The 144,179-nt window shown below is 42.1% G+C and overlaps 1 protein-coding gene and 1 long non-coding RNA gene across 2 annotated transcripts; one reads left to right on the forward strand and one right to left on the reverse strand.

Moving 5' to 3' along the window:
• Window positions 1–57,791: 57,791 nt before the first annotated feature.
• Window positions 57,792–103,747, forward strand: LOC132378673 (uncharacterized). The gene is made up of 3 exons (XR_009507153.1): window positions 57,792–58,489; window positions 99,343–99,512; window positions 103,108–103,747. It is a non-coding gene; the product is annotated as an uncharacterized LOC132378673 (long non-coding RNA).
• A 2,209-nt stretch (window positions 103,748–105,956) lies between these two features.
• Window positions 105,957–110,558, reverse strand: ptmaa (prothymosin alpha a). The gene is made up of 5 exons (XM_059945770.1): window positions 110,337–110,558; window positions 107,753–107,821; window positions 107,562–107,670; window positions 106,882–106,946; window positions 105,957–106,521 (listed from the first exon to the last, which is right to left on the reverse strand). The coding sequence occupies exons 1-5, from the start codon at window positions 110,379–110,381 to the stop codon at window positions 106,480–106,482; spliced, it is 330 nt and encodes a 109-aa protein (XP_059801753.1). The 5' UTR covers window positions 110,382–110,558; the 3' UTR covers window positions 105,957–106,479.
• Between the last annotated feature and the right edge of the window lie 33,621 nt (window positions 110,559–144,179).

A 144,179-nucleotide genomic window follows, 5' to 3' on the forward strand; every position in this document is an offset into this window, starting at 1 on the left:
TGTTCAGGATTGCATTTATTTATGTTTTATTCCTCCATTATGTGAGGAATGTTTCTTCTGGTACGTATACAGGCCGCAGCCAACCAAAGGCACTTTTATTTTTGTTAAGTGTGTTTTTACACATAATAGGACTACTCTTGACTCCAATAACTACGTGTACAGCAGGTCTACCACATGCGAGCTTTCACTGTTCAGAGTAGTAAGCCGGTGTGTCACAAGACCCGGCCGTCAGTTCAAAGAAGGTGAGTTGGGCTGACGGGGCAAGGGATTTGAGACCATAGTTGGGCCACAGGGGGTGCCAGATTGGGTTCAGAAGAGCTGACCTGGGTGCAGACTAGGCTGCTGCCTGCTACTTGGAGTCATCGGAGTTGGTGCCTTCGAATTGGCACGATGGCAGCATGTAATGTAACTATGAGACACTCTCTTGGATGTTTCTTTTGCGATCACGAGACCCTGTTAGACATTGAGTGCCACAAGTCTGCTTTCCTTGTTTGTTGGTAGGGCATGCTGTCAGGCAGCAGTGTTGCCTCGGTTGTAGCAAGGTCTAGGCTTCAAGCCGTCGGCTGGCACCCGGGCTCGGTTAGGGGTGGTCTCTCCCATTTGGTGCTGCCCTCCAGTGTTGGATCAGTGGAATTAGCTGGACTGCCAGGAATTAAACTTGATTTGATTTGATTTGTTAAGTATTGAAATTGCTTAATCAATAAAGGCAATAGCAATCTTAAATTGGAATGATTTATGACCAAGTCTATGTCTATATGGATAACTTTTTCAGAACCTGCATAGGGTTTTGATATTTTACCTAAGTGCCATGGATGCTAATGGCAGCAATGACTTCATGGAAGTTGCAAATGATAACGACTCAGGTTCAAAGTGGATATGCAGAAACATTCATCCAAAAGTGCCAACGTTCCCTCTTTTCTATTTTACAACTGCAAGGACCAACCATTGCTGCAGGCAGGAAATTTTTACACAGCCAAAACCTGCACAGCATGTTAAATTTACTTTTTGTAATATGCATACTATGAATGTTTAGAATGAAAATTGAAAAATCGTGTAATTTTGATTTTATTTGTTCATTGAAAGCTATAATGAAATACAATGCAACAAAGAAATCTTTCACACTTCATAAACTTTTAAGCTCAGGCGGCATTGGCTTCAGCATTCCACAGGCCAGCAGTTTATTGACAATGAGCTACCAATTTCCATTCTGTGTTTATTTTTACAATTTGTAAAAGTGTAGTAAGTTCAGACACTGACGATGTACTGTAAATATGCTGAAGCTTTAAAATCTTTTGAAGTAAAGGTTGTGGTACATTTTATTATCTGGAAAATTTATGGATTATATCCATTAACACACATTTAATTGCAGGATATTGCATAATTATATTAACATAGATATCAAAATTATGTTAACATTTTGTAGAAAAATTCCAGCAGCACAGCAACAAAGGTTATGTGCGTGGGAGCATTTCTGTTACAGCATGACCGTGCACCCATGAGCATAGTGGGAACAATCCATAGTGCTATTCAAATCACATCCTATATTTCAAGGCAAACATCTGCCACATTGTTTTTTTTTTAATTTGTTTTATATTGAATTTTTAAATAGGTTACAGAAAGAAAAATGATTGTGAACCCTTCCCCCCACATTGTTATGTTTAATGTGAAATGGGGCTGAGGAAACCCTTCTGAGAGATTTTTCAGTTTTGATTCCCAGTATTACGTTGATGTCATCTTCTACCTGTTGCAGAATAAAGCCAAGCAAAGTGAATCTTCCTTTTAGATAACTTTGGAATGGTATCGATGTCTCTACTAGTGTGCCTCATTTTCCTACTATTTTAGCTACTTTTATTTAGATTTTCAGAAAATTGTTAGATCATTTGGGCTTGAGATCTAAGCAATTATAACATCTCAAAGACTGGGTGATAACTGACAAGGAACATTTCCTAATGGTATCAATATATTTGTAATTCCACCCTGTCCTTCGATGCTGCCAGGTGCCTGCATTCCTTGAATTTAGCCACTTGATCACTTCCAAGCTTTGTTCTTTCAGTACTGCATTGAACCTTTAGCCTGCAAAGTATTCTCTGGAATTGATTTCTTAAAGGTCTTGTGCTCTCTATCCTCTTTAAAGTGTTCTTTTAAACCTTTTACTCACCAAATTTTGATCACTTTCCCTAACATCCCCCTGTGTGGCTAGGCACTGACTGATAACTACATTCTTTGAAGAGAAGCTTATTGTTAGTCTGCTGTGCAGCTCAGGCAAAGATGGACAACACGTGAACAACAAAAACCATACTGACAAACAAAATATGATCGAGTGCGAAACAATGTCTGCTGCCTGTATCTCATGAGGAATCCTACAGCATTTGACAAAGATGCTGCAAGATTAATGGTGGAGCAAAATATGTTCAACTATCCTGGCATCATGAAAGCCCAATCCTTTTCAGCAACCAGCTGCAGAACAGGAGGAAGAGCAGGAGAAGGAACAGAGAAATGAAAGGAGGCAATTATCCATTATACATTTTTTCTCAATTTTCAACATTTAAATGTCTAATCAATGGTCAAAATTAACTTCATATGATGTTTCTTTCATCAAGTTTGGCAAGACCCAAAAAATTGTTTTTATATTCATTTTCAGGATCTGGTTATCACTGGCTAGGCCAGCAATAATGGCCCTTCCCTAATTGCCCTTAAGAAGCTGGCAGTGAGCTGCCTCCTTAAACCACTGCTTTGTTTAATGTTAAGGTGCCCCATAGTGGAGTTCCAGCATTTAGAATTGGCAATGATAAAGAACCAGTAATAAACAGTATTTCCACAATGCACCATGTGGAAGGATCCCACTGCCCTTGTCCTACTTGGTGGAATAAGTTTGAAGGTTTGGGAGATTCTGTTGTAATAGCCTAGGCAAGTCAATTAATGTTTAGGATGATTGATAGGCTACTTAGGTGTTGATAGTTTTGTGCTTCCTGTGAGTTGGTGCTGCACTCAACCAGGAAAATATTAATTAGAAGCGAAAGAGTACAGATGCTGGAAATGTGAAGTGCATTATAAGAGTACTTTCAGCACAATAGCATAAAAATTAGACAGAGTCATAAACCAAACAAATAGAATTCTGAAGAAATTGCTTTAAAGTGTAGTCAATGAAAGCAGACTTTAATGATATAAATCTACAATACTGTAAATAAGTGAAACTTCTGACTTCATTAAAATCATAGCTAATATGAAGACCAGAGGTTAATATTAAATGGGGAGGTGCATCATGTGATATTAGCAGAATTAATTGCAGGTTATGTTCATTTAAAAACCTACTTTGCATAACAATTAGGCACCCAAACTGGTGAGAAGTTGAAATGGGTTGCGAAGTAGAGTGTGGATTACTGGATGACTGGAGCTATTAATACTTCTCCTGACCTCAAAAGCTATGTCTATCGCTTCAATGGTTCAACAACTATAAACATTACAAATATTTCTCATCACTCGGTAATCCAATGACTAACACAGGATGCTGTCTAAGGCCTCTTACACCTGACCACCCATTGCTTTGATTCTGTACAATATGAATAGAAACGAACTCTGCAAAACATCACCATATTTCCCACCATGGCACACCAACTGCGACCAAACACTAACTATATAGACTAAACAGATCTTAATCCTCTTGCACAAATAGAAAACCCTACAGAAAGTACAGGACGTGCAACTGTGGACAAGGCTGCCTCAGTTAGTCTAACAGTACATAACATTCTAATTAATTAGACATTTATAAAATGTTATGTCTTAACCATAAAGCACCTATAACACGATTCAGTCTGCATTTATAACACATTGAGCAGTGCAGAGATGCTGCTATTATTGCTGCTTCACACATCCATCGACGTCGATTAATTCCTTACTCCAGGGATGACCAGATCAGGTTTTCTCCTAAATCCCAATGGGAGGTTAGTTGGCCACTTTAAGTTATAGGTGGGCAGCAAGAGAATGGAGTGTGGCTTGTGGAAGGGAGTTGATGGCTTTGTGAAAGAAATTAGGGAAGTATGTAGGAATAATGGAATGGTTTTAAAGCTAGCATTAACTCAATGGGCCAAATGGCCTCCATCAAAAAAATAATGAAAATATACCAAAAATACCAGCGCAAAGGGGAGCATGCCTTATGAGAATAGGTTGAGTGAACTTGGTCTTTTCTCCTTGGAGCAATGGAGGATGAGAGGTGACCTGATAGAGTTGTATAAAACGATGAGGGGCATTGATCATGTCGATAGCCAGAGGCTCTTCTCCAAGACTGATGCGGCTAACATGACGGGGCATAACTTTAAGATGCTTGGAAGTGGGTACAAGAAGGGTGTCAGAGGTAAGTGTTTCACACAGAGAGTGGTGGGGGCGTGGAATGCACTGCCGGTGACAGTGGTGGAAGTGGATACAATAGGGTCTTTTAAGAGACTCAGGCATGTGGAGCTCAGTAAAATAGAGGGATATGTGGTAGGGAAATTCTAGGCAATTTCTAGAGCAGGTCATTTGGTCCGCACAACTTTGTGGGATGAAGGGCCCTGCAGATTTCTATGTTTTTATGTAAACACCAAAATGCCTAACACAAAGAGGTTAAGAAATGGATGGGAGGCAGAGAAGGGCCAAACACCCTTGTCCACATCATTGACATCAGTGGATGCAATAATAACGTTGACAGAAAATCATTTCTTGCACAAGGATTATCTGAATACTGGATTAATATGAAAGCTGACAGAATTAATATTACTGTAGCCTTAGTGGCATCTGGTAGTGATTCACACTCAAGTAACACAAATTTTTTTTCAAGAATAGCTATCTAGGCAGTGAATACAACTCGAGAGTAAAGGCAGAGACCACTCATCTCTTTTGTTGCTGAAAGAAATGTACATATACTCCTATTTCTCCACCTTCCACAATCATAATTATTGCATTGTTATAAAATCTTTGACAAATATTTATTGGTTTCTATTTTAAAACAATAGTATACCACACTTCTTCCCTCACCACCATCCCAGGCCCCAGACAGTCCTTTCAGGTGAGGCATCACTTCACCTGTGAGTCAGCTGGGGTGACATACTGTATCCGGTGCTCCCGATGTGGCCATTTATACATTGGGGAGACCCGCCGCAGACTGGGAGACCGTTTTGCCGAACACCGGCACTCAGTCCTCCAGCAGTGGCGGGATCTGCCTGTGGCCACACACTTCAATTCCACAGACCACTCCCACTCCAACATGTCTGTCCATGGTCTCCTCTACTGTCAAGATGAGGCCACACACAGGTCAATGGAGCAATACCTTATCTCCAGCCTAGGTAGCCTCCTTCCTGCCGGCATGAACATCCAACTCACTGACCTCCATTGATACCCCTGCCCCCCCCACCCTTACCACCATCCCTATCTATTATTTTAGTCTGGTTCTCTTTCTCTCTCTTTTTCCCCCCTCACTATAATCTCTCCCCCCAGCCCTACCTTTCTTTCTCTTTTATTTCCCATAATTCTCCACCTTTCCCCTAGCCCATTTCCCTCCAGCCTATCACTTCCCAGCTCTCTACTTTATCTCTCACCCCACTTCTTATCCCCCCCCCCCTCAAACATCCCATGTTACTTCACTCCTGATGAAGGGATTTGGCCCGAAACGTCGTCACTACCTCCTCCCATAGATGCTGTCTGGCCTGCTGAGTTCTGCCAGCATTTTGTGTTTTTTATTTTTTTTGTACATTTTATTTATCTCACTTTCTCTTAAATAATTGAATATTGTCATAATCCTTTGCATAAAAATATTTTTAAGCAGTTCTTTCTTTTGAGCTTACCATTAAATAATGCCTTTTCTAATGAGCAGGGGAAATAGCTTTATTTCTTCATCACTGAATGTGCAAACAACTTGACCAAACTAATCATCAAGCTTTGTGAGCAGTGACTGTGAATCTTTGCAAACAAATATGGCAAAGCAGCCAAGACAAATTTACTATTCATTTCCTAACTACTTAAATTTTCAAAGTCTAAGATAACAAAACGGTGAAAACCACGATCTGTTCTGGATCGTATTTGCTAATCGGGCAATTCTTTAGAATAACTGCTGCTGTAAGGAAAACATAAATATGGAAGTGTGAATAAAGCCTGTGTTGTATAGCATTGACTGGTCTGAGGACAGCTAAGGGAAAAGAAACCTTACTCATGTTCCCAGTAACTTTACATTAATGCTGCAAATTTTACTTGGCCAAAAGCCAGTTCTTGGACCATAAGAGACAGGAGCAGAATTAGGCCATTTGGCACATCAAATCTGACAGACTATTATCCATGGATGTCTCTCATTGTATCTCACCCAGCAGGAATCAGAAGCCAAGCAGTTTGGGCACCCATGTAGAGGGTTATGGCCTACAATTCATGATTAACCACCCTAATGCCTACCATTTGTGGACAGATCCTCCCTGATTTATTTAGATTATTTGGATAAGGATTATTTGTTCTAATTCTTAAGAAAGCTTTGTAGCCAGAACTGTTCAGAGATTGGAAATGAACAAAGGCAGTGCATGGGAGAAGACCACAGCTGTGACAGTAGAATAGGCAGCCATGAAAAAGGCAGCCACCAGCCAGCCTCACTGACTCAGTGAGTGAGCAAGTGAGCCCATTTTGTGCTTCCAGCTCTGTTCTAACTGGGGGGAGAGAGAGAAGGCAAACACAAGAAGATCTGCAGATGTTGGAAATCCAAAGTAACACATACAAAATGCTGGAGGAACTCAGCTGGGCAGGCATGGAAAAGAGTGAGAGAGAAGGCATGAAAAAATGCCTCATTCCCACTTGGCAGAAGATGCCTGAAGCCCCACAGCAGCTGGAAAACCATTTCTATCCACCCCTCCAGTCTCCCAAATGGTGTCTGTAAGTCAGATGTTGCTGACATGGAGAGGACCCGTATATAACATAATGCTCGTATACCATGAATTGCAATTGGGAATTATAGCAGAAATGTGTCAAAGCTTTCGATGACAATCATAATAAAACCCTGCTAAAGTTCACAGCCTGATTTATTCCTTCCACCCACGGGGTAATTTCACTGTCAGACACTCTTAAATGTTTAACTGCCCACCTCAGCAGCACTCCAGCACACAATCATTGTATCAGTCCTGAGTGATATCACTTCCACCCCATCTGGCCTGAAACATAATAGCCTCAATGAAAGGGCAACATACACATGACACGCAATACTGCAAGGTCAACAGCTGATGTGGATGCTACTATGCAGACAAATTGATCATGGATTCCAGTAACAATATAATATTGATATTCTCATTCTGATGTGAGCCTAAAGTGACTTTCTCAAATGATTTGTACGCTCCACCACGCCTACGTAATGTCTCTCCAGCATCTGTCATGTGGAGGTAAAAAGCTGTTATTGAAACTTAAATTGCTGGAACACTCGTGGCGGATGACTTTTCAATGAAGGTTTTATGTGGATGAGATGCAGAAACGTCGTTGTACAATTGAAGCTGCTTTCTCTGTCCAACATAATTCAGTGCATAAAAGGGAGAAGGAACGTGTAGTTTATACTGTAGTTTATGCTTTCAGGCTCTCAGTTATCTTGACGACCTTTTAGAGAGACAGAATGTTAAGAAATACAGCAAAAAATGCATGAGAAATTGGATAGCTGATAAAATAATGCATCGTGAAAGGCTAAATGTTGATCTGGACAACTGGAAAATTTCCCAGCATGTTCAAGCTTATTGTCAATCAGTTATATACATGTATACCACCAAACAAAACTACACTCCTCCGGACAAAGGTGCACAACACAGTACATATACAGTAACTCACACACAACAAATAATGTAATTTTTCTACAAATAAAATAGCAAATAATAAAATACCCCCCAGCAGATTGACATTTTTTATAATTTTTCCAGGTACTGTGTGAAATCTTTCATATCTCTCAGAGACGCCAGGGCCATTGCACAGAACGCAGTTTGCAGCGGCCTCTCCGGAGTTGATATCCGTTATTTGTCAAGTGGGGTGCCGTGCACAATCCTAATCTGATGAAAAATGGACGTGGGAGCACAGAGGAACATCTGGAAGTCTCCAGGAAGGCCTTCTTCATTGCTGCTGCTGTTGCGGGTTCCGGGTCTCTGCTGGGAAGAACAGGCCCCCAGTCCTCATGGCCACGTTGCTGGTGGCTGGTGGCGGGGACATCATAGTGCGCTCGGCAGAGGGTGGTGCTCAGAAAGGCTGTGCTGGAGGGGATGGTCGGAGGCTCGGAGGTTCAGCAGACTCGGAGTCTGCTGCGGTCGGGGTGCTTTCATTGTGTGCTGTGTCTGCAAGGCTGGGTCCAACGCGCTGTGGAAGTCCATAGCGGGGGTATTCCCTTCCGCTGCCTGCGTGGGATGATGAGTCTATCAGGACCCTGAGAACTTGTGGAAACTGTGTGGTGGTTTCTTTTGAACTTATAGTCTTTTAACATCTTTGGACTATTTTTACTGTGCCCATGGTCTGTTTTTTTTATCAATTATGCTATTGTTTGCACTATTGTAACTATATGTTGCAACTATATGGTTTTGTGCAGGTCTTGTAGCTTTAGTTTTTAGTTTGTTGGGTGGTAGAGTTGGTCTCCTGACTTGGTGTGTCTGGGTAGTCTTGTTTTGGCATGTGGATTTGGAGCTCCTTTCCAGGGAACGTGCTAAGATAGTAGCGTGATATTAATACGGATTCTGGATTTGGGGATTTGTAGATTTTCTGGTGTCGTCTGTTTTGTCATGTGCTTTTGTGATATCATTCTGGAGGAATGTTGTTTCATTTTTGAACTGCATTGCATTTGTAGTTTCTAAATGATAATAAACTGAAATTCAATTCAATTCAATTCATTGGCTGTTTAATAAATCTGGAAAACAGCAACTCCAGAAGTATCAACCTGAATTATACACTTAGCTTTCAGAAATAGGACTAAAATTATGATCTTCAGGTTTTAAGTAATGGAGGGCAACACTACTATTATGTTCACAGGAAATTTTGCAGATGCTGGAAATCCAAAGCAAAACACACAAGATGCTGGAGGAACTCAGCACATCAGGCAGCGTCCACAGAAATGAATAAACAGTCAGGCAGAGACCCTTCTTCAGAAGTGGAAAGGAATGTGGAAGATGCCAGAATAAAAAGTTGGGAGGAATGCAAGAAGGATAGCTAGAAGCCAGGGTGTTGGGAAAGGTAAAGGGCTAGAGAGGAAGGAATCTGAGAGGAGAGGAAAATGGACTATAGAAGAAAGAGGAGTAGGGGCACAAGGGGGAGGTGATGGGCAGGAGAGAGGAGGTAGGAGGACAGAGTGGGGAATAGAATAAGTGGGGAAGGGGAGGGAAAGCAATTTTCTACCGGAAGGAGAAATCGATATTCATGCCATCAGGTTAGAGGCTACCCTGAGAGAATATAAGGTGTTGCTCCTTATCCTGGCACAAGAGGAGCCCATGGGCTGACATGCTGGAACGAGAATAGGAACCAGAAGGAGCTCCGCTTTTGACAAATGGGGAAGACATGCTCAGTGAAGCTGTCTCCCAGTTTATGATGGTTCTCATCAATGTAGCGGGAGCATCAGATACAATAGATGACTCCAGCAGATTCACAGGTGAGGTGCTGCCTCACCTGAAGGGACTGTTTGGGGCCCTGAATGGAGGTGAAGGAGGAGGTGACTGGACAGGTGTAGCACTTTGGCCACTTCTAGGGATAACTGCTGTGAGGGATATTAGTGGGTAGGAATGAATGGACAGGGGAGAAATCCCTGGGGAAAGTGGAGAGTGGAGGGGGGCGTGAAGTAAAGATGTCTTCAGTGGTAGGATCCCTTTGGAGATGGAGGAAGTTGCAGAGAATGATACATTGGATGCAGAGGCTCATGGAGTTGTAGGTAAGGACAAGAGGAACTCTACTGCACTGAAGGTGGCGGGAAGATAGAGTGAGCACAGATATCCAGGAAATGGAGGAGATGTGGGTGAGGGCAGCACCAATGGTGGTAAAAAAAAATCTAATATTATGTCCTTCACAGTTCCTGTACATTTGATTCTATAAAGGTCACAGTAGTTTATCTTTCTTCATGTGACATTAGTTTTTGGTTCTGGATCACCCACAAATGACATCTTAGTAAACCATCTAACAACAATGGCCCCACTGGAGAACATTCCAGCACCCTGGTGGTATGCATTTGCTACAGAGCCACCCAAACAACATCAAATGTTGACAGTGACATAAGATGCTTGTACCTACAGCAAAAAAAAACTGCTAGAGGAACTCAATGGGTTCAACGGAGTGTGGGAGGGAGTTGTAGTTAATGCTTTGGAGTCAAAACCCTTCATCAGGACTGAGAATGTAAAAAGGAGCCAGTCAATGAAGCAAGGTGGAGGGGTGGTGTGAGGCAAGTTGTGGATCTGGGTGAGGTGTGGTTAACCGATGGGGAGGTCTGGTGAACTACGTGTGCCTGTGTGGACACGCCCCCTGCTGACTGCTCCTGTGGCTCCTCCCACAGACCCCTGTATAAAGGCGATCGAGGCCTGGGGCCGGCCTCTCAATCTCCAGGATGTAGTATGATGGTCACTCACTGCTGGTTCCTTCTTCCAGTCAATAAAAGCCGATACCTCGCCTTTACGTCTCAGAGTGAGTTATTGATGGTGCATCAGGAGGTAGAGCCAAGTGGGCAAAAAAAGAGTGGAGACAACAAAAGGGATGCAGAATATGGAATCTGATAAGAAACAGGTGATGAGAGGAATCAGATAAAGTAAGGAATCTGGGCAGATGGGAATGGAATGGGTGAACCCATGTGTTGCATGTGTGGTTGATCGGCAGATTGAATTGTGGAAAGAGGAGGCTTGGTTTGTGGAAGGGGGTAGGGACTCTGGTGGAGTTGAAAAGAAAGGGTTGTATGAGAGACCCTGAATGAATCTGAAGGAAACAGAAGGAGACAGAGGAGATGCAGGTGACCTGATATTTGTCAATTCAATATTCATGTCATTAGACCTTACCGATGATGGAAATCCTTGATTTCCTTATTTGCAGACCGTTGTCCGTTTGGATTGACAACAACATCTGCACAGTTGTATGCTTAGCCCTCTGCTCTACTTGTCTCACATTTATAATGACTGTGTGGCTAAGCACAGCTCCAATGCCATATTCAAGCTGCTGACGTCATGACTGGTGTGGGCTGATTCAAACATAGTGATGAATCAACATATAGAAGGGAGATTGAAAATCTGGCTGAGTGGTGCCACAACAACAAACTCTTATTCCATGTCAGCAAGACCAAGGAGCTGATTATTGACTTCAGAAGGAGGAAACCAAAAGTCCATAAGCCAGTCCTCATCGGAAGATCAGAGGTGGAGAGGGTAAGTAAATTTAAATTCCTCAGTGTTATTATTTTGGAGGACCTTCCCTGGGCCCAGCGCGCAAGTGCAATTGTGAAGAAAGCACAGCAGCACATCAACTTCCTTAGAAGTTTGCAAAGATTCTGCAAGACATCTACAACTTTGACTAACTTCTATAGATGTGTGGAGGATAGTATGTTGACTGGCTGCATCACAGCCTGCTATGAAAACACGAATGACGTTGAATGAAAATCCTGCAATAAGTAATGGATAGGGCCCTGTCCATCACACATTAAGCCCTCCCCACCATTGAGCACATCTACATGGAGCATTGTCACAGCACTCCCACAACCCAGGTCATGCACCCTTCTCACTGCTGCCATCAGGAAGAAGATACAGGACCTTAGAACTCAGATCACTAGGATCAGGAATAGTAATTACCCCTCAACCATTAGGCCCTTGAAACAAAGGGAATAACTTCACTCAAATTCACTTGCCCCATCATTGAACTACAACCTATGGACTTTCTTTCAAAGTCTCTTCATCTCATGTTCTCAATATTTATTGCTTTTTATTTATTTATTATCATCTTTTATTATTATTATCATTATTTCTTTTTGTACTTGCTAAGTTTGTTGTTTGTCCTGTTGATGAGATCTTTCATTAATTCTATTATGGTTATTTGATATATTGAGTATGCCTTGCAAGAAAATGATCTCAGGGTTGTACATGGTGACATATATGTACTTTGCTGATAAATTTACTTTGAATTTTGAACTTTACACTTCTCTTCCCATTTTGGGTGTCACAGTTAGTGTTTTTGATTCTTCAGTAATCCCCAAAATGAAATACTTCTTTTGTACTTTTTATTATATTAATGTGCATTCATGGAGAATAAAATAAAACACTGTAACTCACAAGTTCTGTTCAGATTAAATTTTACAAATATAACTATTGACTATATGCACCAAAACACAATTATGCATTCTGATTTGCTTCATGCTTGAAAAGCTAGATAAACAAACAAATGCTAGAACTACTCAAGTTCCAGCAACTTTATGTGTTAATAACTCACTACAAGCTTGTAAGACAAATCAACCATTCAGTAAAATACCTAAAGTCAATTATTATGCATATTTCTTTCCTCCCATTAATTAAGATTGTTGTTACTACGATCTGTTTTGCTTTACAGATAATCCAGAAAGCTACAATTTATACTGTAAAAAAAAGATAAAACTGCAGCTAGATTAATGGTACCTCGGAGAACATTTTGATTATTTGTCTGAAGGCAATGAGCACCATGAATTACCATGTTAAATCCCAGGTAATTTAGGCACCCTGTGTAAATGAGGTTTCTAGTAGCACAAGAGAAAAGAGTAAATGGGAGAAAGGATTACCATTTTATGGGACACTGGCATCAGTACTGGGGAAAAGCTTGAAAGTATTAATTATGACTTCATAAGAAATGGGAAATTGACAAAACATTGAATTAAATATCTGTATTATGCTTATAATCTTCCGTTGGGATTGGTTTCACTTGAGTCTAGCTTGACTAAGGGATTATGGGTAGATTTTTGAACTGGAGGAAACAGTTACAGTAAATATAGTAATTCAAAGAAAGTGAAATGTTGGCTCTGGTGATGAAGAAACAAGAGTATAGTGCTTTAGTATACACCATTGGTAAACATATACAAGGAAAGATAATTGTCTTGGAGGTAGTGCAGTAAAAGTTCTCTCGAGTAATTGTTGCAATAAATATGCTATCTTAGGAGGAAAGATTGAGATGACTGGCATAGCCTCTATAAAGCTTAGAAGAATAAGTAGTGACTTCTTTGAGGCATATAAATTTTTTAAGACAAGGTAGATGCCACAAGGGTATTTCCATTAATGAGGGAAACAAGACGTACAGTCCTTAGTGTCCAGGTAGTAGTTAGTCATCTGATAAATGGAGAGTTGTGAGTATTTAGAATTCTCTAACCCAGAAATGTTAATCATTAAATGTACTTAAGACTGACATGGATAGATTTTGTAATTTGTGTAAAGGAACCTACACAGGCACAGACTATTTTAGATTTGGCCATGTGTCATGGGGAAGGATTATTACAAGAGTTTGTGGTTAAAGATACCCTGGGAGGTAGTGACCACAAATTAATAGAACTCCAGTGTTTGTTTAAAGGTGAACAAAACAGGACCAAGACCACTATCGTCAACTTAAATAAGGATAACAATCATGATGTGAAGGTGAAGTTGGAACATAGAATAGAAAACAGTACAACATAGTAAAGGCCCTTTGGCTTACAATGTTGTACTGACTTTTTAACCTACAGTAAGATCAATCTAACACGTCTCTCTCACATAGCTCTCCATATTTTTTCATCCATGTGCCTACCTTAAAGCCTCTTAAATGTTCCTAATGTATCTGCCTCTATTATGCCCCCCACTCACCAGCAAGGTCTAACATGTACACACAACTCTGTTTAAAAAGACTGCTTCTGACATCCCCACTGTACTTTCCTCTGATCACATATTATAACCACTTATATTAGTCATTTCTGCCTTGCGAAAAAGTCTCTGGCTGTCCACTCTATCTATGCTTATCTATCATCTTGTATACCCACAATCAAGAAATCTCTCATCCTTCTTCAATCCAAAGAGAAAAGCCCTATTTCTCTCAACCTATCCTGTTAAGGCATGCTCTGACATCCAGGTAGCATCCTGGTAGAACTCCTCTGCACCCTCTCTAAAGCTCTCTAAACCTCAATTGAACTGACTTTGACCTATTTTATCATGTGCCTTCAAATACCCCAAAATCTCATCCTTAATAATAGTCTCTAACACCTCACCAACCACTGAAGTCTAGGCTAAATGGCCTATAATTTCCTGTCTTTTGCCTTGTTTCCTTCCTAAAGCGTGGAGTGACATTTGCAATTTTCCCATCCTCTGGAGCCATTCCAGAATCTAGTTATTCTTGATATATCACTAGTAATGCTTCCAGAATCACTTTAGTTACCTCCTTCAGAAACCTGAGGTGTAAGCAATCTCGTCAAAGTGGCTTAACTTCAGACCTTTCAGTTTCCCAAGCGCCTTCTCCTTAATAACAGCAACTACACTCACTTCTGCCCCTGACACTCTCAAACTTCTGACATCCTGCTGATAACTTCCACCGTGAAGACTGACACAAAATATCTATTTAGTTAGTCTGCCATTTCTTTGCTCCCCATTACTACCTCTCTGGTGTCATTTTCCAGTGGCCTGATGTTTCACTTTTACTCTTTATATATCTGAGAAAACTTTTGATATCCTCTTTTATATTATTGGCTAGCTTACCTTCATATTTCATCTTTTCCCCACTTCTGATTTTATTGTTTACTGCTGATTTTCAAAAGCTTCCCAATCCTCTAGCTTCCCACTAAATTTTACAATACTGTGTGCCCTCTCTTTTTTAAATTCTTCTTTGGGATGAATCAATCCTGCATCTTCCAAATCGGTCTACCATCATCCCCTTTGGTGTTCCCTGCCAATCAACTTAGACCAAGTCCCTTCTCACTCCTCTGTAGTTACTTGACTACACTGTGATACAGATCCAATTTTAGCTTCTCCTTCTCAAACTGTAGGGTGAATTACATCATATCATGATCACTGTCACCTAAGGGTAAATTTGGTTTAAGCTCCCTACTCAGATTGGGTGATTACATCACACCCATTCAAGGGATGCCTTTTCCCTTGTGGACTTGGCCACAAGCTGTTCCAAAGACCCATCTTGCAAGTATTCTAGAAATTCCTTATCTTGGGCTCCTGCACCAACCTGATTTTCCCAACCTACCTGTATATTGAAATCCCCAATGACTATTGACACATTGCCCTTTTTAACATGCCTTTTCTATCTCCCATTTTAATTTGTACTCCACATCCTGGCTACCATTCGGAGGCCTGTATATAATGTACATCAGGATCTTCTTACCCTTACAGTTTCTGAACGCTACCCACAAGGATTCTTAGATCTTCTGATCCTATGTCTCTTCTTTCTAACGATTTGATTCATATTTTACCAACGGAGTTATCCCAACCCTCTGCCCACCTGCATGTACAGATTTTTTCCCTCTCAGAGGATAGTGAATCTCTGGAATTCTTTGCCCCAGAAGATGGTGGAGGCCAGATTATTAGATATATTTAAAAATTTGAAAAATCAAGGAATTGAGGGAAATGGGGTATTGGCATAGGAGATGAGTTGAGGGCAACATAGATCAGTCATGATCATGTGGAATAACAGGGCAGGCTTCAGGGGCCTGATGTGTTACTCCTGTTCCTATTTTCTTGTGTGCTCATCCTCAGGGAGCGGAGATATGGAATTCAAGCAACAAGATGGAGTTGAGGCCATAGCTCAACAGCCGTGATTTTGTTGGATAACAGCAGAAGCTCCAGAGGATGTACGAACATTTCCTGTTCCTATTTCTTACATCCCTATGTTTTTTTGTTCTAAAATTATCCAGCCATCATTTAACTGCAAGAGAAAATCTGCAGATGCTGGAAATCCAAGCAAAGCACACAAAATGCTGGGGGGAGCTCAGTAGGCCAGGCAAAATCTTTGGAAAAAAGCACAGTTGACATTTTGGGCCAAGACCCTTCGGTCCTGTCAAAGGGTCTTGGCCCAAAACATCAATTTAACTGCAAGTATGACTTAGGTTTGTGAAAGAAAATAAGAACACAATAAATTTCATAAATTAAAATCTATCTAATAGAGCAATCATTTTGGTCCTCCTTGAAAAGCTCTCGAAAGGATGTTTATTTTGATACTGATCATATTGCTTAATCCTGTTAAATGCATCATTTTTAATCATACAATGAAGTATGTGGAATTTTTGAAATCAATTCATACAGTTTTCTTAAGAAAAGGTATTTGTATTTATAAAATACTGGTGAAGTCCTTACACTAATTATTAAGTTTGAGGAAAATTTTATGAACAGTAACATCCAAGAATCTAATCAATTTCAAAGAAAATGTCACAAATTGATATCCATATGCTCCAGCTCCCTTATCCCTCTCACCAATACTCCCAATATACTTACCAGTTGAAAATAAACTCAGTTTTATATCTTGCCCAATAGCTATCTATTAACCTAAATTAATAAAATGGATTACATGGTCTTTAACATTTTGCTTTTTATAAGTTTCTTGTGTGCAGCACCTTTCTGGCAACATTTTATTAGCAGTAAGTCATTTGTCGGTGTTTTAAAGCTGTCAAAAATGTTATGTCATGCTAGCTTCTTTTTTTTCTGTATCCAATTAATGAGGAGCATCTACATCAAAGAATGAACATTACAGTTTCCTTTGCTGCTGAGCACTTTTGTCTCCATCTACTGGCTTAACGGACACTTACAGACAACGAGCAGAGAAAACAACACAAGGAAACAGTTCTCAGAGTTTTCCCAGATTGTGGATCAATTCACACCTAGTACCAGAAGGGTTTAGCTCTAAAAGTAAGCAATGCTTAATTCTCAACAACTATGATGAGTGATGAAGTAATGACTCTCTTGTAAAGATATTTTATGTCCAGTCTTGGTACAGGGCACTAGAGTTTACTTATGAATTGGCTCATTACAATTATGGCCGGTGTACCTTTACAATGAACATTAATCGCATCTCCATTCCCACATTTCCTTTCCAGCTGTTAAATATTTAGACCCTTTTAAACATCATTACCATCTTTAGGTCGAGGTAATAAAAAATACCAGACAGCAGTGTTAAATACCCAGACAAAATATAGGATTTTGCTCCACTAACCTGAGGGTGATCTCATTGCAGCTGGAGGAGGCCATGGGAATGAGAAGTAGAATTAAAATGGTGGCCTCTGGGAGATCTCTCTTCTTCTGGCAGACAGAGCATAAGTGCTCATTGAAGTGGTCTCTCAATCTACAACGGATCTCACCAATATACAGGAGGCCACACTGGGAGTACCAGACACAGTAGATGGCCCCAACAGACTCACAGGTGAAGTGTCGCCTCACCTGGAAGGACTGTTTGGGGCCCTGAATGGTAGTGAGGAAGGAGGTGTAGGGGCAGGTGTAGCACTTGTTCCACTTACAAGGGTAAGTGCCAAGAGGGAGATCAGTGGGGAGGGATGAATGGACAAGGGGGTCACGTAAAGAGCGATCCCTGCAGAAAGCAGAAAGTGGGGGGGGAAGGAAAGATGTGCTTGGTGGTGAGATCCCATTGCAGATGGTTATGGAGAATTGTGTGCTGGATGCAAACGCTGGTTGGGTGGTAGGTGAGAACAAGAGGAACCTTATCCCTGGTGAGATGGCGGGAGGATAGGGTGAGGGCAGGGATGCACGAAATGGAGGAGATGCAGCTGAGGGCAGCGTCGATGGTGGAGGCAGCGAAACCCCTTTCTTTGAAGAAGGAGGCCAGCTGCTTAATCTGTTGGAAGTTATCCACTGTATCTGGTGCTGCAAATGAGACCCGACGTAGATTGGGAAACCTCTTCGCCGAGCACCTACACTCCATCTCCCAGAAAAAGCAGGATCTCCCAATGGCCACCCAGCTTAATTCTGCTTCCTATTCCCATTCCAACATGTCAGTCCATGGCCTGCCCTACTTCCTTGATGAGGCCACACTCAGGTTGAAGGCTTATATTTCATCTGAGATATCCAATGTGATGGCATGAACATCAATTTCTCAAACTTCTGGTAACTGCCCTCCCCCTCCTTCACCATTCCCGGTTCCCATTTCCCTCTCTCACCTCATCTCCTTACCTGCTCATCACCTCCCTCTGGTGCTCCTCTCCCTTGCCTTTCTTCCATAGCCTTCTGTCCCCTCCTATCAGATTGCCCCTTCTCCAGACCTTTGTCTCTTTCATCAATGTCCCTGCTCATTACTTCTCCCCTCTTCATCTCCCAGTTTCACCTATCGCCTACTACCTTCCATTTCTTCCTCCCCTCCCCACCTTCTTACACTAACTGCTCATTTTTTTTCCTTCAGGCCTGATGGAGAGTCCAGGCCTGAAGCGTTGACCATTTACTCTTTTCCATCAATGTTGCCTGGCCTGCTGAGTTCCTTCAGCATTTGTGTGTGTTGCTTGGTCTTGTGCAGATTTTGTCTTGCTTCTACTTAGTGATATAATTGCATCAGGAGATCATAAAAATTATCTAACTAACTGACCACACCAAGGAATTATTATATAAAACAAAATGTCAAATTTTCTTTTTATCATTAATGTCAGTGGGTCAAACAAATGAATACTATGATGTACAATGGAAACAGACAGTAAATATTTTAAAGCTGTGGCTGCTCGTCATCACATGACAGAGTGATTGAAAGGAACACTGCTGATAACTCGTAATTTAACACCATTAATTCATGATTCTGCATGTAAAAGCAGCATCCACACATAATCTTATGCTTGATCTGGTATTTAGTAGCAAGCATGTACTGGGCTTTCACATAGTGCAATATCTACATGATACTGGACACAACATATGGGTTTGACTACTGCCAGAAGCAAATTCACAAACTACTTAATGTTCATATCAGATTTCAGCAGTTAAAATGCTCTGACTTGGAATAGATCCGTTGATCATTGCGACCAGATGGTAATCATGTTGATGCAAAATACAAATGGATTTTTTAAAAATTTAAAGCAAGCAGTGGTATGAAAATCCAGAGGTTATGTACTAGAATGGATCAAAATTCTCTCTCAAATTAAGTGCATGAGTAGACTGAAAAGATGTGCTAAATAAAAGGAACAATTAATAGAATCATAGAAAAGAAAACTGGATAAAGGCAGATAATTTTCCAAGACCTGACCAAGTGCCTCTCAGGACAATGTGATAAGGTAGCAATGAACTTGCTCCAGCGCTGGCAGGGTTGCTTGTACCATTCTGGTCTTGGATGAGGTATTAGAAGACTAGAGAGTGGCTAGTGCTGTGCCTTTATTTAAGCAAGGTTGCAAGGACAAGTCCAAATCAGAGTAAGAATCAGGTTTATTCTCACTGATATATGTTGTAAAATTCATTGGTTTGCACCAACACTACATACAAATAATACATAATACATACAAATAATACTAATACATACAAAAATTACTATAAGTTACAAGAAGAAATGTAAAAAATAGCTGAAATTAAAGTCAGAAAAATAGTGAGATAGTGTTCATGCACTGTTAAAAATTTTTATTAGAGGCAAGGAAACTGTTCCTGAGGCATAGAAACATAGAAAACCCACCGCACAATACAGGCCCTTAGGCCTACAATGTTGTGCAAACATGTACTTAATTTAGAAATTACCTAGGGTTACCCATTGCCTCTGTTTTTCTAACTTCCATATATCTATCCAAGAGTCTCTTAAAAGACCCTATCATATCTGCCTCCACCATTGCTGCCAGCAGCCCATTCCACGCACTCACCACTCTCTGCGTAAAAATCTTAACAATAACATCTCCTCTGTACCATCTTCCAAGCACCTTAAAACTGTGCCTTGTCATGTTAGCCATTTCAGCCCTGGGAAAAAGCCTCTGACTATCCACATGATCAATGCCTTTCATCATCTTATACACTTCTATCAGGTCACTTCTCATCCTCCGTCGCTCCAAGGAGAAAAGGCTGAGTTCACTCAACCTATTCTTATAAGGTATGCTCCCCAATCCAGGCAACATCCTTGTAAATCTCCTCTGCACCCTTTCTATAGCTTCCACATCCTTCCTGTAGTGAGGTGACCAGAACTGAGCACAGTACTCCAAGTGGGGTCTGACCAGGGTCCTATATAGCTGCAACATTACCTCTCAACTCCTAAACTCAATCCTACACTTGATGAAGAACAATGTACCATCTGCCTTCTTAACCACAGAGTCAACCTGTGCAGCAGCTTTGAGTGTCCTATGGACTCGGACCACAAGATCCCTCCGATCCTCCATACTGCCGAGAGTCTTACCACTAATACCATATTCTGCCATCATATTTCACCTACCAAAATGAACCACCTCACACTTATCTGGGTTAAACTTCATCTTGTCACTTCTCAGCCCAGTTTTGCATCCTATCGACATCCTGCTGTAATCTCTGACAACCCTCCACACTATCCACAACACCCCCAAGCTTTGTGTCATCAGCATATTTACTAACCCATCCCTCCACTTCCTTTATAAAAATCACAAAGAGTAGGGATCCCAGAACAGATCGCTGAGGCACACCACTGGTCACTGACCTCCATGCAGAACATGATCCATTTACAACCACTCTGCCTTCCATGGGCAAGCCAATTCTGGATCCAAAAGGCAATGTCCCCTTGGATCCCATGCCTCCTTACTTTCTCAATAAGCCTTGCATGGGGTACCTTATCAAATGCTTTGCTGAAATCCATATATTCTACATCTACTGCTCTACCTTCATCAATGTGTTTAGTCACATCCTCAAAAAATTCAATCGGGCCCGTAAAGCATGACCTGCCTTTGACAAAGCCATGCTGACTATTCCTAATCATATTATGCCCCTCCAAATGCACATAAATCCTGTCTGTCAGGATCTTCTCCATCAACTTACCAACCACTGAAGTAAGGCTCATTGATCTATAATTTCCTGGGTTATCTCTACTCCTTTTGTTGATTAAGGGAACAACATCCACAATCCTCCAATCCTCTGGAACCTCTCCCATCCTCACTGATGATGAAAAGATCATTGCCAGAGGCTCCTCAATCTCCTCCCTTGCTTCCCACAGTAGCCTGGGGTACATCTCGTCTGGTCCTGGTGACATATCCAACTTGATTGATGCTTTCCAAAAGCTCCAGCACATCCTCTTTCTTAATATCTACATGCTCAAGTTTTTCAGTCCACTGTAAGTCATCCCTACAATCGCCAAGATTCTTTTCTGTAAAGAATACTGAAGCAAAGTATTCATTAAGTACCTAGAACATAGAACATAGAAAACATACAGCACAATAAAGGCCCCTTGGTCCACAAGGCTGTGCCAAACAGGTCCCTATCTTTGAACTACCTAGACTTTACCCATAGCCCTCTATTTTCCTAAGTGCCATGTAGCCATCCAGGAGTCTTTTAAAAGATCCTATCACTTCTGCCTCCACCGCCACTGGCAGCCCATTCCATGCACTCACCACTCTCTGCATAAAAAACTTACCCCTGACAACTCCTCTGTACCTACTTCCAAACACCTATAAACTATTCCCTCTCATGTTAGCCATTTCAGCCCTGGGGAAAAGCCTCTGACTATCCACATGATCATTACCTCTCATTATCTTGTACATCTCTATCAAGTCACCTCTTAATCTCTGTTGATCCAAGGAGAAAAGGCCGAGTTCACTTAACCTATTCTCATAAGGCATGCTCCCCAATCCAGGCAATGTCCTTGTAAATCTCCTCTGCACCCTTTCTATGGTTTCCATGTCCTTCCTATAGTGAGGTGACCAGAACTGAGCACAGTACTCCAAGTGGGTCTGACCAGGGTCCTATATACAGTAGCTGCAACATTACCTCTCGGCTCTTAAACTCAATCCCACGATTGATGAAGGCATTGTCAAAGCTTAGCACATTCTCTTCCTTAATATCTACATGCCCAAGCTTTTCAGTCCACTGTAAATCATCCCGACAATCGCCAAGATCCCTTTCCATAGTGAATACTGAAGCAAAGTATTCACTAAGTATCTCCGTTATTTCCTCCAGTTCCATACACACTTTTCCACTGTTACACTTGATTGGTCCTATTTTCTCACGTCTTATCCTCTTGCTCTTCACATACTTGTAGAATGCCTTGGGGTTTTCCTTAATCCTGCCCGCCAAAACCTTCTCATGGCCCCTTCTGGCTCTCCTAATTTCCTACTTAAGCTCCTTCCTGTTAGCCTTATAATCTTCTAGATTCATATCACTACCTACTTTTTTGAAGCTTTTATAAGCTCTTCTTTTCTTCTTCACTAGATTTACAACAGCCTTTGTGCACCATGGTTCCTGTACCCTACCATCCTTTCCCTGCCTCATTGGAACGTACCTACTCAGAACCCTACACAAATATCCCCCGAACATTTGCCACATTTCTGTACGTATCTGTTTCTAATTTATGCTTCCACGTTCCTGCCAATAGCCTCATAGTTCCCCATACTCCAATTAAACATTTGCCTAACTTGTCTGTTCCAATCCCTCTACAGTGCTATGGTAAAGGAGATAGAAATGTAATCACAATCTCCAAAATGCTCTCCCACTGAGAGATCTGACACCTGACAAGGTTTGTTTTCCAATACCAGATCAAGAAACCTTCCTGAACACACCTAACAAACTCTACCCCATCTAAACCCCTCACTCTAGAGAGTTGCCAATCAATATCTGGGAAATTAAAATCTCCCATCATGAGAACTCTGTTATTATTACACCTTTCCAGAGTCTGTCTCCCTATCTACTCCTCGATGTCCCTGTTACTATTGGGTGGTCTATAAAAAACACCCAGTAGAGTTATTAACCCCTTCCTATTCCTAATTTCCACCCACAGAGACTCCGTAGACAACCCCTCCATGACTTCCTCCTTTTCTGCAGCAGTGACACTATCTCTGATCAACAGTGCCACACCCCCACCTCTTATGCCTCCCTCCCTGTCCTTTCTGAAACATCTAAAGCCTGGCACTTGAAGTAGCCATTCCTGCCCCTGAGCCATCCAAGTCTCTGTAATGGCCACGACATCGTTGCTCCAAGTGCTGATCCACGCTCTAAGCTCATCCACTTTATTCATGATACTCATCGCATTAAAATAGACACAGCTCAACCCATCGGACTGAGCGCATTCCTTCTCTATCACCTGCCTATCCTCCCTTTCGTACTGTCTCCAAACTTTTTCTATTATGAGCCAATCTCCCTTTCCTCTGTCACTTCAGTTCGGTTCCCACCCCCCCCCCCAACAATTCCAGTTTAAACTCTCCCCAATAGCCTTAGCAAACCTCCCCGCCAGGGTATTGGTCCCCCTCGGATTCAGGTGCAACTAATCCTTTATGTACAGGTCACACCCACCCCAGAAGAGGTCCCAGTGATCGAGAAATCTAAATCCCTGTCTCCTGCTCCAATCCCTCAGCCACGCATTTATCCTCCACTTCACTCTATTCCTATACTCACTGTAGCGTGGCACAGGCAGTAGTCCCAAGATTACTACCTTTGAGGTCTGGCTTCTCAACTTCCTTCCTAACTCCCTGTAGCCTTTTTTCAGGACCTCCTCCCTTTTCCTACCAATGTCATTGGTACCAATATGTACTACGACCTCTGACTGTTCTCCTTCCCATTTCAGGGTACGTGGATGCAATCAGAAACATCCCAGACCCTGGCACCTGAGAGGCAAACTACCATCTGTGTTTCTTTCCTGCATCCACAGAATCGCCGATATGACTCCCTAACTATAGAGTCCCCCATCACTGCTGCCATCCTCTTCCTTTCCCTACTCTTCTGAGCCACAGGGCCAGACTCTGTGCCAGAGGTGCAGCCACTGTTGCTTCCCCCAACAGTACTTAAACAGGAGCACTTATTGTTAATGGGGACAGCCACAGGGGTACTCTCTAGTATCTGACTCTTGTCCTTCCCTCTCCTGACTGTTACCTGCTTACCTGTCTCCCAAGGCCCTGGTGTGATTACTTGCCTATAGCTCCTATTTATCACCTACTCACTCTCCCTGACCAGACGAACATCATTGTGCTGCATCCCCAGTTCCCTAACGCAGTCCCTAAGGAGCTGCAGCTCAACACACCTAGTGCAGATGAGGCCTTCTGGGAGGCTGGGAGTCTTCCGGACTTCCCTCATCGGACACCCAGTACAGAACACTGGCCTCACAGACATGCTTGCTGGTTCTATTCTTCACAAGTAACTGACCTCACATCGACCCATTATTGCCAAAGCCCCATTAAGCCAAAGCTCTCCTGCTCTGTCTCCCTCTACTCTGATGCCTGCTCTATAAAGCTGTCTTCTCTTTAAACTCTTCTCGCTGTTCTAACTCGCTGACATCCATGCACTTGAGCAGTCGTGAGTCGATCAAACCGCTGAGAAAAGAATCATCTGCTTTTAAACTCTTCTCACTGTTCTAACTCGCTGACATCCATGCACTTGAGCAGTCGTGAGTCGATCAAACCGCTGAGAAAAGAATCATCTGCTTTTAAACTCTTCTCACTGTTCTAACTCGCTGACGTCCAAGCGACTGTACAGCCGTGCCTCGATCAAACCGCTGAAGAAAAAACTGTCTCCTTTTAAACTCTTCTCACTGTTCTAACTTGCTGATGTCCAAGCAACTGTGCAGTCGTGCCTTGATCAAAAACATTAAGTAGGTTTCCTCAGGTTCCTGTATCCCCTCCCTAGTAGTAGTAACAAGAAGAAGGCATGTCCCAGATGGTGAAAGTCTTTAATGATAGATGCCACTTTCTTGATGCATCACCATTTGAAGATGTCCTAGAGCCCATAATAGAACTGGTTGAGTTTACAACCCTCTGGAACTTGTTCCAATATGTGCTTTGGTGCCAACATACCAGATGGTGATGCAACCACTTAGACTGCTCTTTGCCCTGTATGTGTAGATTGTTGCAATGTCATGTGTAGACTTTGGTGACATAGCTAATCTTGAACTCCAAGCAGGAAACTACAGGTCAGTGATTCTAACATCAGCGGCAGGAAACGTACTGGAGGGGATTCTGAGAGGCAGCATCTACCAGCATGTGGAGCAGCAAGGACTAATTAAGGATAATCAACAACCCTTGGGAATTTGTGCTTCACAAATTTAACTGAGTTTTTTGAAGTGGTGACTAAGAGAACTGATGAGGTCCGAGCGGTAGCTATTGTCTACTTAAACTGTAGCCTTTGTCAGGGTCCCACATGGTCGGCTGGTCCAGAAGGTTCGATATTTGGGTGATTTTGCCATTTGGATGCAATGTTTGCCTGACGGGAAGCCTACAGAGTACCCAGGACATCTTCATGGAGCAGTGTCTCAGAAAGGCAGCGTCCATTATTAAGGACCTCCAGCACCCAGGACATGCCCTTTTCTCACTGTTACCATCAGGTAGGAGGTACAGAAGCCTGAAGGCACACACTCATCAATTCAGGAACAGCTTCTTCCCCTCTGCCATCCAATTCCTGAATGGACTTTGAAGCTTTGGACACTACCTCACTTTTTTTAAATACACAGTATTTCTGTTTCTGCACACTTTTTTATAATCTATTCAACATACATGATTGATTTACATGTTTATTTATTATTATGTTTTATTTTATTCATTATTTTTTCTCTCTCACTCTCTGCTAGATTATGTTTTGCATTGAACTGCTGCTGCTTAGTTAACAAATTTCACATCACGTGCCGGTGATAATAAACCCGATTTTGATTCTGAGACTGGAAGTCTGCTTTTCAGCCTGAGGCTTGTGAACAGTTCTGTGCGGCAGGAACCGGTAGCAGGTCCAGTGCTGTTCTTGTTCAACACCATATTAACAATTTAGTATGGTTAATTAGTTTATGGATGACACCAACATTGGTAATGTAGTAGGCAATGAGGAAAGTTATCTAAGGTAAGAATAGGATCTAAGTCAACTGGGAACGAGGCCAAGGAATGACTGATGAAATGCAGCATAGACAATTGTGAAGTGATACATTTTGGTATGTCACAACAGGGCAGAACTTACTCAGCAATAATCACAGCCCATGAGAGTGCTGAGGAACAGAGGGACCTAGGGGTGCAAGGACATTATTCCAAGTGCAGTGACATGATTAGACAAGAGACACAAGAAAGGCCGCAGATGCTGGAATGAGGAACACATACAAAATGTTGGAAGAACTCAGCAGGTCAGGCAAAATCTATGGGAAATTAACAGCCCCTCTAAAAGGATAACATCAAGGAATTTGAAAATTACTGATGTTTTTGGGCTGAAATTTTTCATCAGGACTAGGAAGAAAAAGGGAAGAGGCTAGAAGGAGCACAAGCTGGTGGGTGAGAGGAGGACCCAGGTGAGGGGGGAAGATAGTAGGTTGGGGGAATGATGTGAGAAGTTGGGAGGTGATAGGAGGTGGAAGAGGTAAAATGCTGAAAAAAAGATGGAATTTGATGGAAGAGGACAATGGACTATGGAATTATGGAAAATTTTTGGTAAACCAAAGGGAGAAAGGTGTAGCCACCACAGGTAGACAGGGAGGAGAAGTCAGGGCACTGAGTTGGGAAGTCATGTTACAGCTGCACAAGATGTTGGTAAAACCACACGGTGTGTATGTGTGCATACAATAGGAACCATGTCATTAAGCCAGAAAGGATACAAACACAGTTTCAAAGGATATTACTACGACTTGGTTTTGGTTAAAAGGAGAAAATGGTTAGGCTGGAATGAGGGGGGCAGAGGGGTGTCATTACATAAACTCATGACGATCATAGGTAAGGTACATGGTAGGTAAGAGTTAGAGGAATATGGGGTCAATGCTAGAAGATGGGACTGTCTCAGGTATGCAGCTTGGTTAACACAAATGGCCTGTTTCCATGCTGTATAACAATATGAGTATAAATCATAGATAATTCTGGATGTAATAGAAAAGATTTCCTTTTCCATTCTGCTCACACTCTGTTAATGGAATGTATTTACTTATAACAAGGAGGCTGCCATGATGGAAGATTCCCCCAAAGGTTACCACTCAGTAGGCAAGGTTGTATTTTCTTAACTGCTAGCATGCCACTATTCCCAAAATCCAGTCAAACGTTGCAATATATTACAATATAGACTGTGTTCACAAATTGCAATTTTATGATAATCAGATGCAAAATATAATTTTAAAACTTCTGATCGACATGAAGTATTGCACTGTCATTATGCAAAGCAGTGAGACACCAACGATAATGATGTACCTACACATTAGTTTGAGGTTTCCTGGCAATTACAGTACATTCTCAACGAAGCCAGCTCCAAACATTTTGGAAGGTCTTTGTGTCACACAGGACCTTCTACTTAAACATCCTACAGCGATGGTTCTACAGCCTGCTAAGCTACCGGTCAGAGCTGAACTATCTCTCAAAGCTGTCAAACCCTTGAATGTTTGGGAAAGTCCCTAATATTCTCAGATGCTCATTAACAATTAAACAATTACCATTAAAACTCAAATAGTATTATCAAGACAGTTAAAGCAAACAAACAATTTAATAATTATGGAAAGATAGAAACAATTAAACTCTTAATAAAATCATAAAATGTAAATGACCAAAAGGTGACCTCTCCCTTTTCCAGCTGTTCCTCTCCTTTGAAATTAATGGAGTTACGGACATTCCCAGATCTAATCTTACACAGATTAACCAGACAACATGCATATTTCCTGCCAGAATTGCTTTGGAACCTGAAGGAGGTTTACAATCCATTGCTGGACTCTATGAGGATTCCAAAGTCAGAATGCAATCAGAGTAACCTTGTCAAACTGTAGAAAAATGTACAGGAGTTTGAGATTCGAAGTTCAAAATTTAAAGTAAATTTATTATCAAAGTACATATATATCACTAAATACTACCCTGAGATTCATTTCCTTGCAGGCATTCACAGTAGAACAAAGAAATACAGTAGAATCAATGAAAAAACTGCACAAGAAAAGATTAACAAGCAACCAATGTGCAAAAGGAAAACAAATGGTGCAAGTATTAAAAAAACAATAAATAAATAGATAGATAGATAAATAAATAAGTAGTACTGTGAACCTGAGTTGTAGACTCCTTGAAAGTGAGTTCACAGGTTGTGTTTAGTAATCAATTCAGTGTTACGTGAGTGAAGTTGTCCACTCTAGTTTAGGAGCTTGATAGTTGATGAGTAAAAACAGTTCCTGAACCTGCTGGTGTGGGACCTAAGACTCCTTCACCTCCTTTCTGATGAGAGCAACCAGAAGAAAGCACGGCCTGGCTAGTGGGGGTCCTCAATGATGGATGCTGCTTTCTTGCGGCAATGCTCTTTGTACGAAGTGCTCAGTGGTGGGGAGGGCTTTTCCAGTGATGAACTGGGCTGTATCCACCACTCTTTGCAGGCTTTTCCATTGTTTGTCAAAGTTTTACATGACATGCCAAATCTGTGCAAATTTCTATGAAAGTAGAAGTGCTGCCATGCTTTCTTTGAAATGAACTTAAGCGCTGAACCCAGAAGAGCTCCTCTAAAATGATAATGGCGAGGAATTTAAAAGTTACTGACCCTCTCCACCTCAGATCCCCTAATGAGGACTGGCTCACGGACCCCCAATTTCTTCCTTCGGTAATCTATATTCATCACTTTGGTTATGAAGATTTTGAGTGAGAGGTTGTTGTGGCTCTAGTCAACCAAAATTTCAATCTCCATTCTATATGCCAATTTGTCACCACCTTTGATTCAGCCAACAGTGGACCCCTATATGGAATTCTTAATTTTCCTGACAATTTCAGAGGTAATTGTGAGCAGTTCTGTGGAGAATGTTTGACACATTGATCCATCTATATTTTGTACACTTCCTTGATTCATCTGAGCTATGTTATCTTCTCTTTCGTTAATCCACCTTGCCTCGCACCCTGTTATAGATCTGTTCTTTCTTCATCTATCCCATCTCTCCATAATTATAACCTTACTTATCTCTAATTTTCCCCAGTTCTGATAAAAGATCATTGTCGAGAAGCATTAACTTTATTTTTCTTTTCACAGATGCTGCCTGCCTACTGAGTCATTCCAGCACTTTCAGTTTTATTGCAGAAAGAAATGCTCATAACTGGAGTGGTTCTTTGCTTGGGTCATGATTCGTCCTCTGGCGTATTAATGAAACCCTTCATTATCTATTCCACCACACGTTACAAATTTAACCCTTCACCTCAATTCGACTAGGTAAATGTATACAAATGCTTTTAAAGGTGAAAATTCAGAAAACAAAATTGAAGCTTTAATAAACGTAAAAGATTTATGAATGGAAAGTTTCTTTTTATGTATTCTAAAACTTCATTCCATAGAAAGATGGATCGAATAATTGTGACAATTAAGTTATCTCAATAAATGATCAATTTATGTCTAAAGCAGTGCATATCTTGAGCTTTGCAAAATGTATGTTTCTTCGGTCACCACTAAATTTTCCCCAAGAACTCCACAGCAAATTCACCTCACCCAGCTCTCAAGTTTATGTTGGCAAAGCACACTGTTGAAAGCCAATGAATTAGAGTGCAGTATTGCTGTATGAAGATATTTCTACTTTCAATAGTTCTTTCAGGTTCAGAATGTTTTCGTGCCAAAAGCAATAAACCTTTTAGCATTCAAAAAAATTAAATGAAAATATAGCAAATTTGAATGCACTTCCATGGAGAGAAATATATAGAAAGGCAGTGATTGTCTGCTGTTCCTTCACAGGAAGTATGAAAATACAGTAATCAATATAGTCTTTTTTTTTTAAACGTTACTGATGTGATATGATTGTGCAGGAACTGACCTCAGGCAGAATGGTAGTAAACTGTTACTGATGTGATATGATTGTGCAGGAACTGACCTCAGGCAGAATGGTAGTAAACTGCAAAATGTAAAACCATGTATTGGGGCTAATGTGTTTCACATTTTACACTCACTGACACAAAAGACACAGGCAGAATTGCAAAGTTATCCAAATAGGCTTATAAATAATGATAAACACAAGAGATTCTGCAGTTGCTGAAAATCCAGAGTAACTCACACAAAATTCTGGAGGAACTCAGCAGGTCAGGCAGCATCTATGGAGGGAAATAAGAAGTTGACATTTCAGGTCAAGACTAATTCATCAGACTTGGACTGATCAGCTCAGGAGTGCCGAAGGGCCTCGACCCAAAATGCCGACTCTTTATACTTTTCTATAGATACTGCCTGACATGCCGAGTTCCTCCAAACCTCTGTGTGTGATCCTCAGAATTAATTACATAAAAATTGGGATAAGGTCTTTAAAATATCTTTTACACTTTGCTCGCAGTAATTGAATATTGGTTTTAGCAGATTGCTTAATTTAATAAATAAATACTTATATCGAAGATAATTCTTTTGTTTTACCATTTAGTAAATTCATGCTTAATGTTAATCATTCAGAATATTTAAATATATTTTTGCTTTCCATTCTTCTGAGGAAGTATGATATCACATTTCAATTAAAACCTCATCACAGATTCAGGGGTTCCCAACCTGGGGTCCCAGACCCCTCGGTTAATGTAAAGGGTCCATGGCATAAAAAAGATTGGGAACCCTTGTCATAGGTTTGATTATCTTTAGCTTCTCAGTGGTTTAAAAGTTCATCTCCAAAATCCATTCAACACCTTTCACCTATAATTATCTTTATCAAAAATAATATTTGCTAAATGTTGATTAAAATGCATTCAAGAAAATTCCTCTCAGGGTTGAACTAATTTCATTAATTAATCTTTGGATGAAATGTAAAGGTAATTGTGATTCAAATTTGTCCAAGGTTATTGCAGCTGTTTAGGAGAGTAAGTATGCTACTCACTTGCTTGGCTCACTAATGATGGCATTTTGGCTTAAGGTTAGAATGAGACGATTAGAGCCCACCTAACAGTTACAATTGAAGCCCTGAACTCAAGAATAAAGCAGAAGTAGGCAGATTGTGCCTACTCCAGCATTCAGCCACACCACCTACGAACCATAACCTAATCATGGGACAATTTACAATGAACGATTAACCTACCCAGTTTGTCTTTGGAGTATGAGCGGAAATAGGAGGACCCGGAGAAATCCCATGCATTCCACAGGCAGGACATACAAATACTCCTTGCAGGCCATAGCACTGGTGAACTTTGAACTCCAGCACCCCAAACTGTAATAGCGTCACGCTAACTGCAACGCTACCATGGCGTCCATTACTTTGAGAATCCACCCTCTCACAATCTGTAAGATTTTGTACATTCCAATGAGATTACCTCTCATTCTTCTTGACTCAAAAAAGCAGAAGCTTTAAGTGCTTTGTCAACGTTTCAGGCCGAAACTCATCAGCAGGACTGGAGAGAAAAAGCTGAGGAGTAATTTAAAAGGTGGGGGGAGGAGAGAGAGAAACACCAGGTGAGGTGAAACGTGAAGGGGGAGGGATGAAGTAAAGAGCTGGGAAAGGTGAAGGAGACAGAAGGCCATGGAAGAAAGGGGAGAGGAGTCAATGGGCAGGCAAGGAGAAAAGGTGAGAGAGGGAAGGGGGATGGGGAATGGTGAAGGAGGGGGCAGTGGGGGGCATTACCCCAAGTTCGAGAAATCGATGTTCACGACAGTGGAGGAGGCCATGGATAGATGTGTCAGAATGGGAATGGGAAGTGGAATTAAAATGGGTGGCCACTGGGAGATCCCGCTTCTTCTGGCAGATGAACTGTAGCTGCTAGTAGAAGCTGTCTCCCAAACTACACTGGGTCTCACCGATATACCGGAGGCCACACAGGGAGCACAAGACACTGTGTATGACCTCAACAGACTCACAAGTGAAGTGTCGCCTCACCTGTGCAGGGACCTGAATGGTAATGAGGGAAGAGGTGAAGGAGCAGGTGTAGCACTTGTTCGGCTTGTAAGGATAAATGCCAGGAGTGAAATCAGTGGGGAGGGACGAACGGACAAGGTAGTTGCATAAGGAGTGGGGGAGGAAAAGATGTGCTTGGTGGTGGGATCCCATCAGAGATGGCTTGGATTGTGGAGATAGTTGTGTATTGCTTGGATTTCCGGCATCAGCAGATTTTCTCTTGTTTGTTTTTAAGTGCTTAACCTCTTCTCGGAGAAGAAAACTACCATGAAAGTAATCAAGCTGCTGAACCTTTGATGTGCTCCTTGTACCACCAGACAGGGAGATCAGACTTTTGGACACTATTCTAGATGCAGTTTGATCAGACTCTCACATCTTGGAGCAAGATTTCTCAATACATAGGCAATACAGTAAAAGGGCAGGCATACCTGAGGCCCAAGCAGAGAATCATGAGAGGATTCAGATGGTGTAGAATCCATACTGGGCACAAGCCTCCCCAGCATTCAGGGCATTTTTAACAGGTGCTGCCACAGGAAGGTGACATCCATCATTAGGGACTCTCATCATGTAGGACATGCCTGCTTGTCATTACTACCATTATGGAAGAGGCACAGCAGCCTGAAGACACAAACTCACAATGCTTTAGGAACAGTTTCTTCCCTTCCACCATCAGATTTCTGTACGGCACACAAACACTACTCACTATTCTTCTTTTGCACTATTTATTGGAAATTATAGTCATTGGTTATGCCTGCACCATACCACTGCCACAAAACAACAAATTTCACAACTTCTGTCAATAACAATAAACCTGATACTGATTCAGATTCTGGAATACCCTCTATCAACAGCATCCTCCACCTGACAGAACTCGTGCTTACCCTCAGCAACTTCTCTTTTGCCTCCTCCCACTTTGTTCAAATCAAAGGAGTAGCCATGGCCATTCTTGGTCTGATAGAAATTCATTAACTTTAATTTAACTCTGTTTCTCTCTGCAATTGCTGCATGAGCTGCTGGGCAACTTCAGTTTTTGTTTTTACTTCACAGCTAGAAATACTTCACTCATTGTTCTTCAAAAAAATTGGAAATGGGTACGTCTACATACATTGAAAAATCGAAACAGCATCTCAGTTTCAGGTTCCATACATAGACTGGCACACTTTCGAAGCAACACTGTCTCTGTGGTACCCTAGAACGTGCATCATGTCTTTAATGTACAAACTGCCACAGGGGCAGGTGTGTTAGCACCTGCAAAAGATGGAATGCCAGTGAAGGAATGTTTTATCTCACACATGACATTTCCAAAACTCTATCATTAAAAAAATGAAAGAAACACTTAAAAAAACACACACACAAAAATGCTGGAGGAATCCAGCAGGTCAGGTAGCCTCTATGGAGAGGAATAAACAGTCAGTGTTTTGAGTCAAGCCTGACCAGCTGAGTTCCAGCATTTTGTGGGTGTCGCTCTGGATTTCTGGCATCTGAAGAATATCTTGTACTTATTAAACATCATTTGCTGGATGCATGATTTTGACTTTGAGCTGATGTAACCCTTACCGCATAGTAAAAGAGGTTTTTCAAAGCTTGCTTTGTACCATCACATAATCAGCTGACGGAAATGGGCTGTCTGGAGCAGTAAACTATGCAAACATTCCAATTGGTTTCAGCCTGTATTGTAGCAACTTATGTGTGTATATATATATACTCCAGATGTCAGAAAATGTTTGCTCATCAACCAAATATACCAGTATCCAAATGGGAAAATTGAATGCCGAGTACCTATGTGTAACAAATGGATTTAAAAATGTGCCTGTGCTTTGTAATCAAAATATTCAAAAATTATTTCATACCAACTTCCTTCAAACTAGCAGAAAAGCAAATGAGCGATGCCCAGAGGCGTCTGTGTGGTGGGAATATTTGAATATGAAAACTTCTCTTCAGGGAAACTTGGATCATTCTCCTAGCAACCGGTCACTCACTACCTGAATAGCAGTCTGGATTAAGTTTGAAAATACACAACAGGTTTATATAACTAGAATTTCCACCATCTACCATATTAATTTAATGTTTAAAATTGTAATGAGTAGCAAAAGCAATGAAATATTTACAATTACATCTTTTCCAATTTAGTCAGCTCTCCTGTGCTCTTGATTATTGTCAGTCAGTGGGGAACTGTGAGGAAAAGACCTAGAACAGGTCAGTTGGAATGTGTGTATATTGTGTTAACATATATTTGTAAGTGTGATGTTCAAAGCCCATACAGTAGACATTTGTAAAAGAAAATCCACAAAATAAATCAATAGCTTTTTTGTTACTTTAACAGTTAAATTTATATGCATTTGTTACTATGATTGGGGAAGCAAGTAGATTTGTGCACGCTCTATGATAGATTATACTATTCGAGGAAGGTAAGAAGAACTGCCCCGAATCATAAGGTATTGGATTACTTTTGCGTAATGTGGTGGTGTTTCTGATAGAATCAGAAAGGAAGGCTGCATACTTTAATAAGTATGCAGGGCTGAGGTACAGGAAAACAGAAGATTTTAACATCACCTAATTAAAAACCAGAATGGGGGAGTACATTGAGAATATGGCAGTCACTAGACCATATAATGATATATCATATGTACACTATATTTTTTCTACAATTCTTCCTGCCAAAGTTTATTTCAATAAAAATCAAAACTATTATTCCCAATGGTTTCCTTTAGAAGATGTTGAGGACAAATGGATTTAAAGGCAGAAAATCCTGGCATACTTTCCAAGTGTCAGTTTTACTGCTAATTTTGTTACTGGAAGGCACAGTAGTGCAGGTGTCTCACAGTGCCAGAACCCTGGTTTGATCCTGACTTGACCCTGTCTGCGTGGAGTTTATACATTCGGCTTATGACTGTGTGGGTTTCCTCTGGGCACTCTGCTTTCTTCTGACAGTTCAAAGTCAGGAGGTTAATTACCCGTAGAGCAAGTGTGATGTAGAATCCAAAAGAATGCAGGGAGAGTAAAATGGGGAGAGTGTAAGATTAGTGATGGTCAGTGCACACAAGATGGCCTAGAGGACCTACTTCCATGCTGCTTCTCTCTTTAATGCTCATCATTGTAAAATCATGTAACCTATAGCTGTAGCAGCACTTCAAGAGCCATAATCTGCTGCTTTCTGCTGGCTATTAGAAAGCTGACAGTAATAAATCTGAGAACACAAACCATGGAGGACTCAGGCAGCCACAGGATTACTTGCTTCATTTAATATTACTTAGTGCTGATTAACACTCAGTTTAAATAGTTGACAATGAAAGTATGATGTACACTCAGTGGCCATATTACTCGGTATCTCCTGTACCTAAAAATGTGGCCACTGAGTGTATGTTTCTGGTCTTCTGCTGCAGTGGCCCATCCACTTCATGGTTTGATGTGTTGTGCATTCGGAGATGCTCTTCTGTTGTAACACGTAGTTATCTGAGTTACTGTTGCCTTCCTGAAAGCTTGAACCACTCTAGTCATTCTTCTCTAACCTCTCTCATTAACAAGGCATTTTCATCCACAGAACTTCTGCTCACTGGATTTCTTTTTTGGCACCATTCTCTGTAAACTCTAGAGAGTGTTATGCATGAAAATTCAGATCAGCAGCCTCTGAGATACTCAAGCTACCCCATCTGGCACCAGTAATCATTCCATGGTCAAAGTCCACATTTCTTCACATTCTGATATTTTGCTTGAGCAACAACTGAACACCTGAACCATGTCTGCATGCTTTTATGAACTGAGTTGCTGCCGAATGATTGGCTTATAAGATATTTGCATTAACAAACAAGATAAAGTGGCTACTGAATGTATTTTTTCAGCTGTGGTACTTTTCCAGAGTACACTAGAGTGAGTTGACTAATAGTCTCTTAGCCAGACACCAGGCAAAAGCAAATTATACATATTAAGTTAAGAAATATTTACATAGCATAAAATTTGCACAGAATTTGTACTTTAAGACATTGTACTTGTTTTATTCTATACTGTTAAATATTTATCAGGCAATTGTGGTAATCTCTGACAATAGGTATGATTGTAACAGTAATATAATATAAGAGGCTGGGGAAACAATCCAAACTTGAGGCCCTCTGCTGGTTGAGCCACCATGGATGTTGTGGCCTAGCCGTCTATGTATACACAAGCCATGGTAGCACAACATGAAGAGCAAGCTGTTGCCCACGTAGCAGGCTCTCTCTCTCCGTGCTGCTGATACATCCAAAGGAACAGCTCAGACCGATACAGTTTGGTACCAGCGGCATCACAGGAGCTGCCAGTCAATGCTGAACTCAACCTCGGACCGCCTTTGGGACTCCAGCTCTGCATTTTTTCTTGATGTTTACTCCAAAGCCTCCGAGTAGCTTTAGCTGCAGAGTTTTCCTTCTCCTACTTGAGCTGCAAGCCCCATCCGCCCAAAGAGACTGGCTTTAAAGTGCCAGAAACATGCCTTTGTCCCTTCTCCTCTTTAGTAGGTAGAGGGAGCTTATCCCTACCACCTCCCCTAGCTATGACAACCTTAAGGAAATTACTAAAATTAGTAAAATTAATAATCATCTGGTATCCAACTGCTAAAGATAACAAGTAATCAGAGCACTGTGACAACCCACTTTCTGCATAGGCGAACTGGGTCACAAATAGCCAGCGCGCGGGGGGAGACTTCGGTGATGCACCTCTGATGTCATTTCCGCCTGGAGAGGGCGAGTGCTAGGGATTTAAATGCCAGCGCCACAAAGTTTGAATAAACTAGTCTCAAAATGACTTACCGATTGCGTGTCGTTATTTCAGCGCTGTGTGTAGCACATCGCTACATTGGTGACCCCAACGGTCCAAACGGGATTTGGACCAAAGATGACCGACTCTTCAACCATTCACGCAGTTTCGCTAAAACTGCCAACTTTCTGGACGCTGCGACCACGCATGTTGTTTAGCCAAGCAGAAGCCCAGTTCCAGATTCGGCAGATATCCTCTGATTCTACGCGTTACTACCACGTGGTGAGCGCCCTTGACCAGGAGACGGCCGCCCAGGTTGCGGATTTCATACAGTCGCCCCCGGAAGAAGGCAAATATGAAGCATTCAAAGCGCTGCTCGTTGGGACCTTTGGCCTCTCACGGTGTGAGCGGGGTGCCCGCCTGCTTCACCTGGACGGTTTGGGAGACAGACTGCCATCAGCATTGATGAACGAGATGCTGTCCCTGGCTGACGGACACAAGCCCTGCCTCATGTTCGAGCAAGCGTTCCTAGAGCAACTGCCCGAGGACATACATCTGCTGCTGACCGACACAGATTTCAGCGACCCCCGGAAGGTGGCGGCCCGGGCAGACATGCTGTGGAAAGCCAAGAGGGAGAGCATGGCGTCCGTCAGTCAGATTACCAGGCCACGCGCCCAACAGCGGACCAGACCAGGCCTGGCAGGGGGGCGCACACAACACAGAGGCAGGAGTGAGGAGGCCAGTGAACAATGGTGTTTCTACCGCCAGTGGTGGGGCACAAAAGCCCGCCGTTGTCGCCCGCCCTGCAAGGGACATGGCCAGGGCCAGCTGCCGCTAATGACTATGGTGGCTGGCCACCAGGATAGCCTCTTGTATGTCTGGGACAAACAGTCGGGACGCCGCTTCTTAGTCGACACTGGAGCAGAAATCAGCGTCTTGCCCACGACAGGGTACGACACCCACAACAGGAAGCCAGGACCCACCCTGAAGGCCGCAAACAGCTGCACGATACAGACCTACGGCACCCGCACAGTGCGGCTGCAGTTCAGCACCAGCCGGTTCACGTGGGACTTCACATTGGCCGCGGTGGCCCAACCACTCCTGGGGGCGGACTTCTTGTGAGCTCACAGCCTGCTGGTCGACTTGCAAGGGAAAAGACTGGTACATGCCGAGACTTTCCAGACATTCTCCCTGGGTGAAGCCAAGTTGCCGGCCCCACACCTGGACTCCATCATACTGTCGGACAACAAATTCACCAGAATCCTGGCGGACTTTCCATCGATTCTGGCACCGCAGTTCACAGCAGCCATGCCCAGACACGGGGTACAGCACCACAATCCGACCCAGGGACAACCCCTCCACGCCCACGCACGAAGGCTCCCCCTGGAAAAGCTCCGCCTTGTGAAGGAGGAGTTCAAGAGGATGGAGGAATTGGGGATCACACGGGGGTCCGACAGGCCTCCCCCCTGCACCTGGTGCCCAAAGCAGCCGGGGGTTGGAGACCATGCGGCGACTACTGCAGACTGAACGAGGGTACAACTCCAGACCGCTACCCCGTGCCGCACATACAGGACTTTGCAGCAAACCTGCACGGGGCAAGAATCTTTTCCAAAGTAGACCTCGTCTGGGGATACCATCAAATCCCAGTGCACCCTGAAGACATCCCCAAAACAGCATTCATCACCCCACTCAGCCTGTTCGAGTTCCTCCGAATGCCGTTCGGCCTGAAGAATGCTGCTCAGATGTTCCAGCGGCTATTGGACACGGTAGGACGCAACCTGGGCTTTGCATTCATCTACTTGGACGACACCCTTATAGCCAGCAGTAGTCATCAGGAGCATCTGTCCCACCTCCGCCAGCTCTACTCCCGCCTGAGTGATTTCGGCCTCACAATCAACCTGGCCAAATGTCAGTTCAGGCTCGACACCATCGACTTCCTAGGCCACAGGATTACCAAAGACAGGGCAACACCTCTGCCCGCCAAGGTAGACGCGATCCGCCACTTTGCCCAGACCAACATGGCCAAAGACTTACAGGAGTTCGTTGGTATGGTGAACTTCTACCACCGTTTCCTCCCCTCAGCAGCCCGTATCATGCACCCTTTGTACACCCCGATGTCGGGTAAAGGCAAGGACGTTACTTGGGACGAGGAGGCTGTGGCCGCTTTCGTTAAAGCCAAGGAAGCCTTGACAGATGCCGCGATGCTGGTGCACCCCAGAACAGACATTCTGACCGCCCTCACGGTGGATGCATCCAACACCGCAGTCGGTGGGGTGCTGGAGCAGTTCATCGAGGGGCGCTGGCAACCCCTGGCGTTCTTCAGCAAGCACCTACGACCACCCGAACTCAAGTACAGTGCTTTTGACCGGGAGCTGTTGGCACTGTATCTGGCAATCCGGCATTTCAGGTACTTCTTAGAAGGCAGGCCGTTCACTGCGTTTACGGACCACAAGCCATTGACCTTCGCATTCACAAAGGTGTCCGATCCCTGGTCGGCTCGCCAGCAGCGACATCTGTCCTACATCTTCGAGTACACGACGGACATCCAGCACGTCTCGGGAAAGGACAACGCCGTGGCGGACGCACTCTCCAGACCAGCTGTCCAGGCCCTGTCCCTGGGGGTGGACTATGCAGCACTGGCGGAGGCGCAGCAAGCAGACGACGAGATGCCCAGCTACAGGACCGCAGTCTCGGGTTTTTCAGCTGCAGGACTTTCTCGTAGGCCCAGGTGATAGGACCCTCCTGTGCGACATGGTTACCGGCCAACCTCGCCCCATTGTCCCGGCAGCCTAGAGGCAGCGAGTTTTTGACTCCATACATGGTTTGTTGCACCCATCTATCAGGACAACCGTCCGGCTGGTCTCCAGCAGGTTCGCTTGGCACGGACTTCACAAGCAGGTCAGTGAATGAGCCAGAACGTGCGCGCAGTGCCAAACAGCCAAGGTGCAGCGGCACACTAAAGCCCCGCCGCAGCAGTTCGACCCCACCCACCGGAGGTTCGACCACATTCATGTGGATATCGTGGGCCCCCTACCAGTGTCCCGAGGAGCGCGGTACCTCCTAACTATGGTAGACCGGTTCATGAGGTGGCCAGATGAGGTCCCGCTCACCAACACATCTGCCGATTCCTGCGCCTGAGCACTGATCGCAACCTAGGTAGCACGTTTCGGGGTACCGGCCCACATTTCCTCCGACAGAGGCGCCCAGCTCACCTCCAGCCTGTGGTTGGCTGTGGCCAGCCTGTTGGGAACGCAGCTACACCACACCACTGCCTACCACCCACAGTTGAACGGACTACTGGAACACTTCCACCGTCACCTGAAGTCGTCTCTCATGGCCTGCCTGAGAGGACCTAACTGGGTGGACGAGCTTCCCTGGGTCCTGCTTGGAATTCGTACAGCGCCCAAAGAGGATCTGCATGCCTCGTCGGCTGAGTTGGTGTAGGGCGTGCCCCTGGCCGTCCCGGGAGAGTTCATACCAGCTCCAAGGGGGCAAGAGGAAGAACCCGCAGCAGTCCTGGACAGGCTATGCGAAAGGCTCGGCAACCTGGCCCCCGTGCTGACTTCACAGCACGGATGGACCCCGACCCATCTACCCAAAGACCTGCAGAACTGCAAGTTTGTGTTTGTCCGAAGAGGCGGACACCAGGTACCGCTACAGCGGCCGTACGAGGGGCCATTCAAGGTGATCAACAACAACGGGTCCACATACGTTCTGGACATTGGGGGGAGAGAGGAGGTTCTCACGGTGGACCAACTCAAACCTGCCATGTGGACTTGGCACTGCTGGTCGAGGTTCAGGCACCGTGGTCGAAGCAGACCTCCCAAACAGAAGCTGATCCAGACTGTGGACATTGGGGGGGTGTATCACCGGTTCTGGGGGGGGGGGGTTATGTGGCGACTCACTTTCTGTGCAGGCGAACTGGCTCACAAATAGCCAGTGCGCAGGGGGAGACTTTGGTAATGCACCTCTGACGTCATTTCCGCCTGGAGAGGGCGGGCGCTAGGGATTAAATGCCAGCGCCGCGAAGTTTGAATAAACTAGTCTCCAAACGACTTAGCGACTGCGTGTCGTTATTTCAGCGCTGTGTGTAGCACATCACTACAGCACCTTGAAATCGCAGAGTCTGTCATAGAGTTTGATCCAGTCAGGCATGTGCACAATAAAATACATCAAAATACATGAAGTCCACCATGGGACTTGAACAAATAGAAACGTGGAGGCAACAGTTAAAAAAAATATATCTAGCCACACAGGCAGACAAAGACATTTTGGTCATGTACATTTTTCTCATCAACCTTCTTGTTTGAAGAAATAAGATATATTTAAAAAAAAATCGGCATCAGGTTAATTTCATCATCATAATAAATTCAAATGAAATCTCATGTAATTTTCTATCCACTTAAAATGGGATTGCCAAAGAAGCAAAGCAGCAGCTCCAGAGCTCTGATTCATTGTTATTCTGATCAATAGTAGCAAAGCATCTGTTTGTTAGTAATTTTGGTTCCATTTTTAACATAATTTTTTTCTAATGTTTGTGGAATCTGATGTAGTCAAAATTGATCGCAGTATTGAGTATTGAAAGGCATAGCTAGAATGGATCAGGAGGGGATGTTTCCTACAGTAAGAAGGCACAGCATCAGAATAGAAGGACTTGTCTTTAGAAAAGAAATGAGGAACAATTTGTTTAGCTACAGGGTGATGAATCTGTGGAACTCATGACCAATATTTAAAACTGAAGTTGATAGGTTGTTAATATGAAGGGCATCAAAAGTTATGGGGAAGTTATAGATTGAGAGGGATAATAAATCAGTCATGGTGGAATGGTAGAGCAAACTCAGTGGGCTGAATGACCTAATTAGTGTCATAGAGTCATAGAAAACTACACTCAAAAACCAGTCCTGTAGCCAATCTAGACTATGCTGCACCATTTAAGTTGCCTGGTCTCATCAAGCTGCAACGCTGAGTGAAGAAGTTTCTGCTCATGTTCCCCTTAAACATTTAACCTTTCACCCTTAACCCATGACCTCTAATTGTAGTCTCACCCAACCTCAGTGGAAAAACCCTGCTTGCATTTACCTTATCTATATCCCTCATATTTTGGTTGACTTCTATCAAATCTCCTCTTAATCTTCGACGTTGTAAGGCCCAACCTATTGAACTATCCCTTACATGTCCTCAAGTTCTGGCAACATCCTTATAAATTTTGTCTGCATTCTTTCAATCTTATTGACGTCTTTCCTGTGGATATGTGACCAAAACTGTACACGATAATCCAAATTTGGCCTCATCAACATCTAATACAACTTCAACATAACATCCCAACAGAACTTTGATCTATGAAGGCCAGTGTGCCAAAAGCTTTCTTTACAACTCTACCTACCTGTGACACCACTTTCAATGAATTATGGACCTGTGTTCCCAAATCCCTTCGTTGCTCTACACTCCTCAGTGCCCTACTGCTCACTGTGTAAGACCTACCCTGACTGATCCTCCCAAAGTTTTACACCTCACACTTGTCTACATTAAATTCCATCTGCCATTTTTCAGCACATTTTTCCAGCTGGTCCAGACACTGCTGCAAGCTCTGATAGACTTCCTACGTCCCCTAATTTTGGAGTTATCTGCAAATTTGCTGATCCAGTCACCCACATTATCATCCAGATTGTTGATACAGATGACAAGCAACAATCCCTGCAGCACTGGTCACAGGCCTTCATTTGGAGAGGCAACTATCTACTACCACTCTCTGGCTTCTCTCACAAAGCTAACGTGTTGTAAAATTTACTACCTCATCTTGAATGCCGAGCAATGAACCTCCTTAATCAACCTCCCATGCAGGACCTTGTCAAATGCCTTGGTAAGGTCCATGTAGTCAACATCTACTGCCTTGCCTTCATCCACTTTCCTCGTGACAACCTCAAAATTGGTAAGGCATGATCTACCACACACTGTATCATGCTGACAATCCCTAATCAATCCCCATCTATCCAAATACTTATATATGTGGTCTTTCAGAATACCTTCCAATAACGTTCCCACTACTGGGCTCAGCGGCCCATCATTTCCTGGTTTATGTTTAGAGCCTTTCTTAAACAATGGGACAACATGAGCTACCCTCCGGTGCCTCTCCTGTAACAAAGGATGATATAAATATCTCTGTTAGGGCCCTGCAATTTCTGGACTTGCCTCCCGTAGGGTCTGAGGGAACACATTATCAGGCCCTGGGGATTTCTCCACCTTGATTTGCCTCAAACATCTCCTCCTTTGTAACCAGTATAGAGTGGGTCCACGTGCTTGCTGCTACTTTGCCTCACTTGTACAGACGGTGTCCATCTCCTGAATAAATATATATGCAAAAAAAAACATTTAAAATCCTCCCCCATCTTTTTCAGTTGCACGCATAGAATACAATTCTGATCTTCCAGTGAACCAATTTTGTCCTTTGCAAGCCTTTTGCTCTTAGTATATCTATAGAAGCCCTTAGGATTTTCCTTCACCTTGTCTGCTCGGGCAACCTCGTACCTTCTTTTACTTCTCCTAATTTCTTTCTTAAATGTTCTTTTGCATTTCTTATACTCCTCAAGTGTTCCTACCTGCCCATACCTGCGGTGCACATCCTTCTTTTTCTTAACCAGGCCCTCAGTATCAATTTAAAAAATAAGATTCCTTTCACTTGTTATCTTTACCTTTCATTCTGAGAGGCACATACAATCTTTGTACTCTCAAAACTTCACTTCTGAAGGCCTCCCACTTAGCAAGTCCACCTTTGCAAGAAAACAGCCTGTCCCAGTCCACACTTGCCAGATCCTTTCTGATTCCTTCAAAACTGGCCTTTCTCCAATTTAAAATATCCAACCTACCCTCTTCCATAATTTTCTTGAAACTAATGGCATCATCATCACTGGATGCAAAGTGTTATGCTACACAAACTTACGTCATCTTCCCCGCCTCATTCCCGATAGGAGATCAACTTCTGCACACTCTCTCATTGAGACTTCTATGGACTGATTAAGGAAACTTTCCGGAACACATTTGATAAACTCTATCCCATCCAGACCTTTACGGCATGGGATTCCCAATGAATATGTGGAAATTTAAAATCAACTACTAAAATAACCTTATGTTTCTTGCTACAGTCTACCACCTCTCTACAAATTGTTCCTCTAAATCCTTCTGACCAGTGGGTGATCTATAATCCAGCCCTATTAATGTGGCCATTCCCTTCTTATTCCTCAGTTCCACCCGTAAAGCCTCACTAGATGAGTTCACGAGTCTGTCCTGACTGAACACTGCCATGTCATTTTCCCTGACTAGTAACGCTACCCCTCCACTTTTAATCCTTCCAGCTCTATCACATCTAAAACAATGGAACCCCAGAACACTGAGCTGCCAGTCCTGCCCCTCCTGCAATCAAGTCTCACTTATGGCTACACTATCATAATTCCAGGTGTTGATCCGTGCCCTGAGCTCATCTGCCTTTCCTACAATTCCTTCTTGCATTGAAATATACGGAACTCAAAACAGTAGTCCTACCCCGGTCAACCTTCTGCTTCCTGACTTTCTCTGAGGACTTAACAACATCTGCCTCCACAACTTCTCAACTAACTGTTCTGGCACTCTGGCTCCCATCCCCCTGCAACTCTCATTTAAACTCCCCTGTGCAGTATTCTGCTCCTTTGTCTGATGTTTTTTACGATCATTTGAACAACTGAATGTAACTTAAGAACATCTGAGATTGCAAAACAACAGAAGGAACTGAGTGAGTACTGCAGCTATCATGTGAAAAAGGAACATTTTGAAAACAAAGTTTTATGGGAGCTCCAACATCAAAGTTTGCAACGGTTGTCAGATCACAGTTGATGCTGACAAGTTTGCAATGAAAACTGACCCACAGCGGTCCCCGTGAACATGGTGCTCAACCATCTTCACCCTTTCCTGAGGTGCTTCCGCCACCAGGAATTTCAGTGAGGAATTCCACAATGGGAATCCACTGAAGATGAGCTGTGCGATGTGGACAAGCTAACAAAATGAACTGGAGATAAAGCTGTCAAATTATACAGCCAACATTAATAACTGGAGCTGATTTTAAACAACTGTTAAGTGATACAGTACAAAAAAAAGAACATCAAGGAGATTAGTTGGAGCTGCAGTCAGTCTGCTCCGCCCACTATTAGGCTCTATAATTATGTAGGTAGCAGGAGCACCTTCCTAGCAATTACAATGAAGGGTTCAGGCCAAGAAGCATACCAATGCTTTCCTGACATTAGTTCTCTCAACTGGGTATCTTTAATTTCCTTTATTTCTGATTACACCCTATCCTCGTATTATGTGGAGGATACGATCCTCGCAGTTGATGCATAGTATGGAAACGCATAATGTGAATAATTATTTAAATGGAGAAAACAGGGATGCGTTCTGGAGGGCTTCCTAAATATGTTTTATCTGTAATTTCTTCACACTACTATATTGTGCAGTGTTGACTTTCAAATGGATCTAGGTGTGCTGGAAACAAGAAGCACTGTCTTATGGAGGTGCTTCTTGAAAGCAGGCCCTTCAACCCATCAAGTTCACCCTGACCCTCAACCACCTATTTTCACTAATGCTACTTTTATTCTCCCCTCATCCTCCTGCTTCCAGATGCCCCCAAATGCTTCTTAGCTCCCTCCTCCACCGCGCTCCCCCCCCCCCCCATTTCCACCACTCACCTGCAGAATAAAGGTGGTTTTCAGCAGGACGTTAACCTACCAATCTGCCAATATTTGGGATGTGGGAAGAATCCAGAACACCTGAAGGAAACCTGGGACTGTGAGCAAGTGACACTGTGAGGCCAAAGTTACACACACACACACACACACACACACACACACACACACACACACACACACACACACAAATCCTGTAGTCAGCAGGATTTGAACCTCCAGGACACATTGCAAGTCCATCAGCTTAAGCACGTGTTTTTTAAATTCTTTCAGATTTGGGGATGTGGATTATATTCACAGGACAAGCACTGACTGTCCACCTTCACTTACCATGATGCAGCTGTTGCTCTGAACCACTGGTGACAGAACTCCCATGCAGCGGGAACTACTGGGGTTCAAACCCAGCAGTCATTAAAAAAAAGCTTTGGTTGATCTCCATGTCTGGATTATTTTGTTATTTGGGTAGAGAACGTATGCCCAAAAACCTTATCTTTGTTGACACTTGCTGCCAGAAGTTGGGAAGTACTGTCTGAGTAAGTGAAGGGGCTAATGTTTGTACATTTAGTGAAAGACACACACAGCAGTGATACTAGAAGCAGTGATTGATTCAGGTGCTGAGTCTGGTGCCAGTAAAATATTTTGCTTTCTCCCAATGTTGTAATTTCTCGAGTGTTTTTGGAACTTCACTTCTCCAGGCACGTGAGGTTCAGTTAATATTGATAAATGCCTGAGTGGGTAAGAACATGGCAGACGGACATTATGCAGAAAAACGGAGTCATTCACAAAGGTATACATCATAGTAAAATAAAGTTCTTGTTAAATGATAAGAGATTGTGTAGTGTTGACTTTCAAACGGATCTAGGTGTGTACATGCTGATATGCAGGTGAAGGAAGTGATTAGGATGGTAAATGGTACATTAGCCTTTATTACAAAGGGCTACAGGCATAAGAACGTCTTATTGTGATAGTGTCAGACCTTAATGAGACCACATCTGGAGCACAGTTTGAGTCTCCTTCACTAAACAGTGATATACTTGCCATAACAAAGATTCATTCGACTGTTTCTAGGAGTGGCAGTTTTGCTGTATGAGAAGAGATTGAGCAGACTGGGACTGTGCCCTTAAAAGTTTAAAAGGATGAGAGGAGACCTTATCAAAACTGGCAAAATGTGACTAAAATGTCTAGGACTGGGGATATGGTTTGAGAATAAAGGGTATGTAGCGGTGTGCTACACGCAGCGCTAAAATAATGACACGGAGTCGGTAAACTGCAGTTAAAGAAAGATTTTATTCGAAATTCACAGCCTTGCTTTAAAGCCTCCCTGATCCTGCCCTCCCCGGGCGCGGATGCTGTAGGGGGCACGTACTCACAATCCCCCGCAGGCTTTTCCCTTTGTTGGTGAAGCAGACCTGGTGCCCTTTTGGGACTGGCCTTTGTGCCGGCACGCTGGCTATTTGTGAGCCGGTTCGAGTGCGCTAGGAAGTGGGTCGCCACATAACCCCCCCCCCCCCCCCCAGAACCAGCGATACACCCCCCAATGTCCACAGTCTGGGCCGGAGAGTTCGGCCTCTGCGCCACGGTGCCAGAAACTCAGCCGGTTGCGCCAGGTCCACATGGGCCGGTTTGAGGCGGTCCACCGTGAAAACCTCCTCTCTCCCCCCAACGTCCAGCACGAACGTGAACCCGTTGTTCCTGAGCACCGTAAATGGCCCCTTTTAGGGCCGTTGCAGCGGTAGCCGATGCCCGCCCCTTCGTACAAACACAAACTTACAGTTCTGTAGGTCTCTGGGTACGCAGGTCGGGTTCTGCCCATGCTGTGAAGTGTATGGGGGCCATGTCACCGAGCTTCTCGCGTAGTCTGCCCAGGACTGCTGCGGGTTCTTCCTCTTGCCCCCTTGGGGCTGGTATGAACTCCCGGGGACAACCAGGGGTGTGCCGTACACCAACTCGGCCGACGAGACCTGCAGATCGTCTTTGGGCACCGTGCGGATGCCAAGTAGGACCCAGGGAAGCTCGTCCACCCAGTTGGCTCCTCGCAGGCGGGCCATGAGGGCCAACTTCAGGTGACGGTGGAAACGCTCCACTAGCCCGTTCGACTGTGGGTGGTAGGCAGTGGTGTGGTGCAGCTGTGTCCCCAAAAGGCTGGCCATAGCTGACCACAGGCTGGAGGTGAACTGGGCGCCTCTGTCGAAGGTAATGTGGGCCGGTACACCAAAGCAGGACACCCAGGTGGCGATCAGTGCCCGGGCACAAGATTCGGAGGAGGTGTCGGTGAGCGGGATCACCTCTGGCCATCTTGTGAACAAGTCTACGATAGTCAGGAGGTGCCGCGCTCCTCGCGACACTGGCAGGGGGCCCACGATATCCACATGAATGTGGTCGAAACACCGGTGGGTGGGGTGGAACTGCTGCGGCAGAGCTTTGGTGTGCTACTGCACCTTGGCCGTCTGGCAGTGCATGCACGTTCTGGCCCATTCACTGACTTGCTTGCGGAGTCCATGCCAAACGAACCTGCTGGAGACCATCCGGATGGTTGTCCTGATGGAGGGGTGCGCTAAGTTATGAATGGAGTCGAAAATGCGGCGCCACCAGGCTGTCAGGACGACGGGACGGGGCTGGCCGGTGGCGACATCACAGAGTAGGGTCCTCTCACCTGGGCCTACGGGGAGGTCCTGGAGCTGCAAACCGAAGACTGCGGTTCTGTAACTCGGGATCTCCTTGTCTGCCTGCTGTGCCTCTGCCAGCTCCTCAAAGTCTACCCCTTGGGAAAGGGCATGAATGTTAGAGCGAGAGAGCGTGTCCGCCATGACATTGTCCTTTCCCGAGACATGCCAGACATCTGTCATGTATTCAGAGATGTAGGATAGATGGTGCTGCTGGCGGGACAACCAGGGATCGGACACCTTCGTGAACGTAAAGGTAAGTGGCTTGTGGTCCGTGAACGCGGTGAAGGGCTGACCTTCTAGGAAGTACCTGAAATGCCGGATTGCCAGGTATAGCGCCAACAGTTCCCGGTCGAAAGCACTGTATTTGAGCTCGGGTGGTTGCAGGTGTTTGCTGAAAAACGCCAGGGGTTGCCAGCGACCCGCGATGAGTTGCTCCAGTGACTGTAACACTGACTGTTGTGTTAGAGGCGTCCACTGAGAGGGCGGTAGGGACGTCCATTCTGGGGTGCACTAGCATCAGGGCGTTTGCCAAGGCTTCTTTCGTTTGAATGAAAGCGGCAGCGGACTCCTCGTCCCAGGTATTGTCCTTGCCCGAACAGCAGGGCGAACAGGGGGTGCATGATCCGGGCAGCTGAAGGGAGGAAGCAGTGGTAGAAATTTACCGTTCCTACGAATTCCTGAAGGCCTTTGATTGTGGTGGGTTGGGGGAAATGGCGGACCGCGTCTACCTTAGCAGGCAGAGGGGTCGGCCCATCTTTAGTAATCCTGTGGCCCAGGAAGTCAATGGTGTCGAGCCCGAACTGGCATTTGGCCGGTTTGATCGTTAGACCGTAGTCACTCAGCCGGGCATAGAGTTGACGGAGGTGGGACAGATTCTCCTGACGATTGCTGCTGGCTATGAGGATGTCGTCCAAATAGATGAATGCGAAGTCCAGGTCGCGTCCCACCGCGTCCATTAACCGCTGGAACATCTGTGCGGCATTCTTCAGGCCTCGAGGAACTCGATGAGAGCCGTTTTGGGGTTGTCGTCCGATGCATCAGGATTTGATGGTATCCCTGGACGAGGTCTACCTTGGAGAAGATCCGTGCGCCGTGCAGGTTTGCTGCAAAGTCCTGAATGTGCAGCACAGGGTAGCGGTCCGGTGTGGTAGCCTCATTCAGCCTGCGGTAGTCACCACACGGTCTCCAGCCTCCCTTCGCTTTGGGCACCATGTGCAGGGGGGAGGCCCATGGGCTGTCGGACCCCAATTCCTCCATCCTCTGGAACTCCTCCTTCGCCAGTCAGAGCCTGTCCGGGGGAAGCTGCCGAGCACGGGCATGGAGGGGTGGTCCCTGGGTCGGGATGTTGTGCTGTACGCCGTGTCGGGGCATGGCTGCTGTGAACTGCGGTGCCAGAACCGATGGGGAATCCGCCAGGACTCTGGTGAAGTCGTTGTCGGACAGTGTGATGGAGTCAAGGTGAGGGGCTGGCAACTGGGCTTCTCCCAGGGAGAACGTCTGAAAGGTCTCGGCGTGGACCAGTCTGTGCCTCGGCAGGTCGACCAGTAGGCTGTGAGCCCGCAAAAAATCCGCACCCAGAAACGGTTGGGCTATGGCGGCCAGTGTGAAGTCCCATGTGAACCGGCTGGAGCCGAACTGTAGCTGCACCGTACGGGTGCCGTAGGTCCTTACCGTGCTGCCATTCACGGCCCTCGGGGGGGACCCAGTGCCCTGTTGCGGGTGTCGTAACTCGTCGGAGGTAAGACGCTGATCTCGGCACCGGTGTCGACCAAAAAACGGTGTCCCGACCTCTTGTCCCACACATACAGGAGGCTATCCCGATGGCCAGCCACCATAGCCATCAGCGGCGGCTGGCCCTGGCGTTTCCCAGGAACTTGCAGGGCGGGCTACAGTGGTGGGCTTCTGCGCCCCACTGCTGGTGGTAGAAGCACCATTGCTCGTTAGGCTCCTCACCCCTGCCTCTGGGGTTAGCGGGCTCTATGGCCGGGCCTGGTCTGGTTTGCTGCTGGGAGCGTGGCCTGGTGATCTGTGCGATGGATGCCCCACTCACCTTCTTGGCGTTCCACAGTAAATCCGCCCGGGCTGCCACCTTCCGGGGGTCGCTGAAATCCGCATCGGCCAGCAGCAGGCGTATGTCCTCGGGCAGCTGCTCCAGGAACGCCTGCTCAAACATGAGGCAGGGTTTGTGTCCGCCAGCCAGAGACAACATCTCATTCATTAAAGCCGATGGAGGTCTGTCTCCCAAGCCATCCAGGTGTAGTAAACGGGCAGCCCGCTTGCGCTGTGAGAGTCTGAAAGTCCTCATGAGCAGGGCTTTGAATTCCGTGTACTTGCCGTCCGCTGGGGGAGACTGTACGAACTCCTCTACCTGGGCCGCTGTGTCCTGGTCGAGGGAGCTCACCACGTAGTAGTAACGTGTGTCCTCTGAGGTTATCTACCGAACGTGGAATTGGGCTTCTGCTTGCTGGAACCATAGGTGAGGTCGCAGCGTCCAGAAGCATGGCAGTTTCAACAAAACCGCATGAACAGATGTGGCTTTGGTCATCTCCGGTCCAAAAATCGTTTGGACTGTTGGGGGTCACCAATTGTAGTGGTGTGCTACACGCAGTGCTAAAATAATGACACGGAGTCCGTAAACTGCAGTTAAAGAAAGATTTTATTCGAACTTCACAGCCTTGCTTTAAAGCCTCCCTGATCCCGCCCTCCCCGAGCGCGGATGCTGTAGGGGGCACGTACTCACAGTCCCCCGCAGGCTTTTCCCTTTGTTGGTGAAGCAGACCTGGTGCCCTTTTGGGACTGGCCTTTGTGCCGGCACGCTGGCTATTTGTGAGCCGGTTCAAGTGCGCTAGGAAGTGGGTCGCCACATAACCCCCCCCCCCAGAACCAGCGATACACCCCCCAATGTCCACAGTCTGGGCCGGAGAGTTCGGCCTCTGCGCCACGGTGCCAGAAACTCAGCCGGTTGCGCCAGGTCCACATGGGCCGGTTTGAGTCGGTCCACCGTGAAAACCTCCTCTCTCCCCCCAACGTCCAGCACGAACGTGAACCCGTTGTTCCTGAGCACCGTAAATGGCCCCTTTTAGGGCCGTTGCAGCGGTAGCCGATGCCCGCCCTTTCGTACAAACACAAACTTACAGTTTTACAGGTCTTTGGGTACGCAGGTCGGGTTCTGCCCATGCTGTGAAGTGTATGGGGGCCATGTCACCGAGCTTCTCGCGTAGTCTGCCCAGGACTGCTGCGGGTTCTTCCTCTTGCCCCCTTGGGGCTGGTATGAACTTCCGGGGACAACCAGGGGTGTGCCGTACACCGACTCGGCCGACGAGACCTGCAGATCGTCTTTGGGCACCGTGCGGATGCCAAGTAGGACCCAGGGAAGCTCGTCCGCCCAGTTGGCTCCTCGCAGGCGGGCCATGAGGGCCGACTTCAGGTGACGGTGGAAACGCTCCACTAGCCCGTTCGACTGTGGGTGGTAGGCAGTGGTGTGGTGCAGCTGTGTCCCCAAAAGGCTGGCCATAGCTGACCACAGGCTGGAGGTGAACTGGGCGCCTCTGTCGAAGGTAATGTGGGCCGGTACACCAAAGCAGGACACCCAGGTGGCGATCAGTGCCCGGGCACAAGATTCGGAGGAGGTGTCGGTGAGCGGATTCACCTCTGGCCATCTTGTGAACAAGTCTACGATTGTCAGGAGGTGCCGCGCTCCTCGCGACACTGGCAGGGGGCCCACGATATCCACATGAATGTGGTCGAAACACCGGTGGGTGGGGTGGAACTGCTGCGGCAGAGCTTTGGTGTGCCACTGCACCTTGGCCGTCTGGCAGTGCATGCACGTTCTGGCCCATTCACTGACCTGCTTGCGGAGTCCATGCCAAACGAACCTGCTGGAGACCATCCGGATGGTTGTCCTGATGGAGGGGTGCGCTAAGTTATGAATGGAGTCGAAAATGTGGCGCCGCCAGGCTGTCAGGACGACGGGACGGGGCTGGCTGGTGGCGACATCACAGAGTAGGGTCCTCTCACCTGGGCCTACGGGGAGGTCCTGGAGCTGCAAACCGAAGACTGCGGTTCTGTAACTCGGGATCTCCTTGTCTGCCTGCTGTGCCTCTGCCAGCTCCTCAAAGTCTACCCCTTGGGAAAGGGCATGAATGTTAGAGCGAGAGAGCGTGTCCGCCATGACATTGTCCTTTCCCGAGACATGCCAGACATCTGTCATGTATTCAGAGATGTAGGATAGATGGTGCTGCTGGCGGGACAACCAGGGATCGGACACCTTCGTGAACGTAAAGGTAAGCGGCTTGTGGTCCGTGAACGCGGTGAAGGGCTGACCTTCTAGGAAGTACCTGAAATGCCGGATTGCCAGGTATAGCGCCAACAGTTCCTGGTCGAAAGCACTGTATTTGAGCTCGGGTGGCCGCAGGTGTTTGCTGAAAAACGCCAGGGGTTGCCAGCGACCTGCGATGAGTTGCTCCAGTGACTGTAACACTGACTGTTGTGTTAGAGGCGTCCACTGAGAGGGCGGTAGGGACGTCCATTCTGGGGTGCACTAGCATCAGGGCGTTTGCCAAGGCTTCTTTCGTTTGAATGAAAGCGGCGGCGGACTCCTCGTCCCAGGTATTGTCCTTGCCCGAACAGCAGGGCGAACAGGGGGCGCATGATCCAGGCAGCTGAAGGGAGGAAGCAGTGGTAGAAATTTACCATACCTACGAATTCCTGAAGGCCTTTGATTGTGGTGGGTTGGGGGAAATGGCGGACCGCGTCTACCTTAGCAGGCAGAGGGGTCGGCCCATCTTTAGTAATCCTGTGGCCCAGGAAGTCAATGGTGTCGAGCCCGAACTGGCATTTGGCCGGGTTGATCGTTAGACCGTAGTCACTCAGCCGGGCATAGAGTTGACAGAGGTGGGACAGATTCTCCTGACGATTGCTGCTGGCTATGAGGATGTCGTCCAAATAGATGAATGCGAAGTCCAAGACGCGTCCCACCGCGCATCTGTGCGGCATTCTTCAGGCCTCGAGGAACTCGATGAGAGCCGTTTTGGGGTTGTCGTCCGGATGCATCAGGATTTGATGGTATCCCTGGACGAGGTCTACCTTGGAGAAGATCCGTGCGCCGTGCAGGTTTGCTGCAAAGTCCTGAATGTGCAGCACAGGGTAGCGGTCCGGTGTGGTAGCCTCGTTCAGCCTGCGGTAGTCACCGCACGGTCTCCAGCCTCCGGTCGCTTTGGGCACAATGTGCAGGGGGGAGGCCCATGGGCTGTCGGACCCCAATTCCTCCATCCTCTGGAACTCCTCCTTCGCCAGTCGGAGCCTGTCCGGGGGAAGCTGCCGAGCATGGGCGTGGAGGGGTGGTCCCTGGGTCAGGATGTGGTGCTGTACGCCGTGTCGGGGCATGGCTGCTGTGAACTGCGGTGCCAGAACCGATGGGGAATCCGCCAGGACTCTGGTGAAGTTGTTGTCGGACAGCGTGATGGAGTCAAGGTGAGGGGCTGGCAACTGGGCTTCTCCCAGGGAGAACGTCTGAAAGGTCTCGGCGTGGACCAGTCTGTGCCTCGGCAGGTCGACCAGTAGGCTGTGAGCCCGCAAAAAATCCGCACCCAGAAGCGGTTGGGCTATGGCGGCCAGTGTGAAGTCCCACGTGAACCGGCTGGAGCCGAACTGTAGCTGCACCGTACGGGTGCCGTAGGTCCTTACCGTGCTGCCATTCACGGCCCTCGGGGGGGACCCAGTGCCCTGTTGCGGGTGTCATAACTCGTCGGAGGTAAGACGCTGATCTCGGCACCGGTGTCGACCAAAAAACGGTGTCCCGACCTCTTGTCCCACACATACAGGAGGCTATCCCGATGGCCAGCCACCATAGCCATCAGCGGCAGCTGGCCCTGGCGTTTCCCAGGAACTTGCAGGGCGGGCTACAGTGGTGGGCTTCTGCGCCCCACTGCTGGTGGTAGAAGCACCATTGCTCGTTAGGCTCCTCACCCCTGCCTCTGGGGTTAGCGGGCTCTATGGCCGGGCCTGGTCTGGTTTGCTGCTGGGAGCGTGGCCTGGTGATCTGTGCGATGGACGCCCCACTCACCTTCTTGGCGTTCCACAGTAAATCCGCCCGGGCTGCCACCTTCCGGGGGTCGCTGAAATCCGCATCGGCCAGCAGCAGGCGTATGTCCTCGGGCAGCTGCTCCAGGAACGCCTGCTCAAACATGAGGCAGGGTTTGTGTCTGCCGGCCAGAGGCAACATCTTATTCATTAAAGCCGATGAAGGTCTGTCTCCCAAGCCATCCAGGTGCAGTAAACGGGCAGCCCGCTTGCGCCGTGAGAGTCCGAAAGTCCTTATGAGCAGGGCTTTGAATTCTGTGTACTTGCAGTCCACTGGGGGAGACTGTACGAACTCCTCAACCTGGGCCGCTGTGTCCTGGTCGAGAGAGCTCACCACGTAGTAGTAACGTGTGTCCTCTGAGGTTATCTGCCGAACGTGGAATTGGGCTTCTGCTTGCTGGAACCAGAGATGAGGTTGCAGCGTCCAGAAGCTTGGCAGTTTCAACAAAACCGCATGAACAGATGTGGCTTTGGTCATCTCCGGTCCAAAAATCGTTTGGACTGTTGGGGGTCACCAATTGTAGTGGTGTGCTACACGCAGCGCTAAAATAACGACAAGGAGTCGGTAAACTGCAGTTAAAGAAAGATTTTATTCGAACTTCATAGCCTTGCTTTAAAGCCTCCCTGATCTCGCCCTCCCCGAGCGCGGATGCTGTAGGGGGCACGTACTCACAATCCCCCGCAGGCTTTTCCCTTTGTTGGTGAAGCAGACCTGGTGCCCTTTTGGGACTGGCCTTTGTGCTGGCGCGCTGGCTATTTGTGAGCCGGTTCAAGTGCGCTAGGAAGTGGGTCGCCACAGGGTGACCATTCTGGGACTCAGATGCTGAGAAGTCCTCTTGGAAGTTGGTGAGCCTGTGGAATTCTCTAGTCCATTGGACTGAAAAAGCTCAATTATTTTGTTCATTCAAAGCAACATTTTCCAGAATATCTTCTTATCCCTGGGCAACAAGGAAATCAAGCGGTAAGAAGATATTCTGGAAAATGCCACTATGAGGTCAGCCATGATCTTGGAGAACAGTGAAGCAAGTTCAATATATTACCACTTCTGCTTCTCACATTCATATGTTATGACCAATCTCATCTTAACATCACTGCCTGTACCCCACAGTTCTTTTCTCACAGATGGTCCAAATATTATATTTTGACTTTATATCTCTGGAGCAGAGAATTTCAAAGATTCAAGACCCTCTAAAAAGAATTTTGTCTTCTTTGCTATCTTAAATACATCATTCCTTCCCTGAACATTGCCCCTCAGTGAACCCCTTCAGAATCTTACATACAAGATCATCTCTGATTCTACTTAATTCAAAATCGAGATCCATTTTTATGAATCACCCTCAACGGGCACCAAGCTAGTTAAGGTTCTCTGAACTGCCAACAGTACAGATATATCTATTTTTAAAACAAGGAGATCTAAACTGTACTTACTATTCAGGATCTGGTTTTGTGGACGCCCTATACTGTTTTCAAAAGACCTTTTCAGTAAAGCTCTTTTATACAGTATATTTTGTGGTATATTATTAACTGACTTTAACTTCTGGTGAAAAAAAAACATTAACAAGGTTTTGTTTCAGCTTACCCTTCAGGGAAAAAAGATACACTTAAGCCAATTTCAAATTATTTTCATTTTATACTTTTCTAGTTGATTGTATTGTAAATTCAGTGCATTTCCAGGAAGTAGTTACTGTTTTGTTTGGATGAGCTATGGTATGATGTAACTAATTTTGGGCACATCCTTTTATTTACTTTATGTTCAGGCTTATCCCCATAACTTGTGTATCTGTTGTACTCGATTAATCAAAAAAAGTATTCTGTTCATCTGGTTTTGGGAGCAAGATACTATTTACTTAACCTGTTTTATCATTGCTATACTTCTCTTGATAAGAAGTTCTTAATAATTAACAATTTATAGCAACTAATGCATTACTGCATTATTCCTAACAAGTTCCTCATTTAGTATTAACTATTTAATTTCCAGATTCATTTGATTATTTGAATCGTGAGTAGGAAAAGGCTCCTTATGTCTTCAAGCTACTCTGCCACTTAATAAGATCAAGACCAGAGGTCGGCAACCTGCGGCTCCAGAGCCACGTGCGGCTCTTTGATCTCTGTGATGCGGCTCCCCGTGGTTTGTTAGCTTTTGAAAAGTAATTCGAAATTTGAAGATTATGGTGATCTTGTACAATATGAAAACTTTGCGGAGACCTCATCTCCTGGCACATCCGAACCGGCTCACAATTAGCCACCGTTCCGACTAAGGGAGATAGCCTACGGGGGTTTGTGAGTACGTGTCTTTTGGAGCATCCGCGCCCACGGGGACGGGTTGAGCGAGGCTTTAAAGCAAGGCTGTTTAGTTCGAATAAAGTTACCTTTGACTGCAGTCTTTATTTTAGCGCTGCGTGTAGCGCTACACCGCTACAACGTGTTTTTATCGCTATTAATATACATCACCACTGCCAATGCCTGACACCCGCCAGTGCGCGCATTCTTTTAATTCTTCGATCCAAGGTAGGCTAACTATGTAGTAACCTTCAACCCAACGTCTTTTTTTCGGAGTTCAAAATGTTTTTGTTGCAAGCAGAAATGTAATTTCGTTTTCTCTGCAGGAGTTCATCAATTTCAAAAATGCAACACATTATAGTTTGTTTATACATAGCATAAAGGCAAAAAAAAAAACCCGTTGTATGCAGTGTTATTTCATTTTGTGGCTCCCAGTGTTTTCTTTTCTGTGGGAAATGGGTCCATATTGGCTCTTTTAGTGGTAAACGTTGCCGACCCCTGATCAAGACTAATCCTGAACTCTACATTTCTAGTTACTCATAGTACACAAACACAAGAAAATGTGCAGATGCTGGGAATCTAAAGCAACACACGCACAATGCTGGAGGAACTCAGCAGGCCAGGCAGCATCTATGGAAAAAAGTAAACAGTTGATCTTTTGGGCCGAGACCCTTCATCAGGGCTGGAGAGGAAGAAGAGAAGTCAGAGTAAGATGGTGGGGGGAGTGGAGGAAGAAATACAAGGTGGCAGGTGACAGGTGAAATCGGGAGAGGGGGAGGGGTGAAGTAAAGAGCTGGGAAGTTGATTGGTGAAAGAGAAAGTTCTGGAGAAGGGGGAATCTGATTAAAGAACAGACAGCCATAGAAGAAAAGGAAGGGGGAGGAGCACCAAAGGGAGGTGATGGGCAGGTAAGGAGATAAGGTGAGAAAGGGAAACAGGAATGGAGAATAGTGAAGGAGGGGAGGGGGACAATTACAGAAGCTTGAGAAATCAATGTTCATGTCATCAGGTAGGAGGCTAACCTGACGGAATATAAGGTGTTGCTCTTCCAACCATAGAACATAGTACATTTACTTTTCCTTCCTTTTCATGTATCTGACAATGTATATCTAACTTTAAAATATACAAAATCTGTTTCCTCTGCCCTTTAATGATGAAATTTCAGAAACTCATGTTTCTACAAGAGAAAATAATCATTTGCCTCAAATTTTCTCTTTAGCAGGCATTCCTTTATTCTTAAATGCATGATCCTGTTGTCCTAAGTTTTCACACAAGAGACAACGTCAATTCCACATCCGCTCTGCCAAGGCCTGCTGGGACCTATTGTTTCAAGTCACCTCTCAATGTTCAACAAGATCCACTAACTGGATACAAGCCTAGCATGTTCAACCTTACAACATAATGCATACATTTCCAGTTGCTCTGATACAGTGTTTATGACAACAAGCCCAAGGAACATTTCCATTTCTAAGCTCGAGTCATAGTCAGGAACCTGCTTGAACAAATCTTATTGCTTGCTCCTCTTTCTACGCCCTTCAGCTCCATTGCATAACCTGTTGGAAGGATGTTTGATAACAGCCTGAAAAGTGGGATTGACATGATATCACTTAACCAATGACATTTAGAAAAGAGAAAAGGGGGATGGCTGAATGGGAGGATGGAGCAGATGCAGAAGGTAAAGGGGGAAGAGAAAAGGCTTAAGATGAAAGAGTTAAATTTAAAAATAAAAAGTTTTAAATATAAAAAGTTAAATTTAACATTACTTAAACAATTTAGTAACTGAAGGAATGTAAGTTTTAGTTATTCAAGTTCTGGATCAGGTTGGTTAATATCATATTAGAATGCCACTGAATAAAGGATCTAACTTTCTGACTTCAAGTGTAAAATAGAGTATAATGTTACTCTAACTCACAGGTTTAATACACAAAACCAATAAGATCTTAAAAATAACAGAAGATTTATTGCTTGAGTAGAGCAAATCATAATGTTGAGTGAATGGAAAATTCCAGATATTCACAATTTACTATGCATCTTTGAATCCACTGGGTTTTTTGGTCAATACACACATTAATAACAGTGTGCACTGTTAGTATGTTGTTACCTTCCCAGCAAGGCCCAACCCACTATTTGGTAACCTATTTATATGCTGAAAATCTATTGACCTTGTGCTTATGGTTTGGCTGTTCTGCCTGTTCTAAAAATAAAGAGGAAACATTTTACATTGGATTTCAGAGTTGGTTGGATATTTAATTTACGAAGGTAAGTTTTTAATGTCTAGAATTATGAGAACTGAGGTGGATTTTAAAACATTCCTGGCAAACCAGCTCACACATTATGTCTTCCTCTCTATCTTCTTTTATATTTTCCTTCATTTTTGACTGAACCTTAACGACCTTACTCAGCCAAACACAGCAGAGTCTGTAAAATTTTCCACAAGTGTTGCCAGTGTGTTGTGTTGTGCTCAACAGGTACATTTATTACATGCAATTGTTTGCAACATTTCCTGAAGTGCTACAAACAAAGCACAACACCATGGTGGGCAGGCACGGTCACGTGGCAGCCGCACAGAGTAGAAACTCTGGCACACAAATGATGAACAAAGAACTCTTGGAATTCTTTGAACATACTTCTCCTGTTGAAGTTTTGTTTAACACTTCCAAATGATTCACAACTACCTTGATTCTAAATGTGTTCAATCAGAAAATATCCAAAGCCTTTATAATGCTGGCAAAGAATTCAGAGATTTGTATTGTGCTAGATGGATATTGCAGTAAATTTTAGAGAATATTATTATATTTTCTTTGGGTCTGATCATGCAAATAAATGTCAATTTGTTGAATCTTTAATAAAGCTAAGAATGCACAAAGAAATTGCAGATCAATTCCACTAGATGGCAGACAAGGCTCATAGAAATATTAAAGGCTACCTCTCTGACACAAGGAAGATTTTACTACAACTGATTTTAAGTAATTTACTGACTTTGGTAAATTCTGCACAATTGCTTTGAAAATTTCCAAAGTTCCACTGCATTATCCTATTGGAAAACCTCGGGCTGCATTTAGAAAATAATATTGTGCTTTATATGTTTGGACAAAATGCTCCACCAGGTGGCGGTGTCAAGTTACAAGTTGATATTGCTTATCAGAACAATGAGAGCTCTTATTGTTTGTGTAAGATCTGGGGTTATGTTCACACTCTACCAATTTGCAAGCTTTTTCATCCAGTTTCACGTCAGAAGTGTAACCTGTGGAGGTTGCTTTCGTTACGACTGAAGCTTGCAGATACTAACATACAAATCAGGATTAGACCACTCCTGTTCTGCCATTCAGTAAGTTTGTGGCTGAGCTGGCTACAACCGTGGCAAGCTTTTCATTCCTTCCTTATTAAAAATATAGAGGGTTATGGAATGACAAAGAGATGCTGTATACTATGCCATAAAAACTTTGGGAACTTTTTAGAGTTTGTAAAATTCCATGATCATATTTCATTGTGAAGATACATTTCAAATATTCATATCAACACTTGTCTAACCAGTCATGTTCATAACTGTAAACTATAATGAGCCAAAGGGTGGGTATTCATGGCTGCTTATTGTATGAAAAAGAGAGCTGGATCGCCAACCTAACACCGGCAGATAGCGCAGACCAACAACTGTGACTGCGGCAAAAGTCATTTCCTTTGATCTCTCTCATGCTCTGGGTTTTTGGCCTTTTCCTGTGTTGTAGTACTCTGTAGCTATGACTCAATGATGTAAGAACCTGCCAAGGTCTCAGGAACTCTGCCTGGAATGGCGTTGAAGGAAGAAGCCTTTACCAAATGGTCAACTTGCATCCTTCTGCACGTTTTGTGTTAATTTTGAATTTCTGGCATCACAGAAGAGAAATTGTAGTTTTGTTTATAAGCTGTCACGATGTGTGCTGGCAATGTGGCAACCCAAGTGCAGAGGAAAGACAGATTGATGGAGATTTCATAAGAATTCCAACAGAACATCAGGGCCTCAGGCAAGCCACACCCTGAAACATAACATTCTCAAATGAGGACCTCGCGATTAGTGCTAATTGGGCACCCACTACAATAAGACGAGTAACACAGAGTCCCCAAACCTATCAAAATAAACTTAACAAGTTTAAACAGGAAGCACCAGGAGACTACATAACAAAGTATTTTGCTTTATGCCTTCAAAATATCAAACTAATTCAAAGAAAGACATGGGAGTCCAGGAATAGGGGTCTAACTTTGAGTTCACTTTTAGCAAGGCATGTACCTATCACCTGGTAGCGTGATGATGTATGTAATTCACGTATTTATACATATAACCCGTAATGAACTATTTAAACAAAAAAGAATGCTTAATCAACCTATATATATATATATTTACAGGATTCTTCAAGTATTATTTAAAAATTAAATACACAACAGTCCTCCCTGCCTAGCTATAAACTCCAACTCAATAGAGAATGCATCTCAACTATACACACCAGTATATTATATAACTACTGTACGGACATCCACAGCATAGTAAATTTTAAGTTGTCCCATTCAGACCTAAAGATTTATTTGCTGTGGAGGATTTCTTACTATTGTGGGATAACGTCTTTCCTGCCAAGGGGGTCACTCTGCTTGGCAGGTGAGACTTGTGGCTGTGAATCAATCTCAGGTTCTGGGGCCTCCTCCGTGGTGGTTGTAGGAGTTGACTCTGAGACTGCAGGAAGTGACGCTGACAGCAGTAGCTACCTTCATTCTTCTGGTTTGTGCATCTTGATCATGGGAAGATGAACTTAGTTCATTGAAGTATTCACTAATCCTGCTATTGCTCCCTTTATGATCAAATCTCTCCTCTTGGTTTCCGTATCCACAACATTGTCTGACGAACTCTCTGTTTTCATATTTCCATTCACAGCTTTCTTTTTGACCTTCCATTCATCCAGCTGGGCTTTGGTCTTTGCATCCACTTTTACAAGCGGCTTTTTGTCTCCCACGTGAAGATCATGCACTAACCCCGATACACACAGAGTGGATTCTGGTTCTGTATCAAAGCTGAATGCTTGCAACTTCCCTGAAGCTCCTTGAATTCTCTTTCAACTTAAAACCAAGACACATTTCACAAGTAATTGCTTGATTAACATATCAGAGTCTTTCTCAGATATGTTGCCTGCAAAAATTGTTGTAGTCGGACCACTGTTTTTGTCACGACCATGCTTCCTCTGAGCAGCCTGGTCCTTCCTTGGTCTGACATGCTTTCCAATCAGAGACACAGAGGTTGGCACCGACATCCCCTTGTTATTTGTTTGACAACAGCTCATGGGGTACAACCTGGAGAATATTGTGGCATCATCCAGTACCTTTCTTAATTCACTTTCAGTTGGTTTCATTGCAGAGGATGTGGCATGCAAATGGCGGATGGATCTCCAATCAAGTTGTAGTTGTTTCAGCCAATCGTGCCCCCACAGTGCTGGTCCTCCTATTTTTACCACACATAATCTCAGTTTAGTTTGTTGGTCATTGTATTTCACTCTCACAAATGCAGTTTTCTGCAGTAGAAGTTCTTAGGTGGATATCTGCAGGCTTCAATTTAGTGTCTTTGAAATTCTTCTCAAACTCATTTTGTGGAATGACTGAGCCAGTGACTAATTCAATTTTAATTAACTTGCTGTTCACCAGCTGTAAGCCATATTGGTTAGTTTTCGCATTGTAAAGCTCTAGATTACACAGTCCCTTGTCACTCTCATCATTATCAGATTTTTCATCAACAGCCTGCAGATTAGTGCTCTCTTTGAAACTTGACTTTTCATCTTTTTCTCTTGTCTGTGCAAACCACTTATTTTTGCCTCCCCAACATGGTCTTTGTATGTGTCCTACTTTGTTGCATTTTCTGCAAGTTTCACCTTTAAATCTACATTGGTCTGGAGTTTGTGAGCCCGAGCCACAAGGGTAACACTATTTGTTCAGCCAGGCCAGTTCCCGTTCAGACATTATCGTTGTGTTCATGCTCAGTTTCTTTCTTGACTGCAACTCGATTGCACCTCTGTCTGTTGTTTCCAATGAAACTGCAACTTCAACTGCTCTTTTAAAGATAAATTGTGCTTCAGTTAGGAGCCAGTTGTGAATGCTATTTTGTAAGATTTCACAAACTAAACGATCTCTCAGTGTGTCATTAAGGTCATTGTGAACTGACAATGCTGAGACAATCTCTTCAATTCAACCCTGTACACTGAAATGGACTACCCGTTTTTTTACTCTCCTTAGGTAGCCTAAAGCAGTCTGCAATCAATAATGACCTTGATTCTAAAAGTTTCTGCATTCCTTTTACAATATCAGCAAAGCTCATTTTGGATGGTTTGGTTGGAGCAATCAGATTTCGAAGCAAACTGTATGCCTTTAAACCCAATGCACTCAGCAAAATTGGTTCCTGTTTCTCAATTACCATTTCATTCATAATTTGCTGAATTAACTCATTATATATATATTTTGTGTAAGCAAATGTGTTAGTTTTTCTAACATCTCGCCATTTATGTTTTTTATGATGATTATCACCTGCTACTCACTCTTTATGAACCTTTGAATTCTTCCGTTTTGATTGTTTTTTTTAAACTTGATTGCATCTTCCCTTCTGAAGAATACGCGCAGTGCTACTTTTCACTCAACCATTCCTCACTGCGCAGTTCTTTTAACTTGAAAGTCTCACTGCAATTGACGAGTCAGCAGCCGCCTTGGGTTCGTTTTAAAAACACCTCATCGCCTATGTGCCTTCAAAACATTAAACCATTTGAAAGGAAGACAGGCATCCAGGAAGGCTGGTCTAACTTTGAATTTACTTTTATTGAGGCATGCACGTATCACGTGGTAGCATGATGACTTATGTAACTCCAATGTTTATATCTATAACCTGTAATTAATTAGTTAAATGAGCAAAACTGCTTAATCAACCAATATATATATTCAGGATTACTAAAATAATAAATACACAACACAAAGAGTGAGTCACTCGAGAAAAAGCTTAAGGAACTCTATATGATTAACGACTCTCGTAAAACAATAATTAACCCATTTCAGGTGATCAACAATCCTCAGAGCCCAGCGGTCTCCAACTCCCTGCACAAGCCCAAAGTGCTCAATAAATAAACACAGAAGGAAAATTTGTGAACACATGATACTCCAAGAAAAGACGAGTGAATGGTTAACCAGGGTGCTAGTTATCTGCTGGATTCTGGATCCAGGAGATGAACGGTTAACAGAACCTTACATTTCTAACCCATCAGCATAGAGCAGGCTGGATAATGCAGAAGAATCATTTAGTAACACCATTGCAAGAGATAAAGGCCTTCTTTCTAAGGAATTCTGGTAATTCATTTTGATCATGGATAATGTGAGTCCATTAGAACTTAAGCAAGGTTTGCTAATGAGAATCAAAGAAAATGTTTACTGAGAACAAATCCCGTAGTTCCAGCTGATAAGGGAGAATGCAGCATTTCATTGCATCTCTTCATTGCAAGCCTGAGATCTCTACAAATTTATTAAAAATGCCTGAGCAGATCTTTTTAAACAGTAAATCAGAAGGTCAATTACTAGTTTGCAAAACTTAATGAAGAACCTTCACTGATGACATTTGAACAGCAGAGTTCCAATTCTATGAAATGGCCTTAGGAAAAGCCAGGGTGTGTTTCAGCAGAAGCAAACGAGTCTTGGAGAGAATGCAAAGGAGCAGTTGCCACAGTAGTTGACGGTGGCTGAGAGGAGCAACAGAAAGCTGTAGGCCTGGGATCAAGAAGAAAGAGTAAACAGTGTTGTCAAGAAAACAGAGCTGAGCCGTGCCCTGAAAATGTTAACAGCGATCGCACAACTGAGAGCTTCAAAGGACAAGAAACAATTGAGAAGCTTTCTCAGACTAGCCCAGTCCTGACATCTCAAAGCACTCAGCAAATATGCCTCTGTCAGGCCAACATTCCCCCTATTAAGACACAAATTACTCTGTAAATTCTAAAGATTTTTAAAGATCAGCTTTATTTGTGAAATGTACATCGGAACATCAAAAACCTACAGTGAAATATGGCCGGCACAGTCTGAGGATGTGCTGGGGGCAGCCCACAAGTGTCACCGTGGTTCCAGGGCAAAGAAAGCACTTCCACATCCTACTAAACCATACATCTTCGGAATGTGGGAGGAAACCAGAGTACTCAGAGGAAACCCACGTGTTCATGGGGAAATGTTTACAATTGCTGGCACTGTAAAGTGTTACTCTAGCTGCTATGCATTCATACTACCCGTTCTGATGGATAGTAACATCATTCCAATGCCCAACACTAGACTGCAGAAACGGATGCATCACTTGAACTCCATCATAGCTAGGGAGAATTGGGAAGACACATAATCTTCTCAAAGTCTGCCTGATAAAAGATCTCATTCCCACCAACTCATCAGCATCCTCAGTACACCTGCTCAAAATGGAGAATTGGAGATAGTAGCAAGAATCTCGAGTCTATTCACCAGGAGAACAGGAAAACAATGGAAAGATGCGCCATTTCCAAAACTCACCAGCAGCTCACCCCTTTGACCATCTCCTGCCCCAGCTGTGGCAAATTCTGCAGATCCCACACTAATTTCATTAACCACCTCAGAACCCAAAGAACTCAAATAGAAGGAAAGCACCCTCAAACCCTTGGGGCTGCCTGAAAAGGATACGCCTCCTCTAAAGACTTGAGAACAGCCCGGCTTCATCTCAATGACAATTCCAGTTTACACACTAACATCAGCAGAAAGAAGATACACGATTTTGAAAGCCAAGTGTGATGTACCACGGTTCTCTCCACTGAAATCACAGTAGAAGGTAGTCAGCAACTTTATGCACAAATGTACATAAAGAACATATGTACAACAGCTTCAAAGGTTGTTCTTGAGATCTGAGTTGTGATTTTATTCTGAAATACAAATAGCATCAAGGCATATTTACAGAATCAGACTAAGAAGATCAGAGAAAGGGCAATAAACAGGGGAGGTTACAGATACTTTATCAGCAAGTGGTTTAGAGATAGCTTGAAAAATATAACAAGGCAGAAGCCGTCCTTGAGCCTGATGGCATAGCAGCTGAAAGCACATACCCCCCACAGCTCAAAGGCAGTTTCTATCCCACTGTTTTCAGATTACTGAATGGTTCCCTAGTATGATCAGATGGACTCTTGACTTACAATGAATCTCATTATGATCTTACACCTTATTGTCTACGTGTGCTGCACTTTCTCTGTTGCTATTACACATTATTCTACGTTTTGTAATCACTTTATTTAGTACTACCTCAATGCATTGTATTGATTTGTATGATTTGTATGCAAGACACCATTTTTGTTGTACCTTGGTACACAAGACAGTAATGAACCCATTCCAGGGAGATATTTGTAATCTATCTTCAACCGTGGACCATGCTGTTCCCTCTACATTTGCAAGTGGGTGGCACAGTAGTGTAGCAGTTAGCATAACGCTACAACAGCAACAGCAAACTGAGTTCAATTCCTGCCACTGTCCGTAAGGAATTACTACATTCTCGCTATGACCACATGGGTCTCCTTTGGGTACTCCAGTTTCCTCCAAAGAGGTCGGGGTCAATAGGTTAGTTGGTCACATGGGTGTAATTGGCTTGTGGGCAGAAGGGCCTGCTGTTGTGCTGCATCCCTAAATAAAACAAATTAATAAATAAGTTAACACGAAGAAATCTGCAGATGCTGGAAATTCAAGCAACACACACAAAATGCTGGTGGAACACAGCAGGCCAGGCAGCATCTACAGGGAAAAGCACTGTCGACGTTTCGGGCCAAGACCCTTCGCCAGGACTAACTGAAAGGAAAGATAGTAAGAGATTTGAAAAAAGTAGAAGGGGGAGGGGTAAATGCGAAATGATAGGAGAAGACCGGAGGGGGTGGGGTGGAGCTGAGAGCCAGACAGGTGATTGGCAAAAGGGATACAGAGCTGGAGAAGGGAAAGGATCATGGGGCAGGAGGCCTAGCGAGAAAGAAAGGGGGAGAGGAGCACCAGTAATGTGTTTGTATAATGATAGTATTGGATACCAGAATCATGCGGAGTGTCCATTTCTCAAACAATGTAAGAGTTCTGCAGTCTTGAACATTCCTTTTGCAGCTACAACTTTTCACTCAGTGATCACTTTATTATGTTCACCTATATCAGCCAACATGTCCATCCAAGTAAGTACTCAACCAATCATGAGTCCGCAACTCAATTCATAAAAGCATGCAGACATGGTCATACGGTTCAGTTGTTGTTGAGACCAGACATCAGAATGGAGAAGAAATGTGATCTAAGTGACTTTGACTGCGGAATGATTGTTGGTGCCAGACGGGATGGTTTGACTATCTCAGAAACTGCTGATCTCACACACAACAGTCTCGAGAGTTCATAGAGAATGGTGCGAAAAAGCAAAAAACTCCAGTGAACAGCAGCTTCATGGCAAAAATGAGAGGCCAGAGGAGAATGGTCAGACTAGTTCAACATGACAGGAAGGCGACAATAACTCAAATCACCACGTTCTACAACAGCGGTGTGCAGAAGAGCATCTCTGAATGCACAACACGTCAAACCTTTAAGTGGATGGGCTACAGCAGCAGAGGACCACGGACATACACTAGTGGCTACTTTATTAGATACAGGAGGTACCTAATAAAGTGTTCACTGAGTGTCAATGTGTTGCCTTGTATATACCAGCTTGGGGGGTAAACATCTACCGCTTCTCCCTGGATTGATCAATCAGAGATGGCTTCTCACTGGAAAAAGATGGGCCTCGAGCTGAATCCAGAAACAACAAAACCCAAAAAGGTGCAAGAGGAATTACTCCAGAACATAGACGTAGATCACTTGGATAAAATGGCAGCCTGTCACCCACAAAGATATGGAGGGAATGGTGTCAACATAGTGTCAATAAGAAGGGATGACAGTGACATTCCACTTGAACAATGGCACATGGTGTTCACACACAATCTCAAGATTGCTATCTTAAGAGATGTACACTATTACTTCAACCTTTTGAGGATGAAGAACTTGAGCATAGACCAAATGCAATTAAAGTTCAAATTTGATTTGTTGAACAAGAGATTTCTGAGAAAACCAGAGCCAACAGAAACCAGTTCACCTCAAGAGAAATTTAGAGTTTTCAGAATGACACTGTTCGCCATTGTGAACTCTACCCCACACCATAAAGAGAATGCAGTATCTTGGAGAAACATGTGCAAATACTCAGGAGTACCCTTATTAGTGAGTGACAGTGCAATGAGAGACAGAAGACCCAGGCTTTGTCATATTGTTCCACTGGCCTCCCTTTGTATGACTGACATGAAATTGTCCACAGAGCTACTACATGTCAGAAGCCAAGCAATAGACTGCATATCCTCAATAAACCAGGATAAAGGTAACTACCAGCTGAAAACAGCCAAAGTGAACAGTAAATACTGTTTGCTCTAAACTGGTAGTTCAGTTTTCCCACAGTTTCTTTCAAAAACATAATCTATCCTTTATTGCATCTATTAGAAAGAACAGAAAATTGTGCACAAAATACCTGATAATATTTATTTCATGAAGCCTGAAGATTTGGTGGAAGATTATTGAAAATCTTGGCAAAATGGTAAAAATATCTAATTTTACATAATCATAATTATGAGTTAATTATAACTCAGACTCCTCAATACTCGAAGCCTGGACTGACACCTTGCCCTATTGTCCTGTTTATTATTTATTGTAATGCCTGCACTGTTTTTGTGCACTTTATGTAGTGCTGTGTAGGTCTGTAGTCTAGTGTAGCTTTCTCTATGTTGTGTTTTTTTTACATAGTTCAATCTAGTTTTTGTACTGTGTCATGTAACACCATGGTCCTGAAAAACGTTGTCTCATTTTCACTATGCACTGGACCAGCAGTTATGGTTGAGATGACAATAAAAGTGACTTGACTTGACTTGACTTATACCACATCTAATGATTTTCCACTCACATGACAGAAATTGGGAGAAACCCTTTTGAATTCCACACGAAGGCCTTAAGAAAGTAATAATGAAAAAGTTCTTGTAGAATGCCTTGACAAAAGTACATTTTATTTTGTATAATAACAAGCCAAGCTTATTTAAAATATGCACTAAGAATTTTGTTTAATATTTGAAAATATAAAAGATTCCCCTACAATATAGTTTATGCAAATACTCCATTTAGGGATAAGGGCATCTCATTTGTTAATCTGATTTATTAAGCCAACTACAAAACTAGTGATTTACAATATTTGGGTACATTGATTAAAATCACTTGTAGCTATCATTACAATGTTCCAGAAATTTATGGAAAGTTACAGCATAAAGAAACAACACATTATGCCTACATCAGGTGGTGAGGAAGGTCATTACGGTTGGTATTCATTTCGAGAGGCCTAAAATATAAAAGCAAGGTTGTAATGCTGAGGCTTTATAAGGCACTGGTGAGGCCTCATCTGGAGTATTGTGAGCAGGTTTGGCCCCTTATCTAAGAAAGGATGTGCTGATATTGGAGGGGTTTCAAGGGAGATTCACAAAATGATTCTGGGATTGAAAGGCTTATCATATGAGGAGTGCTTGATTTCTCTGGGCCTTTACACACTGGAATTCGAATGAATGGGGGGGACGTCATTGAAACCTATCGAATGTTGAAAAGCCTCAATAGAGTGGATATGGTGATGATGCATCTTGTGGAGGAGAAGTCTAAGACCAGAGGACACATCCTCAGAATAGAGGGGCAATCATTTAGAACAGAAGAGGAGGAATTTCTTTAACTAAAGAGCGGTGAACCTGTGGAATTTGTTGCCACATGTGGCTGGGAAGGCAATTGGTTAGGTTTATCTAAGATGGAAGTCGATAGGTTCTGGATTAGTCAGGGCATGAAGGGATATGGGGAGAAGGCAGGAGATTGGGCTGAGAGGGAGATGGATCAGGTATGATGAAATGGCAGAGCAGACTCGATGGGCTAAATGGCCTAATTTTTCTCCTATACCATTTCCTTGGGAAGCTACCCAATCAGTTTCACTCATTTACTGTTTCCCCAAATCCTGGCTCCAAATCTCCATTAAATATCACGAATGAAACATTTCCAACAGACTTTCATGAATACCGTTTTGGATTACAATCAATCCAAAATGATCCAAAATATGTTTCCCAGGCACACAATTTCTTTTGCCAATTACCTTCCAAAGAAAACAAAGCTTCACTTTGATTGCTCAAGCATGGTTCAAGCTCTTCGTATTTCCTTAAGTAATTATTCTTTAAACTGCATTCCTATGTTAGATACTGACAATCCTCATTTTGAAATCTTCATCTGCATAATACCTTTGACTGGTTGAATTCCCATGGACTCTGTCTTTCATTTGGCATGGTTGCTAAGGCCAGGCTACTGCATAACAGGCCCCAGAATCATCAAGAGCCAGGGCCTTCTAGCACCACCACTCACCTACACATTAGGAATAATTTACAGTTGAGTTAAGGTGTCTGCAAGCTGCATTGAGCTGGTCAAGTTAATGGATTTCCTGGACATGCGCATAAATAGCGAATTGGGGACTTACCGATAGTTCTGGTTGCTGATTCTGCCATTATATTTTGTCCATGGAGTCCAATGGCAGGGCCCAATTTTGATTGAATTAACTGGGAATCGTCTCTTGGATCTTATGGCCAGCTGGACTAGAAAGAGAAATCTAAAATTCCATTGATGTGAATGGAAATTCAAGGTCTGCAGATTAGGATCCAAAGAGGAAGAGATATTGAAGCAGAAACTGTTTGAATTACTCAGCAGAGCAGATAATATCTATAAAAAGTGATGGCTACCATCATAGCCAACAGAACTGAAGAAAGATCATCAGCCTGAAATGCTAATTGCTTCTTTCTCCTCTGCTTGACTTGCTAAGTGTATCCAACATTTTCTGATTGATATCAGATTTCCAACATCTGCATTCACTTTACTTTGCAAAAAGGGAAAGTAAGCATTTTTTAATTTTGATTTTTGTTTCTTGGTTTTAATTATTTCTCAATGTTTTAATTAACCTTACTTTTCATTCTTATTTTTTTATTCCATTTTTATTTCAATTGCTGAAGTTCTTAAATGTATTTGCACTTCATTGTCCATAGTTCCATTATCTTTCACACCTCAATGTCCGAATTATGGGTATGGAGCAGGTTTTGGCCTCGGCATCCAGTTCGGATAAACCAGTGAGTCATGAGCTACAGGATGTACAGCTGAGGGACAGGTTTCAGTTAAAAGCCTTTGACATTCTGGCAACCAGAGGGGTGCTTCTGGTTACACTGCCCGAGGTCTCCTCAGTTCAGATGCAGATCGATGCTGGTTGGTGCCCACAAAGTCCTGGGAGAAGGTGTTGGGGGAGAAGGGTGGTGTGGAGGCAGGATTGGTTGGTAAAGTAGGGCCAGCTCACCCAGTCCTCTACAATTAGAAAAAAAATTACAGATCGTTGGAGACAATGAACAAAAAGTCCACGCAACACAAGAACGTAAGAAAATAGGAGAAAGATTAGGACACAAACCCAAGAGCTGGCAGCAGCATTCAAAATTATCCTGGCTGATCTACCCCAGGCATCAACTTCCTGTGCCATTTTCCCATAGTCATGAATACCGATCTTTCAAAGTGTACCTACTTCCTCCATTAATACCTTCGGTGACCTTGTCTCCACTTTCTGAGAGAAGACACTCAAAGTCAATTCCATGAAAGATACAGAAAATGCACTTCTTTAAAATTAACAAAGCTATTAATTGTTGCGAATCAATTAGCAACAAAGTAGCTCGTAACTACAAACATTTATGCTGCCTAGTCTCATAATCTACAAATGACAACTTTGAATATGCAACTTGTATTTGTAAATTCGTTTTTTTATTTGCCATACTTTGCTTAAGTAATAGGAGTTTAACTACCTCCGTTTTTTGTTACAATGCATCTCAACACAGGAATATACCAATTTCCTCAACTGTTGTGGTAAGGAATCGCAACTCAAAAAGTGCATGATCCCCTGCAAATGGAAAACTCACTTGTAATAATTTTATTGTGAGAAAACGCTGAGTAATCATTTCTATACTTCACAATAAGTTACTTGGAAAATGAGAAGATCTTTGATAAAACAGATAGTCTAAATATCTGGGAGAAGCACATCAGAAAGAGAATGAAATAACTCACAAGCTAACAATAATTCATAATTCATGCAAGTTTTGAACTTGCAAAACCAAATTATGAGGGACTGATACAAACTATACCCAAACACAATTTTAATATTTATATATGTAGGATCAATTTTAAAAATTAAAAAATTTGGTTATTTAAATCAAAAATGCAATTGCAGGTTCCAAACCTGCAACAGGAAGAATCTCCAGAGAATTCAGCCTGCAATCCGCAGAGAATCAGCTCCCTCCACCTGACACAGATCCATGAGCAAACCAACATATTAAGTAGGGTCCAATATTACCAAGTGTCTCCAAGTCACGAAGTTGATAGTTTCCACTCTGGTCTATGGCCTTTAAGGAAAAATATTGTCCGTAATTTCATCAAGGAACTGTTTATCGAGTTTGATCTATAGGTGACTCCCAACCAAAGACTATTGATAGAACTGACTCTTGATATCTTCTGAATTGACCCGTTACATCACTCAGCTGTACTAGAACATGAAAGCAAAAGACAAGAACAAAATCTTTTTTTTTTATATAAGAGACCGTATTTCACTGTGTTGACCAGGCTGCGCTGCAGCATCTATTCACAGGTGCGATCCCACCACGGATGGGCACGGGGGCTTTGACCTGCTCTGTTTCCGACCTGGGCTGATTTACCCCTCTTCACTCAACCTGGTGATTCCGGACTCCTCCGGGAACACCATATAGATGCCCATCTTGTGAGGACACCCGATCGGCACAGCCCGCAGCAGCCCAGACCTCCTGGCCTCAGTCTCCGAGTAGCCGGATTACAGGCGCGCGCCACCGCGCCCGGCAAGAACAAAATCTGACAGGCCAGTAGATACCAAGCAAGGTACCACCTCCAAAACAGAAACTCAGGTGACCACAAACTCCTTCTGATGACATAATTGAGCTACCATTCAATTAATGAAGCAACATCCTGCCAATGGACTTCGAACAGATGCAATCCTTCCAGGAAATGCTCTGTTTCCTAAAGGATGATAGTGAGTTCGCAGCATTCTATAGATGTGGATGTACATGGTACACCGGAATACACGCTTGCAAAGCAAGGACTTGGAAGTCCCTAATACACCGCAAGTTAAACAAGGGTAAGCAAAGCCTGGACTGATTGCTATTCCTCGTGGTCTGTCATCTGATGAAAAATGCTCCTTACAAAATCACTGATTGGTGTGGGTATTGAGTATTTTCCAGATGAGGACTGTGACTGAGGCTGTTGAGACTTGAGAGACACTACAATCAGATTGGACCTGCAGTAAATGGCATGAGTACTAACATGAGGGGAAAAGATGTTGGTAAGATGGCACCTGTGACCAGTGGCAACATTTTACAAAACCTGTAACTTTCCTTTTATGAATATATTTTTAGGTGCTTCTGTGATCTCCTGGGTGACTTGGTGTGAAGTACAGTATTGGCCAACCTAATGGCGGAACAAGAACCCATGATCAGTTCCATTACTCCATGCTGATTAAATCACTGAGGAAGATTAAAATTGACAAGGGCAAAAGTGTTAAATGAATGGGAGTTCAGTGCTATTTGCATGCGTTTGTCCGGTCTCTCTTCTGTTGCTGCCGGCAGAACATGTAGGAGTCTTGGTCCCACACTGCAAGGTTCAATTTCCTCAGTGGCTTGTGACTGTGGGCTCACCTTAGGCTGAGGTTTGATGTGTAATGTCCTCAGCACTGAACACGCTTTACTATTTGCACGATTTGATCGGGGCACTTCTGATCTGATTTGGATCTGCAGCTGTGACCCTCAGCCATCGGCACCTCGCTGAACTGACTGACTCAGTGGCTGTGTCCACAACTGTTGGCTCCTGGATTGGCTTCACTCTCCTTGGCGGTTTGTGGTTGGGGATTCTGCGGTCTGATGTTTAATGTTCTGTGTGTTACTTGTTCGCTTTTGGTTGTTTGCACGATTTGTTGGTTTCTTTTGCACGCTTGATGGTCCTGTTGTGTGGGCTTTTTAAAAATGCGCTCTTTGATTTTCCTTGTTTTGTGCTACCTACAAGAAGATGGATCTCAAGTTTCTATACTGTATAAATACTTCAGTAATAAATGTATTTCGAACTTTAAAAATATATTCAAGCTCAGTCTTGTTAATCTACTATTGCAATTGCATCTGGAGAAGGTAATACTGGTGGGAAGAATTATATATTGTGGAGACTTTTCTGTGCAAAAGAAGGGGGCTGCACAGTCAAACTGTTCATAGAACCACTACCTCATGGTTTCAGTGAGCGAGCTTCAACCCTGACTTTAGTGTGATACTTTCATTTTCTCCCAGTGGTTCCATGGCTTTTCTCTGGGTGCTCCAGTTTCCAGCAATATCCAAAATATGTGCCAAACTGGTAAGTTAATTGGCCACTGTAAATCACTCCCAGTGAGAGGTTACACAGTAGAGTCTTACAGATGCTGATGGGAACGTGGGGAGAATAAAATGGGATTAGTGTAAGTGATTAGGTTGATGAATTGATGGCCTGAATGGCCTGTTTCTGTGCTGCATGATTCCTTGATCCTACAACCGATTCAGCTCCTAACCACATTAAAGTGTTTGTCCAGGTATGAACAAATGAGCTGAATTCCAGACAAAGTGAGGGAAACTGCTTTAATTAATGCACCATTCAGAAGCAAGTAGCATCAAAGTCAATGGAAATCCAGGAGAAATGTTTCCAGCAGCTGGAGCCATGTCTAGCACAAAGGAAGATGCTTGTTTATTGGAAGGCAATAATTTTAGTTCTGAAATACAGAAATCCTGCATGTTCCTCAGAGCAGTGAACCTTGCATTAATGACTGTCTACATAGAGAAGTAATTATATTTGCTGATCAAAGTAAATTATTAATTTGCAACTCCACAAATAAAGAAAAAGCCCATGCTTTGGACATTACTGACAAGCAAATCAGACGATGAAATTCAGTTGTAAGTGAATGGATGCTTTCAAAGCCTTTCCGCCATCTACAAGGAATACCAGTGAAGTGGTGAAATACTGCGCACTTGTCCAAATAAATTTAGTTCCATCAGCAATCAAATAACTGGATACTGAGGGAAAGACTTCACCACAATAACATCAACAGTTCAAAGAAGCAACTCTCAGTTATCCTCTCAGTGAAAGCTACAGAGAAGTGATAAAACAGGAACCTGAATCATTACCAGTACTGGAATCTTATGTAAAGGAGCTGATCACAGAAGTCATTAGGTGAGAGGTGAATGTGGATGAAGATGAGTGATGAGATGCTGGCTGATTTGGAAAAGGGGACAAAAATGAAAGGACCAGAGGAGGATATTAGTGGGAAGAGCACAGGGAAACAAAAACTACCAGAGGGAAAGCTTGCTTAAAATTGGAAAATTTAGTACTTGTGGCATTGGGTTGTATACTACCCATCACTTGGATAATTTAATTACCAATGAACATAACTTTAACATAACAGGAAACTAGAGCATCTAGAAGAAACCCACACAGTCATAGAAAGAAAGCACAGACACAACATATACATGGCTAGAGATTAGGATTGAATCAGCTCTATGGGAGTACCACTGCCAACTCTGATACTGTGCTACCCCATTGGAAAAAAATCTCACTGGAAAACTGAGCAAATCGAGCAAAAAACAAAAATCTCATCTAATTAACTGATCAATTGATCTAATATTAAATCTGAATGTTACAACTGATAATTGTAAAAATCTGACACTAATTCAATAATAATCCTTATAAGAGCCATTTGTAAATGTTTCTACAAGAATGAGGAAACTGTCCTATTTTATCATTCTGGAGAACACATGTAATCCAAGTGTGAAGCTCTAAGAGAAATTAAATTTTGTCACTTCAATTTTTGTAAAATTCAATTACGATCCAGTTAGGCTTAAACAGGAATTGCAAAAGATTATGAAAAATGAGATCAAATGTTAACAAATAATCTTTATTTTAATGCACACATGTTAAATTTTTTGATGTATTTTCTTTTGATGTGATTACAAATTAAATGCACAGTGAAAGTAATATTTTCCTTCCAGCTCAAATTTCTTGAAGCATGTCCTGCCTTATTCAAAGTAAATTTATTAGCTAAATACATATATGTCACCATATACAATCCTGAGTTTCATTTTCTTGTGGGCATTCACAGTAAACGCGAGAAACTTAATAGAATCAATGAAAGACCTTACCCAACAGGACATCCAAACAACCAATGTGCAAAGGACAACAAACTATATAAACTATATAGAGAAAAGTAAATAATCAGACAAGCAAATAAATAATAAATAGGCAATACGTATCGAGAACATGAGATGAAGAGTCCTTGAAAGTAAGTCCACCAGGTTGTGGGAACAACTCAGTGCGGGGCAAGTGAAGTTGAGTGAAGTTATTCCCTTTGGTTCAATATCCTGATGGCTGCAGAGTAATGACTGTTCCTGAACCTGCTGGTGTGGGTCCTGAGGCTCCTGTACCTTCTTCCTGATGGCAACAGCAAGAAGACAGCCACCCACCCACCAGTGGTGGGGATCCTCGATGACAGGTGCTGCTTCCCTGTGAGTGTGCTCTGTGTAGATGTGCTCAGTGGTGGGGAGGGCTTTACTTTTCGTGGTCTTGGCCTTGTCCTCTTCTTTTTATAGGCTATTCCTTTCCGGATTATTGGTGTTTCCATTCCAGGCTGTGATGCAACTAGTCAATATACTCTCCGCCGTACATCGATAGAAGTCTGTCAAAGTTTTAGATGACATGCCGAATCTTTGCAAACTTCTAAGGAGGTCGAGGCACTGCTGTACTTTTTTTTGTAACAACACTTACATGCTGGACCCAGGGCAGATCTCTGAAATGGTGACACTAAGTAATTCAAACACCCTCCACACTCAAATCTTTCTTTTTAATACTATTAATCTATATGGTTGCTTATAAAATTATATATGCAATATTTTCTTTAAGATCATGCCCTCCATGGAATCTGTCTACACATCTCACTGCCTCAATAGAGCATCCTATATAGAACCCAGCCATCTCGGATAGTCACTCCTCCTCCCTTCCAGAAGATACAAATGCCTGAAAACACATACCCTCCGACTCCAGAACAGCTTTTATCCTGCTGTTTATAAGACTATTGACCGGTCCCCTCACATTCATATCTTTTGCAGCTTATTGTCTGCCTGCACTATATTTTCTTTATGAGTGTAACACTTAATTCACCATTATGCTGTTGCTTTGCCATTACATGGCAACTATACACTGATGTGATGAAATGATCTGTATAGATAGCATGCAAAATTAACTTTTTCACTGTACCTTAATTCATGTGACAATGATAAAACAATTAACTGATTAATCAAATTAGCAATGTATTCCTGAGGGTACTATTGTTGTTAATATTAATTATTTACGTGTTTTTTTAAATATACCACAAGCTCCTCCTAAAACCCTCAAGACTTGCTGTAATACTCTGAAACGGGTCATTTTGTAAATAAAAGGCTGTTTCCAATATATACTTGTATGGTATTGCTTCCACTCTTTTTTTTTTGCCATTCATCAATGTGGCTAGCGACACAGGGGAAGGTAAACAACACAACCACGCACAAGGAGGTGATTTGTTCAGAAAGGGGAACGTATCCAGTACCTTAATGCCAGTATTAATTCTCTGAGCAATGCTCAGGACAAGTGTGTGCATTCTGACGACTAGAATTTCTTGGATATTGGAGGCAAATAAAATTGACTGTAGAGTAATGATCTGAATAATGGAAACCTGCCTATGAAATCAGATCAGACAGATAGGGTGATGTACTCACAAATTCAGAGGGTTAAGTGCCATAATGGATGAGTTGAAAATACTGCAGGGACATGTGACATCAATTATTCAAACTGAAATAACATGTGCGTCATGCACCAGGCTTAGGATTTCTTCAGCATCATCTCAGAATCCGGGCCCACATGCAGTGGATTAGCTGGGATAAATGAATATAAGACCAGAAGACACTGCAGCAGAATTAGGCCATTCAGTCCATTGAGTCTGTGTTTGATTATGGCTGATTTATTTTCTCTCTCAATTCCATTCTCTTGCCTCCTCCTATTAAACTTTGATATCCTTACTAAGTTGGAACCTATCAATTGCTTTATATATACCCAATGACTTGGCCTCCACAGCTGCCTTTGGCAATGAATTCCACAGATTCTCCACCCTTTGGCTAAAGAAATTTCTCCTCACCTCTATTCCAAGGGAATATTCTGATGCTGATCCCTCTGGTCTAAGACACTAACAGTATTGGAAGAGTCCTCTTTCTATTGGATTCCCTTTCCCTGGGAAAACTACTGTGACCAGAGTCAGAATCCGAATCAGATTCAACATCACTAGCATATGTCATGAAATCCGTTTGTTATGTGGCAGCAGTACATTGCAATACATAATAATAAAAAACTATAAATTACAATAAGAAATATATATATATATATATATATATATATAAATTAAATTAACTAAGTAGTACAAAACATGAACACACAAAAAAAAGATAGTGAGGTAGAGTACATGGGTTCATTGTCCATTCAGAAATCTGGTGGCAGGGGGGAAGAACCTGTTCCTGAAATGTTGAGTGTGTGTCTTCAGGTTCCTGTACCTCCTTCTTGGTGGTAGCAATAATACTAGAGCATGTCCTGGGTGATGGAAGTCCTTAATGGTTGATGCCGCCTTTTTGAGCATCACCTTTTGAAGGTGTCTTCAACACTGGGGAGGCTAGTGCCCATTGGAGCTGGCTGAGTTTACAACTTTCTTCAACTTTTTCCAATCCTGTGCAGTGGCCCCTCCATGTCAGATGGCGATGCAACCAGTTAGACTGCTCTCTACAGTACATCTCTAGAAATTTGCTGACATACCAAATCTCCACAAACTCTTAATGAAATACAGCCACTGCAGCATCTTCTTTGTAATTGCATCAATGCTGAGCCCAAGACAGATCTTCAGAGATGTTACACCCACTTTATGTGTGCCCTTTATGACTTTATCAACCTCTACAGGCCACCACCTCCTTCACTCCCTCTGGCCTCTCCTTATAACTCAAACCTTCTTGTCATGGTAACATGCTAGTATCCTTTCCAATGTAATGAAAAAACTATAAATGATACTCCAGATGTGGCCTTACCAATATCTTGCACCACAATGACATGACATCCCAACTCTAATACCATGTCCTATGAAGGCAAGCATGGGAAATATTTTCTTCACCACCCTATCCACCTATCAAAAGGCTATGTACCTGCATTGATCCCCACCCCCTCCCACCCAAGATCCCCTGTACTGCAACACTCCCTAAATTCCTAACCTTGCCATGTTCATCTTACATTCCTCAGGCCACTGGTCCAATTCATCTCAATGTCATCTGAGATAACCTTCATCACTCTCCACCATACTACCAATCTTAGTGTCATTGACAAACTTACTTACCCTCCTACCACATACTCATCCAAATTGTTAATGTAGGACTGGATCCTGCTCTGTTCTCTGTGGCACACCAGTGGTCTTTGGCCTCCAGCCGGAGAAACAACCCTCCACTTCTACACTCTGTTTCCTGTCATCAAATCAATTTTCTATCCAATTAGCAAGCTTGCCCTAAACCCCATGTGATCTAATCTTATTTTTGAACAAGACCCCAATGTTTATCGATGGACCGTAGGGATCATCCAATCCAGATGCAACGTGGCGTGGTATAGGAACTGCTCTGCCCGTGACTGCAGAGCATTGGGAATAAATCTCAGCACATCATGGAAACCAGCCGCCCCATCCACAGACTCTGTCTTCACTTCTTGCTGCCTCTGTAAAGCAGCCAGCATTTCCAAAAATCCAACCCAGACATCCTCTCTTCTTCCCCTTTCCATAAGGCAAAATATAAAAATACCTGAAAGCGCATACCACCAGGCTCAAAGACAGCTTCCATCCTGCCACTATAAGACTGTTGAATGGTCCCCTAGTATGATAAGATGGAAGCTTGACCTCACAATCTACTGTACCTCATTATGACCGTGTTCTTTATTGTCCTCGTGCACTGCACTTTTTCTGTAACTGCAACACTTTATTCTGCATTCTGTTACTATTTTCCCTTGTCAGGACCTCTCAGGATCTTTTTATCACCCTTTCTCAATCTTCTAATCTCCAGAGAATACAAGCCTAGCCCAGACAAGTCTTTCTTTGTAACATAGCCCAGTGCTCCATGTTTTTTTCTCACTAACATGTCTAATTTGCTGCCTAATGACCTCACACTCCTGGGGCCAGAACGTGGATTGGCCTGTTTGCCTGATGACAGGCCACAAAAATACCAAGATTCATGCAAGCCTTGTACAGGCCCTCCAAAGCTGTCCTTGATCTGTGTTGGTCAGGAAAGAACCAGTTTGTTCTGGAACACTTCCGGGGAAGAGAAAAAAGAACCTATAATATGTAATTAGAACCACATTCAGAATTAAAATATATAATAGAATACCACTAGGTGCACAAAAGACAGCAGACACTGGAGATCAGGAACAACACACAAAGGTGCTGGTAGAAATTAGTGGGTTGGGCAGCATCAATGGAGGGAAATGGTCAGTCAATGTTTTAGGTCAGTACTTGCTAGCAAGTTAGGACAATTGAGGAACCTACAAACTTTACAGACTGGAAATGATTCACAATGCATTAGGTGATGGAAACAGAATCTGAAACCCTGATGCACCAAGTCAAATCAAAAACAAGATAACTGAAGGTGTTGGAAATCTGAAATAAAAATCAGAAAATACTGAAAGTACTTTAAAGAATGCTGGATCATAATATGAGAACAGGGTTATAAAGAGAGCTTTGGGCACATTAACTTTCATAAGGCAGGGCACTAAGTACAGGAATTGGGATGTTAATTTGAAGTTGTATAAGATACGTGTCTCCAAATACCCCAAACTCATCCTTAATAATGGACACTAATAGATTACCAGCCAGTGAAGTCAGGCCAAGTGGCTTATAATTTTCTGTCTTTTGCTTCCCTCCTTTCTTAAAGAGTGGAGATATATTTGCAATTTTCAAGTCTTCCGAAATCATTCAAAAAATGAGTCATTCTTGAAAGATTACCACTAGTGCCTCCACAATCTCCTCAGCTGCCTCTTTCAGAACCCTGGAGTGTTTTGTATCTGGTCCAGGTAACTTATCCACCTTCAGACTTTTCAGCTTCCAAAGCATCTTCTCCATGACAACAGTGATTACATTCACTTTTGCCCCCGATAATCTCAAATTTCTGGCATACTGCTGGCGTCTTCCACAGTGAAGTGTGACACAAAATACTCATTCAGTTCATCTGCCATTTCTTTGTTCCCCAATACTACCTTTCCAGTGTAATTTTCTAGCAGTTCTAATATCCACTCTTTATATACCTAAAAAAAAACTTTTGGTAGTTTCTTTCATATTATTGGTTAGTTTATCATCTTTTATCTCTATATTACTTTTTTATAGGTCTTCTGTTGACATTAAAAAGTTTCCCTATCTTCTAGTGTTCCAGTAATGTTTGCTATAATTTATCCTTTCTCTTTGGCTTTTATGCACTCCTTGACTTCTCTTGTCAGCCATGACTGCCTCATCTTCCCTTTAGAATGCATTTTCTTTTTAGGGATGAACCAATCCTGCATCTTCCGAGTTACTCCCAGAAATACTAACAATTGCTGCTCTACTTTCATCCCTGTTAGTGTCCCCTTCCAATCAAAGTTGACTAATAAAGTCAAAGGGTAGATCTGTAAAGGAAGCTGTCTGATTTTCTTGGCATTCATTTAAGAGGGCAATAAATTGGGCAGGTTCCATTACAAGATTCAAACAAGAGAAAAGCTGCAGATGCTGGAAACCCGAGGAACACCCACAAAATGCTGGAGGAACTCAGCAGGCCAGGCAGCATCTATGGTTAAAAAAAAGTAATCATCATGGCTACCCCTTTTGGATAAGCTGTCTCCAGAGAGAGAGGCAGTGAGATCGAAAAAGGGAAGGACGGTGTTGGAAATGGACCAGGTGAATCTGAGGGCAGGGTGAAAGTTGGAGGCAAAGTTCAGCATGGGTGCAGGAAGCAGCACCAATGCAGTCATCAATGCAGTGTAGGAAAAGTGCAGGACAATCACTAGTGTAGGCTTGGACTGTTCCACGTAGCTGAAAAACAGGCAGGCATAGCTGGGACCCATACAAATGCCCCTGTCTACCCCTTTTGCCCTTACCTTCCACCCCACAAGCTTCTGCGTCCAACACATAATTCTCCAAAACTTCTGTCACCTCCAAAGGAATCTCACCACCAAGCACACCCTTACCCCCTCCCCTCCCACACTTTCTTCTTTCCACAGGGATTGCTCCCTAGGTGACTCCTTGTCCATTTGTCCCTCCCCAATAATCTCCCTCCTGGCACTTATCCTTGCAAGTGGAACAAGTGCTTCATCTGCCCTACACCTCCTCCCTCACTACCATTCAGGGCCCTAAACAGTTCTTCCTAGTGAGGTGACACATCACCTGTGAATTTGTTGGGGTCATCTACTGTGTTTGGTGCTCCTGGTGTGGCCCCCCGTACATCGGTGAGACCTGATGTAGATTGGGAGACTGCTTCTCTCAACACCTACACTCCATCCAACAGAAGAATTGGGATTGCCCGGAGGCCACCCATTTTAATTCTATTTCCCATTCTCATTCCGATATGTCCATCCACGGTCTCCTCCACTGCTGTGATGAGACCACACTTAGGCTGAAGGAACAACACCTTAAATTCCATTTGGGTAGCCTCCAACCTGATGGCATGAGTGTCGATTTCTCAAACTTCTGGTAATGCCCCCCCAACCCCACCCCCACCTTCTCCATTTCCCATCCCCCTTTTCCCTCACTCACTTTATCTCCTTGCCAGCCCATCACCTCCCTCTGATGTTCCTCCCCCATTTTTTTTCTTCCATGGCCTTCTGTCTCTTTCATCAATCAACATCCCAGCTCTTTACTTCATCCCTCCCCGTCCAGGTTTCACCAATCACCTGGTGTTTCTCTCACTCTCCCCCCACCTTTCAAATCTGCTCCTCAGCCTTGTTTCTCCAGTCCTGTCAAAGGGTCTCGGCCCAATGTCAACTGTGCTTTTTTCCATAGATGCTGCCTGGCCTGCTGACCTCCTCCGGCATTTTGTGTGTGTTGCTCTATTACAAGTTTGTTTCTGGATATGCTCAATGTTTCAATATTTGCGATTTGACCTGTTGTGGCTGACCAATGGCTCAAGTATAACCTTATGGAGCAACAATAAGATGATTTAGTTACTTCCCATCAAATAGTTTTTAAACAAAGGAACATCTTAATAGCAGTTCTCATGCACCACACTATCCCACTAAATCATTAAATTGTAGTACCAATATATGAGAAAATTACAGCATTGAGAAAACTGGTCCGTCTATATCTAATCTCATCATTATACAAGTGTGCAGTGGAGATTGTCCTAATATGGCACAGAAGCTGCACTGCGGTGAACTGGAAGACTCTACAATGAGCAGTGAAAGCTGCCCAATGCATCAGCAGCACCAGCCTTCCGGTCATTAATATATACAGAAAGGTGCCAAGAAACGACCAGTAATATCATGAAGAATACCAACCACTCAGCTCATAGACTGCTTGTCCCACTCCCATCTGGGAGGAGACTATGTAGCGTCTACACCAGGACTACCAGACTCAAAAACAACTAATTTCCCAAAGCAGTAAAGTTGAACAAAACTTTCATCCCCTAACCAACCCCCACCACCACTTTATCATTTCCTGTCATCACCTTAGTACAGACACTCCTGTGCTAGCATCACTTTATGGACATAGAATCAATCTATGTATATAAGGTATCATATATATATATAATTGTTGTGTTTTTTTATTATTCTTTATTCTATTGTGTTTTATTTTGTGCTGATTCAGATCTGATGTAACAATCATTTCATTCTCCTGTACACTTGTGTACTGGAAATGACACTAAACAATCTTGAATCTTGAAAAACTACCTTGTTGGCAACAATTCACGTGACGTTTTGATCCATAAAATCCATGGAATAATCAGAAAAGCAGCAATTAAGAGCCAAATAATATTCCACTTAAATATTATGTTCCTCAGGGCCAAAACTATGTTCTGATCCAATGTTCTATTAATGTTATTTCCCTACAACACTTAATCTTGATATCTTCACATGAGAAGTAAATACTAAATATTTGGGAAAAGGCTCTGAAGCATTCGGGCTCTCACAACCAGACTATGTAACAGTTTCTTCTCCCAAGCTATCAGACTCCTCAATGCCCGAAGCCTGGACTGACACCTTGCCCTACTGTCCTGTTTATTATTTATTGTAATGCCTGCACTGTTTTTGTGCACTTTATGCAGTCCAGTGTAGGTCTGTAGTCTAGTATAGCTTTCTCTGTTTTTTTTTAAATTACATAGGTCAGTCTAGTTTTTTGTACTGTGTCATGTAAACCATGGTCCTGAAAAATGTTGTCTCATTTTTACTATGCACTGTACCAGCAGTTATGGTTGAAATGACAATAAAAGTTAACTTGACTTGACTTGGCAATGTTCCATTTTTAGTTGCACTAGCTGTTGCATGTTCCAAGCTAAAAGACGGCTGAAGATAAATCTAAGATTGCAGTTTTTGTCAATCTGCAAGCATTCTTCCTTCCTTCAACTTTTGGTGTGGGCAGATTAATCAATTCAATCTGTACTGAAATTCACTATTGATTCTTTTTTTGTGAGTAATAATAAGAATGGAATCACAGGTCACTTCACTTGTTTTTCCGGTCAAACAACAATTTTACTCTTGCCACTAAGATTATTCAAACTTATCCCCTTGAAGCAATGGGCAGGGTTGTAACATTAAAATAATATAATTGTTAACAGAAAGGTATGACACAAACATTATTGTGTAATTTTAACATTCTTCTCTCAAGATGGTGCTTGTTATAATGTCCTCCTCCAAAGCCAGTAGACTCCCATGTCTGGTCAGGTCTAAATGAGAAATGTCTCCTGTAAGAGAAATCAGTGACCAAGATTCAGGAAAACTCCAGTTGCTTCAGGGCAGCCTACATTTAGGTTAATTAATCTGTTAGTATGCCGCTCAATTTAACAATGAGTGCATTAGTTACTTAAGTTCAAATACAAACTTCAGAAATGTCTCAGAAATAACCATACAGATATCCATTTGACCAAGTGAAATGTGAAAAAAAAACCTGAAATGTTCGATATAAATCCAACATAGCCTACATCATAACCCACCTCGAAACCACTGAGGAAAGCTGAAGTTCTATCACAATAAGAACTAAGGTCCTTCCCACACAGCTCACTCTAGAGGTCAAATCAAAAGACTGATGAAGTTACCTTACAAAGCCACAGGAGCCAAAAAATACAGTATACTGAAGCTTCCATCCAACAGGTAGAACTGTAGACCTGTGGTTAGCCAACACTAGTTGACTTACGGATTTCTTGTGTCTCCTTTCTGTCAAGATGTTAGGTCAACCTTTGATATTTTGAAACTATTTCTTGTGAAACTCTGAGGACCATTATGAATTTGGCTCTTGTTGTACAATCTTACCAGTGCCCAAGAAGAGATGGGTGAGCTGCCTCAACAACTATCATCCAGTGACACTCACATTTGCAGTGATGAAGTGCTCTGAGAGGTTGGTCATGGTAGAATCAACTCTTACCCATGCAAGAACTTGCACCCGCTGCAGTTTGCCTATTACCACAATAGGTCTACAGCGGATGCAACCTCACTGGCATTCCACTCGGCCTTGGATCACTTGGACAATAGTAATACCTATGTCAGGATGCTGTTTGTTGATTACAGCTCAAAGTTTAACACAATCATACACTCAGTTCTAATCAACAAGCTGCAAAACCTGGGCCTCTGTATCTCCCTCTGCAAATGAATGCTTGACTTCCTCAGCGAGACATCGCAATCTATGTGGATTAGAAGTAACATCTCCTCTTCGCTGGCAATTAACACCGGTGCACCACAAGGATGTGTACTTAGCCCACTGCTCTACCCTCTCTACACCCACAACTGTGGGGCTAGGCACAGCTCAAATGCCATCTATACATTTGCCAATGAGACAACTATTGTTGGCAGAATTTCAGATGGTGACGAGGAGGTGTTCAGGAACAAGATAGATCAACTGGTTAAGTGGTGTCACAACAACCACCTTGCACTCAATATCAGTAAAACAAAGGAATTGCTTGTGGACTTCATGAATGAGAAGTTGAGGGAAAACTAACCTTGTTGAGGGATCCGTAGTGGAAAGGGTGAGCAATTTCAAGTTCCTAGGTGTCAACATTTGTTGGGCCCAACAGATTGAAGCAATTACAAAGAAGATGTGAGAGAGGTTATAGTTCATTAGTTTGAGAGGTATGTTCCAAAGAAACTCAAAAATTTCTTTAGATGTACCATGGTGAACATCCTACCTGATCACATCAACATCTGGTATGGAAGGCCCATTGCACAGGACTGGAAAAAAAAAGTGCGGAAAGTTGCAAAATCAGCCAGCTCCATCATAGGTGCTTGCCTGCGCAGCATTGAGGACACCTTCAAAAGGTGATGCCTCAAGAAGACAGCATCCATCATTAAGGATACACATCACCCAGGACATGCTGTCCTATCATTGCTATTAACAAGAGGGAGGTATAGGAGCCTGAAAACACAGATTCAACATTTCAGGAACAGCTCCTTCCCCTCCACCATCAGATTTCTGAATGGACAATGAATCCATAAACACTACCCCACTATTTTTCCTGTCTTTTTGCACTACTGATATTTATATATATACGGTTACTTACTGTAATTTATAATTTTGTTTTATTATTATGTATTGCAATGCCATGCTGCCATAAAACAACAAATTTCACAACAGAGGCCAGTGATATTAAAGCTGATTCCAATTCTATCTGCCAGAAAACCTCAGGGATTTTCAGAAATCCATTTACTGTATATCAGATGGATTAGATAACAAAAGCTCATTCACCATAATTGTTCTTATGGTAACATGCAAATATTCAATTCAGTAAGCTGATGGACCTTTTTGAAATAGTTAGCAGGTACATAATCCTAGTAAATTATTGAGGGGTCTGATTTCACTGAAAAAATGGAAACAAGCAAAACAAAATAGAAATGTCTACAAGTTCTGATATTCTCACTGAAATTCCCAGAGATTAAACTATGTCCCAATAAGACTTCAGATTCCCTTAAATTCAAAGAAAAACCTAGGTTTTTACAGCGATATAATGGGTGTTTATGAAATTTTCTTATTAACCTCAAGAAATTAATCCAGCAAGCTTCACTCCTACCTGGGTTGACAAGAATTTATTAACAATATATAATTTTCTCCCTTTTAGAAGTTTAGAAAATAGCTCTCATTTTCCAAATGATCTTAGCAGATATAATAAAAAGTTAACTGAGGAAATGCAGAAAATATATTGAAGTAACCTGCTGAGTTCCTCCAGCATTTTGTTTGTGTTGCTCGGATTTCCAGCGTCTGCAGATTTTCTCTTGTTTGTAAATATATTAAAGTAATAGCCAACAGCCTTACTGAGTCATAGTCAGAGAGAGCATAGAAATGGGGTCCTTGGTCCACCACTTCAATATTAATATATTTGCCCACATCAATTTGTAACTTTCTATTTGAAAAGCCTAGCTCAATTACTCTTAAATGTTATGATTGTATCTGATCCACACCTCCTCTCATAGCAAATTCCAGAGATCAATTACCTTTGTAAAATCTTTCCCCTTAAATCTCCTTTAAAATTCCTTCTGTCACCTTAAAACAATGTCTTCTTGTTTTGCCACCTCTGTAATGGGGAAAAGGTTTTGGTTTCCTACCTATCTATGCCTTTTATAATTTTGGATACTTCCATCAGGCAATTGGGACCATGTCAAATACCTTACTAGAATTTTGTTGTCATTGTGGCTATCCCTCAAGGTTGAGGATGATGGTCTTCATTCTGTTGATCTATTTATGGGCTCACAGAGCCAAGACGCCTGTGTGTTTATTTGTTTAACATGTATTTGATGTTGCACTCCAAGAAGCACACAATACTTCACAAATCAACCAACTGATTCCAATGGCATGGAAACCACGACAATTGGAGCTGATGGATTTGTTGCAGCCTTCATCCGCCTTCACAGCCATTGAGTTCGAAGAAACTTACTAGAATTTATAGACAATATCTACAACCCTGTCTACATCAATCTTCCTGTTATCTCTTCAAAAAATTCAAACTAGTGAAACGAGATTTCTCCTGCCAAAATTATGGTGATCATCCCAAATGTACATAAATCCTATCCCTTAGAATTTCCTCCGATAATTTCCCTACCTCTGATGTAAGGCTCACTGGCCTGTGGTTGTCTGGTTTATCCCAGCTGTCCTTCTTAAATAAGCAACATTAGCTAACTTCCAATATTCTAAAGTCTCAGTTGTGGCAATTGAGAAAAAAAGTCACTATCAGAGCCCAAGCTACTTCCTCCCTTGCTTCCAATGGCTTCCTGAGATAGATGTCCTCTGATCCTGGGGAGTTATCAACCCTTAAGCACCTCCTCTTTCTTAAAATTGACATGCTTCACTCTATCAATGTATTTTTCCATGAATGCAATATCTCCCATGTCCTGCGGCACTACTTTTCTTTTTAGAGTTGTTGGATCTGTGGCATAGAGCTGGATTAAGCACCTGGTAGACGTCTCCATTCCAAGTACCATTTGAGAGCTATTGTACGCGTGAGTCTGTTTTCCATTATCTGCTTTCTCTGTATCAGTCATTTCTTAAAGCACTGAATTGTTTTTGGTACATTCGCAAGAAAGCCATCAAATCCATGTGCTTTGAATATTTTATCAAACATTTTAAGAAGTTATTATCCTTCTGTTTCCTCTGATTAAAGTTAAAACAGTAGCTTTGAGCTCAGTTGTTCATTAGCATTCCCTCCAAGTAAAAATTGCTTTGTATTAACTAACAATAAGAACAAAGCCTTCCCCACCGTTGCACACATTTACACGGAAAACTGCTATAAGAAAACAGCATCCATCACCAAGGATTCCCAGCATCCAGGCCATGCTCTGTTCTCACAACCGTCATCGGGCAGGAGGTACAGGAGCCTTAGGTCTCACACCATCAGGCTCAGGAACAATTATCCCACAGCCATCAGGCTCCTGAACCACCCTGACACACCACAACTCTGAAATGATTCCGCAACCTACAGAACTGACTTTCAAGAATTCTGCAACTCATGTTCTCAGTATGTTATTTTTTATTTGCATAATTTGTCCCCTTTTGCACATTGTTTGTCAGTACTTGTTTATGTATAGTTTTTCCATAAATACTATTGTATTTCATCATTTTCCTGTAAATACCTGCAAGAAAATAAATCTCAATGCGATACATGGTAACATATATGCACTTTGATAATAAGTCTTATAAACGTGTAAGAGGTGCTTATATTTTAAAAAGTCAGGAATGCCAATTCTGGTTTAACATACAACTGAAGATTTGCTCAGATTACAACTCCTCATTTGCACAATTTATTTTATTCATATTTCCCACTACTACTAATACTTATCCTCACCCCACATGATATTTGCAAATTAAAGAATATAATTGAAATGATTTTAAGTGGAATAGCATTTAAGTCATCCTGTTATTTTTCTACAATTTCAAGTCTAAAAAAAATAAAATGCTTGAGTATAATACTTCAATAAAATTCACAGGAGTATTTTTAACGAGCATTTTTGTTAAACTGTGTTACTTATTTCAAAATACAAATTTCTAAAACAAACTCAAGACAGGTTCAATTCCCTGACACCCCACATTACCACAAAACCCACCTGCAGAAAGGGGAGTCTCAAAGCTCAGATGAGGCTCAATCCTCAGACAAGCTATATTAAAGCAACCACATACCCATAAAATACCTAATGCAATTATACATCATAGAACAACACGAATTCTCCCACCCTCCCCAGCTGTTTAGTACCTATCTTCCACAGAATGCTCAAAAATACCCTCAAGCTCATCATCTCCACATCAAGCATCACTTCAACAGTAATCCTAGTGCGCTTCTCACATCCCAAACAATACAACTCTCTGCTTCCCCCATCCACCCTCCCAATTCTTCGGTCTCCCACCTACATTCTGAGGCAATCTAGTGCAGTCAATTGGCACTTACCAACATACCAACTGGCACTTGTTTTTAGCATGTGGAAGAAAACCAGAATAGTTAGAGCAAAGGTCAATCGGGAGCATGGGGCAGGGAGGGGGGGAGTCAATGGGTCATAGGTTCAAGATAATTGAGTTACTGGTACTTAAATGGGCACCAAAGTTTTTTTCCAATCATACACTGTAATCTAGAGTCAAAGATCAAGGAAGTTGATGTTTTCCTGTAGCAGAAAACCAGGTATGATTTACGGAGGGCTATTTCAAGGGTGAAAGGAAAATTTCGAACGAGGATGGAGGCGACATTGGATGCACGGCAATTCTAGCAGGCCCTGCAAGACATTACTTCGTTCAAAGTGAAACACAATAGCGTGAATGGCAGCGATGCTTCACTGCCAGATTAACTCAATGCCTTCTATGCGCGCTTTGAAAGAGAGAACACAATTACAGCTGTGAAAATCCCTGCTGATGACTCTGTGCTCTCTGTCTCAATGTTAGACTGTCTTTAAAGAGAGTGAACCCTCACAAGGTGGAAGGTCCCGATGGAGTACCTGGTAAGGCTCTGAAAACCTGTGTCAACCAACTGGCAGGAGTATCCAAGGACATTTTCAACCTCTTACTCCCTATGTGCAGAAGTTCCCACTTGCTTCAAAAAGGCAACAATTATACCAGTGCCTAAGAAGAATAATGTGAATTGCCTTAATGATTATTGCCTGGCAGCACTACAGTGATGAAATGCTTTGAGAGTTTGGTCATGACTAGACTCAGCTCCTGCCTCAGCAAGGACCTGGACCCATTGCCATTTGCCTATTGCCAAAATAGGTCAACAGCAGACACAATCTCAATGGCTCTCCACACAGCTTTAGACCACCTGGACAACACAAATACCTATGTCAGGATGCTGTTCATTGACTATAGCTCAGCATTTAATACCATTTCCTCCTCGCTGACGATCAACACTGGCGCACCTCAGGGGTGTGTGCTTAGCCCACTGCTCTACTCTCTATATACACATGACTGTGTGGTTAGGCATAGTTCAAGTACCATCCATAAATTTGCTGATGATACAACTATCGTTAGTAGAATCTCAGGTGGTGACGAGAGGGCGTACAGGAGTGAGATATGCCAACTAGTGGAGTGGTGCCGCAGCAACAACCTGGCACTCAACGTCAGTAAGACGAAAGAGCTGATTGTGGACTTCAGGAAGGATAAAACGAAGGAACACATATCAATCCTAATAGAGGGATCAAAAGTGGAGAGAGTGAGCAATTTCAAGTTCCTGGGTGTCAAGATCTCTGAGGATCTAACCTGGTCCCAACATATCAGTGTAGTCACAAAGAAGGAAATACAGCAGCTAAACTTCATTAGGTTTTGGTATGTCAACAAAAAGAGATTTGGTATGTCAACAAGGACACTCAAATACTTTAAGAGATGTACTGTGGACAGCATTCTGACAGGCTGCATCACTGTCTGATATGGGGGTGGAGGGTAATGTACAGGGTCAAAAGAAGCTTTTTGTAATTCTAGTGAGCTCCATCTTTGGTACTAGCCTACAAAGTACCCAGGACATCTTCAGGGAGCAGTGTCTCAGAAAGGCAGCGTCCATTATTAAGGACCTCCACCACTCAGGGCATGCCCTTTTCTCACTGTTACCATCAGGTAGGAGATACAGAAGCCTGAAGGCACACACTCAGCAATTCAGAAACAGCTTCTTCCCCTCCGTCACCCAATTCTAAATGGACATTGAACCTTTGGACACTACCTCATTTCTTTTTAAATATACAGTATTTCTGTTTCTTGCATGTTTTTTGAAAATCTATTCAATATACGTATACTATAATTGATTTACTTGTTTATTTATAATTATTTTTTCTCTCTTCTAGATTATGTATTGCATTGAACTGCTGCTGCTAAGTTAACAAATTTCACGTCACATGCCAGCGATAATAAACCTGATTCTGATTCTGACTGAGCAACATTTTCAACCAAATGTGCTCATTCGATGTCATTAGTTTCTATAATTCCATGTTGGGTTTTCCTCCCTCCATCCCCATAGACAATACTGTTCTGCTCTCAGCTGCTATAATCCCTTCACCGCTTCTCATTTTTTGCTTTCTCCCAAGTTTATTGACTCTCCCTTCCTCTTTCTCAAGCGCTCCATATCCTCTTCCCAATTTCTCTGCTCCTCCAAGTTAATTATTCTATCCTTACTCCCATTTTCAGGTTGGCTTGCTATTTGTGTTTTCTCCATGCCCTCTCTCAGGTTATCTTCCTCTACAACAGGCATGTTGTGTTTTGCTCTCCTTTCCTCCCTCCCCAGGGTGTTCAGTCCTCTCAGAATTTTTGTTGTTTGCTTTCCCCTCCTCTCCTGTTTCTTCCTCCCTAGCTGCTTAGTGATGATAGACAGATCAGATGATTTTCAGCATTTCCCTTGCTATTATTCTCACCATCAGCAATGAATGCTTGTGAACCGCAGAGCAACAGTGGGGCTCCAAGCAAGCCTTGACAGCTGCAGCAGAGCAGAGTACGTACATGAGCTACAGGCATGTGTGCTGCAGCAGAGACCCTTGACCTTAAAGGTTAGGGAATCTCACTAAGCTTCCCAGAGCAGTACAGCAATCCCCAACGTGCTGCCAACTTATATAAACCAACTCCATGATCAACCTAACTTCTCCCTCTCACACAGCCATAACCCTCCATTTTTCTTTCATCAATGTGCCTATCTAAATGTGTCAGCCACAACCACCACACCTGGCAGTGCATTCCAGCCAGGCCACTCTCTGCGTGAAAATTGGACCTCTAACATCTCCCGTAAACTTCCTCCACGAACCTTAAAACGATGTCCTCTAGGATTAGCTACTGCCGCCTTGGGAAAAAGGCACTAACTGTCCTTGCAAGAATGCTGCTGACTGGCACATTCCAGGCTGCCAGAGAACCTGCGGAGGAATGCACTGAAGGGCTCAGTGGGGAAATACCACAGAACAGGATTCTTCTCCTACTGGAGAGGGGCCCCTCGATTATTCTAGTCATTGGTATTCCATCCCTGAGTGCCACGAGCGGCAACAATGCTATTAATGTGTATGAATGTACAAGAACTGTGGGGAGATGTTTGACCACGTATGTAAAGAATGAAAAGGCATTGAACAGTTTATAATTCTTTTATTATGAATGGTATGTTTTGTTAAAAAAAAGCGTATTGAAACTTGTTAGTTTATCAGCACATCAAGGTGGCTGTGGAAGAATACTGCACATTCCAGGCTGCAGGAGTATATACTGAGGGATTTACTGAAGCTTCACATAGGCACTGTAAGAGGTCATTTGGGGGAGGACCACGATATGGGGGTCTTCTCCTACTGGACGGCGAGGGACTGTGTGGTTAGGGTGGGGAGGGGAGCCCCTCAGTTATTGTAGTCGTTACGATACCATTCCAGAGCACCACGAGTGTCAGGAGTGCTATCAACATGTATGAATGTAATAGGACAGTAGGGAAATCATTCACCACACATGTAAAGAATGAAAAGGCATTGAATGGCTTATTATTCTAAATATTTTTATGAATATTTATTTTAATTAGAAAAATACACCTCTATCAAGTCACTTTTCACCTTCTGTCATAATACTTTGTGTACTCTACTTTTGTGGAGCTGCAACGTTACATCATGACTGTTGAACTCAATCCCCTAATGAAGGCCTAAATATATCTTCTTAATTACCTTACCAACTTGCGCTGTAACTTTGAGAGGTCTATGGACTTGAAACCAACATCCCTCTGTCACTCCACACTGCTAAGAATCCTACTCTTAACCATGTAGGAACCACGCTTCCAAAGTATATCACTTCAAACTTTTCTGGATTGAATTCTATCCACCACTTCTCCACCCAAATCTGCACCCTATGTTCCACAACAACCTTCTACACTATCTATACCACCACCAGCCTTTGTGTCATCTGCATATTAACCAACCCTTCTACTTCTTCAAATCGTTCATAAAATTCACAAAGAGCAGGGTCCGAGTACAGAACACCACAGGTCACTGGCCAAAGGCAGAATATGCTCATCTACTATCACCCCATGCCTTGCATGGGTAAACCAATACCAAATCCACACAGTCAAGTTTCCATGACCCTATGCCTCATGACTTTCTGGATGAATCTGTAAACTGCTAGCTACATACTCTGAGTGCATTTTGAAATTGTTGAAAATTTTATAGAGCATTTGTGAAAATGACCTGGGGAATCTCTAAATAACTTAATAAGCTCATTACTTTCATCAAGATATGCTAATGCTATGTTAAATGTTGAGGTGTTTTCTCTGCAAGTTGTAACTTCAGAATAAGGAGTCAATGTTAATTTGGAAAAACTTCTCCTCCAAATGTCTAGAGTTTGTGAAATTCTGCACCCCAGAGAAGATGGAGTCACTAAAGATATTCATACTTTGGTAATCTTGGAATCAAAGGTATGGTAACTGGCAAAAAGCATCAAGAGTAAAATCAGATCAAGGCTGATTAAAATTGATGATGGAGCAGGACTGAACAGTCATATGACCACCCTGGCCTCTATTTCTTATGCCTTAATATGATATTCTTAGGTAGTTACTCTTCCCTAACTATTCTGCAGGGCATGGTTGTTTTTGTAATGATAAAATCTTTAATTAGGCCTGGAATTGTTCCCTTTAAAGTTACAAATATGTGGCATCATCAACTGCACTTATTTTTCTCCAGCTGAGTAATAGTTTTATGGGGAAAGTAAAGTGATTTATTCCCATTTCAAAGAATTAATGTCAAATAAGAAAAAAAAATCCCAAGCTAAACAACTACCTGAGTGATTTCTTATGAATATTGATATTCTGATCAAAAATACATTGCACAATTACTCAGACTTGGCAGATCAAAAACTTGCTGTAGGATGATTAGGAATCTGAGAGTTTGGGCCCTCTCATTCAAAATAACAAAAGCAATTATTACTCATTGCTCTGGAAATCTTACAGCCCTATACACTTATATGGCGATGTAGACTGAAATTAGGAAGGAAGTAAACCAGACTTAATCATGAGAATTATAGATAAAATCTCACTGGCTACAAGAACAAGGATCACATTCTTATTTTATCACCACATGTAGGAATAAGAGCAGTAAGGGCTAGATGGTAATTAGTTTTGATCTGTCCAAAATATTATTCAGTATAACACTATATTTCATGTTTTTAGATAGTTTCTCTTAATTAATTATTCTATGGAGTTTTTTTTTCCCGATACAATCTTTGATGGGCCTGGAATCACTCCATTAAAGCTACAAATATGTGGCATCATCAACTGCACTTGTTGTTAAGACAAAATGTTAAATGCAACATCTACAATTCTATCAATATTGATTTACAAAACAGGTAGTTATATGTAAAGTGTAATTGAAGATTTTTTTACTTGAGGGAATAGCTGTCAAATTCAAAATAGCTCATGTATTAAATTTCTTATTGTGACTATATAAAACTATGACTGCAAATAGTATTAACTTCTTACAATCAATCCAGGAATGATTAGATGGATTAGTTGGCACTTGCTATGAGGCTGGATAAATTATGGATGGCTTCTCTTAAGTGGCAGAGGCTGAGGGAAGACCTGACTGAGGGTGACAGTTGATAGCTTTGCCCCAGCGTTAAAATGTCTTGTACTGGAGGGCATGCATTTGAGTGGGGCAAGTTCACAGATGATGTGTGAGGCATAGATTTTTTTTTGTTTTACACAGAGCAACAGTGGATGCCTGGAACATGTTACCACATGATGCTAGTGAAGGTGAACATGATGGGAGTAATGGAAGAGGCTCTTAGGGATGCACATTAATGTGCAGAGAGTGAAGTGATTGTGTACAGATAGTGTTAATTCCCTCCACTATCTCGGCAGCAGTGATCAGTTTAGTTAGGCATTTAATTACTAGTTTAATTGGTTCAGCATTTTGTGGGCATAAGGGTCTGATTTATGTTCTAAATCCTTGACTTTGGGGGGAGCAATATTAAACCAACAATTCAGATAAATTTGCTCTTGCTGGTGACAAGTCATGAATATTAAAAATGTTTTGACCATTTAAGTAGGTTTGAAACTCATTTTATTACATTCATTGTCTCAATTGAAAACTCTGCATTTGAGCCTAATCATCTGACGAGTACAAAATTACTTAATTGATCAAAGTTGCATTTTTGTCATCTGCACCAAATACAGATATGCACAGACGCAATGAAAATTTTAAGTGCAGCAATACCTAGTTTCCATTTTTTAAAATTTACACCTTTGCTAGTATATTACCAGCTAAAATTAAAATTAAATGCTGTTTTCTGATGCAGATACTGTACATTGCAAGTAAAAGACCAATACCAATAGGTTTTCCATCAATGCACTTTTGTTCATATTTAATTCCCAGGGTTGGTCAGTGGCTGTTTTATACATCAGGACTCTAGTATCAAAACTACAAGCAATTTAGCTAACCCTATAGAGCCCAGTGCTTTTAGGGACCTAGTACTGGGCATACTGAACCACTGAGGACACTGACATTATTTCTTATCCTTCCATTGAATTTTGATGTTTTGCAATCTTGGTGGAATCTCTCCAATTCACCAAGGTATCTGCTGCAAACAACCCAAAATTCAAACATCTTTAATAGAAAGGGATCACTAGTGTCCAGTGGGGCATGTGTTGTTATCTAATGGGTTTGAGATCTTGATCTTCACAGTTTTCCTCACTTAGCCCAAGACTGTGCCAAGTTGTTAAAATTCAAAGAAAATTTATCATCAAAGGACATATATGATCACCATATACTACTTTAAGGCTCCCTTTTGCAGGCACTTGCAGGAAAATAAAAATGATTAAAATAGAATTTATGTAAAACTATGCTTAACGAAGACTGACAGACATCCAATGTGTAAAAGGAAAATCTTGCAAATAATAAATAAATAAAAACAACTGGTACTAAGATGTATTATTCTCAAAAGCGAGTCTACGTTGTGGAGTCAGCTCAGCATTGAGGTGAGTGAAGTTATCCACACTGCTTCAGGGGCCTGAGGGTCATAGGGCATCCCAAACCTGGTGGTATGGTACCCAAGCACCTGATTGGAAAGCTAAAACTGCTGGGCCTGAACACCTCCCTCTGCAACTGGATCCTAGACTTCCTGACAAGGAGACCTCAGTCAGTCCGGATCGGGAACAGCACCTCCAACACCATCACACTGAGCACAGGGCCCCCTCAGGGCTATGTGCTCAGTCCACTGCTGTTCACTCTGCTGACCCACGACTGTGCAGCAACACACAGCTCGAACCACATCATCAAGTTCACCGATGACACGACCGTGGTGGGTCTCATCAGCAGGAACAACAAGTCAGCATACAGAGAGGAGGTGCAGCAGCTAACAGAATGGTGCAGAGCCAACAACCTGTCTTTGAATGTGAACAAAACAAAAGAGATGGTTGTTGACTTCAGGAGAGCCCGGAGTGACCACTCCCTGCTGAACATTGACGGCTCATCCGATGAAATTGTTACGAGCACTAAATTTCTTGCTGTTCACCTGGCGGAGAATCTCACCTGGTCCCTCAACACCAGCTTCATAGCCAAGAAAGCCCAGCAGCGTCTCTACTTTCTGCGAAGGCTGAGAAAGCTCCATCTCCCACCCCCCATCCTCACCACATTCTACAGAGGATACACCAAGAGCATCCTGAGCAGCTGCATCACTGCCTGGTTCGGGAATTGCACCGTCTCAGATCGCAAGACCCTGCAGCGGATGGTGAGGTCAGCTGAGATCATCAGGGTCTCTCTTCTTGCTATTACAGACATTTACACCACACGCTGCACCTGCAAAGCTAACAGTATTGTGAAGGACCCCACACACCCCTCACACAAACTGTTCTCCCTCCTGCCGTCTGGGGAAAAGGTACCGAAGCATTCGGGCTTTCACAACCAGACTCTGCAAGTTTCTTCCCCCAAGCCATCAGACTTTTCAATACTCAGAGTCTAGACTGACATCTTCATCATTATATTGTAATTTATCCTCTACTGTGCCTATTGTTTATTAATTATTGTACTGCCCTGCACTGTTTTGTGTACTTTATGTACTCCTGTGCAGGTCTGTAGCCTAGTGCAGTTTTTATGTTGTTTTACAGTCTAGTGTAGCCTTGTGGTCTCACAGTCTAGTGTAGTTCTGTGTTGTTTCATGTAGCACCATGGTCCTGGAGGAACGTTGTTTCGTTTTTACTGTGTACTGTACCAGCAGTTTATGGTCGAAATGACAATAAGCTGTACCTCCTGGCCCCGATGTAGGTAGCGAGAAGAAAGCATGGCCTGGATGATGGCGATCCTCAATGATAAATGCTGTTTTCGTGCGACAGCACTCCTTGCAAAAGTGCTCAACAATAGGGAGTGCTTTGCCCGTGATGGACTGAGCAGGATCCACTTTTCTTGTAGATTTTTCTGTTCCTGGGTTTTGGGATTTCCATACCAAGCTGTGATGAGGGTACTCTTCACCATGCATCTATAAAAATCTGTCAGAGCTTTAGAAGACATGCCAAATCTCCAACTTCAAAGAAAGTAGAGGCGTTTTTGTGCCTTCTTAATGATGACACTTACAATATCCTTGATGAAACTGATTGACATTGTCTGCCATTTGCTGAGACACAGCTAGAAATAAGAAAATTATACCCCAGACATATTTGGTACTCTTGTCACAGGAAGAGATTCGAGTTTCTGAAGGAAACAAAGAAATTAAGAAAGTTCTCAAATCTTGCTTGCTTAAAATTCTACCTTTCCAGATTCAAAGAATCCAGGCCATTACCAAACCCTCCACTGAAAACTCCATAGAAGGCGCACAGCAGAAGAGTTGCAACCTTCACAAACCACCCAACTACCTGCCACAGCAACTAACATCACCACAACCCCAACCCGCAGCACCTGAACAACTCACATAATGATCAACTAACCTACTAACCAATAGGTCTTCGGACTGTGAGAAGAAACCAGAGCACCCAGAGGAAACCCACGAGCAATCAGGAAGAACGTACACATGCCAGAATTGAACTCCAACGCCCCGAGCTGTAATAGCATTGCACTAACCACTACCCAACTGTGATATCTTTCCAGTTAGTACAAGCTAATGTTGCACTTTGATTTGATGATTAAGACTTCAATAGATGTATGGATACAGCTGGATTTAACATGCTGAATGTTTGAGGTTTAAACGATTTCAAATGGCATCACTAGGTTAGCACTTGGACTCCAGAATAAACATTTAGGTGTTTGACAAGATAGTAGGATAAGAAAGAGAACAGCGAAACAAATAGACCATGGCTACTTCCCGTAACGTTCCAGTGATTGCTTCACTGAACACCACGTTCAAACATCTGCATTATTGAGCAGTCAGGTTAAAAATGTATGTTTATGCATTTCTGACACAAGGAGCCACATTCTTTTCTGTGGAAAACGAAATTTTTCAAGCTAGGTAGCTCTGATTTGTAAATAAAATATATAATGTTGCCAGAAGAAAGGTATACCAACTAGCTACTCAAGCCATTCAGGAAAAATATTTCTGCATTCGCCTTCCTTGGCTAGAAAATAATGATTTGAAAGGTTCTAAAATAACTCTTAGATTTGTGTATAGTACTTGGTCATTCATTTCCATTACTGCAAACAGTGAATACACTTGCTTATTTATATATAGCATGGACAAAATACAAAATGCATGTAACAAAGTCAAACTAGGAGCAGTTGTGACAATGAAACTCGAAATATTACTTCTGCTTATCTGAATACAGTAAAGTACTTCAAGAACATACCCTGGAAGGTTTTACATCATTAGGAGAAAGAGAAGCTTGGAATTAATCTTTCATCCAAAGAATACCACACCTGGAGCAAAAACCAAGCTTACATCAATGGAGTGACTTGAACCCATGACTCAGAGGTGACAATGTCATATGGAATACAGGTGAAAATGAACTATTGATCCGTTTTTGATTTTTAAAATTGCCCTACAGAAAGTGAAATAATTGATCTGAAAACTACATACAACCCTGAACAATTACACTATATTCCCAACCATATTTCTACTTGTAAACCACATGCAATATGAAATATTCCTGTAAAACATTAATAAATGCAATTTCTCCCTGCACCACACACAAAATGCTGAGGAACTCAGCAGGCCAGGCAGCATCTATAGAAGTGTAAACTGTCGACGTTTTGGGCCAAGACCCTTCCATCAGGACTGGAAGAAAAAGATGAGAAGTTAGAGCAACAGGTAGGGGGAGAGGAAAGAAGTAGTACAAGATGGTAGATGATAGGTGGAACCAGGAGAGGAGAGGGATGAGTTAATGAGCTGGTAAGTTGATTGATTTAAGAGATAAAGGGCTGAAAAAGTGGGAATCTGATAGGCGGGTTGATGACCATGAAAGAAGGGGAAGGGCTATCCAGACAGAATACAAAGTATTGCTCCTCCAATTCAAGTGTGGCTTCATCATGGCAGTAGAAGAGGCCATGGACTGACAGGAATTAGAATTGAAATGACTGGCAACCAAATCCCGCTTTTTCTGGCTGACAGAGCATTGGTGCTCAGCAAAGCAGCTCCCAATCTACATAGGGTCTCTCCAATGTCCATGGGGCCACACCGGGAGCACTAGATACAGCAGACAACCCCAACACACACAGCTGGAAGGACTGTTTGCAGCCCTGAATGTCAGTGAGGGAGAAGGTGTAGGGCCAAGTGTGGCACTTGTTCCACTTGCAAGGGGGGAGATCATTGAGGAGGAATGAGTGAACAAGGGTGCAAATCCCTGTGAGAAGCGGAAATTAGGGATGGGGGGAATTTGGTGGTGGGATCCTGTTGGAGTTAGAGAATTATGTGGTGGACATGGAGGAGGAGTGGGAGATAGTGGGGTGGGAGAGAATGGGGTGAAGGCCCATTGAAATGAGAGAGATGTGGGCGAGGACAGCATTGATGGTGGAGGTAGGAAAGCTCCTTTCACTGAAGGATGATTCATTCACTGTGGAGTAAAAAGCCTCAACCTGAGAGCAGATACAGCAGAGATGGGGGAACTGAGGGAAGGGGATGTCATTTTTTACAAGTGACATGGTGGGAAGAGATATAGTTCAGGTAGCTGTGAGAATCAGTGGGTTTATAAAAGATAGCAGTAGTTAATCTGTCTCCAGAGACAGAGAGAGATTGAGAAAGGCAGAGAGATGTCAAAAAAAAAGCACTCTATGCACCATGCCTCTCAATAGAGGTACAAACTATACTCTAATGTGGTTACCAACAAACTGGAACTTGGAAGTACCAGATTTCGTCACTTTAAAAACGAAAATTTGGTAATCAAATGCATTCAAAAAACTGCTCATTCAAAAATATTAATACTAACCTCTCACAGAAAGTTATTTTATAACGAAGTGACCAGCTAGGAATTACAAATGAAATTAATTTATCCAGAAAATATGACATCCAACCAACAAGCAAGAAAACAGAGTATTGATTAAATTTGTGATATTGTTAATATGCTTGAATGAGAATTTAAGGTGATGTACTTTTGCCTGAATTTGTAAGTACATCTTAAACAAATTCCTCAAATACATTACCTTCAACACTACAGGTCCCAATTTATATACTTCAAGAACTAGTTACAGTACAAAATCTCCAGCTTGTTACAGATCTCCTACATTGCAAACTAATAAAATAAATCTTGCATTCATATAGCATACTCCATTATCACATTTTGTCATTAAGTTTGCCAATCAAAATTCACTTGGAATTTACAAGTGCTAAAAAAAAGTGACTGTATAAGCTATCCTGTGAATTTCAGAGGTAGTTATTGGCCAATGTACAGAAGGAACAAAGGCAATTTGCAATCTTGTGCTACATTGAACTCTCTGAAGTGGGTTAGAACTTATTGTTCTACACAAGAGCAAGTATTTTGCTAAATTAAAAGGTAGACATCCATTGAAAATTGTCATGTAGATCAATGTGTGAGAATGTCTATTCATAAACACTTCAGATTTGTTTACAAATTTAACAAAGAAAAAATTATTAACTTCTCTTTTAGAATGAAGATTGGTTTAAATTTTAAAAATCTTAACACAAAAATACTTCACATTTACCATATTCTTTAACATTGTGAATTTAAACAGAATAATCCTTTCCAAGTATAAGGTAAACATTTGAAAATGCATCGAATTTACAGATAAAAATGGACTTCACAACTGATTTTCCTTTCTTTTATGTTGCAGGCCAGGGCAGCATAATGATTTAGCAATTAGTACCTCACCTCTCAATGCTCCCAAGTTCAATCCCAACCTCAGGTGCTAAATTTGCAGGTTGTTCCCATGGCCAAGTAACTTTTCTCCAGCATTTCCCCCACATCCCAAATATACGTAGATTGGGTTATTACTTAGTGGCCAATTAATCCAAGTGTAAGCAGGTGACAGGAAAAGCAAGACTAGTTTAGAGGTAATTTAAGAGAATATAATACAGGGCAGTGGGGGAATCAGACCAAGAGAACAAAGATGCAAGCATTGACACAATGCACTGAATGCTTCTGCATGTCCTAAGAAAAAGAAAAACAAATATTTAAAACACCAATGAAATCACATTCATAGGCTTGGATTTTATTTTAAAAGAGGGAGAGAAAATCCCAAGCACCACTCTGCAAAGGGACACTACAGACTGGCATATGTTCACAGTTCTCAGTGACTTTTAAACTGAATATCATTTATGCTCGAATTAGCTGAAAATTGAGAAACAGAAATGTTGATTTAGTAAAGGTTTAAGAGAAAATGTCAGTGTTGGCACCAAATTAAAATATATAGCAAGATGGCCAAAAATTGTAGCCTAAAACTAGCAGCTTTCAAGCTGGTTATGTCATCAAAGAATATTTTTCAACTAGGAATTATGTAAGCCTAACTAGGAATATTTATTTGTTCATTAACAGAATTAAAAAGGATTATGTCATTTCACTCTATTACTTAAATTTTTCTTCATCTCACTGTTGCGAGACAATACACTGAAATTAAACATCTCTAAAGCCAATTACAAGTACTGTAATAAATATCAACAGTCTACATATTTATAAACTAACATTGCATTCTAAAAAGAACACAACTTGGATTCTTCTGCTTTCCATAACAGGGAATAAAGACATTACTTACCTCTTTAATAAACTTTATAAATGCAGACAACTTATCAAATTATGTTATGTATATATGAATTTATTCTTTTTTAGGAATCACTGACTTCGCTGATTCTACCAAGGCATCCTTTAGATAGCAATCATGTAGAAATTAAGTTTAACTATCATCTTCAACAGATTCTATTTCTGGACTTCGAAATCTATTCCTTGCTTTAATTGTAAATTTTTGTCTTAAGTTTTCTTCTTTAACTAATTGCGAGTAGTCAAGGGATTGTTCAGGTTTTTGCTTCTTTAGTTTTTTAAGTTTTACTTTTACATGACATATTACTGGGTTATGGTCACTATTACAGCCTGCACCTGGATATGCTTTGCATTAAGTCACTGAGTTTCTAAATCTTTGGTTTATAGTAATAAAGTCAATTGGACCTCTGGACTATCACTTGGACTTTTCCAGGTCCACAAGCGTCTTGGATGGTTTTTAAAGTAGGTATTCATAATGACCTGATTTTTCATCTTGCACCATTCTACCCATTTCAAACCTTTTTCATTTCTTTCCCCTAGTCCAAATTTTCCTATGGTATTTCCATCAGCACCTTGTTCTACTTTAGCATTTAGATCTCCCATGATAATAACAATATCTTGAGATTTGCATCCATTCTTTCCTTGTTCAAGCTTTTCATAGAATTTATCTATATCCTAATTTGTTCCATCTGTTGTTGGTGCATATACCCGTATAATTGCTAAATCAAATGGTTGCCCTCTGAATCTAACAAGGAGCACTCTCTCTGAGATCGCCCAATGTCCTAAAACACTTCTTGCCATGTTTTCATCCTTAAGAATTCCTACTCCATTAGTATGGGATGTTCCACAAGATTAGTGTTTGATTTCTGTTCTGAAATGTTCCAGCACCTGTCCAACGAACTTCACTAATTCCCATGATGTTAATCTTTAGTCTTTCCATTTCATTCATCATATGATTCCATCTTCCTGCTTGATATAGGGTTCTAACATTCCAAGTGGCAATAATTTTCTTTTGTGTTACTTGAATTTTATCAGCAGTAGCTTGTTGACGGTCGGGGACCCCCTGCTGCCCAGAATCAACCATACCGAGCGAAGCATCTTCAGAATTGTTTTGAAGATCATCTTAACGCTGTTGTTGACAGATGGAATCAAAAATCTAATGGAAGAAAGCAAATCCTACAGAATACAAGTCCTTAGATAAAAAAGTTAAAAGCTTATGTCAAAAAGCCAAAGAATGGTTGAACCAGGAATGTGAGCAACTAGAAAGAATCCCTATTACTGATCCAAAAAGGTTACATCAACAAATCAAGAATATCACTGGTAAAAAGCTCCTCTGTTCTTCAGGTGGATGTTTGAAAGCAAAGGACAGTACCGTTATCATGGAAAAAGTTGAGATTATGAACAGATGGACTGAGTATGTTCAGGAATTGTTTGAAAACGATCAAGGCAAAAAAAAAAAACAGAAATTAAGAACATTTGAAGGTCCCAGTATTTTAAAATCTGAAGTTTGCAATGCAATAAATAAGATGAAGAAAGGAAAGGCAGCAGGTCCTGGTGAATTAGTAATAGAACAAATTATCATCCTTGGAAGATTATAGAATTGAAAAACTTACTGATTTAATCAATGACATTTATGAGACTGGAATAATACCAGAAGAGATGAAAAGTATTTATCACTCTTCCTAAGAAACCTGGAGCAATAGAATGTGAATTACATAGAACCGTAAGTTTAATTAGTCACATCACCAAGATACTTCTAAGAATTTTGATGACAAGAGCTAAAAGTAAGATATAAGCTAAAATAGGAAAAGAACAATGTGGTTTTGTGAAAGACAAAAGTACAAGAAACACGATATTGATGTTAAGGATACTATCAGCTATTCCAAGTGCAGAAAGATTTGTTTGTTTTATCCACCAAGCAAAAGCATTTGATAAAGTGAAGCACAATAAGTTATTTGACATGTTACAGAAAACTTTAGATCTAGATTCAAAAGATATCTGCCTAATCAGAAATCTGTACTGGGAACAAACTGCCACTGTAAGAATAGATGGAGAAGTGAGTCCGTTTATGAAAATCAAGAGAGGCATTAGACAAGGGTGTGTTTTCTCCCGATTTGGTGAATGTGTACAGTGAAACATATTTCAAAAAAAATAAGAGACATCTTGGGAATCAAAGTTGGCTGTGAAAATATACATAATTTCAGATATGCGGATGACACTGTGTTAATTGCAAGTACGGAGTTAAAAACTACAGAACTTAATTGATACTGTTGTTGAAGAAAGTGCAAAAATGGGTCTATCAATTGCAAAAAGACAGAATGTATGGCAATATCCAAAAAGGAGAATCCTATCTGCGGGCAGAGAATAAATGGGGAAGACATAAAACAAGTACAGAAATTTTGCTACTTAGGAAGCTAGTTGGCATCAAGATGGCAGGTGTGACATGGACATCAAAAGAAGAATAGGGAAGGCAGAAGACACCTTTACGAGAATGAAGAGTATACTGACCCACACTAACCAAGGCATGACAACCTACCTCAGAGTACTGAAATGTTACGTTTATCCTGTTATGTTATATGGTTCAGAATGTTGGACAATATCTAGTAACATGAGGAAACGAATTGAAGCAGCAGAGATGTGGTTTTTGAGGAGGATGCAAAGAATATCATGGATGAAACGAATACCTAACAAGAATGTCATGAACAGAGCAAGCACCAAAAGAGAAATAATGTATGAGATCATGAAAAGGCAACATAACTTCATTGGACATGTGACTAAGAAAGGAGTTAGAATGCACGGTAATTATGGGAAAGATTGAAGGGAAAAAAACAAGAGGAAGGCAGAGACAAATGATGATGGAGACAGCAGCCAGAGAACTGGAAATGAATACCAATAAATTGATCCACTTGACCCGAAACAGGAGCTTGTGGGCAGTGGCAGTCAAAGCTCAAACTGGACATGGCATCTGATGATGATATTATATGAATTTAACTACTTGAAAATAGTCAAACATCTGTTTTCAATTTATGTCCACTATCACTTTATTTGAGCATTAATAGCTTATTTACTTAACGTTTCAACTCAGAATAATTGATTTCAGTGATGAAGATGACTGCCACTGAATGCAGCACTCTGACAGTTCATTGGCTTTCAGTTTCATTAGTGCGAGAGCAGCATTTTATTTTAAGGTGTCATAGAAGATAAAAAATCTCAAGGAGGCAATTCATCAGAAAAACTCAGCAAAATAAAATTCCGGTTTATTGGACAACAAACTGTTTCACACATACAACAGGCCACAATGGACAGTATTTCAGACAAAAAAACCTTGATCTTTGGCCTTTCCACCTCATACAAACCAACTACTTATCGTACAGCTAAAGTACATACACAGTTATTGGAATGATCAAATTAATTTTGTGTTTTTATTTATTTTTACAGGTTACCGTTATGATAATGTGGCCAAGACATGGTCAAACCACCAGTAAAGTCTGTTTTACAGAAGAACTTCAAAGCCCTGTTTGGTCACCAGAGATCAATGTTTAAATTGGCTGACCTCTAACCATATGTACAAAAATATAAAATGTAAATAAAAATACAAACAAATTCTCCTTTAGGATTTTAAGAAAGAAGTAGGGCAATGAAGTCTTAGTAATTTTATTTTAAAAATTCTGCTGTTGACTTGCACTGGTGTACACTCTACTTAGTGATGATGACCAAGTTTTTCCAACAGAAAAAAGGGAAACGCGGAAGAAAGTAGTTTTATTCATCATCTGTTTTCTGCTTCTTCTTTGCAACATCATCCTATGGGGAGTTGAAAAACATTAAATAATGATTGTTGCCTTGATTGACATCATTACAACTTAATTACAAAACTGATTTTTTAACCATTACTGATACATAGTAAGTAATAACAAAATTTTATAATTTTGTCATTAGTTCCAGAACTTCTGAATAGAAAAGTCTATTTAAAATTTTAACTTAGTACATACCCAAGTCAATATCACAGTTCTGGGTTCTTTTACAGACATCCAAAGCAGTAAAATTATTTACTACTTTGGTCTCTGTAGGAACACAACTGAAAAGGTAGACGATAAATGAAACCGCGAATTTCAACTGCATATCCTGCTCAATAAAACAAGCAGGCATATCATAGCTACCTACCTCTTCATCTTCAGCCACTCGCTTTTCTGCAGCACCCTCACATTCATCTTCATCACCCTCTTCGTCTAGGAGAAAAATAATCCATGATTTCAATAATACAGATGCAAAGAAGTTTCACATCCCCCCCCCCCCCCATGATCACACCAGCAGACTTGATCAGGTGGGCAACTGCATGACAAACTCTCAGTAGGTCACCAAAACAGATCCAACACACAGTTGTATGTCATGTTGATAATATTTCTAACTTCAGAGAAACTAAAACAAGTCAATAAACATAAAGTTGCCTAATGCAAGACCACAGGCCATTCAAGGTACTACACCGTGGAGAATTTAGAAACATCTGTGTCATTCCCCGGATGGCCAGGAGTGTCACTGTAAAAGTAACAACATGGAAACAAAGACTGAGCATGTGCACATCAGTTGATACAAAGGACTCAAATGCTACAGTTATATTTCCTATTATATAACCAGTTCATAAAATGTGAGAACTAAACTGGAAATATGCTTTAAAGAAAGCAGTCTTAACAGAAAGGAAGAGCAAGGACAGCTGAAAACACTCCTGGCACCTCAAACTAAATTAACACAAGACAGTCAACTAGTTGTTTTATTTTACCCATATGGTTTGAAGATTGCATATGATAGCTCTCAACATCCGGAAACATTATTAGTCTGTAAGTTACCTTCTTCATCCTCTTCCTCTTCATCATCTTCCCCAACATCTTCACTTTCTTCATCTTCTACCTCATCTGCATTCTCTTCAATCTCTTGTTCTCCATTTTCTTCATTCTCCTAAAAAAAACCGACACTGAAAAAAGTTCACCACGATTGACTACGGCAGAAAACTCGACAGCAAACTAGTTCAGCAACTTACGGCATTTCCGTTAGCTGGTGCGTCACCTTTGCCATTCTCAGGCTCCACTTCTTGAGTTTTCTTCAGATCCTTTAAAAGAAAAAGGTAACATTCAACAATGCGCAACTGCGTAGCTAACAAAACACTTTCCTAACTTCTATGTTCATCACTTTTAGCCTTTCACTTTGATGTTTGCGAAAAAAAAATCAGCAAATTGGGAATTTCTGGGAAAAAAAATCGCCCACCTATGTGCCCAAGTAAAGGGACGTCAAATTGCACCTTCCCCGCCCGCCTGCGTGCATTGGCTGCTTTGGCAGCCGGCGCCGCCCAGCGCACTGGTATCGCGATCTGTCTCCGCCCGTCCCGTTTATATCTAGATGATTGGAAACCACGGGGCACATTGGGTATGGTAGTTCTCCGCGTGGCGCTGCCTAAACGTTTTAATTCCCCACAGGGGCGACCGGACTACAAACTCGCAGCGTGCTGAGCACGCACCACCTACACGCGCAAATCGCCAAAAATAGCACACACATCCACCTTTCTCTCAACGCTTCTTCTCCGCCATCACAAACAGCCTCTCCTCGAGTGTCCAAATCGCAACTCGCTCAAGCGCAACAGATCTACAAATCAGTCTTCCATGCATGCAGTTACATTGTGGACTGACGGTTTGCAATACGTTGTTTGTACATTAGACATGAAAGCATTATAAAGTAAATCGCAATAATCCGCTGGAACAAAGAGATTACCCCATGCAATAAAAATAGGAATTCGAAAATAAATTTCATATAGAATTTTAACTCCACCAAGGCAACTTCTAAAATCAATCTCTCCTCCAATACATCGTACTGCTACTTGTAAATATGTCATCACCCTACACTGCATCTCGATCTGATCGATCCTCGTCCAATTTATTAAATTGTTTCCTAATCTTTATCTCCTAATCCGTTTATAGCTGTCATTATCCCCAAGGCCACCTTTTTCACGATCCGACATTCTCTCGTCCTTTTCTTTCTCCCGGAAAGATAAATCGTAGGATCAAAGTCAATCGTCCTCCATTTAAGAAACTGGTATACAATCTGCTCAATAGCACAATTACACAGGATCCAAATATAGGGACAGCTAAAAATCAGTCACCTTTTAAACTGGTCGATCTTTTACAGATCACAGAAAGCGCGATGTAACCGGTTTCAGAGGCGGAAGTAAAGCCCCGGCTTCCACACTTCAAACCGACTATATTTTCATCACACAAATGTCATGCAGAAAGAATGCAAACCCCCCCCCCCAAAAAAAAATACTTCGAATCACTAAACTCGTTACGAATTGCGCGACTAAATCCTGCTCACAAACCCAGTTCAGCAGAATAAACCTGCGGGGAGGTGGGATATATTTTCAATTATCAATTTTAAAATATCAAGGCTCAAGAAACTCCTGAACCAAGCCGTTTTCATCAATCACCTTTCAAAAATGGATATTTGATCGACATTTGAGGAAAAGCGGGAGGAACCTGAACGCGATCGATGTATTTGCTCAGCATATCGCAAAAACTACGAGAAACGTTAAAAAGTCAACAATTCTCATCTGATCTTACGTAAACATTATCTGAAGTCACTATTGAGGCAAATCAGATAACGAGGGTAGTTTTCAACCAACCTTACCCCCAATCACTCCACCCCCTCCTCCCCCGTGTTTTGCTGCCGTACATTAATGCTGATCTAACCCCTAATGAAGTCGGGAGAAGCGATGCCGAAACCGGGCGGTGCGCTCTCTACCCACCTCCAAACACAACAATGCACAACTTCAACGGTGGTGCCAGCACCTGCACTTCTTCAAACGTGGGGAGTACTGCCAATGGCGGGAAATAAGGTCATTTAACAGAAATATATTCACAAACATGGTAACCCGCATGTGAAATACGCGCTCTGCGCCTAGCCGCAGACTCTCGAACTGCGTGACCCTTTGATGTTGCTACAATTCAACTGTATCCGAAAAGATACAGCCAGACACACGCAGTAACTATCGGTCCGAAGAAAATCCTCTTCTGCTTAAAAAAAAGGCGCGATCGCCTTTTGTAGTATGATTTATAACCAAATTCACATAGCGACAGGGAACGAGGGTCGACCCTCGCAACGCAACTCGATTAAAGGAACAATAAAGATCGGCATCCAAATCAAAGTGAACCGATGTCCGTCAACAGCAGCTCGGGAAACTTGACTTTCACGATTTAACATCCACACTGAACCTCCAGCTGCTTTTCCATTCCGAGAGAAATGCAGAACTTTCTGTACAACACCATTCCGCCCTTCAAAACGGAAAGCGGAGCTTTAATGGGTTTCTCATTGAAACAGGGTTCAGTTAACTAAACGCCAACTTTCGCAAGTATCTGACACTTTGCAACTCAACCTTTTTTTTAAATAAAGAAGTCTTCCATTTAGATTTTTGTTTGAAGTGGATCTCGGATTCTCAAGCCTGCCGTCTTTATCACAAAGAACCCGTGCTTATTCCTTTCAAAATGTAACAAGCCGTTTGTTGTATTTTGCTGCTTTTTAAGATCATTCCACCGAACTGAATGGATTTTTGTTGAAACAAAACACGAGCACACTGTTACCTTCGGGGATCGTTCGACACTCTTTTCTACTGTGCTTTCTGACATGATGCCGGTGGCGAAGACGCGTTTAAAAGTGGGGGGGGAAGAGAGAGAAGAGTTTAAAAGCGGAGACTGTAGTAATGGCACGAACTGAGCGACTGCAAGCCGCTGCTGCTGTTACCACCGCCGCTGGAACTGGCAAACAATGCAAATATGGCTCACACACAGAATGAGGGGCTCGCTGCCGCGACTCGCGCATTTACACAGCCATCGCGTCACGGCTCCCGGTTTAAAGTCACGTGGCCCACATTCCGCCCCGCCATTGGGCGAGCGCCCAGAAGCCGGACTCTTGATTGGTCAATTATACGGTCGCAGACAATTCCGATTGTAAAGCTACACTTCCATTGTTCATTAAGGAAATTACTCAGTATGCAAAATCTAAGAGCAAATAGAACTACAGAATCAATTTCAACGCTTCTTTGTTTGGATTCGCAAGGATGGTATTGTTCCTTTACGCCTCCATATGGGTGTCGGCACGTTGTGATTGGTGGATTAGCCCGAGTAGGCGCGGTTTATTGTAACTCCGCCCTCTTCGTGGTCATTGGTGGAATTATGTTATTACTTATTAACAGAAACGCCTATTTGACGTCAGCGCTTTATGATTGGTGAGGGTTATTGCCCATCAGTGTGAGTTATGAGCTCTGGCAGGCTGGTGGTGGTGATTCGCAACATACGGACGGTGTTGTAGTTCTTCAAGGGATTGCTGCCCTGCTTTTACCTTTTGCGCTCGTAGGTTGGCCACAAGGGTCACGTGAAAACACGCTGCTGAAAGTATTATTGTTATCCACTAGTGTCCGCCGTAGCGAGGTTTTATCGTTATGGACTATGAATATTGATCGTAGAAATACATGGGTAATCCAAAGAGCGCAATCCTGATTGTCCCCATAATTCCAAGTAGGAAAGGCAGATCACAATTGTGCTTGTTCTACTGATGCTTGCTAATGTGTGTCCCTAACGATGCAAGCATTTATTGTCCGTCCTCAATGGCCCTTGAAGGGCTGTCGATGAGCCACTAAATCGACTCCGGTGCAAATGTACCTGAAATATTGCTAGGAAGGAAATTTCAGCATTTTGACCAGGTGATATTAAGAGGACAGTATTGTATTTCCATGTTGATATGTTTATGACTTGGAGGGCCCACTTGTAGATATTGCTTCAGTACACTTTGTCATTTTAAAATTATGAATATGAAGGCAGTGATAAGATGGAATACTTTAACCAGGCTAGTGACAGACAGACAGACTAGTTTATAGATTCCGAGGGAAATTGGGTTTAGTTACAGCCGCACCAACCAAGGACAGTGAAGAAATATAGTAATATAAAACCATAAATAATTAAATATTAATGTTAATCATGCCAAGTGGAAATAAGTCCAGGACCAGCCTATTGTCTCAGGGTGTCTAACACTCCGAGTGAGGAGTTGTAAAGTTTGATGGCCACAGGTAGGAATGACTTCCTATGACACTCAGTGTTACATCTCAGTGGAATAAGTCTCTGGCTGAATGACGCACAAAATGCTGGAGGAACTCAGCAGGTCAGGCAGCATCTACGGGAGTGAAGAAACAGTCAATGTTTCTGGCTGAGACCCTTCACCAGGACTGGAATGCACGTAACCAGGAAGGTGAATGGTATTTTGTAATGCTTCTGATGGGTGTTTTGAATTGTAAAATTGCTTAGCGGAGTCAGGTTAGAGTTTTGCCGCAAAATATCAAAAAGACTTTGACTTGTGAAGTCACAAGATGCAGTATTTTGACCTAAGACATTGAGAATTCCTTCGCTTACACAGATGTTCTCAACATACTGAGTTCCTCCAGCATATTGTTTGTTATATTTGTGGGAAGGTCACTAGAACTTCCATTAGGCCCCTAGCAGAAATTTACAGGGAGAAAATTAGAGTCATGTTACAACAACAATAATCTTCCTTTTTGTACCCATTTGGAGCCATTTTTGGTGTCCAAGAGTGTTATTTTTACATCACCTTTTGGTGTGAAAGAAAATTACAAATGCAATAATCTTTGCCTTTGCTCTGTGTGGGAGTTAAATCTCTGAGAATGTTCATAGTGATCCATCCTCCCATTAATTTTTCAATTGTCCAAGGCCGTTTATTGACTGGATGTGGCAGATGGTCGGTGCTTCAGTTTTAATCTTTGGGAAGAGATAGCTTAGATCTTTCTTTCTAGAGCATGCTGTGCTTGCAAACATCTGGTCTCGTTGCTTTATCTAGTTTTGGATGTATTTTAATGCGTATTTCTTGGCATGATCTTAATGAGGGCATGTTTTTCCTCTGACTTGATTGATGGTGATAGTAATGGCCAAGATGTTGAAAATATTCTTCAAATTCATTGCTGCTTCTGGTGGACAACAGACATCAGATGCCTTGTTATAAGTTGCAAGCAGTTCTGCCTCTACTACATTCAGTGGAAAATGACGGAGTTTCCTCATTATGACTGCCTTGAACTGGATCCGTCATGCCAAATACATCTACAGTGAGGAATGCTACAGATCCAATATTGCAGCTGATCCTTCAGTACCTGTCCATCATTGATCCATATATGGACAAAAGAAATAAATTCCAAAGGTGCACTGAGTCTCTGCCCCTCAAGGCAGGATTTGACAAGTATAATGTCAAGGAGCTTACTGACTCAAGGGAAAATTTCCTCACTAGTTTGAATCACATTTGACACTTAACAAAACTGGTCATTACAACTGTATTGTTCAACTAAAACTTCAGCAGTTTTACTGATGACTTTCCAAAAAAGTTAGCTTAGAATTTATCATCTTAAGTTCCCTTCACAATTTTTCAAAAGTGTATGTGACCAGGCAACAGCTGATGTACAGTATATTGTGTCTTCTTATATCTCACTTAAGTTTGAGACAAAGACCACATGTTACATGGGAGCCCTGATTTGTGGCAGTATTACCATAAATGGGGACCTCGGTATTTTAATCCGTGATAGTATGATCTCTGCAACAATTATTGAATTGATTCATCTGGTTTTATTATCATATGTTTAGTGCCTCCAAATGTCATTTCAGAAAGTAGTTAATAGTCGATCAGGATGTTGGAAATTACAGTACCTAAAATGAATCTAACAATCTTGGAGTACCATATTTGACTCCAGCTCTTATTTAATTAACAAAATTCAAATTCCCCAGTCCAGCAAGTTGAACTCGTGTCTTCAAATCATTAGTTCAAGCATCTTGATTATTTGGGCAATACACAAACCAAATACCATCATACAGTTTCACTTTTGGTTCAAAATGCATGTAATTGAATTTCTTACAACTTCCCTTCTAAAAATCTGTCTTTATATTCATTTCAGTGACATTGCATAAGCCCACTTCTATTGCAATTTGCCTGATGCTGAAAGCCCTCATCCAAGTCTTTAGCAACTTGTCTTTGCTATTTCAACCAATCCTTGGCTGCATTCTGTTTTTTTATCTTTCCTAAACTTGAGATTATTCAAAGCTCTCCTGTCCATTTTCTGACACACTAAATCCTGATAGTTGCTGGCTGCAGTGCTCATTAGCCTTCAGTTATGTTTTTCTTGGAGTACATAGTCATGATTTCAAATCAGTTTTTACCTTACCCTATTTTATCTCTGTAATCTCTTCTCGTTTTCCCAAATATATGGCATCTTCCTGTTATTGCCTTTTGAGCCTCCTCAATTTTATTGTTCCATCAAAGATGACCAGTCTTTTAAATACCACAGCTCCAAACTTAGAAATCTCCTCCCTAGGTAACTTTAGATTGTGACATCAATTTCCTCCTTTTAGGAAAAACCCATCTTTCTTAATGTGGATTTCTGTAAGATTTTATTTAAAAACACTCAATGCACCTTGGTCTCTTTAGTAAATTTAAAGGTGGTATGTAAATACAAATTCTTCTGAGACTGATATTCGCTCTTAATCTTATTCCCACAAACTTGTTGGATCTGTACTTTCTCATCGTGGCCTCCACACCTCTTGATTTTTGTAAACGGGCCCTTGTGGCCATAATTTCAAAACCATTATAATCATCCCTCCACTATAATCATCCATTATAATCATCACTCTTTACCCAATCGACCAAGAAACAATTAGCCAAACTCCCAGACATTTTCCATTCTAAATCCTTTGGAAGTATTGCAGCCTTCCAGGTCTTTGAATACTTTTACATAGTCCCATATCCAAGTATTTCAGTCAGGGTTTCATTCCTGTTAGAGCAATGATTGAGGTCCAATCAGAGACTCATAGCAAATTCTGCAAGGCACTTATCATTCCTTGTCTTTCTGCAGATTTTTACATTATTAAGCAGATTCTGCATCTCTGTTAGTTCATTATCCTGCTCTTTGGGGCTACCCATATCTCATACAGTCAAATAGGACAGAAATAGACCCTCTGGTCCACTTGGTCTGTGTCAAGCAAAACATTCCCTTCTCACTTTAGATCATCTCCAATGGCTTCCCAATACACTACTCGTCAGATAACTCTTAGGACCTCTGAGGATCCACTATTAGCCCCTCTTAATTCTCACTCCAAATACACATTCATGTGCAACCATATCAGATCCCACAGACTAGCAGCATACACCTTTACCTCGTTCTGTTGCTACCTTTCATATTTGTCACACTGGTTCCCTGACATTCTGTATTCAATAAGAGAAATTTACAATTAAGTGTTAAGGAAGACCAAGGCCAGTATCTTAAGCTCCTAGAAATGTAAATTCATTTGAAACTCTGATGCTCATATTTTTACTGTGCACCATCTCTTGCTTTCCTTTTTAGCCATATGATCACTGATCCACATTGAAGCCAAGACTAGTAAATCATAAGCAAGTTAAGAATCTTGATGAAGGGACTCAACCTGAAACTTTGTCTGTCTATAATTTTCCATGGATGCTGCCTGACCTACTACATTCCTCTAGCATGCTGTGTGAGTCACCCAAGACAAGCAATACTTCTTCAGTCTCTCCTTTCCCTAATTCTGCTATATCCAACTCTTTTACCCTACAATCATCTAAGGACCCTGAGGATTTTACCATCTGCATTTAAAAATTGACACCATCATTGTTGATCTTGTTTCCAGCTGTTTAGGCTTTAAGTTTGGTGGATCCCTCCAAAAGCCTCACAGTCTTGTTATCAGATTCTACTAGCAAATTTCCTGTGAAATTCCTTTTACTGCATATACACAGGTTAATCAGCTGTTTTGGTGAATATCTGTTACCTGGATTGATCCTTGAATTAAAAATCACTGAGAAGTAGACACTGTTCAAACATTTCCTTCAATTCAATTGATTGTGCTAATTGTGCTCAATATTACTTACCTAGCTCTGCTCCACTCTCCTGATAACCTTACCTAATAAAAATCTATTTGTTTTGGTCTTGAAATTTTGGTTGTTTGAGAATTCACTGTCATTTCAAGGATGTAATTCCACATTTTCTTTGCCCTCTCTGTGAATATATGCTTCCTCATTCACTTCTGAATAGGCTTGTTCTAATTTTAATATTGTACCCTTCTGTTTTGGAATTTCCCATCAGAGGAAATAGCTTCTCTGTGTCAACTGTAATAAATTTGTGGCACTTTTTAAACACCTCAATCACAACATCCTTTAATCTTCTACTCTAATGATCACACCCCAGAGAGCATAACATGTCTTCATAATTCTACCCTCGGAGGCCTGGTCCCTTTCAAGTATTCCTTCCATTTACCCAGATCAACACTAACATCTTTGTTCTGAAACTTAGTATACAGACTGAACACAATATTCTACATAAGATGTTTTGAAACTCTGTATAATTTGCTCGCCATTTTATGCAAAGGTTCTTAAACTAATTCAATGCTTTTGTTGCATTCTTGCCATCATTCAGTGATGGTAGAATATGTGTCCAAAATTTTTGTTCTTTCAATTTCTAGTTTCTCATTAAAAATTCTGCGATGATAAACTGTGCAAAGACTCTTGTTCTGACATAAGATTTATCAACCAAACATCCATTAACATGCTTAACATTTATTACTGCCCTGTGTCCCCATGTATCAAAGTATAAGTCCTTTGTATGAAACATTGCAAAAATCTTTTGGGAAATCTTTTGGACATTGGCGGTACCTATTTAAAGATTCAAAGCACATTTATTATCAAAGAATGTATAAATTATACACCTTGAAATTTGTCTGCTGATAGGCAGCCACAAAGCAAGAAACTCAAATAACCCAATTTTAAAAAGACCAAAATCCACTGTGCAGAGAAAGACAGAGAGAAAAAAAAACACATCATGCAACCAATAAAAGCAAGCCAACAGTATTCTGAACCAGACTGAGTCCCAGATGTGATCCTGGAGCAGCCAGAGTAGGCCCAAGCCTCGTTCCCCAGTTCATCCCACAAGCAAAGCGGAAACACACGGCAACCAGATCAGATCACAGCCTTAACGCTGCAGAGAAAGGGATAAACATTCACAGGAAAATGAGCTAAATCAGCCCGACCCTCACCTCTGTACCAGACACTGGGTTTTCCAGTCTATTTGGACATTTAATTTGTCCAAGCACTGCAGTGCCATGCACCAGGACCCGGTCATCAGCTTAATACATGTTCAAAGCACTTTGGAGGCAGTCATGCGATCAGAAAGCACTGGTATTACAATCCAGGGTGTAGTGATCCGCCACAGTCCTCAGGAGTGGATTTCGTGGATGATGATGGAAAGATGAAGAAGACTGGAGTTTCAGATTTCAACAGAAGAGCTCATCAGTATTGAATGGGAGCAAGGGCAATCAGACTTGTATGGTGGAATACTGTTTAAAGTTTGAACCAAAAGTTCATAAGTTGGAAATGCAGACACCAACTGAGTTTTTGTACAGCAAAAGACGTCTGCAGCCTTACCATGATCAGCATCTCCATACTGACAGCCTCCGAGACCAACATAAGTTGGGCACTCACAAACTTGGAAGGATCTCGGACCTCTATTCCTCGGATCCCCTCCAATCTAAAGCACATCTTTACTGCACCCATTTCTGGTTAAGTAAGATGATAATGTGGGAATTTTAAAGGAAGACCTATTAATATGTATATTGGACATTAATCCTGCGTGTGTCAGCCAAACTATGCTTATTGCAGAAGGCATATAGAAAAAGCAGTAAAGTAATATTTCAAAAGTTTGTATTTTATGAGTGTGTAAATTAACATAGTCTTTGCATAAATTAGATTAATCTGAGTACTTTTACTAATGGTAAAATAATAACATCCCCTGTATGATTCTAGTCAGAAAATTTCATTCAAGTTAGAATGGCATAATGTATAAAGCAAATTCGTTGATTAGAGCAGCAACACACACAAAATGCTGGTGGAACGCAGCAGGCCAGGCAGCATCTATAGGGAGAAGCGCTGTCAACATTTTGGGCCGAGACCCATGCTGCCTGGCCTGCTGTGTTCCACCAGCATTTTGTGTGTGTTGTTGTTTGAATTTCCAGCATCTGCAGATTTCCTCGTGTTTGCCTGTTGATTAGAGACTCAGTTAACTTATTTTTCCTGAGGGGAGAGAGAAAGAGAAGCAAACACAGAAAAGGAAGTCTGACCACTTGCTCATCACCAAGCCAATTGTGTTGAAGACTGATTGATAAGCTGCCAGTAGGAATTAAAATGAACCCCCCCCCCCCCATTCTATAGTGTGTGAACTGTATCAGGTACATAGTTTGGCTAATTCATGGTTTTGAATAAACACCATTCTAGTATTAAACATTTGTTAATATCTTCAACCTTTTTCCAATGTTTCAAAACTGAAGTAACCTGGGTAGAAATAAGGTCTTTTGATGGCTCATTCAACTGTCATAAAACTTGTGTACCGGTGAAACCTGCTCTTTTTGTATCACTTTCATCATACAAATTAAGCCAAGTTTTCTTTTAGTGCAGAGGTAAACCTTTCAGAGTGTTGCAGCCTCCTCACTCAAACCACCTGATCCCTTTCTGCATCCTTAGATAATTTCCACTGCATACCCTGTCTGTATAATTCTAGTTTGAGAGATTTTAAATGAAAGTTTTGCTGTTTTTTCTTTATATATATGTTGAAATATTAAATATGTATTCATCTCCATCCAGTAATCTAAAACTGGAAAAGAATGGGCAAGGGATGGTCCTAGTAAAAGTCTAGTATCACCTCAGTGATACTTTAATGCTAATTTTGGGAATGGTGCATATTCCAAGTCTTGCACTTATAACCCTTTCACATTTACAAGAGGCGTTATAACATCTTGAACCACTGCAATCCATGTGCTAAGACTGTTCCCACTGTTTTTTTTAAATGTAGGGACTTCAAGGATTTGAAAAATGGTGCAGCAGCTGCTGTTGCCGGCTTACAGTCTGAGATTGCCGCTGACTTCGGGTGCTGTTTGTGTGCCTGTTCTCTCTGTGAGCTTGTGAGTTTCCACCTGGTGCTTTTGATTCTGCCCACATCCTATAGATGTTCCAGTGAATTAATTGGCTACCGTAAATTACACCTTAGTGAAGGAAATAGAATGTGGGCCTATGAGAGAATAAGCTGCAGAGGGACAAGGGTAATAGGACAGTTAAGATTGTTCTACTGGGAGAGAACTTTCAAGGAAGTGGAGACTGAGCATTGTTGCAAAAGAAGAATGATTAGGACTCTGCAGCCGAGTGTAGTGTTCAGGCTAGGAAATAAATGGCAGCGCAAATCAACATACTCTTGATATTAATGTTGCTGATCTTCTCAAGAGCATTTACAGCTGCCTTCATCCAGGTAAATGGGGAACATTCGATCACAGTCATGGTATCTAGCTTGTACGCAGAGACACTTGAGAAGGAGAAAGAGCAATTCCCTATATAGCTAAAAATTCAGTGCAATGACTTTAGAGATCCTTTGGCCACAGCTCACAAGATTCTGAAACAGAGCTGGACAAGTCAGAGGTGATGTGGTTCCAGAGTAAAGACTGGCTGACTAAAATTTGTGGAAAGATGGAACAAGTGATAGCAGCCATTGGTTATGCAACAATTGAGCCAGTGTGTCTACTGTATTATGGAAAAGGCTGATGTTGCTTCCCTCCTGTTCTCCTGTAAATCTTTCACATATATTCCCACGTTATTCTCACGTACGGATGTGAGACATGGGCATTCACCAAGACCATGCGAAAGTCACTAGATGGTTGCTATACAGGAATGCTCCGGATGGCTCTCGACGTGAGTTGGTAACAGCACATGACGAACGTTGAGCTCTGTGACGACCTACCGATGCTCACTACTAAAATCAAGGTGAGAAGACTACAACTAGTGGGGCACTGTCTATGCCACCCTGAGCTACCTGCCAGCCTACTCATCACATGGGAGCCCAAGCATGGGAGGATGAACCCTGGGCGCCCTCACAAGACTATGGTCAACACGTTCCTAGAAGATAGTGGCGCAGCTAATGTAGGTGAACTGAACACACTGATGAGTGAGAGGGAGGAGTGGAGAGTCTGTCATTGTGCCCGACTCCAGCCCGCTAGGCCTGAGTCGACGTAGTAGTAGTGTTCCACAGAGTAAGAAGATCCATGTTGTCCCAATCAAGAATAAAACTCAGTAGTTTGCACCTGCATCTACTTGAGGCTGACTGGTGAGTATTCATTATTTATCAGTAATTCCCTGTAAGACCATCAGATATAGAAGCAGAATTAGGTCATTCAGCCCAACAAGTTTTATCTGATATTTGATCGTCTGATTTATTTTCCTTCTCAATTCCATTTTCTTGCCTTTAATCCACAACCTTTGACTAACTCACTAATCAAGAAAGTACCAATCTCCACTTAAAATATACCCAGTGACTTGTCCTGTATACCCATATATGTCAATGTGTTCTACAGATTCACCACCCTCTCGCTGAAGAGATTCCTCCCTATCTCTGTTCTAAAGGTATGTTCTTCTATTCTGAGGCTCTACCCCCTAATCCTAGACTCTCCCGCTTTTGGAAACATCCTCTTCACGTCCACTGTATCTAGGTTTCAATGAGATCTCCCTTCATTGTTCTAAATTCCAGATAGTGTGAGCCCAGTGCCAACAAACACTCGTCATGTGTTAACCCTTTCATTCCCAGGATAATTTTTGTGAAACTCCTCTGAACCCTGCCCAATGACCACACATCCTCGTTTACATACAGGTCCCAAATCTACTCACAATACTCCAAATACGGACTGAACAATGCCTTCTAAGCCTTGGCATCACACTCATGTTTTTTATGTTCTAGTGAATACTCTCAAAGTGACTGTTAAAATTGCATTTGCTTTCCTTACTACTGACTAAACCTGCAAGCTGGCCTTTAGAGAATCCTGCAATAGGACTCCCAAGTCCCTTTTGCACCTCTGATTTCTGAATTCACTCCTCATTTAGAAAATACTCCACACCTTTATTCCTTCCACCAAAGCATCTAACAGTATACTTCCCTAGATTGTATTCCATTTGCCACTTCTTTTCTCATTCTCCCTATCTGTACAGGACCACTTGAAATCTCCCTGCTTCCTCAACACTGCTTTCCCCACCACCTATTTCTGTATCATCCCTAAACTTGGCCACAAACCCATCAATTCCGTAATCCAGGTCATTAATATATAACATGAAAAGCTGCGGACCCAACATCGTATGGAACACCAATGGCAGCCAATCAGAAAAGGCACCTTTTATTCCCACTCTTTGCCTCCTGCCTATCAGTCAATCTACCATCCAAGCTAGTATCTTTCCTGGTGAACAATGGGCTCTTATCATATTCGGCATACTCAAGTTTGGCACTTGGTCAAAGGATTTCTGAAAATCCAAGTAAACAACATAGATTGGTTCTCCTTTGTCTATCCTGCCTGTAATTTCCTCAAAGGATTCCAACAAATCTATCAGGCAAGGTTTTCCCTTAATGCTGACTTTGGCCTCTTTTATCATTTATACCCCAAATACCCCAAAACCTCATCCTTAATAATGGACTTTAATATCTTGCCAACCAATGAAGTTAGGCTAACTGGCCTATGATTTCCTTTCTTCTGCCACTCTCCCTTCTTAAAGAGTGGAGTGACATTTGCAATTTTCCAGTCCTTAGCAACCATTCCAGAATCTAGTGATTCTTGAAAGATCTCAATTAATGCCTCCATGAACTCTTCAGCTACTTAGTTCCAAATCCTGGTGAACACTCCATCTGTCTCAGTTTATTTGTCTACCTTCAGACCTTTCAGAATCTACTTAGTAATAGCAGTACATTCACTTCTGCCCAAGGCTCGCGAATTTCTGGCATACTGCTGATGTTTTCCACTGTAAAGACTGATGCAAAATATTTACTCAGTTCATTCGACATTTCTTTGTCCTTCATTACCATCCCTCCAGTGTCATTTTCCAGTGGTTTGATGACTAGTCTTGCCTCTCTTTTGCTCTTTAAACATCTGAAAAAACTTTTGGTACCCTCTTTTATATTTTTTATCTCATTATCGCTTTTCTCTTAGTTTCTTTCAGTTGTTTTTTGAAAGCTTCCCAATCCTCCACCTTTGCACTGATTTTTGCTATATTGTGCATCCTCTCTTTTGTTTTCTATGCAGTCTTTGACTTCCCTTGTAACTCACAGTTGCCTCATCCTCCCTTCAGAGTGCATCTTCGTCTCTGTGTTGAACTGATCCTTTTAAATCTACTCCTCAGATGTTTTTCTCCAGTCCTGCTGAAGAGTTTTGGCCCCAAACATCGACTGTACTTTTTTCCATAGATGCTGCCTGGCCTGCTGAATTCCTCCAGCATTTTGTGTGTGTTGCCTCTGTAAGTTATTCCTTGAAACACCAGCCATTGCTGCTCTACAGTCATCCCTGATGACATTATCTTCCAGTCAACTTTGGGAGATCCTCTCTCACGCTTCTGTAGTTCCCTTTACTCCACTGTAAGACTGATGCATCAGATTTTAGCTTCTCCCTCTCAAACTGCAAAACGAATTCTGTCATATTATGATCACTGTTTCTTAGGGGTTCTTCACCTCAAGCTCACTAATTAATTCTGGTTCATTACACAGACCCAGTCTGGAATTGCCTTTTCCCTAGTGGATTTGACCACAAGTTGCTCTAAAAAGCCATCTCTTAGGCATCCTACAAAGTCCTTCTCTTGGATCCAGCATCAAACTGAATTTCCCAATCTACCTGCGTATTTCTGTATTCCAGTTTATCTCATGCCCCACATCCTGATTACTACTCCAAGTTGGGTAATTTTGCCTTTCTTAATTCCACCCAGAAGAATTCTCCTTCTTCTAATCCTATGTCACTTCTAAGGATTTACTTTTGTTTTTTACCAACAGAAGCAATCCACCCATCTGCCTGTTCTTTTGATACGTGTTTCCTTGGATGTTACATTTCAAGCTATGATCTTCTTTCAGCTATAACTCAGGGATGCCCTTAACATCATACCTGCCAATTTCTAACTGCTCTACAAGATCATCTACTTTATTGCATATACTGCCTGTATTCAAATATAACACCTTCTGTCCTGTACTCACCACCGTCGTCAATTTTTCTCCTGAGTACCTGAAGTTAAAGTCTTATCCCTTTCTAATTGTGTTGTCTTATTTTTTGTTCTGGGGGCTTCTGTAAACTCTGTTGCATTTCCCTTCCTTTTCACTCTTTCCATGCTCTTCCAACTTGTTGAACCCGCCCCCTACTATTTATGTTAAACACATATCCACAGTGCTAATTTTGCAATTCGTCAGGACCCTGGTCTCTGCATGCTTCAGATGGAAAAAGGTTCAAAAATTCATTTATTATCGAAGTATGTATGCTACATACAATGCTGATATTCTTGTCTCTCGATAGCTACAAAGCAAAGAATCTTGTCCCATCAGGACAGCTCCTGCATTTTTTCAATACTGATGTCAGTAGCCCACAAATTCAAACCCACTTCTCCCACTGCAGTCTTTGAGCCACACATTTAGCTCTCTGATCTTATTAACCTTGTGCCAATTTGCACATGGCTTGAGTAACAATCCAGAGATTATTGCCTTTTTGATCCCACATCTTAATTTATCTCCCGACTGCGTAAATTCCCTCAGCAGAAACATTTTTCTAGTTCTTTCTACAACATCGATGCCCAGATGGTTAAGACAGCGATATCTATCCCCCCCCCCCCCCCCACCCCACTCCAGATTTATCTGTAGATCAGATTGAATGACCCAAGCCCGGGCACCAGACAGACTACACAGTCTTTGAGACTGTCAATCCTCATGGCAGGGAATTGTGTCTATACCCCTGACTATACTATCCCCAATTACAACTACATTTCTCTTCTCTCTCCCCAGCCCCTGAATGGCTCCCTGAACCACAGTGCCCCGGTTCAGTTGCTCATCCCTCCTGCAGATCACACTTGTATCTTAACAGGGAGCAACAATCTCAGACCTGCTGAGCAAGCTCAAGGGCTGAGGTTCCTCCAACACTACCTCTTGGATCCCCCTACCTCCCTCACTTGCAGTCACACCCTCTTGTTCCTGGCCAGAGATCAAATCTGAAGTAATTAATCTAATAGTTGTGATTGCCTTCTGAAGCACAATGTTCAGTTAACTCTCCCCCTCCCTGATGCATCATGATGTTTGAAGCTGAGTATCTGGGTCATCAGCTTTGAGCCTAAGTATGTAGGTCGTCCTCAAGTAGCCAACACTCACTACAGATGTGGTTACCAGGAACTGCAGGGGGATCTACCAGTTCCCACATCATGCTACTACAACACATCACCTGATTCTGCATCCCTATTTTAAGTAATTTGTTGTATAAAATTTTGTATTTTATTCAGTTAACTACTACATAAAAACAAAACCCTTATGTGTTCTTACCTGCTGCTCACATGTACCTCCTTACAAATGCCCCTTGAGCCAAAGTCTCAGATCTTAAACTCCACCCAGGCTTCTCTAATACTCTTGAGAGAGCCCTGAAATAAATGAAGGAACACAGGATCTGGGTGTGAAAGGAATGCACATGGGTCATTTCACTTTCCATATTAGTAAAGATAAACAACAAGACACTGGAGGAACTCCAGCATCTGTGGAGGTTCAGGCAGTATCTGTGGAGAGAAATAAACAGTCAATGCTCCGGGTTGAGATCTATGTAAAGACATTTTGTCCAGAAGGTACAGGAGGTTGTATTTATCTTACATTGATAGAACTTTACATGTTTGAAGTAGTATAAGAACAAGACCAAAGAGATGGCAGTGCAGGTCCCATTTTGAGGTTGGGCAGAAAGAATTGTTTAAATATTGGCACAATTACTTGGGAAAATAGATCTTTCAATCACTTGTTTCCTTGTGGATTTATTTTTCAGCTTTTCTTTTTCAGTCATTCTTTCTAACATTCTTTTCATTAACATTTTCAGTCACTATTTTCCCTGTCATAGATCTCTATGTGGATTAGTTGCACACTAAGCAGCAAGTTTCTACGAATCAGGTGACTCACTCAAGAATATGTTGGTTCAGGTACTTTTGCATTTGGATACTAAAGCTTTTTTAAATGAGCATTTGGGTATCTAGGTTTATGCTTGGATTCGGGAGCTAGATGTACACCACATCTCCAAGTAAAACTGCTAGAGGTTCTGGATTGAAAACAGGCAGTTTGGAGACTAGTCCAACATGAAGGCATAATTACAGCTTGAAAGTGGATATAGACACAAACAATAACGAGAAAACAAGAAAGCCAATAGTCGGTGAAAATTAAAAATACCACAAATGTTGGAACTCTGAAACAAATTCAGAAAATGCCTGAAACTCTTAGTAATCGAGGCAGCATCCTTGCAAAGAGAAACAGAGTCAATATTTCAGATCATTTCTTCATTTGTTTTTCAACAAATAGCATTGTCCGCAATGTTAGAACCTGAAATCATTTTGCAGCAGGTGAAGTATTTTTGAAGTATTTCCATGTAATTTGTCCATGCAATTAGTGATGTTCCACAAACTGTGTTATGCTAATGACTAAGCATTTTATTTGATACTGTGGAAGATTAAATATTGACTGGAACACTGGTAATATATTTTCCCTGTTGTTTCTTCAACATTCACCAAAGAGAGTACACAGGGCCCTGGTTAAAGCTTTGCTGAAAAATGGCTCCTCTTCTGGTTCACCACCAATTAGAATGTCAGCTGAGATTTTTGTTCCCAAGTGAGACTTGAATGTATACCATGTCTAAAATCAAGAATTCAGCCAGTTAAGTGACAGGGTAGCGTGTAAGGAAGTTCAGGGAGCTCATCTAAAAGATAGTCAAAGTTTGGGAGCTTTGTGAAATATTTTCTGAACATCACAAGACTATCTTCTGCCCCTGATGACTTTAGTGTACTGGAGCCTTGGCTGCTTGTATTGTAGATGGCTCTTACAATGCTGAAGAATCAAAACATTTCAAATTGTTACATCTGCTCCATCCACTATCTGTTCTTTACTTTCTAGATTTTGTGCTAGATATCTGCCTTGTGGTTCCTATAGAACTTTATTCACCTTTGAGTAAATGTAGAAATTCCAGTTCAGAAATGCCCTATGTTTATATTTGATCGGTCCTCAATCTCTTTGTCACTCTCATCAAATCAGTCCTGATTCTTTTTGGTAGAGAAGACAAGATATTCTTCATAAATACCTATTATGGTGACATTATGCAAACGACTCTTTGTGTTTTCACATGCCCAAAGGCTGAGCTCCAAGACATAGTTGACTTGTTTACAGATGTATACAAGAAGACGGGGTGTTTGCAGTCAATATCAGCAAGACCAAGATTCTCCACTAACCTGCTTCCACAGTATCATGCTATATTCCAAGAATATAGGTATATGAGTAGGCCCTGGAATATGTGGGCCAATTTTCATACCTCAGGAGGAACCTCTTAGCAAATGCAGATGTTGATGATTAGATCTTTTGTTTGATTGAGGAAAGGGAAAGGATACGGACGATCAAGACACCAGATCTGGCACACAACTCAAGGTCATTGAGCAGTAATGATGCCTGTATATCTCTGGGGCTTGAACAACCTACAGCAGGCATCTCAAGCCACTGAAAAATTACCTTCAACGTTACATCTGCAAAATCCTCAAACTTACTTGAAAGCATATGCTTGTTCTCCCAAACCAACATACCCAACATTGAGATCCTAGTTACTCTCAATCAGCTTTATAGAGCCAGCCATAACATTCACATGCCTCACATCAGATCTTCAAACCAGAAACCCTGTTCCAGGCAAATGTAGAGAAAGATTCAAAAAATGCACAAAGCTCCCATGAAGTAAGCCAACATCCAGGCTGGCTCCTGGAACCTCTCGCCCATGATAGGTGGGGGAAAACTAAGACAGTTTTTGTTAACAAAATTCTCCACTGCTGTCAATGGACCTTCACAGCTTTTGGTTGATTATGGGAGCAGATGAATGCAGAAAGATGCACATGACAGGAAGAGTGCACCATCCTCAAACTATCTGGCTCCTCTGACCAAGCCGCCTCCTTCCCCATTTGTGGAAAGGTCTGCATTTTCCACATTGGGCATATTAGTCACCTGGGAACATGCAAAACTGGAACAGAAAGCAAAGTGTTCCTCACAACTGACGGGCTGGCTGTGAAAAAGGTCACAGCAGTCTCCATGAAAATGCACCGAACTCTGGTTTAATGACCAGGTGGACAGAAAACTTACTGCTGTACCATCTTGTGTCCTTTGTGTTGGACTCCACATCACACGCTGCTGTGCCACCGCAGAACGGCTCTGATGAAATACCCACAATTCTCCCATCATCTCACCACTTTTGGTACTCATCATCCGGTGCAGTGGTGCAGCATTGCTTTCACAAAACCCAGTTGCATTATAAACTGCTCAGCTAATACAGGCAGAAAATGGCTCCAAAAATTCCCAAATCAACAAAAAATACCATCCTGACTTGCACCAACATTGGTGGGAGCTCTCTAAATTTTACTACTTCCCCCAATTGATGATTATTCATGTTGTGCTTCTCCAAGTGAGCACAGGAACAAGTGAATCAAAGTACTCATGCATCGTGTCCTCAAAGGAGCACCAATTCAGCTGCAGAAGCCATTTGATATTTACTCACTGTTCACTATTTCCCAGGACTGTGTTCATGTCAGGAATCTGCCAAGGACGGCTGAAAGTCTCTGAACCAATGTAATGGGAACCGTTTCATCTACTTGCTTCTGGGACAGGATATCCCATCTCAGAAATGAATTTCTATCCCATGAACAGTTCCTTATTCAACTTTCCAGAAAGCCTCATGGAATAAAAACAAACATCTGTGGCTGCAAAGCCATGCATGAAAATTCCTCCCAACAACAGGGGAGTGGCTCAGGAACTGTTTACTGCTTTAATGCAATTTCACCTTGCAGAATGACCTGCTGTACTACTCACTAAACTAACAGTAAGTCAAATATGACTCCTAAGTGACATTCAGTCATTTACTCAAGTCACAGAGGAGATTTTGATCTTGTTGCCTGACTTCCAAGACTGTCAAGGAATTTCCTAGAGTGAAGGTTTCAGCTCTGAAAATACCAGAAAAAATTTAGTGGGGGGGATAACCATAGATTCATTGAAAGTATGCTTTTTTGAAAACTTTTTAAATTTGTTTTAAATCTTGGTGGAGAAAAGATCCTACGTCATTTTTAGACCCATCATTTGTGGATAATAAAGAAGCTCTTTATGTTCAGTTTGCTTGGGAAAGCTATGTTTGGTAACCAAACGGAAAGTAGATGAATAAGGTAGTTGAAGGAGAGTGTTGGTACCTTCAGAAATCTGTACAAATGGAGTTGGTAATGTTAGGTTCCTTGCTCAGTACATGGAGCCTGCTAGTTCCAAGGTGTGACAAGTAGGCATCAGGCCACTGGACTCAACCTGACCATTGCTGGATTGACCCAGCTGCCACAAAATACATCTGGAGAGGTAGATTTTTCATTCATTTTTCAGGATCAAAGAATCACCGGAAGGCCTGTATATATCATTCAAGTCTCTTTGTTCTCAAAGCTGCGGGTGAGCTGCCTTTTTCAACCACTTCACTTCCTCTAGTCAATGTCCACAGTGTTGTTGGAGGAGTTCCAGAAATTAGACCTAGCCATGATGAAGAAACAGTAATATGCTACCAAGTCTGTATAATGTTTGATGCCGGAGAAGAGAACCTGTGGGTGGCACTTCCATTTCCCTGAAGGCTTTTTCCTTCCTTGTTGTAATAGTTGTTGTTTGTTATTGAAGGTTCCTCTGTGATTACCTGCAGACCATGTCAACTATCATTGTCAGCTGTGCTACTGGGTAATTCAGCCTCTTGGAGAAGGAAGCCAGAAAAGCCCATTACACGATGAACCATAGGGTGGCCAAAATATACCAGCTCCAACCCCTGGCTGAACAGTACAGGAGGTGGTGAGCAAGTGAAGAAGAGAAACCACCGCTTGCGAGCTCCGTAACTTCTTCAGAAGTAAAACTAAGTGCCAGGAGTACCAGAGACAGGGACTGAGGGCATGATGTGAGCCCGGGGAGGTGGGGTGGAGGTTTCAATCGCTTCTCACTTTGCAAAACCTATTCTCTCCTTGGCATTACAAGGGCTGCAAAGAAAAGAGTCATCAGGACCAAGACAGAAGCTGCTGAGCAAGCCTCCAGGTGGCTATGGATCAAGAGGTGTTACCAGTGGACCGATTTAGCTGGGACACGAGCTCATGTTTGATCAACCCTGACTGGGTCGTCTGGGCAAGGATGTCTGATGTTGAAAGTCCTGAAGCACTTGATGACCCCAGGTTACTTGATTGATGAAGTGTCCCAGCACGTCCTGGGATGTATCTCAGCAGCAGTGCATTTTATAAATGGAGAAATGCAGGGGGAGAAAGGGGAAGAATGTTCAGGGTGGTAGGTGAGGTGTCAATTAAGCAGGGTCCTTTCTCCTACGTAGTCCCAAGTTTCACAAGTGTTATAGGAGCGGTATTACATGATTTGTTGATCATGGAAAGACTTTGGGATATCAGGAAGTGAGTCACTTGTCACAGGAGACCGACCCTCTGAAGTGTTTACTTGAGTACCCACTGATTATCCCCTATATGTTCATATTGAAGGAATTGACACTGGTAATTCTATTGACTATAACAAGAGTAGGCATACACACTTACTTGTTGGAGATGGGCATCGTCAGATATTTCTTATGTCATAAACGTTACTTGTCACTTAACTGCCTATGCCTGAATGTTGTCTAGGTTTTACTGTGTGCAGGCTTAGACTGCTTCACTCCATCTGGAGTTCCAAACTGAATTCAACATTGTACTAACATCTCCACTTGTAACGTTACTTTGGAATGTTTCTTGCCCATTGGCCTCAGTTTTACCAAGGCAGGTGCTCACTCAACTGTGAGGCAGTCACTCTAATCTTCCCTCTGGAATTTAACTTTTGCCCATGTTTGAACCAATGCTACGATGCAATGTTCTGGCAAACTCAAACTGGACATCGATGAAAAGATTAACCATTTCATGTCTCTGTCAAACCAGACTTTGCCTGACTTGCTAATGATTGAGAGTACACTGATCAGGTAGTAATTAGCTGGATTGGATTTGTTCTCACCTTTGTGAAGTCATACCTGGGCAATTTTCTGCAATGATGCTCACATTGTAGCTGTACCAGAACAGACTGGCTGCAAGTGCAGCTAGTTCTGTTACACAATCACACACTAATCCTGGCTAACATGAGGAAATCTGCAGATGTTGGAAATTCAAACAACAACACACACAAAATGCTGGTGGAACACAGCAGGCCAGGCAGCATCTATAGGGAGAAGCGCTGTCGACGATTCGGACTGAGACCCTTCGCCAGGACTAACCGAAAGGAAAGATAGTAAGAGATTTCAAAGTAGTGGGGGGGGAGGGGGAAATGCGAAATGATAGGAGAAGACCGGAGGGGGTGGGATGAAGCTAAGAGCTGGAAAGGTGATTGATTGAAGTGATACAGAGCTGGAGAAGGGAAAGGATCATGGGACGGGAGGCCTTAGGAGAAAGAAAGTGGGGGGGGGGTGCACTGGAGGGAGATGGAGAACAGGCAAACAACTAAATCTGTCAGGAATGGGATAAGAATGGGAGCAGGGGCATTAACGGAAGTTAGAGGAGTCAATGTTCATGCCATCAGGTTGGAGGCTACCCAGCTGGTATATAAGGTGTTGTTCCTCCAACCTGAGTGTGGCTTCATCTTGACAGTAGAGGAGGCCATGGATAGACATATCAGAATGGGAATGAGACGTGGAATTAAAATGTGTGGCCACTGGGAGATCCTGCTTTCCCTGCAGACAGAGCGTAGGTGTTCAGCGAAACGGTCTCCCAGTCTGCGTCGGGTCTCACCAATATATAAAAGGCCACACCGGGAGCACCGGACGCAGTATAGCACACCAGCCGACTCACAGGTGAAGTGTCACCTCACCTGGAAGGACTGTCTGGGGCCCTAAATGGCGGTGAGGGTGGAAGTGTAAGGGCAGGTGTAGCACTTGTTCCGCTTGCAAGGATAAGTGCCAGGAGGGCAATCGGAGGGAAGGGATGGGGGGAGGACGAGTAGACAAGGGAGTCGCATAGGGAGCGATCCCTATGAAAAGCAGAAAGAGGGAGGGAGGGAAAAATGTGTTTGGTAGTGGGATCCCATTGGAGGTGGCGGAAGTTACGGAGAATTATACGTTGGACCTGGAGGCTGGTGGGGTGGTAGGTGAGGACAAGGGGAACCCTATCCCGAGTGGTGTGGCGGGTGGATGGGGTGAGGGCAGATGTGCGGGAAATGGGAGAGATGTGTTTGAGAGCAGAGTTAATGGTGGACAAAGAGAAGCCCCTTTGTTTAAAAAAGGAAGACATCTCCTTTGTCCTGGAATGAAAAGCCTCATCCTGAGAGCAGATGCGGCAGAGATGGAGGAAATGTGAGAAGGGGATAGCCTTTTTGCAAGAGACAGGGTGGGAAGAGGAATAGTCCAGGTAGCTGTGAGAATCTGTAGGCTTATAGTAGATATCAGTAGATAGGCCGTCTCCAGAGATGGAGACAGAAAGATCAAGAAAGGGGAGAGAGGTGTCAGAAATGGACCAGGTAAATTTGAGGGCAGGGTGAAAGTTGGAGGCAAAGTTAATGAAGTCAACGAGCTCAGCACGCGTGCAGGAGGCAGCGCCAATGCAGTCGTCGATGTAGCGAAGGAAAAGAGGGGGATGGATACCGGTATAGACTTGGAACATGGACTGTTTCACAAAGCCAACAAAAAGGCAGGCATAACTGGGACCCATGCGGGTGCCCATGGCTACACCCTTGGTTTGGAGGAAGTGGGAGGAGCCAAAGGAGCAATTATTGAGAGTAAGAACTAATTCCACTAGATGGAGGAGCGTGGTGGTAGGGGGGAATTGGTTAGGTCTGGAATCCAAAAAAAAGCGAAGAGCTTCAAGACCATCTCAGTGGGGGATGGAGGTATATAGGGACTGGACGTCCATGGTGAAAATAAGACGGTGGGGGCCAGGGAACTTAAAATCATTGAAAAAATTCAAAGCGTGAGAAGTGTCACGAACATAGGTGGGAAGAGATTGAACAAGGGGGGATAACACAGTGACAAGGTATGCAGAAATGAGTTCAGTGGGGCAGGAGCAAGCTGAGACAATAGGTCTACCTGGACAGGCAGGTTTGTGGATCTTGGGTAGGAGGTAGAAATGGGAAGTGAGGGGTGTGGGAACTATGAGGTTGGTGGCAGTGGATGGGAGATCCCCAGAGCTGATAAGGTTGGTGATGGTATAGGAGACAATGGCCTGGTGCTCCTTAGTGGGGTCATGATCAAGGGGCAAATAAGAGGAGGTATCAGAGAGTTGTCGCTGTGCCTCAGCCAGGTATAGGTCAGTACGCCAGACAACAACAGCTCCCCCCCCCCATCAGCGGGTTTTATAGTGAGTTTGGGATTGGTGCAGAGGGAGCGGAGAGCACAGCGTTCGGAAGGACTGAGGTTGGAATTGGAACAGGGTGTGGTGAAGTCAAGATGGTTGATGTCCCATCAGCAATTAGCAATAAAGAGATCCAAAGCAGGCAGAAGACCAGAGCGGGGTGTCCATGAAGAGGAGGAGGGTTGAAGACGGGAGAAGGGGTCATCGGTGGGGGTAGGAGAGTCCTTGTCAAAGAAGTAAGCTCGGTTGGAGGAACAACACCTTATATACCATCTGGGTAGCCCCCAACCTGATGGCATGAATATTGACTTCTCTAACTTCCGGTAATGCCTCTCCTCCCCTTCTTACCCCATCCCTGACATATTTAGTTGTTTGCCTGTTCTCCATCTCCCTCTGGTGCTCCCCCACCTTTCTTTCTCCTGAGGCCTCCTGTCCCATGATCCTTTCCCTTCTCCAGCTCTGTATCACTTTCACCAATCACCTTTCCAGCTCTTAGCTTCATCCCACCCCCTCCAGTCTTCTCCTATCATTTCACATTTCCCCCTCCTCCCACTACTTTCAAATCTCTTACTATCTTTCCTTTCGGTCAGTCCTGACGAAGGGTCTCGGCCCGAAACATCGACAGCGCTTCTCCCTATAGATGCTGCCTGGGCTGCTGTGTTCCACCAGCATTTTGTGTGTCTAATTCTGGCAGCTGTCTTTCTGGGAGAGTGGAACCTGGGGTAATCCAGATTATTTTTGTTTGCTTTGAAAAGCATTAGTGCACCTCCAAACTCATCTTTAAACCCAACCTATTTTATGCCATGGACCCCTGCCATTAACCACAGGGTCTGTGGACCCCAAGTGGGGAACCCCTGATTTAGACCAATACCATTGGAACTGCCTGTAGCTTGCAGGCTCCTGCAATGAAGTTGCTGTTTAAATTAATGTGAAAATTACTGCACTTCTGAAGGATCTTTTTACTTGAAACGGGCATTTGCTTTGGTCACCATGATGGAAGGCCTCTTTCAATATTGGGTTTGTTGCACTAGATTAACAGGAAGGCATTGCACCAGATCTCAACTTCACACACAAAATCCTGGCGATGCTGGAAATCTCGAGCAAAGCACACAAAATGCAGGAGGAACTCAGCATCATTTTGCCCAAAACATCAACTGCTTACTTCCCTCGATGGATGTTGCTTGACTTTACTGAGTTGCTCCAACGTTTAGTGCATGTGGCTCAATATCATGCCTTTCTGTTTCATTGATATTGGATGAACTAAGCAGAAGTCACTTCCAGTGCGTGCAAGGTGGAAATTGTTCTGCTTAATTCCTGAAATTGATTCTCAGAGAATGCAAGAATTAACTTCTTACATTTCTACTCATTACTGCTGCTTAACCATAATGAATTAGGCTTGTTTTCAGTTCAAATAGTAAAGTCTTGCCATAAATCATTTGAACCCACACCAGTCTCACCAATCATTCGACACCCCTTCAAATAATCACCAATCACACCCCAAGCCACTGAGCATCTGATTGAATAATCTTCCCCGAACAGCTATCACAAGCCAACCCACTAGCTCACTACCACATTACAGATGGCCAAATCACAACCCAATCCGCTTTCTGATATTTTGACTTCATCCCCTCTAACAAGCTTCCGTACCCCACTCTCCACCCCCTTTATAATCCCAGACCTGACCACGGCGCAGACTTTTCATTTTGCACTTTGCGCCTTGTGAAAGAAAGCCATTAATTCATGTGTCACCAATTCAGTGGCTTCTTGGGCTTTGAGAACTGTAGAATTTCCAAGGAATGGGCATAAAACTACAATGATCATTAGTGCATCATGCATCAAATGTTTAATATATGCCTGCAAGCATGAAAAAAATTCTAGACCCTTGGTTTTACAATGCAACAAAACAATGGAGTAACTTAACCATATTAAAAAAAAAATTCATGAAGACAGATTAAAGGCAATTAAGATTTGCTTTGTTCACTGGCATATGAAAAAACTAAGAAAACTATGGTCAGAGATGAAAAAGCACATACAAACGGCCAATTTCTCAGCTAAGTAAGTATGGCAGAAAAACATCCTGATTATAGGCAAAAGGAGACCGAGGTAGAGGTTAAGCTCTGTGCGAGACCAGAAGAGAGGATAGTCTCCTTGGACTTTCCTGAAATCAATGTCAGATTAAGAGCCAGCTGTTTACAGTGAGTAAATTCAGGAGCTGTTTGATGGGCACCAGTAGGCACATTGCCCAAAATAGTAATATACCTTGATCGGTTAGACATGATCAAGGTAATATACATACCAGGTAGAATGTTATACATGTCCTTGTTGAACAACGTTATTTTAATCACACAAAATAGGACTTGGAATATTTATAGCAAACAATTGAGATTGAATCACCGATGCTTTGGGAAGAACTTTATTTACATTAAGCTAAATCACTGGATTACATACTATCTGCTTAATGGCAGATTGTTGCAACATAAGGTGCAAAACATGGAATATATAATTAATGCAGCCTTCTGATATATCAAGCCCAATGTATTAGAAAGCCTCAATTCCTGTTAATTGTATAGTTCTCATTTACCATGAAGTTAATAGTTCCCCAAGGACTTTCACCACCTGTCCCCTCCTGCTTTTCTATTATAAGTGACTTGTGCATTTAAACTTAGAGCTTTGTGGATTATGGCATTAATTCACTACAGGGAAATCTATTCTCTGCTCAGTTTGACTATAGTATTTTTGAAAGAGTCCTTAATCCAAATATAGTCTAAATAATCTCAATTTTATGTCCTTAATGTATATATTAAGTTAAAATTTGAGACGGAGGATTTAATAATTTTTCAAGGACAACTTTTAACTTCCCAAACAGAATATAATTTACAGTAATTCCCCAGCATGTTGAAATGGTACATTCTGATTCCCCTTGCTCTCATGACCCCACCAGTCCAATAGGGAGAGGGAAACGAAGATAGCGATAGGACAGGAACTAGTCAATCACTATTTGGACGGACTTTATTATAAATGGCTTTTTCTCTGGTTCTTAAATTATTTGCATTTCTCATTTTATTTTTCAAGTTCTGTTCAGAAAATCATGACAGTGGGTGAAGCTTTGGGAAGATCACACAATTGAGTGGGATTTGGAGAATGGTATATCCGGATACAAGAAGATTGTATCACTTGTGTTAGCATGCAATTCATTTTCTACCAGTCTGCTGGGCCACTGGTAACAACATTAACTTGTTTTATTTTCCTACCTTTTCAACCTCTCTGTTAATCAGCATTTCTTTTTCTATTCTTTCTGTTCTCTCAATGTTGCTCAATTGTCTCCTTTTTCACCTATGTCAATTCAAGGTCAGTCTACTTGCATGTTTTTTATTTTCCATGTTCATTCACACTTCATGTGTTCAGTGCCATTTTAAATGTCATTCAGTGGTGATATCTTGTTGCTTTGATTTTGTGTTGTTAATTCTTGTCACAACTGTTGCCTGACATGCTGGGCATTTGCACTATCTCCTGTTTCTGTTGGGAGAATTTTAACTTGGGCCTGGCACTATGGCACCATATCCCAGAAGCAGACTGAAGGGCTGGGATAAGGGAATGAAATGCATGAGCTCATTGTTTTGGTTCCCGAAGTACAGCACAATGTAAGTGCCATTAATGAGATGAAAACAGGTTGTAGTAAGTCAAATGCAGAAGCACTAATGGAAAAGAATAATATTTCTTCGTTTTTTGGCAAAATACTGGTTTATTTTCTTGATGCATTTTCATGTTTGTATGCACAGATCGAAGATCCAGATCACCGTAAGAGAAGAAAGTGCATAGATGACAATAAATAATTCATTGTGCCTTCTCCTAAAAAACCTGCTGGCAAAGAAATGGCTTTGGTAATAATTAGCTAAATTGTTCAAGCAGTGCATTTGGTAAAAATGTGAATGAACTGCTGGTAGCCATTTTGTATTTCATCAAATCAACATATCAATGTCACTTCAGATCCTGGAATTTTCACTCTTTGCCCTTTTCTCTCTATAGATTGGGTTGGAATATCTTTTTATCTCACCTTATAAGACCACCTTCATTATCAGGCCATTTGGTCATTCATTCAAATATCAGCTTCTTTGATTCAGCACCTATCTTATTGTGATTTCATTCCAAACCTCCACTTGAATATCAAAGATGCAATATAAATGCAAGCTATTGTCCCTAATGTAGTTTGATTATTTCAAAATTTTCACATTGATCATTAACCAGTACTTTCCTAATCTATCACCATAACCAATCCCGAGTTTTAAAATATTAAAAATACCCACCCCATAAATCTGTGAATTAGTGAAGACTAAAATGCCATTGCCCTTCAGAGGTTTAGAGATTTATCAGGTATTTAATAATTAATTTAGATATGCTCTTTTAATGATCATCATTGAGTTTATCTGATTGTGAACATGAGTTTGAAGAAAGCGTTCTGAGCTTTTGCACAATATATTAGGATCAATTGCATGGTGAAATGAACACAGCCCTCACTCATTGTTACAATCATTTGGAGGTAAGAATGACCAAAAGAGGGCACTCTCAACAACGGAACTATGTACTAAATCAATTTCTTAAATGATGTGTTACCTACAGTATATGTTAACAAATGTATGTGAAATCCTTTCAGAACTAGCCAGTTACTCATCCATTATGATGTTTACTCCAAAGATTATTCATATCCAAGTGGCTTTAGGGAAATTAGAGAAAACAATGTGATTTGTTGAGATCTTGTTCAAGAGCAATTACCATCCAGTAGAAATGTCCAAGGGAAGAGGGGTCATTAAAGGATATTAAGATTTGAAATTATCAACACAACTTCCACGTTAGAATGTAATAAAATTCATGATTACCTGTAAAAAAAATGTTCCCTTTTCCCACCCTCCCAATTATTTTCTGGATGTGGACTGTTAAAAAAACTGCAATAAATTTCTTTCATATGACCTCACTAGAAAATAGCAATTTCTGAGTTCTCCTCTAACTGGTCAGTTATATTCTCAAGATGATTTCTAGTTATTATGAGCATTAACTAACTTAGTGTAGCTGACTCAAAACTGCAGGGACTTCTTTTTAATCCTGACACGAGTTACCACACGTGTTTCTGCCAGGTGCTCCAGTTTCTTTCCTTATCCCAAAGATGTGAATTACCCCTTAGTGTAAGTAAACAGCAAAATAAATCCCAGAAGGAATGGGGTTGATTGATTTGTGAGAAGGAAGTCGTTGTGGTGCTGGCTGCAGGGGGAAATGGAAGGTGAATGGGATTCCTCTGCTGTGAGCCAACGTGACACTATTGAGTTGAATGGCCTCCCTTTCTGGGTAGTAAGTAGGATTCTAGCATTTAATGTTGCGATTTTTCTTAAATTTTATTAGTTTCCCTCAGTCAGGTTGGTATCTAATTTGCATTTTACTGGTGGATTATTTGGTGAAACCCCTTCCTCTAGTTATCAAGCAACGTAAGCTCTTCCTTTCTGATTTTTATTCAATTTGCTTTAAAATGGGTACTGTGATCTGAACATGCAAAACCTTCAGAGAAAATATCTTTGCAAAATATCCCTGGTTTATCCACAAACATGGTCATGTTCAGCCTATGATTCATCACCTTGATTTTTTTTTCTATCTTTTTAGGGAAGTATAAGTATAGTCCCTTCTATTCTTTGATGCAGACCTTTTCAGTTCATTTTCCACTCTGTTGCCAAAAGTTTTGGAGAAAAAGTAGAAAAAATGTGTAAAAATGATTGGAAGAGATTTCAAAATAAGCAGTACAGGAAATTGAAAGTGTTTCAATAGTTTGTGTATAAGAGTTTCAGAGGTGGATTTCTGTGTTTAACAAGTTTCAAGAGTAGCAATGTAAATATAGCTAAAAAGTAGTTGGCTGAAAAAGTGACAGAAATGGATTCCAAACATCCATGGATACAAGGTGTTAAGGAAAGAATGGGTCAATAAGGGGTGGTTGAAATATTTTTCAACCTGGAGTAATACGACGTCCTCAAGTAAATTATAGAATCTACCTGCTTAGAATTAAGAAATACTTCAATTGTGATTCCAGTACTACTTGGGGCTCCTCTATAAACTTTTAACTAGTAACAATATTTTCCTGAAGTATTTTAGGATAAATTTCTTAATCAGTATGTTTCTGGTCTAATGATCATAGTAGCATTCCTTGAGTTAATTCTGGCTATGTGGAGAATATTCATGAGGGACCATCCCGGAGACGGTGACTGGAAAATCATCAGCTTTGGAATAGCCAAGCAAAATGATAGAGACTACTTCAAAAAATAAACAGTTTCAATGAGATAAAAAGAAATTTGGTTCAGTTAAATTGGAATGGAAGCCCAGCAAGAAAAACTGTATTTGAATATTGGATAAGTTTTATGGAAGTAAAGCCAGAGTTTTGGTAATGACCAAAAAGATGAACAGAAAAGAAAAACATATGACAGATGCCAAGTTGGTATGCAAGTGAGAATCAGACTGATTGTAGACAGATCAGAGTCAGAGTGAAGTACAGGATAGAAACAGGCCCTTCAGCCCTTCTAGGTAATGCTGAAACCACAGCCTACTGTGGTTGTTTAAAAAGAGAGAGGAGAGAGAAGACTGGCAAACATAAAAATATTCCATAATCATGAGAAGCAAAAAAAGGTTGAAGAGAAGAGCTGCCACTGCTCAGGGAAGTAGAGGGCATGTTTAGTTACTGATTGAATTAGTTAATGAAGGAAGAAGATGTTCCTACAGTCTTAGCAAAGAGTGCCTCACTTACTTCAGAATGTTTATGATGGCAATGCAAATAGATTACATTCAAGGACTGTTGTGACCATGCCATGTATTTGATAACATGAATCATCATAATAAAATTGGAAACAAATTCGTTTCTGTCTGTAATATCAAATCTCATCGATAATCATAAATAAAAGCCAACGTTTTGAAGGTGAACTAATTAAAACAGGAATGAGGATTTTCAGCCCCATGAAAGTAGAAACTGGATTTCACAAACTTTTGTTGGATTAAATAGGCACTGCATTTTACCTAGCTCTAGGTGAGATGTTAACAAAATAATTGCGGAAATCAGATATCTTGTATGATGGATGGAAAACAGGGAAGGATAAGGAAAGGAATTGTGACAGAGGCATCAGCACCAGTATATGTACCCAGATAAATATCCCCTCCAATACTTGGGAAGATGTATCATGTCTGATACCACAGTTATCACCAGCTCACAGATGGAAGCATCTCGAAGTTATCAATGTGCAGATTCAATATCAAATGCATGGGGCAGTGACAATGAGATTTTAGCACATTAAAATTACTGGAGCAGATTTATGAAATAGAAAACAGGGTCTAAAGGATAGACTTGAAAACACGGAGCGAACACTACATGCATGATGACTGTAGAGCAAACGCTACCAACACAATGCTGCTGCTGGCAACCCCCACGGATTGCTATCCTTGTTTGATGTGTCCGCCAATCAATCCAATAATAATATTCCACCAAGTTGAAGAAGTGTATCCGACCCTTTATTAGCAACTAGCAAAACATTCAACCTTGAAGTAATTCAATTTCTGAAACTAAAACTAGCTATATTAAATGTACATACTTATGCAGACTTAATCAAAATTAAGTAGAGTTAAGCAATTTCAAATATAATTAAACCAAGTTAAGCATAATTAAGTGTAAGTTAAGCAGTTAACAGAAGATATGACATTGGTTGGGCTCCTGTACTAAACTAAACTGAAAACAAAGCACAAGTACGTAACTAAACCATACGCCTTTGCCATGCCCCCATCCATTTAACTAACTACCATAATAAATGTGCAACACAGAATACAACACAGATCGAAAACAGATACATGGCTCCTTGGTTCAAGAAGGGAGGTTTAAAAGGTTGTTAGCGTGAACTTTTTAACCAATTTCCATTGATACAATAGGAAAATGGCACCTGGTTTAGTATGAATCCAATGTCTGGTCCAATTTGCCATAGGCAATACTTCAAAAGTAAAGTTGTAAAATACTTATTTTATATTGTGTGTGCGTGAAAAGCCAACATAAGAGGGCTGAGTTTCTAAACCTTTCTACGTGTTAATCAATCAATGTTAATCAATCAGTGTTGGTCAAACTGAGGCTATTTCTCAGATGATGAACTTCGTTCATTTGGTTAGGATTGGATTTTATTTTTTTTATTCTGAGGCAGCATATTGAACCAACTTGTTGAAAGGTGGCCTTTGTCATCAATTTATTAGAACTTCAGAAATAGGCCAACAATTGTAATTGTAGATTCCCACAGCATTTACTTTCTATCCAGCAGCGACTTTCCTATAATAGTTTCACAGATTGTTGGAGAACATAGGGAATTTCCTGTAATTGGCAAGTGAGCCTATTATCTAGAAATGCAATACAAGAGGCTGTAGCAAGAACATTTATGTACTCTCATTAACAATTCCCAATAAATATCACCTACCCAGTCTTCCATAAGGATGACTTTTACTGCTGCTCTAAGTTACAAACAATTGATTTTTTTTCCCTCTTGGAACTAAATATATTCTTTTTCCCTGCTTTCCTACCAATTAAAATTGACACAGTCTTGAATTTGCAGTTACAGAAGTCAATAAACAAATTAGGCGGTATCAACCACTGAAAGCCCTTTCATCAATTTTCACACAATGAATACTGGTGTGCCAGTATAAATGGTGAAAACCCCAGGAAAAGTTTGATGCACAATTGTATAAATTAGTGTTCAACAAATATTAAAGGGAGGAGTTATCATTTAAACATATAGCAAATCTGGACATACAGTTTTAAGTTAACAAAGGTGTGAAAATTTTAAAAAATTATAAAGGTTGGTACATTGTTAGTAGCTGCCTTTACGCAGAATTTAAAATTTACACAGTGCTGCAGGACAACATTACATTTTTTCTATCTTTAGAATCACAGTACTTACTATAATACAAGCTACAATCATATTGTGCATTTAACACAACAACATTGTCTATAGAGTCAGAATCAGCTTTATTATCAATAATGTCATGAAATTTATTGTTTTATAACAGCAGTACAATGCAAGACAAAAATTGCTATCTGTTAAATCCAAAGATAAAATAAATAGTACATAAGAGGGATAGTGAACTTGTGTTCATGATTTCATGGACCATTCAGAAATATGTTGACAGAGGGGAAGAAGCTGTTCTTGAAACTTTGAGTGTGAAGCTTGAGGCTCCTGTACCTCCTCCTTGATGGCAGTAATGAGAAAAGGGCATGTCCCAAATGGTGAGGGTCCATAATGAAGAATGACGCCTTTTTGAGGCACCTACTTTGAAGCTCTGGGTGCTTCATAGAATTCCAAAGTTCAAGATTCAAAGTGAATTTCATATCAGAGTACATAGATGTTACGATATACGATCCTGAGATTCATTTTCTTGCTGGCATACTCAATAAATCCATAACATAATAATAGAATCAATGGAAGACCATTTGTCATTTGTTCAAACAGTGTGCAAAAGACAACAAACTACAAAAATAAAGAAATAATAAATAAATAAATAAATAAATAAATAGATAGATAGATAGATAGATAGATAGATAGATAAATAGATAGATAAACAAACAATAAATATCAAGAACATGAGATGAAGAGTCCTTCAAAGGTTGTGGAAACATTTCAATGACAGAGCAAGTGAATTTGAGTGAAGCTATCCCCTTTGGTTTAAAAGCCTGATGGTTGAGGAGTAATTGCTATCTCCTGTCCTGCTGGTGTGGGTCATGAGGCTCCTGGACCTTCTACCTCATGGTAGCAATGAGAAGAGAGCATGTCCTGGGTGGTGGGGGTCCCTTTGATGGATGCTGGTTTCCTGCAACAACACTTGGTGTTGATGGGCTTAATGGTAGGGAGAGCTTTACCCATGATGGACCATTACTTTTTGTAGTAGTTTCCATACAAGGGCATTGGAGTTTTCATGCAGTAGTGATGCAACCAGTCATTCTGCTCTCCACTGCACATCTATAGAGGTTTGTCAAGGTTTTAGATTTCATGCCAAATCTTTGCAAGCTCCTAAGGAAGTAGAGGTATTGCCATCCTTTCTTCATAATCCCACTTACATGCTGGGCCAGGAACAGATCCTTCAAATAAAAACACTGAGGACTTTAAGTTTGCTGTCCGTCTTCACCTATGATCCTCCGATGAGGAGGGGCTCCTGGAAATCTGGTTTCCTCCTCTTGCAGTAAGAAATCAGCTCTTTGGTCTTGCTAACATTGAATAAGAGTTGTTGTTGTGGCACCACAGCCAGATTTTCAATCACCCTCCTATATGCTGGCTGCATCACCATTGTATGGAAACTCCAGTGCCCTTGTATGGAAACTAATACTACTTTGATTAGGCCTGTATCAGTGATGTCAACAGCAAACTTGAATATGCGTTGGAACTGCGCTTAGCCACCCAGTCATGAGTGTAAAGTGAGCAGAGCAGGGGACCAAGCCTTGAGGTGCTGATGGAGAGCATGGAGGAGATGTTGTTGCAAATCCAAACTGACTGGGGTCTGTCTGCAACTGAGGAAATCGAGGATTCCACTGCACAAAGAGGTATTGAGGCCAAGGTCTTGAAGCCTATTGACTAATTTTGAGGGGAACAATGGTATTGAATGTTGAGCTGTAGTTGATAAATTTGCTGATTTACCTTTGCAGTCTAGAAGCTCCAAGGTTGAGTGAAGAGCCAATAAGATAACATCTGCTGCTGACCAATTAGTTCCAGTAGGCAAATTGGTGCAGATCCAAGTCATTTCTCAAGCAGGAGTTGACATGTTCCATCACCAACCTCTCAAAACAGTTCATCACTGTGGATGTAAGTGCTACTGAATGATAGGCACTGAGGCAGGTTAACATGTCCTTCTTAGACACTGGTATAATTGAAGCCTGCTTGAAGCAGGTGGATACCTCAGACTGCCAAAGCAAGAAGTTAAAGATCTGAGTGAAAAATCTCACCAGTTGACCAGCACAGGTCTTTAGTACTTGCCCTGTTGCTTGACCAGCACCTGGGCTGGATGATTTTCATGGGTTCACACTCCTGAAGGCTACTCACACGTCACCCTGATGGCGTGAACATCAATTCCTCACCCCCTTCACCATTTCCCATCCTCTTCTCCCCCTCTCGCTGATCTCCTTGCCTGCCCATCGCCTCCCTCTGGTGTTCCTCTGCCCCCTTTTCTTTCTTCCACGGCCTTCTGTCCTTTCCTATCAGACTCCCCCTTCTCCAACCCTGTATCTTTCTCACCAATCAACTTCCCAGCTCCTTACTTCACCCCTCCCCAACCCGGTTTTACCTATTTCTCTCTCCTCTCGCCCCACCTTTTTAAATCTACCCCTCATCTTTTTTCTCCAGTCCTGCTGAAGGATCTCGGCCCGAAACATCGACTGTACTTATTTCCATAGATGCTACCTGGCCTGTTGAGTTCCTCCAGCATTTTGTGTGTGTTGGTTGAAGTCCCCGTGTATGATTTGAAATGTATCAGGATGGATTATTTCTTGTTTGGAGACAACATTATGCAGTATCTCAAGATCTTGACTATAGTTGACCACTGGTGGCATATATACTCTGGGCAAGGTTATGGAGGAAAACTCCCTAGGCAAATAGAACAGGTGGTATTTGACTGTTAGGTGTTGAAGGTAAGTAACACGCTTTTGACAAATCCTCTACATCAGAGCACCACCATCTTGAAACCCACTCCTCCACCTCTTCCCTTTTCCGTTGGTCCTTTCTATACATCGAGAAGCCTTCAGGTCTAAAAACTGTATCTGGTGTGATCGCTGAATTCTGCATTTATTGTAGTTGATTTTTTTTTGTCTTGCACTGTAGTGCTGCCACAGTGCAACAAAATTCGTGACATGTCTCTGTGATAATAAACCTGAATCTGATTCTTATAAATAACCAAAAATTTAATGCCAGGTCATACTATAGGTTGTTGATTTTAAGGAATAA

Source organism: Hypanus sabinus, chromosome 2, assembly GCF_030144855.1.
Source record: "Hypanus sabinus isolate sHypSab1 chromosome 2, sHypSab1.hap1, whole genome shotgun sequence".
NCBI classification, from domain to species: Eukaryota; Metazoa; Chordata; class Chondrichthyes; order Myliobatiformes; family Dasyatidae; genus Hypanus; species Hypanus sabinus.

Bases quoted from the DNA above. Each gene is read 5' to 3' on its own strand.
- ptmaa (XM_059945770.1), bottom strand. From the start codon at position 110,381: ATGTCAGAAAGCACAGTAGAAAAGAGTGTCGAACGATCCCCGAAG. The intron at 107,671-107,752 runs GTAAGTTGCTGA...GGTTTTTTTTAG, and splicing joins CACCAGCTAACGGAAATGCC to GAGAATGAAGAAAATGGAGA. The intron at 106,947-107,561 runs GTAACTTACAGA...TTTTTCTCCTAG, and splicing joins AGAGGAAGAGGATGAAGAAG to ACGAAGAGGGTGATGAAGAT.